At 45.4% G+C, this 127,637-nt stretch overlaps 5 protein-coding genes across 15 annotated transcripts; 3 read left to right on the top strand and 2 right to left on the bottom strand.

The window, feature by feature from the left end:
- Positions 1–782: 782 nt before the first annotated feature.
- On the bottom strand, positions 783–43,030 carry DDI2 (DNA damage inducible 1 homolog 2). Of its 7 annotated transcripts, none has more exons than XM_027568588.2 (9): positions 42,681–43,030; positions 34,184–34,313; positions 31,063–31,299; positions 29,111–29,237; positions 25,264–25,391; positions 21,654–21,782; positions 16,371–16,474; positions 14,483–14,672; positions 783–9,412 (listed from the first exon to the last, which is right to left on the bottom strand). In XM_027568588.2, the coding sequence occupies exons 1-9, from the start codon at positions 42,816–42,818 to the stop codon at positions 7,521–7,523; spliced, it is 3,075 nt and encodes a 1,024-aa protein (XP_027424389.1). In that variant the 5' UTR covers positions 42,819–43,030; the 3' UTR covers positions 783–7,520. The 7 variants fall into 7 exon arrangements, with proteins under 7 accessions (XP_027424389.1, XP_027424398.1, XP_027424407.1 ...); XM_027568597.2 differs by lacking the exon at positions 42,681–43,030 and adding an exon at positions 37,620–37,756; XM_027568644.1 differs by lacking the exon at positions 783–9,412 and adding an exon at positions 11,936–11,998 and having other exon boundaries at positions 42,681–43,027.
- Positions 37,709–38,216, top strand: LOC113908328 (40S ribosomal protein S23-like). The gene has a single exon (XM_035727312.1). The coding sequence runs from the start codon at positions 37,741–37,743 to the stop codon at positions 38,170–38,172; it is 432 nt and encodes a 143-aa protein (XP_035583205.1). The 5' UTR covers positions 37,709–37,740; the 3' UTR covers positions 38,173–38,216.
- Positions 43,031–61,210: 18,180 nt separating the features above from the next.
- Positions 61,211–70,246, top strand: AGMAT (agmatinase). Its single transcript, XM_027621495.2, has 7 exons — positions 61,211–61,604; positions 62,732–62,934; positions 65,384–65,432; positions 66,320–66,515; positions 67,240–67,419; positions 68,990–69,074; positions 69,799–70,246. The coding sequence occupies exons 1-7, from the start codon at positions 61,333–61,335 to the stop codon at positions 69,870–69,872; spliced, it is 1,059 nt and encodes a 352-aa protein (XP_027477296.1). The 5' UTR covers positions 61,211–61,332; the 3' UTR covers positions 69,873–70,246.
- A 400-nt stretch (positions 70,247–70,646) lies between these two features.
- On the bottom strand, positions 70,647–110,256 carry DNAJC16 (DnaJ heat shock protein family (Hsp40) member C16). Of its 5 annotated transcripts, none has more exons than XM_027621453.1 (15): positions 110,178–110,256; positions 107,977–108,161; positions 104,120–104,186; positions 102,752–103,091; positions 92,164–92,348; positions 90,290–90,394; positions 89,411–89,569; positions 79,810–79,940; positions 78,067–78,250; positions 76,996–77,178; positions 76,764–76,840; positions 75,489–75,569; positions 75,286–75,384; positions 74,537–74,707; positions 70,647–74,020 (listed from the first exon to the last, which is right to left on the bottom strand). In XM_027621453.1, the coding sequence occupies exons 2-15, from the start codon at positions 108,141–108,143 to the stop codon at positions 73,621–73,623; spliced, it is 2,349 nt and encodes a 782-aa protein (XP_027477254.1). In that variant the 5' UTR covers positions 108,144–108,161; positions 110,178–110,256; the 3' UTR covers positions 70,647–73,620. The 5 variants fall into 5 exon arrangements, with proteins under 5 accessions (XP_027477254.1, XP_027477244.1, XP_027477272.1 ...); XM_027621443.1 differs by lacking the exon at positions 110,178–110,256 and adding an exon at positions 110,018–110,123; XM_027621471.1 differs by lacking the exon at positions 107,977–108,161 and having other exon boundaries at positions 110,178–110,233.
- Positions 110,257–111,819: 1,563 nt separating this feature from the next.
- Positions 111,820–127,208, top strand: CASP9 (caspase 9). Its single transcript, XM_027570952.2, is given in 10 exon segments — positions 111,820–112,036; positions 114,840–115,233; positions 117,557–117,591; positions 118,134–118,310; positions 118,532–118,621; positions 119,830–119,977; positions 123,526–123,705; positions 124,352–124,461; positions 126,255–126,296; positions 126,298–127,208. Coding segments are annotated over 10 exon segments (1,356 nt in total). The 5' UTR covers positions 111,820–111,904; the 3' UTR covers positions 126,346–127,208.
- Positions 127,209–127,637: the final 429 nt, after the last annotated feature.

Raw genomic sequence — 127,637 nt, 5'->3', positions numbered from 1 at the left:
GCACATGAGTAGATTAGGTTTCCCAGCCTCCCTTGCACTTTGGTCTGGCTGTGTGACTGAGTTCCAGTCAGGGAAACGTGGGTAGGGAAGTGACATGTATACACCACTTCCAGGCCTGGTAGAAAAACTTCTACGAACAGCCCTCATTCTCTTCTCCTGGTATGTCATTGGAAGCCACATGTGGAAGAAAGCAGAGCCCTGGCAGCCTAGGACCCTGAATGAATGACTGCATGGGGCAGAGCCAGATCCGAAGGTTTGGATTGCCTAACTTCTAGAAACTGCATTCAGCATCCTCAAATCCTTCCCATGACACAATGAGTATTAGCTAATATCTAAGAGCACTTAGTATGTGCCAGGTGCTATGCTAAGCATTTTACATGTATTAACTTGTTTAATCCCTACAACCATCCAGATGGTCCCCATTTTGTAGATGAGACGGAGGCACAGAAAGGTTAGGAAACTTACCCAAAGTCACATAGCCAGCAAGTGGCAAAGTGGCCTGGCTCCAGAGGCTGGTCTAACCACAACACCCTATCACAATGTCTGTCACTGTGCATTGGCTGCCCACGGGGTCACAGATGCACGTCTCTGACACGAGCAGGCGGCTGTGCCCCTGCAGTGGTCATCTGGAAGTCACCTTTAATGGCTTGGAGATACCCATTTCTTGTGAGGTCCAGGCAGATGGTTGCAAATCACAGTACCTGGGTAGGGGTTATTTAAAGGGGCAGGAAGACAGACAAAGACTAAAGTAACCATCTCAAAAGAAATTGATCAAACAAGAGTCTTATGATAAAAACTTTATTGTCTTAAATATCAAATGTTTTACACATCACTTTTTCTTCAGAAAGTTCCTATTAAAAAAAGAAAAATAAAGTGTTTCGATTATTTAGGGCTGACTTAACATTTCAGTATGTGACAAAAAACTCAAACCCAAATGCATCTAGTTCACTCAGCTGCAGACAGGTCCTATGTCCAGCCCCTAAACCAAGGGCACAGTGCAGCCAACTGTGGGATTCCTGAGTTTGGTTCTCTTAAGTTCTCAGAGTTTTCCCAACTCTCAAAACCAAAGCACTATGGGAGTGACTAAGCTATTGGCAAGCCTGTTTTGCCAATCCGCCTAGTTTTTTTAAAGATGCAGTAGTCTCAAAGCTCAAAGAAAAGTCAGAAAAGCAATACATGAGCAATTGCAAGAACAAAGGGGAAAAGAAGGGTTTCTATTTGCTAAGATTTGCCAAATATGGCTACAAAACTGGTAAACAAACCTTACTCGAGAGTGAAGGCCATTAGCCCAACTTGCCATGAAGACGAGATTCTGAATAAAAATGAGCAAATCAATTTTCATTGCAGGTGCACAGTGAAGAAAGCAATATAATCGGTATGTTCAACTGCTCTGAGTGCATCACTATTTCAAAAGGATGATCGTGAGAATAGAGAATGGAATATAATAATTCAGAGAGAAAGGTCTCAAGATAGGAGGCATACACTCAGAAAGCTGTGGGGCCTTCAGGGAAAGAAAAAGAAGTCTGGTCAGCATCAGGTAATCTCAGGCTGAAGGAATCTGGAAAATCTGGAAACCAACTGGCTGATCTGACTGCCTCTGGTAGGAGATTGAGAGAGGTCTCCTCCCTTTAAGCCACAAATGCATTCATTCAAGGTTGTGTGTAAAGCAAGCTCCTGGTAAACAAAATCTTTTCCCATCAGACATGGATTTTCCCAGGGAAAAATATCCAACATGCCCCTTCCCCAAGTTGGCTAACGAGAACGTTCTTATTTACGTATTTAAAGAAATACAGTTCTGTAAAAATCTAATTTTGTGTTCTACGCCCCCACCACCCCAGGTCTTCTGTCATCTGCCTAACTTTTTTAGATAAAAGAAACATTCTCTAACTCCTACACCCTTGAACCATTTTCTCTGTAGATTTCATTCCTCAAAATTGCGCCCTGAAACTTACCAGCTAAATCCCTCTCACCTTTTACAGCCCCGAGAGGGTCTAAATTACCAGTTACCAATACATATCTGATAAACTTTTGAGTTTTCTAATTTTAAGCCTCAGAAGTCACTAGTAGTCAGGTCCAGAAATTCTACCTGTATGCCTCAGGATTACAACATACATGGTGACATTTTAAATAATGGGTCGAAGAATGTCCTTTTGATGGACCTGTCCTGTCAAAGATTTGGTAGAGCCTTGGGTAATCTTGTCAATAATCCTGCCCACCATCCGGTGCCATCGCTTGCTACGTTTTCTGCTCTAGATTCCCATTTCCACATCCTGCACTCAGCTTCTTTTAAAACAGCAAATCCTGCAGGATCCTCTGCTAAGTCCTGTTGGCCCAGATGGTCTGTATTCCAGAGCAGCCGTGCTCAAAGGGGGAGTGGGGAGGATGCCGCAGCACACTCCACATTTCTAGCCTGCGTGGAAGGGTGTCCTGATGGGAGGAAAAGCTGTCACTGGTGTGTACTTGCGATCATCTCCCATTTACTTGCACTTCTATCCTGCCCATTTCCCCTTGTCCCCCGGCAGCATAAATTATTTCCAAATCATTTATACTGATCTCTTCAAGTATTTCTATCAAATGTTGGAACATTTTTTGTTGGTTTCTGATTCTATTAAAAAGTAATGACTTTTTAGAGCAGTTTGAGGCTCACAGCATCTTATTCCATTTGGAGCCCAATTTTCCCAATCTCCTCTGAATTTGAACCAGATCATTCTAATATGACTTTGGAAAATAAAACCATGCTAACAGGCAAAAACAGATCTTGCTCTTCTTAAGGCTAAAATTTGTTTCATGTCTCTTTACTAGACAGAACTTCATGAGGGCAGCCTTCCAATCTGATTTAGTCACCCCTGTATCCCCAGTGCTCCCCAGTACTGGGCACACAGGCACTTAATGTCTGATGAATAAATCAATACACACTTTTTTTTTTTTTTAAAGTAAACTCTACCCCCAATGTGGGGCTCAAACTCACAATCCTAAGATCAAGAGTTGCATGTTCTAATGACTGAGCCAGGCAGGTACCCCATGAATCAATGAAATCTTATTTAAAGACTCATACTGTATAGCCTTCAAGAGTACCAGATTTTCTTGAATTCTGTCTTAACCACCACAATATAGATAGTGCAACAAACAACATAATAAACATCTAGAAACCATTTTTTTTGGTACTCTCGATGCAAAAAAGCCCTATTATAATTCTTCTATCTAGGGAAGTCTAAAGATTTGATGCAGGATAATTCTGAATTAACAATGAGGGTGAGTCTTAAGACCACTCCATGCATAGCCTCTATCTTTAGGAAGGACATTTTCAAACTTTCCCTCCGATACTTCCACTTTTATTTCCCACCAAAATGTGATGCTTCTGCTATTTGGAGAAACTAAGGCACAAGAGAAAATCAAGTACATCAAAGGTTTACCCCTAAATTATTTATTCAATGAACTCCTAGGAACACCTCACTAACACTGAGAGGCCTCTAAGGTACACAACTTAAGCCATGATTTTACATTTCTAGTTCTCAAGGACACGCTTTGAATTTACTCCGTTGTTAAGAGGAACTGGAGTTTTTTATTCTTTCAGAAAAAAAGCTATTTTTTATTTTTATGGAACTCCTAATACAAAAAGGTTAACATTCCATCTTCTGGGAAAGGAAACTCCTAATAACTTGTTTCTTTCTAGTTCAGCCACAGACTATACTAAGTCACCAAATTCAAAGGAGAAATTTGGCGTTTTGGTATTTGTGCTAGAGAACAGAAGAATGCATAATCTAATTAGCTTATCTTAGGATATGTTACCAGTGATAACAAGTTTGAAATACATCGCAGTTCAATTATCCTGCTTGCTCTCATTACAGGCGGCAAACAGGTAGGAAAAGGAAGTCAGAATGCACTGGAACTTTCCTGGCCAGTTATTTGCAAGGCTGTTTTTATATATATCGTCGGATAAAAGCCACCGTAAGTGGAGAATATATCTGTAGATACAAAAACTGTTTGCTTTTCAGTCTATGTAAAATTAACTGTAGGATATTTGTCAATCACTCACACACACACACACACACACACACGAGCTGATGGTTAAATCAACTAAGTTTTTATGGCTTTTACTAGAGATAGAAAGCTGTGCTAAGGGAAGAACAGGCAGATTCCATTTTAACTAGTTATAAAATCGGTGACACAGAGTCTCATGTATCTTTCCATTTTTATGCAACCCTCTCTCGCTAGAGAATTGCTTTGGGAAAAAACACATGGGTTGTGTCTTCCTTTAGTACATATGGAGACGAGGAGCTCTGGGAGTTTCATAGGCTCCAAGGCAGAACAGTTTTAACACACACCCACCATCTATCCCGTTCTCTTTGCCAAGCAACTGGTTATCTTTATATGTTAATGGCTAAGGCCCAAACTGTGGGATGAAGGCTACTGGCTGATGTCTGGAGGCCTAAACAGGTCCAAGTGGAAATCATTCTTATCAGCTCCAATGAGCAAAATCTACAGCCTCGGCACAGCTGTCAGGTCACCAAGCACATTGCTGCACACGCGCATCAACTTAGGGTAAACTGCAGAAGTCATACAGGACAATCTTCTCCTCTCTTTGGTGAATAAACAGAGACCACCCTTGGACGTGAGTGCTGACCACAGAACCGTCCATTACTGGTTGTGGCAAAGAAGCTGTCAGTAAAGTGGCCCATTACTGCTTATGGCTGACCAGTATCAGTATTTTAGCAACCAGAGGAGTTCACAATGATTTTATCTTACTTTAAGAGAAGTTAATCTTGAATTTCTTCACTTTTTAAAAAAAGGTTATTTTAACTTTTTTTTTTTTTTTAAATAATCTCTACACCCAACGTGAGGCTCGAACTCATGACCCTGGGATCAAGAGTCGCATATTCTTCCGACTGAGCCAGCCAGGCGCCCCAAATGTCTGCACTTTCAAAAAAACTGACAATGAAGGTTCACTAGTGTCATGTTCCTTAATTCCCTTTGTGTTTTAAGAACTGCAAAATTTAAGAATGATTCAAGATCCTAACAATGTCAACAACTTCACTTTCATACAAATGATGGAACAGGAAATAAGGTTTTAAAAATCGAAGCAATTATACACTGAAAAATAAATGATGAAAAAGGACCAGGATATTTGGCAAGTGGGTTCAGCTCATTCATTCAAAGCACTACTAACAAGAATACATGTACAACTATAGGCCTATTCAATTTTCTCCTAAAAATAAATATACATATGTAGTAAAAAGCTATTATAATAAAACCTTTTCCAGGCTGATATTCTATATTCCACCTGGGATTGATTCCCAAATCTCTGCACTGTGAAAACTGAGCAGCCAAGCCTCTGAGCAGTACGTCACTACCCAGACAGAAGACTATGAGGCCCATCTTCACGCAGAGGCCTTTTTGGAGGAGTCTGTTGTCATCGATAACTTCCCCCACCTCACACCAAACCCACTTCGCAACCTTAAAGATTTATAAGCTTAGAATAAATTCCCAATTACCACCCATAAAGCAAATACAGGGGCCATTGCATTGCTACTAGATTTTGCTTCAATCATAGCACCAACTACTTAATTACAATCACAGCTCTAAGAGTCGGTTGACAGAAATCCTATATGCAGTTTCCTAGTGCATCTTACATCTTTGGTGTGGGGCAGGCAAAAGGGTCTGCGACATGTGATTGTCTAAAAGAACATCTTAAAGACAACCTGGCTGACCCGCTGTTCTGAATGCCCTCTTGAAAACAGTAAACCACAACTCCTTCTGTCAACCATCTCCTAACTTCAGATCATGATGAATCTATGTGACTTTCTATCACATCACTAAAGTCTCATTAACACACAGACAAATATCACAGCAAAAGGAAAAGATGGAATAGGGTAGAAGAGAAACGTCTCTAAGTGCCCCCAAATAAAAATTTCAAAAACTCCTGAGATATGAGCCTCCATTTTGATTGTGCTCAGTGACTCGAATTTTGATGGAAAGAATAAGCTTCCGAAGAGAGTAAGACTTTAGACAAAAATCATTTAACACTAAGTTCACGAATCACCCTTTCAAAGCATCTGTTTCAAACACACTGCGAACCACAACTTGGAATCGGGAGTTATTCTCAAGATTCTTTTCAATAAAACCAAGATTTTGGATTCCTGCTAGGTACGTAAGAGAGTTTATTTTCCAGGAAAAACTACCTAAAACCTATCCAGTAGGATTATTGCACAGTGGGGCCCACAGGACAATGGTTTCCAAGGGCTAGTCCTCATATAAAAAAAGGCCACAATAAATACATCTATATACTATGCCCCACTCTACCTTGACATGGTAAACACAAATATGATGCATCTTGCTTTAAAAAAGAAACTCCTGAGGAAAGAAAGGGATGGAAATCTCTACCCAAGGCCACTTGAGTCAGAAACTGCAGTTACTATTTCCGGTGCCATGAAGGACACTCAACAAAGAGACTGACCATTCCAAGCACCAAGATGAACCAGTGACAAGGTTATCCCACTTCATAATATTTCACTCAGATCACAGCTCAACCTGAGCTTTACAAGTTCCTAGTAGATGAGCTTCCAAAGGAAATAAACTTCTGGCAATCAACCCATTAGCAGATCTTTAAGTTCCTCATTAATCACTAAAGGTTGAGGTGTGATCAGTAAGATGCTAGCAAACCCACTCTCTAATCAATTCCAGTGTTTCGGCCATTTTTCACTCCTAGTTCTTGAAACATCACCAGGACATTTGCAAATGGAATTACAGACTCTTCCCTTTTCTTATCTGGGTAGCACCATGTTTCACTCTGATGTTGACTCCCCCGCTCCCCCCCCCAGTGTCCCACCCCAAATACTTGGCAATCCATGCAGCAGCCTATGATGCACAAAGCAGCCCAAGTTCTAAACCCTCCCACCTCATCCCATAAAAAGGTCAAATCCTAACCAAACAAATAAAAACATACCACTCTAAGAGATATTATTCAACTATTCTTCAATTTTCTGTTATAACTGATGAATCATCAATACACAGAGCACTAAGTGTAATTCCAAACACCAAACCATGTGATCCAGTTTGTAAACGGACAACCGAGCCAACAAGCCATACCTTGCCTACAGCACATACACAGCCAAAATGGGAAGCTGATTTGCTTCTAGCTGCATGGGAGGTGGGACTTCTCATGGCTTCTGCTTTTTAAAGCATTCACTCTCATTCTAAAATGGTATGCTATACACAAAACCATCAATTTTATTCCAGAATACATCATCTTAATGATAATAAAAAGCTTTTGTATGCACATTACTGCCAATACATTTAAAAAGGCCCAAATTTTAACAAAGAGAATAGACAAATTCATCAGACAAGAGATAAGTTACTTTGGCCGAAAAAAATCCTTAAAAAAAATCTGGCTCAACATTCTGCTTGCAGGTTTCTACATATTCTGTATATGTGGTGAGTGTGTACGTGTGCGTGTGTGTGTGTGTGTGCGTGTATAGCTTTTTTAAAGGGAATGGAGTATGGTCTAGCCCCCTTTTCCATGGTTATGTAGGAACTACAATGTTCTTTGCTAGCAAAACAAGAAGTGCAAGGTCTGCATTTCCACCAACTCGATGCAAAGCCCCAAGAGCTTCCTGCAAAGTGAAGCCGGCACGGAGAATGCGGTCAATGTCTGCGGCGGGAAAAATTAATGGTGAAAGAATGGAGGGACTTGATGATGGCTGGCTGGGAGGTGGTTCAAATTCAAGAAGTGGTCTTGCAGCTTCAGGACAGACATCTTCTCTGGTCTCAGGCCTGTCTGGCACTGGCTTCTGTGTGCCCTGGCCCAAATCTTGAACCAGTATGAAATTGGACAAGGACTTCGCTTGCTCAGAAGTGTGACTGACTGCATCCTCCTCACCAGCTAAGCGTTTGGGTGGAATGTCTACACCTAAGGTGCAGTGTGACTGATTAGACGTTTTAGCTGAGGCTAGAGTGGCAGAGCTGCTCTCCTTTCCAGATTCCCTAGGCTCGGGGACACTTTCCTTATCCGGTACTAGGCCATCGCCCGGATCCCTTACGGTACTATTTTCTACTGCATCTACTCCAGCACCATTTGAAGTGTCTGGTAAGTTCTCTGCCCTCACTGACACAGATATGCTCTGACGAAGGGTGACCTGTGAATGCTCTTTATCCTGGGTAGCTGTAAGATGTTCACTTTGGGTCCATCTTTCAGAAAGGTCCTTAATAACTGTTGGGCCCTCAGTTACCATTTTGGACTGACAGATAACTTCCCCAGATATATTTTCTGAAGCTGGTTTACTACTAATGACCAGAAGTTCATGGAGTTCCTTCAAGGCTGCTGTTAAAGATGAGCAAGATTCCTCTGCTGACTCCACAGAGGGCTGAGAACTGCCACAAAGACTTAAAGAGGGGGAGCAATCCCCATCTTCTTTACTTGTTCCAGACATTTCAACATTACTGTCTGGGAGCTGTAAATCCTGAGTGCAAACTGAATTACTCAAAATTTCAGACGAAGGGTTACATTTTGATGTTTCTACTTCCATCAAGGGATTATCTAAGGTGAGAGCAGATGCACCGATGTTCTTGACACTGGCATGCTGACCATCTGCTGAATTGAGCACAGCAACTAGGGACTCTTCAACTGTATCTACTTCCATAAGTGTTTCTGAGTTTGAGCAGCCAAAGCATCCTGAAGGTAGAGTATTTTCCTCTGTACCTGGAAGGTCCACATTCTGTTGTAGCCTGTCTTCTTTCATGGTCGATTCCAAATCAACACTTCTTTGTTGATTCTGTTGCCTTTCTCCAAGAAGTTCAAAGTCCTCTGTGTTACAGAGATGTTCTCGGTCATTTAGAGCACTCTGTTGTCCAACCCCGTGCTGTTCACTCCCTGGTTCTTTGTGCTGCTGAAGGCCATTCACCTGACACAGGTTCTGATTTTCTGGATGCCAACCCTTTTCACCTAGAAACCCCGCTGGTTCTTGCACCCTAGTAGTTGTGACAGATACACTAGCTTGCTGTCTTGTGTGGAGATGAGATCTGAGGCCCTGGGTGCTTCTATCAGCAGATTTCTCCATATTATCGGCAACAATGGCTTCTTCAGAGGAATTCCGCAAAGGCATGGCTGGACTCTGATCTGCTGGAGCACTGTCTGCTGAAGAAGCACTATCAGAAAGATCCTGCAGAGGAAGATGTTCTTTCTTTTCAGAGGTTATCTGGAATTCAGCTGAAGCCTTCAAAGCCTTCACAGCTTTAGGTTCGATGCTGTTGGGGTCACTGGGCTTGATAGGGCAGACTGAAGCAGAGACAGAGTGAGCAAGACTCATAGGATTACCAATCTCAGGACTCTGTCCTGAAGGATGGGCTGGATGGTTAAATCCATTTGAAGTTGGTAATGATGACATTCCCAGTGAGGTAGTTTCTTTACCGCTTTTCTCTATATGGAACAAAAAGGAAAGGAGATTAATCAGCAGATTACAAAGGCCACTAAATTATCAGATGATAAGATCTAAACAGGACAGAACAAAATCAGGTCCTTAAACTTGGGTTTGTCTTATATTCATAGACTTATACAAGAACCATTCTCACTGGGGTAGACAATTTAACATCACAGCATCAGAATAAGAGGTAGGTACATTCTTAATAAAAGATGTGTACTCGAATTCAGTATTTTTCTTTAAGTACCATTAATAAACATCCACATAGTAACTGGGTTAGTGCTCAAGACTGAGGGAAAAGGATGTATCTTTATGCTCAGTGAGCTCAGAACTCTAGAAGAGTTTCTCCAAGTGTATTCTATCACTTGCCCTGAAATCACCTGGCATGTTTGCTAAGCGTGCACATTCAGGGGCACTCATCCTTGGGAGGAAACCCATGAATATGCATTTTCAATAAGCTCCTCAGGTGATTCTTAAGCATGTCACAAATTTTGAGGATCTCTACACTGAACAATTCTCATGTCAATGCACTTTTAGTGTTTCAAATGTGAACATGAAGGTTCTAAACGACAAGTCTAAATCCGGGTATATCTGGAACAGAGCAGGAATTATAATGAGAAAGGAGAATACGCTTGGGAATCTCCAGAAGACAGAAAAACATTCCATTTAATTCATTTCTCTCCAAACTTCCTGAAAATCAGGATAAAGCTGTGTGAGTGTGGAGTCAAAGAACAAAAATAAGGCTAAAGGTCAAACAGATTAAATCCAATCATCACCTTACCAAATAGGGCAACTTTGGAAAGGATTATCAGTTACTTTATCACATTAACATGGTACAACTAAGTGAGAACATTTAAGTACTTTAAGGGCACGGTAGGGGGTGGTCCTGGCAGTGGAAGGAGATAGTTTGTAATGGTTTTTTGCCAGGCAATGACAATTTAGATTGACTGCAACTAACTGAGCACTCACAGGACGGCAGGCTCAAACACCACCTCATGACACCATTAATCATCACTCCAACCTGCCTTTTGCCACCGATCCAGTTAAACATCGACCTCTATGCAGTTACTATAAGATCTTCAATTAAATGTCAAAGGCTGGTAACAAAGATTACTTCACAATACAATCTCTTAGGGCAGATGTGACTCAAATGCTTCATGCTGATTAACATCCAATGTGGGGGGCCTGATCTTAAGAAGGCATGAAGCAATCCAGTTAGGATTCAAACAGCTCTAAATCATTCTAATGCGACATTGGTTAACAGCAGGAGAAGATAAAGCATTAACTGCGTCAGGAAGTTACTGACTTCTTGCAAAACAATCTGATAGCTTAGAGGTAAACGGGAAAACAGTATTTATTTCAGTGCAAATTATATCCATTAGTGCCTAGAAACACAGTGATTAATTTTATTTATCAATCTCTAGAGCTGACTCTGAAAGAGGTTCAACTGCGAGTTACTGCCAACAGAGAAGATGCGTTACAGTGAAGTATCTACGTGAGTGGCATAGGGTATGTGATAATGGCTTTCTGGCACCCGTGTGCCAGTTCGGACGACTGAGTGATGTCAAGGAGAACATGGCCTCCATGTGTTTGGTGCTCACTATGAAAGCAGCACACAGTCCTCCTATAGCTGAGACGGTCAGTCCACTGGCCTAAGTCCTAGCTGTAGGGGAGCGCTGGGTCAGTACTACAGGGTAGGGTAAGGGGATGAGGGCAATGGATATGAAGGCTAATTAAACCGTGTCTACTTTTACCCCACCTTTGTAAGGAAAAAGGAAAAAAGAAGAAATTGAGTGCTAGGTATCTAATTACAACCAGCCTGCAAACCCCTAATAAAGTCTAAGGTTGGTAGTTTAAAGACTCTCTCTTCCCCTTGAGAAATCAGCCGGTACGCTCAGGCTGCTGTCCCCCAGATTTACACTCTAGGGAAACGGGGACAGAGCGCCTCCAGGGGAGAGTCTGTCAGGCTAGGGAGCGACGGAAGAGCCAAGTGTCAGCTCTTCTTTCTGGGAGAATAAAGCCTAAGTTCTGCCCACATTAGTGAACCTGTGTCCCTAGACAAGTCAGCTGGTCTAGGGTTCCACTTCTTCCTCAGTGGACTGGCAATTTCTACCTGTTTCTAACTCTATGTGGTTGTGTGCAGTGCTAGGAAAAAAGAACTTCCAGGTTTTCAGAAGAAACAGACTCAAGAAACCCCTGATGGTGTAGTTACCTCAACAACAATGCACTGTGGTGCTGACTTTCTTGATTTGATATATTCACCATGGCCAGATGGGCCGTTTTTCCTGGGATTTCCCTCCCCTCCTTGGACTGTTCCAATGGTTGAGAAAATTTTGCATAGGAAATTGTGCTCAGTTACGTACATATGCCAACACACAGATGCATATACAGGCTAGTTGTAACCAGATTAAACGAGGTGAAATGGATGGCAGAAGCTAAATTCCAAAACTGCTGCAGATACAGAGACTTTCAGACCACAGACGATAACTGGATGGAAGGCTTAACGTGGTGTCTATAAATACCTGGTCTGGGGCCCACTCCAGCTGCAGTACACACACACTACATGCATCATGGCTTCTGACGCTCTGTTTGAATTAGGAAACAGACAAGCAAACTTGGGTTAACAGTGCAAACCACACAGCATGCAGGGTTTTGTCTCCATTCCTCTGCCACCTTTACAATCAGGAACTGGTAGAGTCAAGCTTGGGGAATGTTTCTGTAGTCTAGTTGGTTTAATTCTCTCACAATACATAAAGCAATGTGTCAACTTCAACAGATTTTTCAAAAGAACTTGGAAAGAAATGAACTTCAAACACCCACACACACAGAATTCACGGGCAGACATGTGGGACGGGTGGAGAACAGGAGACCCATAGATGGAATCACACGGTATGGAAATCTTAAAGGTGAGCGAACGCTTGTAACAGTCACTTTCCAAATTTCCTTCTCAGTTGAGATTTATTTTTAGAGGAAAAACAAACCAAACTGGATTATCCTGGCTTATCTTTTAGCCAGTTTTTAGAAGATGTATTAGATACAGCTCCTTTCGGATTTAGTTTTCCATTGATAGAAAAGATAAAGACACGCTGGTATAAGGTATCCACCAAAGAAACACTTTTTAGCACAAATACTTTCACCTACTATGTCCAGAGTTTTGATTTTGATGATACTGGGAAGTCGGTGTTCCAAACAAACAGGACCTGATGTAGAATTATTTCACTATTTAAACATTATAAAAATTAGCACAAGCCACGTATCATCAGTAACAAAAAGGCACGTGGGAAAAAACCCATTTCCTTTTAATCCTTTTAAAAAATATTTTTATTTTTTAATTTTACTTTTAATGTCCTTAAAGTAATCTCTAAGCCCAATGTGGGACTCAAACACATGACCCCAAGATCAGGAGTCTCACGGTCCACCGACTGAGCTAGCCAGGTACACACCTCCTTTTAATCCTTTCAATTGGTACATTCCTTTCACTATGCTGAAAACACCTGTGGTTTCTATTTTAATTCCCTGAACTTTTTATTACAAGAAGGTAATTACCCAAAGAGGGTAACTGTTAGTAGGTTAGAAAGCATTGCTATCATCAGCTAGTGCTTCTCAAATAAAAACACCAAATTGTGGGGGAAAAATGGAGATTTCACAAGATGGTAATACATCTTCATTTTGTTAATACCCAGTATTATGACTAAGCTGACAAGTTACTAAAAACAGGTAAAACCTTCTAAGTGGGTATGTCAAACTCAGTCAAGCTTGCCTTGCAGGGAAGATTAAAACTATTAATTTAGTCTCTGTCTGGTTGTTCAGAATTCTCCCCTTCCTGCAAAACAGTTATGTCACAACCAAAGCCGTACTTTATATGTAAAACTCAAAGGTGTCAAAAGGTGTGGTGATTAGGAACAAGGCCAGCTTGGAAAACTCTGTCTGCTACCCACACCCATTTTAAAGAGGCTCAGGGCTAGACCTCCGGGTGTTCTCTAAGTAAAAACACTGGCAAAATCTGGCTGCTTATTTTTTAAAGATCCTATCTTTTTTGTCTTTAGGAGAAAGCTATTCCCTGGACTTGTAGCTCTAATACATTTTGCTATACCAGAAAACACAGTGTGTGGTATTAGTCATTGATGAATAATTACAGCTCAAGACTTTAAAATAACCCCACCTTAAAAGTTAATTCTCTTCAGCTTCTAGAAAATGTATCCCAGAGTCACTGTTTTATAACAGATGGGGAAAAATTATGCCATGAAGGTAGGATTTCAGCAAAAATGTGTCCTTCTACTTAGCCCAGAAAACTTGGCTTGGTCTTTAGATTTAAACAAGCCATGACAACTGAGACTTAACGAAAAAATGACTAGGTATCCCCATGTCAACAGCTGATCTACTGTTCTAATTTAGCCCAAGGACACACTATGCAATCTCATTAATAGCATAAACACTGTAGTTTGATTAGTGTTCAATTGTGCATCTTATCGTCGATTCCTCTATGGTGGCAGCACTTTCAGTACATATTAAAAAGGTCGGGACTGCTTAGTCACAACGACAATGCTATCCTTCTAAGGAAATGGGCCCAAGAAAAGGAAAATAAATTTTCAGGGAAACTTTAGAACTCAAAAGGAAATGTCTGCTTAATTTTTTTTTTCTTTTTTAAAGTAGGCTCCACACCTAGCATGGAGCCCAGTGCGGGGCTTGAACTCACGACCCTGAGATCAAGACCTGAGCTGAGATCAAGAGTTGGCCCTTCAACCGACTGAGCCAGCCAAGCGCCCTGTAGTAATTTTTGTTAGGAAAAAAGAAACAAGATTTTTTAGAAAGCCTACCAAAATGTGCTTAAGCAAATAACTCCCTGACGTACCTGGTAACACAGCAATGGATCTGTCGAAACACCAAGGTTTTCTTTATTGGACTCAGAGATAGGAAGAGGTGGTGAGAGGACAAGGAACACATCCATGACAGGACAGTGACACGGATTAGAAACTGAAAAGGTCCCCAACCCCTCTGAAGATCCAACCTCCCCCGCTCACCAACCAGTAACAAGAAAAGTTATTCGAGAGCTTGGCCACTGCAAATACCTGCATCCTCTACGGATTTCTGAAGAGCTTCTGCTAATTCTTGGTCTGCAATCTCCTCCGGCCGCACGTCCTCTCGCCCAGCCCCGTATGCCAATCGGGCACACTCTGGTAACTCTCCCTCGGGAAGGAAGGTGGTCTGAGAGCCTGTGGTGCCGATCACGAGCACATTTTTCTTGAGGTCAATGGAACACTTAGAAGGAAGAGACCGAAGACAGATGACAGTGGATAAAACGCCATGCAGAAAAATTATCATGAATTTAAATATTTATTTCATATTTAAATATTTTTAAGTATTTAAAGTTTATAGCAGAATCATCTTCATTGGATGCGGTAATGTAATATGTAATTAAATGTAATGTAATACATGTTCATTGTAAAAATTTGGAAACATGCCGGGCATAATCAGCAGCCCCACTTTTTAGAAACATGTAAGTAACTTTTTCTTATAAAACTGAGACATACTATTTATACATTCACATTTACATTACTATTTACATTTTGCTTATTGCATAAAGTACAACTTATATTTAAACTTTATACCAATGATCTCAAAAGTGGTATATGGGCAAGGCCATCTCTACAAAAGTATTTTTTTTTTTTTTTAAAGATTTTATTTATTCGTTTGCGAGAGAGACAGAGAGAGAACAAGCAGGGGGAGAGGCAGAAGCAGACTCCCTGCTGAGCAAGGAGCCCGATGCGGGGACTTGATACCAGGACCCTGGGATCATGACCTGAGCCAAAGGCAGACGCTTAACCATCTGAACCACCCAGGCGCCCTCTACAAAAGTATTCTTTATTTCATACTTATGCTGCCCTCCTTTTTTGTATATTTTTCTGTGTATATGACATAGGACAGTACACACATGCATGTTTTATATCTGTCAAGTTGGAGAGTACTGGTCTATACCAAGACTAACAAACGGAGAAAGATGGTGACGGGTTAAAAAACTGGGTTTTATTAAAACATGCATTCACTCATCCCTTCTACTTAAAATTCTGCACCTTCAGTAGAATATTAACGCAGTATGTTTTATAGGAATTTAGTAATAAAAATCTTTTTAAAGAGTACTAGTGACATAAAAATATTGACTAGATATGAAATATTGCTGTGAAAAATCTTATTACCCAGTGGACACTAACTGCTTCTTCAATCAGAAGAGTTTATCTTTAAACAAATTATTAGACTTCAGAGTGGAAATATAAATATCACTGCAAGCAAATATATTTACAAATCCTCCTCCCTGTACTAAATAAACATTTCCACTCCCAACATCTCATGTACACCTTCCTTAATCCTGCAGCTCTTCTTACTGAGCATCGTCTGCCTAGGTAGTAAGGATTTACTAAACGTATACTTGCAGTAAAATCACCATCATGATGGCACCTGGGTGGTTCAGTCAGTTAAGTGTCTGACTCTTGACTTCAGCTCAGGTCATGATCTCAGGGCTGTGAGATCGAGCCCTGAGTTGGGCTCTTTCCTGGCCATGGAGTCTGCTTAAGATTCTCTCTCCCCTTCTCCCTTTGCCCCTCCCCCACCTCTCAAAAAAAAAATTACCATCATGTGTTGTTCAGATCCCGCAAACCTGTCAAAAATTACCTGAGTTCCCATCAAAAACTAAAAATAACACAAGAGAACAAAGTTGCCCATTATAATCTCAAACAGATGGCAAGATTTAAAGATTCAGAGAGATTTCACAAGAAGAAATTCTATTTCTATGGATACATAATTTCAAACCATGCATGATGACATCCTCAATTCAGGACCTTTCCAGGTTGGAGAAGCCATGGCCTCTCAGTTTTCCGGTATACACAACCGAGGGAGATGATGTGCTAATAACCATGTAACACACAAAATACCGATGCAAAAGGAAAGCGAAGCTCTAACTACCTGATGCCGCTTCAGCATGTCCAGTCCCAGAAGCATGTCCATGGGCTGTTCCTCAAGTATAGAGAAAGAACACGCCAGGAAATCTCCTTCAATCTGAACCTGAGCTAAAGCACATTAAGAGAAGAGATTGTGGATTTTTATTTTAATCTCTACTTTTTATTTGATTTTATTTTTTTGAGATTACTGATTTTTGCTTCAAAAGCCTCACACAAGCTTCAGAAATGTACCTCTCATTCTGTGCCTTGCTCCCTGTAATCAGCCAAAGCCAGGGCAAGGCATGAAACAGGTGAGTTAAGTATCAAAATCCAGTAAGCCCAACGATCGGTTTGAAAGCCAATGAAGGCACCAGCTTGTAAAGTGGCTAAGAGTGGAACGACACTACCCAGAATACCCGGCTAGATACATGGTACCATTGGGACACATGCTCAGGTGGTAAGGAAAGCTGGCCCTAAGTTCCTCCAATATTAACCACTTGCTTCCTAAACGCTTACAAAAGGCTTTCTAAAAGGGAAATAAAATCTGTACATAAGTTAGCCTCCAAAAAGTAAACTGTTTATTATTGCCTGTTATAATCAAGTTTCTATTTGCAAAAGCTGAGACAAACCAATGCCTGTGTTTGCCTGGAGCCTCCTGCTTTGCCTCTTTCCTTAATTAGTCCTATATATATATATACATATAATATATTAAAATTACTTTGTTGGGGCGCCTGGGTGGCTCAGTTGTTGAGCATCTGCCTTCGGCTCAGGTTGTGATCCCAGGGTCCTGGGACCAAGTCCCACATCGGGGTCCCTGCTCCGTGGGAAGCCTGCTTCTCCCTCTCCCACTCCCCTGCTTGTGTTCCCTCTCTCACTGTCTCTCTCTGTCAAGTAAAAAAAATAAAAATTACTTTGTTATTAAGTATATCTTTTTTTTAAAAGATTTTATTTATTTTTGAGAGAAAGCATGAATGCACTGCTGTGGGGGAGGTTGCAGAGGAAGAAGCAGGCTCCTCTCTGAGCAGGGAGCCCAACTCGGGACTCGATCTGAGCCCCCTGGGATCACGACCCGAGCCGGAGGCGGACTCTCAACTGACTGAGCCCCCACGCACCCTGTTCTTAAGTTTATCTTACAAACAGAAGAGTATATGAAATGTGTACAGTATAAAGCCTAACAGAACAAACACCGATGCATTTATTTCCCAGGTTAGAAAACACAAAAGCACAGAAATTCCCTATATATTCTACCGATCAGAACTCAGTGACTTCTCCAACCTTCCCCACTAACCTGGTTTTTGTGTTCATCATTCCCAGCTTTTTAAATAATCCTTACCGGTTCTGTATGATTTCTAAGCAGCATTACTGTTTAACTTTGTGTTTTTGAACTACGATTTGCTTCTTTACTCAAAAAATATTTTGAGATCTATCCCTGTACATGGGACTCTGTTTCTTTCACTTTAAATCACCCCTTAGAGTACTGTAATGTCTAATATACCACAACTGATTTATCGATTCTATTGCTCCGCGACTTTCTGGGTCGCTTTCAGTTTTCTGCTGTCATAAGCAATGCTACCCTGAATATCCTGGTACTTGTCTCCTGGTGTGTATTCAGTTTCTCTAACGGGGTGGGGTGTGTGTGTGTGTGTGTGTGTGTGTGTGTGTGTGTGTGTGTGTGTGTGTGTGTGTGTGTGTGTGTGTGTGTGTGTGTGTGTGTGTGTGTGTGTGTGTGTGTGTGTGTGTGTGTGTGTGTGTGTGTGTGTGTGTGTGTAAAGTGTGTGTGTGTGTGTAAAGTGTGTGTGTGTGTGTGTGTGTGTGTGTAAAGTGCTTGTTTAGTCGTTTCTGCAATTTTTTTATAATTTTTTTTTTTTTTTTAAGCAGACTCCATGCCTAGTGTGGAGCCCAAAGCAGGGCTTGAACTCATGACCCTGAGATAAGACCTGAGCTGAGATCAAGAGTTGGACCCTTAACTGAGCCACCCAGGTACCCCTATACTGTCTTTTCTCCTGAATTGGAGGACAGACAACACACACATAATGTACATATTCTGAATCTGAATCCTTTATTAGTCATATGTGTTTCAAAAATTCTTTCCTACTTTGCATTTGTTCACTTTCTTTATGCCTTTTGATAAAAAGTTCTTAATCTTAATGTGGCCAAATTTGTCAAATAATTTCCTTCTTAACTTTTAAGGAACCCCTTCCCCATGCAAGATATTCTCCTATATTTTCTTCTAAAAGCTCTGACTGCCTTTCACATCAAGGTCCTTCATCAACCCTGAACTGACATTTGTGTGCGATGTAAGACAGGGTCCAATCTCCAATTCATTTTTTCCACACGGACACCCAGCTGTCCTAGCACCGTTTCCTGAAAACTTCCCTCCGCTCCGTAAGATTTCCTCTCTCATGTGTCAAGGTCCACGTAAGCATGGGTCTGTTTCTGTTCTAGCCCTCTGGTCTTGACACCTAGAGAGGGAGTTATTCCAGAGTATCCTGCCCATTCCTACAGTAAATGGCCCATGTAGAATTTTAAGTTAGCACATCAGGTCTCACAAAAAAAAGAAACCTACCGGGATCTTAAGGGCGTTATAATCACCCTACTGCTGATGAACGTGCGAGAACTACCACCTTCGACATCCTGAGGCTTCTTATCCGTGACGTAGCGCCCCTTTACTTAGATTTCCCTTATAATTGTAAGGTTTTCTTCCTCCCTATCAGAGCCAAAGCTGCAAATGCTACAGCTTGCCCATCCACAAGGAAGGACACAAGAGACTGGTACTTACATTACTTCCTCCGATCATTTTCCTACTTAAAACCACAAAAATTCTGAGAATTTAGACTCTGAAGCAACCATTGTGTGATAGTTCAGGCCCACTGTAGGTACGGAAGTATATGTGAGGAAGGTATTTAAACTGTTCTTAGTCTATACAAATCGACAAAAGAAAACAGAGACTCTAATAGACAAATATATTACAAAAGAAAGAGAAAAATGGGTAGAAACTATCACCGGCAATAAAAGAAACTTACAGTAAAAAAAAAAACAAAAAAAAAAAACCCCTTTTTTAATCTGTACATTAAGGGAGTAAAAACTAATAACCCTTGATTGCATAAGGACCTCAAGATGAATACTGATTCATTGCTGGGAAAGCTGCTTTGGTACAAGTTAGAAATACATCAAGAGCTTTTAAGTATTCATAACCTTTGATTCAGTAGCTTCACTTACAGGAATTCTGACTAAAAAAAATTAAAATGTGCACAAAACTACACAAAAATCCACTGCCGTATTACAATAATAAAATATTGGGGGGAAATTTTATCCTAAGAGTTGACCACTAAACCCATATAAGAGAATGCTATGCATCTGAATGGTGCTTATGAAATATATAGTAACAGCAGAGAAATATTATGAATATCATTTTTTCATAAAACAGGGTATAAAATTCTATACATTATATGACCACTTTTTTGCAAGAATAAAATGCATGGAAAAAAAGGCCAGAAGGAGATGAAGTGGGACTTGGTGGTTAAGTCTCACTCAAAAGGATTTAAAGTATTAAGAAAAAGAACAATTTTGGTTAGAGATGAGGGACTGAACACATGTATTTATCTCCATTTACTCCTAAAAGATTCATAATAAAAGTTTATTTAAGGTACAAATCACTAAGGACAAAAATAATGGAAGAAACAACTGAAACACAATTTTGGAACAGAAAGCAGAGGACAGTAAGGAAAACCAGGAAGTAAGCCAGTTCACATGTCAGAACTCCCCAGAGGCTGATGAACAAGGACCTGTGCAAACAGGGGTAGAGGTGGGTCCAAAGCAGGAAGACTGGGTGAAGGTCTCTGTAGGAGGCACAGTTAGATCTTGGGGTTCCCTCTGGCCCTCTGCTCAGTCACGTGACTTCTTCCCTTCACCCCCACAGTAGACCGGAGGTTTATTTTCTCAAGACGGTAAAACACAGGTGGGCACGGAGGAAGACAGAGATACAACAAGCATGTAACTGAAACCCAGGGGGATGAAGTTCAAGTTTACTGAGCATCTAGCCCTTTTCTCCCTTCCAACTTCCAGATCACCCACAATTGCCATGGCTGCCCACCCAAGTAATCTTCCAAATAGCCTTTTGGTGTCCCAGTCTTCAATATGAGCAGATGCCAAGGGTCAGCAGACATCTGGGAAAACCATCTAACACAAACATCAAATAAATGCAAAACATAATAGAAAGGTTGGGAGGCAAAGTTGAGGAAATCTGCCAAACAAATAACACACCCAGGACACATGAAAGAGAGAAATAGGAAAGAAAGAATACTAGAAGACAAGTCCAGGATAGGAGATTTATCCCACCCAAGCAACAGACATAGGGCAGGGGGGTGCAGGGAGTGAAAAGTACCCAGTGCAGTGAATGAAGACAGATCTACACCCCAGTACATCACTGTGAAATTCCAAAACACTGAGGTCAAAGAAGATTCCACAAGCTTCAGAAACGGAAAAGAAATCTTTCACATAAAGGGTCAAGAATTGGGACAGCAGCCAGCTTCCCTACAGCAACCCACTGACAAAAACTGCGGAAAACAGAAATGATTTCCAACTTAGCCACACTGGTAGAATATAGTGGAAAAAGACAAGTTCTGATTCTTAAGGACTCAGTTTCCACCCTTACACTTTTTCTCAGGAAGCTACTGGAAGGTGTACTCTAAGGATGAGGAGCAAAATTACAAAGAGTGAGACAGGGGATGCACATAATCCAATTTACCACCAAGGGGAAAGGAGCCTTTGAGATCCAGGCAAGGGAGATTCTAAACAGCAGCTGTGAGGCAACTCTGAAGCACCCGTCCAGTCTCTAGAAGAATCTTCAACAGGATGAAATGCATAAAGAAGATTTACACAACTAGGTAAGTGGGTTTGGGGACTGAGTAACACACAGAATCCCAAATGACCAAAACAAAAGAATTATTACGAGAAAAACAATACTAGACACAAAAGGAAAAGCAATCATTTTCAATTAGATGGCTCAGCTCTCAACAGTATTTACGTATCAGTAACAGCACAATACGTGCGTTATTTTGAAATATGGAGGTAAGCACCAAAAGAAATGAGCTAAAATAGTTGAAAGGGATCTCTAAGGCACAGGAACAGAGAAGTACACAGCGACTGATTTTTCATAACCAGCTAAAACATGTACATGTGTAATTCAGACAAAACAGAGGATTTAAAATTCCTGGCGATTAGGCTTGCTGGATCAGATATACCTAAGCAAAATGAATTTTTTAACAATCTACTATTCTGAAAAGACTCCCGCGGTGCCTTTGCTCACCTAGATGTACCCTTCCAATAATCTTCTGAGTGCCCACTCCTTTGGCGATCCCTGCCCACCGACGGTCCACCAGCCTCATTATATTACACCTTTCTGCACAAGCTTGGCTCATAATAGTCATCTGGGCACCTAGAAGTGGAGGGAAACATCAGATAATAAAAACAAAGTCCACGTTTGTGCTAAGATTAAAAATGTAGCCTGACAACAGGGCAGAGAGCAAGTTCACCCCCAGGCTTTTGTCTGTGTAAAATTATTCATACCTAGCTTAATCTAGCCCTTAGTTGTTCCTGTCACACTTAATTCAACTTCCAGTTACACACTGGAATCTGAAACGCAGTGTAGAAACCTGACAGGGAATGAAAGAATATTTTGTTTAAATGTAGTAATTGGAAGACATTTTCAAACTTTACCGACAGAAAGCAAAACTACCTGGAGAGGACTTTCAGAAAGTCAAACCATGTCTACAGATGGAAACACTAAGTTAAGCACTACTTTACAGTCAGATCCACCTTCACCAAGTACCTCTAAACATCTTATCAGATTATTTTTCTTTCGAACTTTGGGACACTATAATTTACTAGGTAAAACGTGCAGTCTCTCAAATAAATACGAGCTGAACTCGCCCTCTCTGCGCCAACAATCACACTCTGGCAAAGAGGGCAGTCAGGGTCTTTTCTTGCATGTATTCACCCATGCGGCCGAAGCAGGCCTGTGCAGGAGACAGACACATCTCTGTTTTCCCCTACGGTCCTAATCTCTCCCAAGACTCTAGTCTACACGTCCGTGTGCTCGACATTTCCATCTCCAAGCCAACAGGTATTAAACCCTTTCTCTCCCAAGTGATTCTCACTTTGGATTTCTCTCCTTACCAATGAAGTTACTTTCTTGCAACACAGAACTTCATACTTGTGACCCCTTGTCTTTTAGCCTTCTCCCCACTCTCAAACTCGGCTCCAACCCTCTGAGTAAGTTTTATGCAATTTCTATTTCTGACCTTCCTTCTTCTAACTATAGCAATCAGCCCAGCTCACACCCTATTCCCCTCGCTGGTGGACAATTTCTCTGGTTTCCAAACCACTCTGTGGAGGTATAATTTAAAGCAAGGGAATAGTTCTGACCCTGAGGGATACGTAATTTTCCAGATCTGTCACTGTCGTCAGTCTTCCTCAAATATGACCTTCAGATCACTTATTCATCTGCTCAAAAATCCTCAATGGCTCCTCCTCTAAGATTAGCTTCAAACCACCTGCCACAGTTTCAGAGTCTACCTCATCCTGGCCAGACTGCTTCCCGTTGCTCCAGACCGGATGTCTGTGTCCCTCCAAACCTCCTTTGTTGAAACTATCACATTCCTAATGTGACTGCATTAGGAGGTGGGGCCTTCAGGAGCTGAGTAGTCATGGAGATGAAATCCTCGGGGACGGGACGAGCATCCTTACACAAGAGCCCCCAGACAGCTCCCTCACCCTTTCTGCCATGTGAGGACACTGAGAAGATGAATGTCTGGGATGGAGGAAGTGGGTCCTCAGCAGACACCGCACTTGCCCGCACCTTCGTTCTGGATTCCCAGCCTCCAGAACTATGAGAAATAAACCTGGGCTGTTCATAACCCCCCAGTCAGTGGTATTCTTTTATAGCAGGCCCAACAGATGCAGCTGTCAGCCCCATGCTCTGACTGTTCTAAACCCTCCACTTGGACAGGACCAAGTTGCTCCCTCTGCCTCTCACTCCCGCGGACCCTCCTGCAGAGTGCCCCCCTCCCCCGCCTTCACTTTCTCTGAACTCCACTTAGGCGGTAGGGCCCAGCTCAAACCCCGCCTCCTCCCCAGCTGGTCCACCTTGCCCAGTGATCTCCCCTCTCATTCAATTCCAACACTTCCTGTTCGTTTTACTCATTAGGCACCTTACGCTTTGTGGGCACTGAAAGCTCTTGGCATTTGAGGAAGCTTAGATTCAAGAGGGCCCAGGAAAAATGAAGGAGAAGAAAATTGGAGAAAGCAATCTCTTCTCTTCCTCTCTCCCCACACTACTCCACAAAAGCTACTTATTGTTGTAACGTAAGTGAGCCCCCCAAGACAAGAAAGGGCACCTTTTGCAATTCTCCTGCCTTTTCTCAAGCCTTGGCTAGAAGCCCCTTCCTTTGCCCGTGGAGGCAGGGCAGTTGAGATGCCCGCTCTGTGGGGAAGCCATGCCTGAGCACCCCAGTCAGAGGGAGAATGTGGTGTCGATGGCTATCCAACATGCATCTGATTTTTGTGGTCACTGAGTTGTGGCATCAAACAGATCTGGAGCTGAATCCAAAGTCCACTACTCGTGAACTCTGTCTACCTGGAGTGACATCACCTCTCTCAGTTTTCTCATCTACAAAATAGGGTTAATAGTTGAACACGGTTCATAGGGATAACCCGAGGATTAAGTGAAATTAAGATGATTTATATTAAGCACCTAGTATAGTGCTTGGCACAAAGTAAGGGCTCAGTAAATGTTGAGTGTTACTTTTAGGGTCTCTTATGTATGTATTTGTCTCTCACTCATAGGAGCCCCATGAAGCTCCAGTTAGTGAGTTTTACTCCCAAACACTCAGCACAAGTGCCCTGCCTACAGCATTCAATGGACTTTTTTTTTTTTTTTAAGATTTTATTTATTTATCTGACAGAGAGAGACACAGCGAGAGAGGGAACACAAGCAGGGGGAGTGGGAGAGGGAGAAGCAGGCTTCCCGCCGAGCAGGGAGCCTGATGCGGGGCTCGATCCCAGGACCCTGGGATCATGACCTGAGCCGAAGGCAGACGCTTAATGACTGGGCCACCCAGGCGCCCCTCAACAGACATTTTTTTAAACTGAATAATCAGCGAATGTGCTTCTCCCAGGAATGTATGCATCTCAAGATACAAACACCTAATGGCAGGTGAAACCTAGCATGTGCTCAAATAATTGTGGACGAACAAATGGAGGAAAATGTTCCTTGAACAGGGCCTTTTACTACTCTAGGACTCATCCTATCTTAAGAGTCTGGGTGAGCTACACAGAATTAAGACATGTAAGACCACTGAGCCGCACCCACACGGTGTTGTGTGTGGTCTTCCTACAAAGCAGAGTTATTACCGCGAGGAAAGGTGCCGGCTGGTACAGGGATTATTTAAATCCTCAAGAGGGAAACTCCCTGTCTCCTGACCTGGCTGCTAAGTTCTTTAAGGGCAAGAGCCCTGATTCAATACATGCTTCAACTCCTCATAGCTCCTGGCAAAGTGATGCCACACAGACCACGCTGAGATATTTGACCTACACTCTATACAGTTGCTTCTTACGGCTCCTTCTCCTAAACCATTTATTCCCAAATTTCTTACAGAGGTATCCTAAAAATTCAGGATGCCAAATAAAGGAAGGTAGGAAGATAAAGGACATACTGCACAATACAAAACCAGTTAAGAAACGATTAAGAAATAAACCTGTTACAAACAAACAAACAACAAGATTGGCAAGTGAAGTAACCCCCAGGCTTGTTAGCAGTCCAGTAGACTCCTGCCAGCTTTAACAGGCACCAGGCTCCCCTTCTCCCTGTGTCAGGTCAGAATGTCGGAGAGATGGAGAGACTGAGCTGGAGACGTCACCTGAGTCAACAAAGGCTTTCACAGGATGTCCATTCACTTTGCAGTTAATATAAAGCATCACCACTTGACCAAAACTTTCAGGAGCCTCTTCCATAGCTATTGTCATGTTTTCCTCAATGTTCTGTTGCCTGTAACAAACCAAAACCAAGTACAGTAAAAATCATTATTTCCAGGAAGGGAAATCTGTTTCAAAGTCACAATATTAAAAACAGACTTGGCTTTCTCTTCAACAGTGGCAGACGCAGAGACGCTGATCTTCGCGAAGATCCTGGCAGGCAAGACCATCAACCTCGAGGTTGAGCCCAGTGACACCAGTGAGAATGTCAAAGCCAAAATCCAAAACAAGGAGAGCATCCCACCTGACCAGCAGTGTCTGATTTTTGTGGGCAAACCGCTGAAGGATGGCCGCACTCTCTCAGACTACAATATCCCGGGAGACCCCACCCTGCACTTGGTGCTTTGCCTGCGGGGTGGCACCATGGAGCCTTCCCTCAGCCAACTGGCCCAGAAATAAAACTGTGACAAGATCATCTGCCACCAGTGCTTTGCTTGCCTGCACCCCTGCGCTGTCAACTGCCTTGGGAAGAAGCACGGCCACACCAACCCCCAGCGCGCCAAATAAGGCCCCTCCACCGGCTCTTCCTTTGCCTGCAGGGCAGCCTCCTGCCTGAGCCCCCAAGGCCTTGGAGTGTCCGTGGTTTCCCTTTCACTGACTAGGGGAAAAAAACCCCAACAGAACTGTACACCTCTTTTGCCCGTTATAGCAGTTGAGTCATGGAAATGAAAACCGATGCTCTTTCCTGCAACAGGTGAGGTGGGGATGCAGCCGGCAGAAAATCAAAAGGCATACACATGGCTTTCTCACGCAAAACAGTTCCTGTCCCTTTATGAGCTCAGATACAGGAAGATAAACCTCTGGAGAGTAAGGGTCACAACCTTTTAATTCTGTAGAATGTGAGAATTTCACGAATGCTTAAATTTTAACGGGTGATTTACTGGGTATCTGGGTACATTTCCTATGTCCAGTGCCTTAGAAAGAGTTGGCAAATATAATACATGGGTGTTAACGGTCTGGGCTGTGTCTCTGCTTAACTCCCGAGACTGGGTTTTCTACCTGTGAGTGAGGGTAATGACTCCTGCTGTAGTGTGGCTACGAGGCGGAGAGCATCTAGAACACAGTGATACAAAAGCAGATGCTCAGCAAATGCATGCGTCTCTCTAGTTACCGCTCTCACTTAGAAAACCACACACACACTTATCACGGCTCACGTGGGCCGTCAAACCGTTCCTTCAAACGTCACACATATTCTAGTTCCCACATGAGAAAAGGATGTAAAAGGGGGTTCTAGCTTACTCCAACATCTCATGCCTTCATTCCCAACCTTTTAAAAACATGTGCCTCGGATAAACCTCATTGGCTATGATACTGCCACTGTGCAAAGTTATCAAACACTACCAACATTAATGGGAATGAGGGCAGGGGCTGGGCAACGTACCTGAAGATTGAGACACGAACAGAACGGGGCCCCAGATTGGGGATAAACTACAACCACAGACCACCACCCGTCTGTGCAAAGAAACTTCTACGGGAGTGCAGCTGCATGCTCACTTCTGTGCTGTCGCATTACGTATGGCCGCTCTGGTACCGGCACTGGCTTAAACGAGCCTCGTGACAGAGAGAGCAGGGCCTGCAAACCCTAAAATATTTACTCTCTGGCTGACCCCTGCTCTAACTTGTAGTGCCTGTCCTTTTTGTAATAATACTCTACCTCAACTGATCTGATGATTTCATCAGCCATTCTGTAATATATGAAACTTTTCAGGAAATCAAAGGCACACTTGCTTAATTTAGTCAGGGAAATATGCAAGCTATTATACCCCAGTGTACATATACCCTGAGTAATCACTGATGCAGCGTACCAAATAAAATTTTAGAGGAGGCATTTGACAGAATTACACAGCTTTTCTCTTATGCCACATTCATAAATTTAGAAATGAACTAAAATTAGTTGTACACTCCTGACCTTGCATTGACTCCAACTAAGATAAATTTCAGCAAAATCAGATTCTGAGATAATACCAGTCACTTTGGCTCTTCTGGACCCTATATGTAAGAGTCTCTTGAGAGGCACAAGGTCTTCTTTAAAAGAGTGTACACATTACCCCATTTCCTTAATCTCCCCTGGCCCCCCATGAGCCACACGAATGTGCCTCATCTCACTGCTGCTCTGCCCACAGGGCAGGTCAGGGTTTGGCCACGATGCCTCTCCACTCTCCCTCCCACCACTCCTACTTCCTGGGTTGTCTATTCTTGAGAATTATGTCAGTCAGGTTCCCTAAGAGCTGCAATGGGGTCTAGTTCAGAGAACACAAATTTCTTCCTGTTTCTCTGGGTAGATTTAACTAGCGAGATGTTTTTTCAAAGATATTCATATACTAATATACTGATGCAATTAATGGGGGCGCTTCATCAACGAGAACACGAATGGCTTGGGGCTGACAACTGATTCTGACATACAATTTAAATTTCCCTAATTTCAAATGTAGTTACAGAAACAAGAAATAAAATAACCATTATTTGACTTCCAAGCTGACAGTTTAACGTAACGACCAAGTGGGGCTTCATTCGAGTAACAAAAGATTATGACAACGAAGAACATAATTCTTAGTTATACAGCAGTCCCCCCTTTCTCTGCAAGGGATACATTCCATGACCCCTAGGGGACGCCCGAAACCACAAAGAGTACCAAATTCTATACATACTATGTTTTTTCCTGTGTATACATACCTATAATAAACCTTCGTTTATCAGTGAAGCATAGTGAGATAGAAGCAGCAATAATAAAATAATTATAATATTGTGTAATAAACATTATGTGAATGCGGTCTCTCTCAAAATATCTGATTGTACTGTACTCACCCTTCTCATGATGATGTTAGATGATAAAATGCCTACGTAATAAGATGAAGTGAGGTGAATGACAGAAGTTTTGTGACGTGGTATTAGGCTACTACTGATCTTCTGATTTATCTGCTTCTGGACTACAGTTAACCGCAGAAAACCGAGACCCTGCATAAGGTGGGGGAAGAACTAAGGCCTTAACCGTTTGCAACAAAAACTGAATGGGGGGGGGGGGCAGCTGTTCTTTCACTCTAAGGGACTGAAGAGCATCTTGCTCATGACTAGAAATGTGGCCAAGGTTGGCATTAGCATCACTGTACCTGCTCTGGCCCCACCTCTTAAGATTCTGATCCATCAGATTTGGGAGTGAAGCACAAGCATCTACATTTTTAAAGCTTCTTTTGTGATTTTAACGTAGCCCCTGGTGAGAACAACAGCATTAGAGATGTGGGAGCTGGAAAAGCGTCCGGCAGTCAGTTTATCCACTGAGGCCAGGCAAGAACTGAAGGAGGAAAACAGACCCAGGACTACAGGGTTCCATCTGTCCAGAGCTCTCTCTAATCCAATCACGCTCAAGCCTGGGTTTAACCAGGGCTCCCGCGTTATGTCTAAGGACTGAGATTCCAGTCAGTCAGCCTAACAGTCTCACCCAGCTGGGGCTTCTGCTCAGCCCCGGGGTCATCTACCTGCAGCTGCTTTGATGATGCACTGTGGGCTGGTCCCGGAGTTTTCATATTCAAGTTTTGGAAGAGAAAGCCATTAAGTTAGGTTTGTAGTGTTGAATCAACGTGTGAGGAGAGAATGACCTAAAAGGCTGATGCTGCTCTCTCAAACACAAAAAACAAGGACGCTGCTTCAGAGCAGATGCCCAACTGATACCGGGTCACCTGTCATTCGGGAACTCTGGATTCTCTAAAGCTCGCTCTTTAGGTAAAGGGTCATTACCTTATATCTTCTTCTATTTTTGCCTGAGCTTCAAGATCAAAAGGGTCAGCAGAAAAGAGACGAATCCTTTCTTGCTCTCTCCGGGCTCGGTCCTGCTGCTGCTCCACCAGGACCCTAGAAAATTTCTCTACAAAAATAAGGGGGAAAGTCTTCAGTACCACTCTATTTCCATTCTTTATTAGTATTTCCCCAGATCAAATAGTTTCTCAAGATACAACTGTAAAGAGATGCAGAAAGGAACCCTAAGAATTATTTTAAGTGAGCAATTACATTTACTTGCTATTTGCTGAAGCAAGACTACGTCACCCAAATTCAGTATAAAGAAATCAAGTCTTTGCAAAAATCATTTCTTCCTGTAAGAAGTTATCCATCGTATTGTTTCTACCCGGAGACAACAATAGTTCGACTGAAATCAGCGGGAATGACTATCTGTGTGGCAGGTAAATGGCTGCACTCTCCTCCCCAGCTGCTCTTATGAACCTATTACCTAGAAATAAAACAGAGCACGACAACAGGGAACGCAGTCAATGGTACTGTAATAGCGTTTGTGTGGTGACAAATGGTGTGCCTGTGGTGAGCACAGCATAAGGCACAGACTTGATGAATCACTATGTTGTACACATGAAACTAGGGTAACATTGTGTGTCAACTATAGTTCAATTAAAAAACAAAAATCAAACAAAAAAACAGTGCACTACAACCCTGTTTCTCCTCTTCTAGTTCCATTCCCTTTGTAACACCCTCTGCCTTAAGCCAGGTAAGTTAAATGCAAACTACTGTTAGCCTACCTATCTAACCTGATGAATAATAGGAAAATGAGTAAAGAGAAAATATTGCTTGCTTTAAAATGTATGTTAGAAGAATCACCTTAATTTTGCTATTTCTTAAATGGGGGTGCATATAAGTGTATAAACTTAAACATGCCATCATTGTGGTCTTTGGTGACTAGATCTGCTACATAAGAAATTAAAGACACCAAAATAACGGTCATAGGAACTATTAATACACACACCATGAATGAATCTAAAACACATTAAGTTGAGCAAAAGAAGCCTGACATGAGAGAGGACATAGTATATGATTCCATTTATGTGAAGATCAAAACCATGATTATCAGAATGGCAGTAGCCCATAACTGACTTGTTGCAGAGAATATACTGGAACTCCTGGAGTGAGAAAAATGTTCTGTATCTTGACTAGGGTGGTGGCTACATGAGTTTGCCAAAACTCAATGAACTGTATACTTAAAATCTGTGCATTTCTGTTAGGTAATTATTACCTCGATCTAAAAAATGGTCAACTGAGAAATGAGCTATTAAGTATCTGTTACGTTTTAAAATTTAATCAGTGCCACTTCATAAGCCCAAGAGTAAAACTAGAGAAATTTACAGAGAAAAACTTTATTCATGAAGCTGACTAAAAATATGCGTTCTGTTTAATATAAGAATGGCCCAAATACAGCTCCAAGCAAACTGTTAGCAACAACCCCACTCTCCTTAAAACTTGGGGTGGGTGAAAATAAAGGGGTTGGTTCCGTTTTACCATGCAGGCTGATGGCACTGGACATGTTTTCTGTAACTAAAAGCATTTCACCTGGCAGCAAGCTGGCTTACTAGTGCGCTCTCAAACTGAGAGTCTAACCAAACAGGTTAAAATATCAGTTCCTAGGTTATGCGCTGTGAAAATAATTTGAAAAAAAAAAAAAAGTCAATGGAGGGGGCTGGTCAAGCTGGATTTCAGAACTCTATGCAGTTGTAAAATTCTCTCACTACTGCCAATCGACTCAGCCTTTGATACTAGCACTAATTTACCTAGAGAGCAACTGGTAGGTTCAAGAAACCACGTGACGCGGTGGGCTGAACACACCAGTTGCTTGAGTTTCTCCACACATGCTGCGACAGAACTACTTCCCCTCAGGTCAGCTTGACAGTCTTCCATATTTATAAGCTTACCAAGGTCTCCACTGAGCAGAGCATCTGCCAGGGGTGGATTGCGTTCCTTCAGCAAGGACAGCTCATGGGGGTTGGCCAGCAACATGTCTCGGAGCAAGGCTGGATTGTCCAAGCCCTGAGGAGATGAAGCTATGTCTCCAGGAGATGAGTGGGACTGCTGGGCTCCTGGTGGCTGGCGCTGCCGGGAGCCTGACGTGCCAGGCACGGCTATACTACGGAAGTCTATTCGGGGTAAGTCTGTTGGGGAAAATCGGTTCAAAGTTTACTTCCAGTGACTCCATAAAAACAAACATTTGAAGGGAACAGCGGAACATATGCTGGTACATGGCATGTAGTAAATGGTAACTGCAGACATCTGACCCTTCCCCTGCTCTCTCTCTCAACTAACTAAATATAAAGACAGCAGTCCGAGAGAGAACCCACAGGCAAGAACAGAAAAGGGGTGCTGACAATGGAAGTAACCCTAGACTTTTGGCTTATACAGTATCCCAGAAGAGATGACAAGTTTTTACTTATTTGTGTGTGTGGTTTTTTTTTAAGATTTTATTTACTTGACAGAGAGAGAGAGACAGAGAGAGAGGGAACACAAGCAGGGGGAGCGGGAGAGGGAGAAGCAGGCTCCTCGCTGAGCAGGGAACCCGATGAGGGGCTCAATCCCAGAACCCTGGGATCATGACCTGAGCCGAGGGCAGACGCTTAACGACTGAGCCACCCAGGTGCCCCTACTTATTTGTGTTTTTAAAACATTGAAGCTAGTCTCAGTAAACATAATCACATAATTCTGGATGTAATTCTTGAGAAAAATCCCAGTCCACTTTGACATGTTTCAAAGAGCCTGCACACCTTGGGTAAAGAATACTATACAAACCAAGGGAACTGCATCAATTTTAGATGTAAAATTCTACAAGTCTCTGCTAAACATATTCATTCTTGGAATTTACACTTTCACTCTGTGCATCACTGCTAACTCTTACACCCCCGGGGAGCTAGCAGGTATAATCATTTTACAGGAGAGACAAACAGAAGAAAAGGAACATGCTCAGGTTCTCAGTGCTGAGGTCACCAAAAGATAGAACAGATTTAGAGGCTACAACACCCAGGTTCTATAATCCAGGCTGAGCTGACCTTATTAAAATGAAAGGAAAATAAAAGGGAGCCTTACACAAAGGACCCACATATTATATGATTCCACGTATATGAAATGTCCAGAATAGGAAAATACACCGAGACAGAAAGTAGACTGATGGCTGCCCAGGGCCAGGAGGCTTGGAGGCAGATGGGGAATGACTGCTAACAGGTACAGTTTATTTTTAAGGTGATGAAAATGTGCTACAATTGATTGTAGTGATGGCTGCACAACTTGGAATATACTAAAAATCAATGAACTGTATCTTTTAATGAGTGAATTATATGGTATACGAACGGTATCTCAATAAAGCTGTTACTTAAAAAGGAGTTTTACCTTAGCAAAGAAAAAGTAGAGCAGAGCGAGCATGGGGGGCTAGAACTGAGTGAATCTGCATCTCCTCAATCCCAAAAAAGTATCTGATGGTCACTCCTGTCCCAAGTCTGAGGCCACCCTGAAGCTTACGGGACATCAATAGAAGAAGGGAATCCCTAAATTCCAGGATCAGTTTCTGCCTCTTAGCACGGGTTCAAACTAGACACTCTCTTCAAACAGACCTGAGCCGGCAGCTAGTAAATGCGTATGTGGGCGTGTACGTGCATGAGGGAGTTCATCTATACCAACCAGCAAAACACAGGGGCAGGCCTTCTCTGTGGGTCAAGAAATTTTATCTCTAACCCTGTTACACTTATCTTGAGAGTCCATTCGCTTCAGAGTAATTCTGAGAAACCGGTTTACCTGATAGACGAGATCACCTCCCCTCCCCCACCTGCTGGTTCTCTTGTCCACATGGGACAGTACAGAAAAAACAAAACAAAAAAAAAAACGGTGAATGTCCAGAACTAACAATTTCACCAAATTAACCAAAGGAAGATTTGGTTTTTGTTGACTGGCACGTTCGAATCACAACTCTTTCTAAAGTTTAACAGTAGCCTGGAGGGACTCGTGTAACTCCGATCTGGGAAGAACAGTGCATGATGGTCTCTTAGAGCCCCAGTCTCAGGCTGACTGGAAGCTTGTGTTCTAAGCTGGAGTGTACCATCCTCACCCAGACACCCGTCAGCTGTTACCACAAACTATAAAACCAGCCAACCTAAAGACTAAACACTGTTTAAAGAAATCTATCTGAAGATAGCAGGGAATGGAAAACACTATTTCATCAAACAGTTCCACCTCAGAACCTTGTCAACTTTCTACAGATCATGAACCCCTCCGAGTATCTGAAGAAAGCTACAGATCCTCTCCCCATTAAGTGCACACATGCTCACAGCCACGCAATTCTATGATTATTTCAGGGACACAGAAACGTTCTAAATCCCAATGCACAGATTCCAGATTATAAACACCTCCTCTGGATGGAACATCAACAACGACAACAGCTTCCTTTCATGTGCTTAACACGGCCAGCGGGGAAGGAACAGAATTCGGTGGTCCAGCTGCTTAATGCTCCTAAAGCTCAGTATAATGGAAAAAATACCACATTTTTGTTCCCATGCCTTCACTTATTAGCTATGTAACACTGAAGACATTACTTAGAATCAGAGCTTCATCTATTAGTGGTAACAAATTATAAAAAGGAATCTCTTCCCCCACAACAGTGATGAGACCCATGCGATGTGGGTACGAGTGCCTGGCTGACTGCTCCACACAGGCCTGCTAGCCGAGGGCTGGACACGGAGTAGCAAAAGTCAGTCAGGAATCACGGCAGAGGTGGCCTCCTAGGTCCTTCCCAAGGATAAAGTCATTATTGATAACAACAGAAGCAAACATTTATTGAGGACATGCCATGTGCCAAAGCTTGCACGTGCACTATTCTCACAGCCTATCTCACAGCTGGTGATGAACCGGACGTAGGGAAGTTAATGCATCCAATGTTACAAAGCAACCAAGGGGCAGTCGGAGCCTGTCCCCGGCACTCTGAACCCGAAGCTAGTCCACAGCTCTGGCCCACCGTGTTACGCCCTCTCTCCTGATGCTGGTGTCAGGATGTCTTACTTGGGAACTGCACTGGAGGTCGAGGGTCGGCGTTCTCCTTCTGTCGTAAAATCACAACGTCCCCATCTTTCAAGCCGTAGGAAGCCAGCGATCTGTGGTTGTCTGTGAGTGGTCTTTCAGCATAGACAATCTACAACCAGAAAAGATTGCACAGTAGAAAGTACTGAGAAGTAACATGGCACAAAGCAGGAAGACTATGTACAGCATCCCTTCTCATCCGATGTCAGTCCCTGCTCAAAACCCCCCAATGGTTTCCTATCACATCTGGAATAAAAGCCCAAGTCCTTCCTGTTACCTACTAGGCCCAAACCATTTGGCCCCTGGCTCTCCCTCTGACTTCATCTCATACTGTAATTGCTGTTCCCCAAATAACACGATCAATTTCCCCCTTGGGACTGTTTCACTTGCTCTTCTCTCTACCTAAGGAATGTTCTTTTCCCAGTCATCTCTTTTTTAAGTAGGCTCTATGCCCAATGTGGGGCTCGAACTCATGACCCTGAGATCAAGAGTCGCACGCTCTGCCAACTGAGACAGCCAGGTGCTCCCCAGTCATTTCTTTTAAGGTCTCTGATCAAACATTACCTTTTCAGAGCCCTTCACTCATCACTCTGTTAAAAATGTGCCCTCATCTCTCATATTATAAACCTCTTTCTTTATTGTCTTTCTGCCCCACTAAAATGTAAGCTACTTGAGGACAGGATTTTGTTTTGTTCACCATCTCAAATGCCGTGTGTGTGTGTGTGTGTGTGAGATGAGAACTTCTAACAGTTTCTCTCCTAGCAGCTTTCAAGTGCGTGATACAGCGCTGTTAATTACAGTCACCAAGCTGGACGCGACATCCCTGTGTGTCCACCTTTAAACGACCCTGCACACTGGCAAGTCTACAAGTTTTCCAAATACCACCCGTTCTGCATCCTTCCTTCTCTCCTACTATTCCCAAAGTTTGGTCGCACTTATGAGTGGAAAACGAAAGGGGAAGAAATTCAGAAAAGCACAACTAAACACAGACGGCAAAAAGCATCACGGAGGTACTGCTGCTACTACTGTTTTTACGAGATGCGGTCAAACACTGAAGAAACCCTGACAGCAGAAAAGCAGATGAAACACCGCGCTGCAGAAAGCCAAGGCACAAAGGACGTGGGGTAATTTTACCATGAAGGGACATAAAACCTACCCTGCGCTATCACATACTCCAGAGGCGCATTCAGAATAAGCTCAGGCTTTGAAAGGTTTTTCTCGCTAATCATTTGCTTTGCACCAGGCCACATGCAAACTGAGGAGCCTGAGTCCTGTCCTGGCTCTGACGGCGGCCGTGTCACTCAGCTGGTCCAGGCTTCACACTCCCCATTTGTCAATCAAGCAGTTGGGACTTGAGAATCACTACAGCTGTCCCTTCCAGGTCTCTCTACTCCACTACCATTTTACAGCGTTTCCTCATGTGCCCTCAAAGCTTTCATAGTTAAGACTGCCTGACACAGAACCTGAAAAATACAGGATTTATACTGGGAAAAATGATCTGTCACATCTGCTCGCAGAATTTGCACTGATGTGAGGAACAGAACAGGAAACCGAAATTCCAAAACCGAATACTTCTGGGGATGCACAAAAAAACTGATTTCAGAGTTTGTAGGGCTGACGATACTTTGTAAGTTCTCTACGTGACTAGAAAATGTAATGTTGCGGGCACCTGGCTGCCTCAGTCGTTAAGTGTCTGCCTTCAGCTCAGGTCATGACCCCAGAGTCCTGGGATCGAGCCCTGCGCATCGGGCTCCTTGCCCACCAGGAGCCTGCTTCTCCCTCTCCCATTCCCCCTGCTTCTGTTCCCTCTCTAGCTCTCTCTCTCTGTCAAATAAATAAATAAAATCTTAAAAAAAAGAAAAAAAGGAAATGTAATGTTAGTTCTTACCCTCAACCTAGAGTTCAAACATGCTACGACAGACTGCAACTATCATTCCATCAATCCATTCACACTCTCTTCTTCTCCCTTATTTAAGCACATATCACACAGTAAGGTACAACAGAACCAACACAGACTGTTTGCAGTAACAACCTCAGAGTCGTATCGTAACTTGTGGGATTGTTGGGAAAACTACTGGAAATCTGAAGTGACAAGTGTCCTGGGTTGAGGTGTACAGCAAGAAGAGGTATGCCAAGAGAAACGCCACGCAGGCAGCTCTTACAAGCTGGCGGCGACACTGTGAAGCCACCACAATGAAGGGACCAAGTGGTCCATGGCCCACTCCTTAATTTTCCAGGTTCAGAAACTCAACTATCTGTATATTTAGAGATACAGTCAGTTGACACATTCTAACTGTACTTATAAAAGAACATTTATCTACAAGAGGAAATCAAACTCAGGAGCATCAAAATGCTCCTGTCCACCAGATCACTGAAATCTCTTCAGCCTGAAGGGCCACAATAAAACACTACCATTGCATGCGCTTCTATCAGAATGGGTTCTCACGGTCCTTACCGACAGCCTCACATTGAATTGTCAATCATTTTATGAGGTGGGCCTTATTTGTCCCATTTTATGGACAGGGAAGCAGATACAGAGAGTTCGGTGACCTGAGACCACACAGCTGTTAAGACAAGAACTATGACTGGAACGTCTGCCTGAGTACAGAGCCCATACATAATCTTCCCTAAGGACCACATACAACTTCCCCAAACTTAAGTCCAAAGTGGCCTGGTGAATCAGCTGGTGACCTGAGCAAGAGCTATAAAGCCGTCCAATAAGGGCCTATACTAACCGGGAGGATGCAAACCCTATCCACTGCTCACTGTAACCCCTACCCCGAACACTAGCAACTTCTCCCTCTTTGGACTCCCACCTTGTAGACGCTGTATGTCACTCCACAGTGTTAGTTAACACGGTCTTTCCTCAGCAGACAATATAATTTTTTTTTAAAGTAAGACAGCCTCATCTAACAATAAGATCCAGGTAATAACTACCACCAAACACACATATGAAATGTGGAATATTGCTATCTGCCCCATTTCCTAAAAATACTAGACTGGAGAATGTGGGTGAGGAGCAAACATCTTTCACACTGACAAAGCAGCGGGCATATTCCATTTTAGTCAAGGACACAAAGGAGATAAACAAAAGCTTAACCAAAATTATAACTGCCACAAAGAACTGATTTCTTTTTGTTAAAACAGGTTTAAAAGTCTAAGAAAGACAATGATTTTATAGCTTTAGTCCTAGAATAAATCTGAATGAGCTTCCAGCTTAATAGGAGTATATTAGGCCAATGGTTTCAAATTTCTACCAGTCAAAACAAAATGAGTTTCAGTAATAGCACTGATGATGCTTTCTACTAGAACACCCAACTCAAAGGCACAAAGGTAAAAATTCTAGTTTTGCCAGTTATGAAACACACAACAGGAAAACTGATACTGCTGCAAGTCTTTAGGTGCAGAACTGGCCCACCTGTGAGGACGTACTCCAGAGGAGGCGCCCTCCAGACAGAATTCTCCTCTTAGTCAACATTCAACAATAGTCTAATTAAAACAACTCCGGGTCTTTTGCTCAGGCCCGTGGCGCCGGCAGGATGGGCAAGTGTCGCGGTCTCCGTACTGCCAGGAAGCTCCGCAGCCACCGACGAGATCAGAAATGGCATGATAAACAGTACAAGAAAGCCCATTTGGGCACAGCCCTGAAGGCCAACCCTTTTGGAGGCGCTTCCCATGCAAAAGGAATTGTGCTGGAAAAAGTAGGAGTTGAAGCCAAGCAGTCAAATTCTGCCATCAGGAAGTGTGTCAGGGTCCAGCTGATCAAGAATGGCAAAAAAATCACAGCCTTTGTACCCAATGATGGTTGTTTGAATTTTATTGAGGAAAATGATGAGGTTCTGGTTGCTGGATTTGGTCGCAAAGGTCATGCTGTCGGTGACATTCCTGGAGTTCGCTTTAAGGTTGTCAAAGTAGCCAATGTCTCTCTTTTGGCCTTATACAAAGGCAAGAAGGAAAGACCAAGATCATAAGTTTTGATGGTGAAAACATGACAATAATAAATTTTCATAAGCCAAAAAAAAAAAACACAACTCCGGGATCTTTAAGCATGATGTCAAATGTTTTCCAGTCTCTGAATGAGAGCCTTCAATCAACAGAAATTGTAACAATACATTTCTAGCAGTAAGGACCAGACACTGGCCACAAAATCTTTGGACTCACATGTGAATGGCTACATAATAGTATCTACCGTTAATTGAAAGCCTACTATATGCCAAGGGATCTACATACACTATCTCATGCAACAGCTTGACTTTTCCAACTTTCTGGAAAACCATTTGGCAACAGTTACTAAAAGCCTTTCAAAAGACCTGGCAATTCCATATCTAACAATATATCCTGAGAAAATAATCAGAAATGGGGACAAGGCCTTAAGTATACAGATATCCATGGAAATGTTACTCATAACTGCTTCCAATTTTCCCCAATTCAAATGCCCAGCAACAGGGAAATTGTTAAATAAATTGTAGTATATCCATAGGACGGTATATGATATGGCCATTAAAATGATAAATTTGAAGAATTTGAAATGCGATGGGAAATGCTGACAATGTAGTGTTGACGCAACAAAGAAAGTTGAAACTGTTAGTATAGTTCAGGGCATCGTGTTTAAAAGATACATATAGGGGCGCCTGGGTGGCTCAGTCATTAAGCATCTGCCTTCGGCTCAGGCCATGATCCCAGAGTCCTGGGATTGAGCCCCGCATCGGGCTCCCTGCTCAGCGGGAAGCCTGCTTCTCCCTCTCCCACTCCCCTTGCTTGTGTTCCCTCTCTCACTGTGTCTCTCTCTGTCAAATAAATAAATAAAATATTTAAAAGAAAAAAAAAGATATATATATAGGGGCGCATGGGTGGCTCAGTTGTTAAGCGTCTGCCTTCGGCTCAGGTCATGATCCTAGAGTCCCAGGATCGAGCCCCGCATCAGGCTCCCTGCTCAGCGGGAAGCCTGCTTCTCCCTCTCCCTCTGCCCCTGCTTGTGTTCCCTCTCTCGCTGTCTCTCTGTGTCAAATAAATAAAACCTTAAAAAAAAAAAAGATACATATATCAAAGGAAGTAAGCTTAGAAAAAAAATACACTAAAAGGTAAACTGCAGGGGCGCCTGGGTGGCTCAGCTGGTAAAGCATCTGCCTTCGGCTCAGGTCATGATCCCAGGATCCTGGGATCCAGTCCCACGTCAGGCTCTCTGCTCAGTGGAGAGCCTGCTTCTCCCTCTCCCCTCTGCTCGTGCTCTCTCTCTCGCCATCTCTCTCTCTCAAAAAAATAAATAAAATCTTAAAAAAAAGTAAACAGCAGTTATTTGAGGGTTATGAGGTAGTAACTTACTGTCCTTATTTTTTCCTGCAAGTTACAAATTCTCTATAATGAATATGCAGTATTTATCAGGAAAAAAAATACATGAAAATTACCTGCTAAAATAAACACGTCAAAACCAGCTACAATAGAAAATTTCAGTTTCTACTAATTTAAAATAGTGTTTTACAAACCACAAATCATGCTGTGTACAGAGCTGCTTTTCCAGGATCATACAGTCACTGCTATTATTTGGTATTTAAATATGCCTTTCATTTGAGAGTCCTTACACATTCTGCACACATCTTTACCACATGCCACCTACAGGGGTAAATTATAATGATGTTTCAAAAATACAAAGACATTAATTTAAAGTGAAGCTAAGTTCTGATAATTCTTTGAAGTTTGCCTGGCCAAGTCTGAATCAAAGTATCAAACAGAGCCATGACTGGCTTCCAAGCCCACACTTGTATTAAGAGATGGAACATGCCCAGCTTTAATCACATGTACAAGCAGAGAAAGTTTCTAGTCTAAATTTGTTATCGTCATATTACAACTACTATAATCAGACTAGAGCTGTTAAAAATTAACACCTTTTCCAAGTGCATACTTATGCACAACTGATGCTGATGTGGAAGACTGAATTCTAAACCAGTGATCCTCCATGTGGGGCAGGCATGCAAAGCAACTCTTTAAACATGAAGGAACAGAAAAACACTAGAATTTTCATTTCCATTTATTTTAATTCATCCTTCCTTAAATTCTATCCTATGGCTATTCATAATGTACATAAGGTATTACTTCATGTATATTACATAATTGATGTTTCCAGTTATATACATATACGTGCATATATATATAAAATGCATATCACATTCGTTCATAATGTTTGTAACTTTTTATATATCACAAAGATGTATGTTCCAAAACATTTTACTCAGAGGAATACATAACCAAAAAAGTTTGGAGATTAGTGGTGGAAATCTTGACAGGAAAGAACAGCCAGGAACATTAAAAAAAAAAAAACACAAACCCCTTTAAGAAGGTAAATAAGTGGAGTGAGGTAAAGAGACCAATACAACTGCGAGAGGGAGAAAGGGAAGATGAGTAATAGGGGAGAACCTGGGAGATAAAAGGGTGGGAGAGGGGGCCTCAAGTAAGTGATATTTTTGTAGGTAAGAACTATAATGATGCTTACTATTATGATTTGGTGAACGGAAATGACTCAAGTGTCTAGGGTGGATCCTGTTCCTGCCTGATGGACAAACAACTGAAAAGACAACCGACCACCAGTCATCTTAAAATAGATACTGTGTTAGGTTACAATGGAGCCAATGGAACAAACTTGAAACACAGGAGCTGTTTAAGGCTCTATTAATACAGGGTTCACAGTACTTGGAGCCCAGTTTTGCATATGCTAATTTGGCTTGGGAAGGAAGTAAATGCCCAAAAGGTGACCTAAGGAATAAGAAAGAAATTTGGAGTTAGCCTAATTGTTCAATTAGTGAGGTACTCCTCACATCCTGAGCTGTGTCAATCTGACACACTCTTCACTTAAATTTTGTTACAGCCCATCTCAAAAAGGGTAGAAATTGAGGCAATGTCAATTTTCATCTCCCAAGCCCTAATAACAACAAAATCAACTTACATCTTAATTTTTTATTTCCCCCACCAGCTGGTGATTACAACAGGGTAACAGAAAAGCCACCTTCAAATATTTAAGAGTTGAGTGTACCTCCCTACTTAAACTGTCCCTTCCTAGCTCTCCACTTGAGGGATTTCACTGACAGGAACTGGTTCCTCAGTTTTTGTGGATTAGCTGTTTATAGAAAAAGGTGCAAATAATCCCTTTTACCAATTTCTTTGTAACTTTCATCAGTCTGCCTATTTGAGTGGCACTTTCCACCCTGAAACAAATTCTTTCTTGATATTCAGCTTTATGCCAAGGTTCTAAAGTTCACATACTGTCAAGGAATCATACTCACTTCTGAACAATATTGACGCATCTGTTTACCATAACACAGGACAGAACACGCTGTAGTTGGGCAATAGTTTTGGAACTATTTCATAACTGCAGTAGGAAATCAAGATTTACACTCTGGGGCCTTGGAAGACTTCTATAATTTTCTTCATGTTTAGACCATGTCCTCCAAGGTCTACTTATCAAGTTAAGATTTAAATGTTTTCGTGTGAAGGCCAGAGTTATCGTCACCAATTCTGTTTGGTGGCAGCCTCACGGCATTTTGAGAATAAATTACTTTGCTTATTTAAAATATTAGAGCAGCTAAACTTCCTTCCAACAGGGTAGGGAAACGAAACAGGCAAATCACACAGAGAAGCACTAGGCCATTTTTACAAAAATCTTCTAATAAAGTACTGAACTTTGAACCTATCCAAACTCTGAATTGTGGCCTGAAATAAAAAGGGATTCTGGCCTACTCCCAGTGAAGAAACCAGAGAAACAAACAACATGAATTGAACTAATAACTGCCATCCCTGGGGGGGGGGGGGGGGGCGGGGGGACGGGGCGGGGGGGGGGGAAATAGCCTTTTTTTTTTTTTTTTAAGAATTTAACCAGAAATGCCATGTGGGAGGGAAAAAGGAACAGGGCATTTCCAAAAGCCTCAAAACAAGGTAATGCAAGTCTCAAAACTTTTTCCTTCACTTAGGAGTGCAAATCTCTACATTTAAAGGTAAATTACGTTTGCTTAAGCAGGAGCCCTCTCCAAAAAAGCAGATGCACATCAACCTACCACAGCGATCCAAACTGGTATTTCTGGTTGGGGAAACAGGATGTATGAATTCCTGCAAACCTCGAGCTGCTTCTTCTATTCTATGGTTGTTCATAATGTGCATAGGTCCCCAACATCCCAAACTCGGGATTATTAGGGGAGAAAGGGCCAAAGAGCCAGAAGGTGGGGCGGGCCGCCCAACTGTCCACGCGCCCCTCAGGCTGCAGTGGGTGCGTCTGCGGTCAGGTTCTCCGCTCCCTCCCATGGCACCCCACCCCACGCTCCGCGTGTGTGGGGGCAGCTACCGATTCCAGCTCCCTCCCGGACGCGGGGGCGAGCTGGGAGAGGCCATCCTGCTCCCCCACCCCCAATTCCTCACCAGTAGCAAAGGGAGGGCGTGAGACTCGGAGGCAGGAGGGTTAGCCCCGGAGGGAGACCCCGCTCGCTGCCCAGCATACCTGGCTCTCGGCTGCGGGGATGCCGGACTCGAGCTCGCACAGCGCGCGGAAGTTGTGCAGCTCGAAGTCGGCGTCGACCTGGAGGGAAAAGGTCACCTCGGAGAGGTCCCTCCGCACACAGTACACGGTGAGCAGCATGGCCCGGGCCCGACCCAGCTCGGCTCGGCCCGGCCTCGGCGCTGGGCTGCGGGGCGGCGGCGGGGCCTGGCTGGAGCTGCGGGCGAACGGCGCGGGCTGCTCGCTCGCCCGCTTGCTCCTTCCCTCCCTCACACACGCTCAGTGACTCACTCCCTCCCGCCCTCACTACCAAGCACAGCCGCCGCCACCCGCCTGCGACTCCGTCTGCCTGCCTGCCGGCCTGCCTCCCACCGCTGCCGCCAAGCGCGCCAGCCGCCCAGCGCCCCGCCCCGCCGCAACGCGGCTGCCGTAAAGCTTGCCTCACCCTCTCTGCCTTCGCGACGCAGAGAAGGGGCGGGCCGGGAAGAGGAAGCGGGAAGCTAGGAGAGGATTGGAGGGAAGGGAAGGCCTGGGAAGCCAGAGGGAGGAAGGGCGAGAAAAGGGGAGGGAAGGAAGGGACTGAGGGAAATCGATGAGTGAGTTAATAGACGAAGTCGGTGGCGGACACCACGATCTCATTCACCCAAATGAGGCATTTATTAAGCGCCAACCATGTGGATACAAAAATGCGTAAAAACACAGGTCTTTCTTTGCCCTTAAGGAACTCTCACGCAACGAAGCAGAGTTCTAAAATGTATTTACCAAGTAGAAATTGAGGCTGAGAGAGATTAATTCACTTCTTGTCCCAATGATTTAGGGTTAAAACCAAAATCATGACCCTGCCTAGTCTATAGAACCGAGCTTACTCTGGTCCCTGCAGACATCTTCAGACCTGCCTCTCAGCCCCTTCCTGCACTCTGCCCACCCAACCACATTGGGACTTTCCGTTCCTCCGAGGCTCCATTCCCCTGCCTTGTAAAGTTTTCTTTCTACTTGGGACTGTCTCCTTCCTAGACCTAGCATGCCCCCAGCGCCTACTGCAGAGCCTTTATTGGGCACAGCTTAGAATCCACTCGATAAAGTATTGGCTACTTTAATGGCCTGTTCATGGCCAAGTAGCTGATGACTGGATAGAGGCCCAGAGCATGAGGATAAGGTCAGAAAACCAAAACTGATGCAAGAGTGGCATCTCCCTACTTAACCACTGCCCAATTCCCCATCCGTGGAGTAGGGACCCCTCTTTTGGTATAAGAGGAGGGAGGGAGAGACAGTGGCATCTGTTCAGTGAATCAATGATATCAGGGCCTGTATTTCTGTAAATATTTTGGCCTTTCCCGGAGGGTCACAATATGCCTGGCTGCCTCCACTCCATGCAGCATTTTCTTGTTTAAGGCAAGAGCTTGGCCAGAAGTCCTGCAGCAGGTTTCTATTTACATCTCTCTGGCCAGGACAGCGCCACAGAGATGCAAGCAAGGCTAGGAAACTGACTGTTTAGCTTTTCTCACCTCTAGGAAACTGATTGTTTAGCTTTTCTCACCTCTTTAAAGGACATGGACACGAGTAAAAGGTTTTGGGAACAGGTGTTAGGTGAGACCTACATAGTCTACTACAGCAGAGAATATTTGAAATAACCATTGCAAATTGAAGCAAGTTGAATAGAGAAATGATGTAGAATTGTCAGGTGGTGTTAAGGATTCAACTGAGGTTGGAATCACAAATTGATTAATTTTTCTGTGTTACATCTTTTTTTCTAGTGGTGCTCATGTGCCCGGGTGTGACAGATTTTATTTTCCAAAGATGGCCACGATAGTATCTCCTATCTTACATGTTCTTCGTACAATGTGACCGTAACATTCCTCCTATTGAGAGATGGGGTGTATGTCTCTCCATTTGAATCATGGCTGACTGACCCTGGTATAAATGTCATGGTGTGACTTCTGAGGCTAGATTATAAATGGCAATATAGCTTCTGCCTGGCTCTCTGGGAACACTTGGTCTTAGAACCCAGCAGCCATGCTGTGAGGAAACCCAAACCACATGGAGAGAACATGTGTGGACGTTCCAGGCAACAACCTAGATGAGATCAAAGCCAATTCCTAGGAAAACCACAAAAGATACTTGCAGTTTGTTTCAACCCCAGACATTGAGCCATCTCCGGCATCTGGGTCTTTCCAGCAGAGGTCTCAGATGCCATGGGGCCATCTCCACTGTACTCTTTTTGAATTCCCAACCCACAAGTCTGTGAGTATAATACAATGATTATTTTGCATGACTAAGTTTGAGGTGGTTTGTAACAAAGCAACAATAAATGGTACACTGAATACAGTCTCTCTTTATATATGTATAAACATAAATATGTATACACACATATCACATCTTCTTTATCTATTAATCTATCAACGGACTCTTGGGCTGCTCATAGTTTGGCTGTTATTTTTTTTTTAAGATTTTATTTATTTATTTGAGAGAGAGAGCATGAATGGGAGGGGCAGAGGAAGAGGGAGAGAATCTCAAGCAGAGTCCCCACTGGGTGTGGAGCCCGACATGGGGCTTGATTCCGAACCCTGAGATCATGACCTGAGCGGAAAACAAGAGTTTGATGCTTAACCATCTGTGCCACCCAGGTGCCCCCATAGTTTGGCTATTGTAAATAATGCTGCAACAGACATAGGGGTGCATGTATCCCTCTGAATTAGTGTTTGTGAATTTTTTGGGTGCACACCCAGTTGTGTGATTACTGGATTGTAGGATTGTTCTATTTTTCTTTTTGAGGAACCTCCATACCATTTTCCACAGTGGCTGCACCAGTTTGCATTCCCACCAACAGTGCAAGAAGGTTCCTTTTTCTCCACATCCTTGCTAACACTTGTTTCTTGTTTTTGATTTTAGCCTTTCTGACAAGTGTGAGGTGATTTCTCATTGTGGCTTTGATTTGCATTTCCCCAATGATGAGTGATGTTGAGCCTCTTTTCATGTGTCTAATTGGCCACGTGTATATCTTCTTTGGAGACATGTCTGTTCATGTCTTCTGCTCATTTTTTAATAGGGTTATTTGTTTTTTGGGTGTTGAGTTGTATCAGTCCTTTATATATTCTGGATACTAACCCATTATCAGATATGTCATTTGCAGGGATTACTTACTTAAATTAAAAAAAAAAAGTGGTGAGAGAGAGGGGCACCTGGGTGGCTCAGTTGGTTAAGCATCTGCCTTCGGCTCGAGGTTATAGTCTCCGGGTCCTGGAATCGAGCCCCACGTCGAGATCCCTGCTCAGCAGGGAGCCTGCACCTCCCTCTCCCTCTGTGCGCTTTCTCAAATAAATAAATAAAATATTAAAAAAATGGTGAGAGTGGACATCCTTCTCTTGTTCCTGACCTTAGGGGAAAAGCTCTTGGCTTTTCACCATTGAGTATGGTGTTGGCTATGGGTTTTTCATATAGAACTCTTATTATGTCAAAGTAGGGATCTCACCCCTTTTGGACTCTGCTCAATTGCTTCTTGATCTGATTCAGAGTGTGGACTCTCACTTCTCTCATCACTCTATGAGACTTTGCATCTTCATTACTCATGATCACAAATGGCTTTGAGACATCTCCAGGCCATAATTCTAAGTGAGGTTGGGTTGGGATGGACCTTGAGAGAAAGCCTAGACAAGAAGGATACCCTTGAATCCCATGTATCAGTCAGTACTGCATGTCAAGAAACTTGCAAATGATTGCTAACATTTACTGAATGCTAACTTTGTGCCAGGCACTCTTCTAAGCACTTTATGTGTTGAGTCATTGAATCCTCGCAAAAATCCTATGAGGTATTATCTCCATTCTACAGATGAAGAAACTCAGGCATAGAGAGGTCAGTCCTTTGCCCAAGGACATACAAGTAGTAAATGGCAGTCCCAGGATTCAAACCAGGCAATTTGACTTGAGTCCACACTTTTTTTCAAAGTTTATTTATTTATTTAAGTGATCTATACACCCAGTGTGGGGCTCGAACTCACAACCCAGAGATGAAGAGTTGCATGCTCTTCTCACTGAGCCAGCCAGGCGCCCCACAAGTCCACAGTCTTAACCACTACTTTACACAGCTACATGTAAGACCTCATTTCATCCTTCTGAAAGTCCTCAGAGATAGGAACTACAGGTTTCCCCTGTTATCTGAAACTAGATGGTTCCTATGAAACCTTTTGTAAACTGAAATGGTGCAAAATGAAGAAGTGATTACCATTTCATAAAATCAAAAATCCTTTTCAGATTTCTTTTGGTCAGTGAAAACAAGTACTAATGTGTGTCTTCTGTAAAATTGAAGTTTCATAAAGCAAACTTTTGGATAGCAGGGGAATCCTGTATTTGTATTCATTCCCATTTCATGGATAAGGAAATTGAGGTGTGGGAATTTTAATCAACTTGCCCAGGTTCATACAGCTAGTGAACAGCAGGTTCTCCAAGCTGTAAAAAATTTTAAGAACAAAAACATCTATTTCCAACCTTTAACTAGAGCACCAGCATTCTGCCTGCACACTATGTGTGGAGACACCTGGCTGTGCTCCAAAACCCTTTCAACACCATATGGTCACCACCAGCAAAGTTTCTGCCTACTTCTAGGTTCTTGCCTAATTCTTCTCTACCAGGAAGAACAAATTGGTAAAGGCATTTACCCTCATTGATTTTTAAAAGTCCTACAATTGGTGGGCGCCTGGGTGGCTCAGTCAGGCGTCTGCCTTTGGCTTGGGTCATGATCCCAGGGTCCTGGGATTGAGTCCTGCATCGGGCTCCCTGCTCGGCGGGGAGTCTGCTTCTCCCTCTGCTCCTCCCCCACCCCCACCCCCACTCATATTCGCTCTCTCTCTCTCTCTCGCAAAAATAAATAAAATCTTAAAAAAAAAATAAAACTCCTACAATAGGGACTAAATCCCCAAACACTCTAAGTACTTGTTTTTGTTTTTTTTTAAGCAGGTATATATTGTTCTTTGAATTTTTCCCTCATCATCAGTTCATGGTTGCTCAAAGAAGTCTCTCTTACCTTGCTGTTCCTGGCATGTCAACTAATAGCGGATTGCGCTCCATTTTACTCATTTCACCTTAACACAAAAACTCTTCTCACTCGGTTTCCTATTTCTTAGGCCAGGATCATGTGCAGAGGTATAATGCAATGCCTCCTCCCTTTCCTGCTTATCTTTCCTAAAATCTGATAGCATTTCAGTTCCACTATATTCTAGGTCAATTCTTCCTCTTCATTTCCAGTGTAGCGTGTACTCGTTGGGTTATCAAAACATTGCAGGTAATTATGGTTGTAATTTCAAGCACCATAATTTGCCTACTCAGAAGTTTGTAGCTAGAGATCAAAATGTACTTTGATTACCAGAGTCAGCCTGGGCAAAAGTACAAAACAGGCCAAAGTTTGTCCTTGGCAAGCTCAACGTGATGCTCCTTCTTTGGCTCCCTTTCTCTCCACCTGTTCCTCTTAGTTCTCATGGGTCCTACTTTCTTCATTTGCCTTTTTAAAACCTGCCCTCAAAAAGGAGCTGGACCGATTCACGCTAAGGTACTAATGGCTGCTGAAACTCCATACGGTCTCTCTTAGGGTAGTTGCATTTTAATAGGGATAAAGGTATCAATCACCAGCTACAGATTTCTAGGCTTCAGGGAATTTGGTGGGGAAGGCAAATTTTCCCAAGAACCTCTGGATTGACACAAGCCTACTTTACCTACTCTGTTGACATCTGACCAGGACTTTGTTGATCTATCCTTGATGTTACTGGTTTAATACCCACCTTGGTAGTTAAATTGCTTTTCTATTTTTTCCCTTCAGGAAGCTCCTAGTTTTTCATGAAAAACGTGTGTCTTTCTTCTTGGAACACCACATCACAGTTGTGGAGGAATCTCAGGTATCATAGCTAAGAATACAGAGCCATCTTTTAAGATATAAAGTGGATACAAAACATTTTGAGTGGGCACTGCCAATGTGAGAATCATTACAATACCAAGGATATGTTCAAAGTCTTTTAGCCACTTGGAACAACTTTGGTCCACTCACCATAATCAGCAATAGAACCATATTGGACATAGACCACTCATTAATTTCTTCAACAGTTATTTTTTTGGGGGGCGCCTGGGTGGCTCAGTCGGTTAAGCAGCTGCCTTCGGCTGAGGTCATGATCCCAGGGTCCTGGGATCGAGCCCCGCATCGGGCTCCCTGCTCAGCAGAGAGCCTGCTTCTCCCTTTCCCTCTGCCTGCCGCTGTGCCTACTCGTGCTCTCTATCTCTCTGTCAAATAAATAAATAAATCTTTAAAAAAACATTTTTTTTAAAGATTTTATTCATTTGACAGAGAGAGACACAGCGAGAGAGGGAACACAAGCAGGGGGAATGGGAGAGGGAGAAGCAGGTTTCCCGCGGAGCAGGGAGCCCGATGCGGGGCTCGATCCCAGGACCCAGGGATCATGACCTGAGCCAAAGGCAGATGCCCAACGACTGAGCCACCCAGGCGCCCCTAATTTCCTCAACAAGTCTTAACACCTACTGAATGCCAGACATTGTTCTAGGTACAGCAGGGAACAAGACAAGGAGCCTATCCACACGGAACTTACATTCTAGTAAGGGGTCACAGAGAACATACAAAATGTGTCAGGTGTGATAAATGCTATAGAGGGGAAAACAGCAAGCAGATGATAGGGAGTGTTGGGGAGAGGTGTGAGGAATTTGCGCATGCAGTGGTTGTTACTTCACAGAGGGTGGTCAGGGAAAGTCTGTCTTATTAGGTAACATTGGAGCAGGATGAAGCAGAATGAAGGAGTAAATCATGTGGACATCCAAGGAGAATACTCAGCACAGGCAATAGCAGGTGCATAGACCTAAATATGGAAGGATACCTGCTTTGTTCCAGAAACAGAATGAAGAACAGCACTTCCAGAAATCAATGAATGAGGAGGACAGTAGATAGGAACCCATGGGACCAGATTATGTGGCAAGTGATTATAAGGACTTGGCTGTCACTGAATGAAATAGGAAGCCACTGGAGTTTTGAGCAGAGAGGTGACATGATGTAATGCGTGTGTCAAGAGAGCACTTTGGCTGGGGCGCCTGGCTGGCTGAGTCGGTGGAGCATGTGAATGTTGATCTCAGGGTTGTTAGTTCAAGCCCCAGGTTGGGTGCAGAACTTACTTAAAAGAAAAAAAAATCACTTTGGCTGACTTGCAGAGGAAGGCGTTGGTGGTCTAGTTAGAACCAGCAATAGAACTAGCAATAACCCACGTGACAGACAGTGGGAATCTGACCAGGGTGCAGGTAGTGAGAAGCTGTCAGATTCTGAATTTATTTTGAAAATAGAACCCACAGGGGCGCCTGGGTGGCTCAGTCATTGAGCGTCTGCCTTCGGCTCGGGTCATGATCCCAGGGTCCTGGGATCGAGCCCGGCATCGGGCTCCCTGCTCAGTGGGGAGTCTGTTTCTCCCTCTTACTCTGCCACTCCCCATGCTTGTGCTCTTTCTCTGTCAAATAAATAAAATCTTTAAAAAAAAAAAAAAGGAAAGGAAATAGAGCCTACAGGACTTGCTGACGCACTGAATACAAGGTGTGGAAGAAAGAGGAATCAAGGATGGCCACAAGGTATGTATGTGTCAGTATTCCAGAGTCTATATAGTACTTTAAACTCCTCTGCTCGTTAGCGTGAAATTTATAAGGAAAGAATAGTATTGCTAGCAGCCTCCTGGCAGTTTTAAAAATGAGTTGGGCCGTCCCAATGATCTCAAATCCCTTTCATATAGGACATTTTTTCGGCCCAGCCTCAGAGGCTTGTCGCGGGGTCCCCCAAACCCTGGCCTGCACGCGGGGACCTAGAATTTATGAACTGACATGTGGATAACTAGGTTCTGAGAAGCAGGCTCCGTTCTCTAAATTCACAGTGGAAGTTGTACCTGTCCAATAACTACCTCGGCAAGACAGTACTCCCCACCCCGCAAAGAGACGCCTCTTTCCCCAGATGCAGGATCTCTCTTCTAGCCAGTGCTGAATATGAGAGCCTGAATGAATGAATAATGAATATAATAGCCTTATAACCTAAACTTTACCCCTTATTAAATATTCCAAATTTCACACGACTCTTTCTGTGCCCACAGGAGGCCGACTTCAGCATCTGACGAGTCTTATTCTCAGGAAATGCTCCTGCACGACCAAACGAGCCTCACGGGCGCATTTGGCATCGTTTTATTGCTTCACCGTCGCCGGTGCGGAATGGCCCCAGCTGCCTGTTTGGTCACCCTCTGGCCACCCCATCTGAGGCCGGGGCCGAAACCCCAGTTCGCAGTCCTGCGGCGGCATCACCATCGCAGTTCCCGAGCCGTGCGGAAACGCGCCTGCGCCGTATCACGTGACGGCAGCGTAATCTTCCAGTGAGCCGGGGTGCCTCGTCACGTGACACGCGCAGGCCAATGCCTGGCGTCCGCGCTCTGGGCTCCTGGTTGCTAGGCGACTCCTGCCCAGCTCCCGCGCCCTGGGTGCATCCCGGGAGGTAGCGTTCCACGCCTCGGACTGGCCCCGGCTCTTGGAAGTGCGGCAGCGTGCGGGGGCGTTTCGCGGCTGCCGCCTTTTCTGCAGCGGATGGCCCGGCGGCGGTTTCTCCTCCCGTGCGCCCTTCGGGGCTCCAGCCCGGGTGTCCCGGCATCCGCGGTCGGGCGGGCTCGCGGTCGTCTGGGCCCGAGCCGGCGGCGGAGGAGCCGAGGAGCCGCAGAGCTGCGCGGGTTAAGCCGGGTGCACTCGCAGGCTCCCCGCGTCCGCCAGCTCGGCTCAGGAGAACTGGCTCAGACTCCAGCTGGGGCGGAGGTGTACCTGAGGCAGTGGCGGCGGGAGAAACTGGTGCCTGGTGGAAGTCCCAGGCGTGGGTGGCTTCCTGCAGCTTCCTTGCGCCTTATGTCAGGGCTTAGGCTTGTCGCCTTGACCAGAGAAAGGAAATGGGCAGTGGGACCCTGTGTACTGCTAATGCGTCTTGACCAAAAAGATTGTGCCTTGAATAGTCGTAGACCGAAGGACAACAGATTTCCAGTAAAAAAAAAAAAAAAAAAAAAAAAAAAAAAAAATTCGCAGAAAGGTCAAATACTTCTTTAAAAAACTTTGTGGGGCGCCTGGCTGGCTCAGTAGGTGGAGCATGCGACTCTTGATCTTGGGTGGGTCCTGACTTCTAGCCCCACATTGGATGTAGAAATTACTTGGAAGAAAAAAAAAAGTTTTAGGGATGCCTGGGGTGGCTCAGTCAGTTAAGCATCTGCCTTCGGCCCAGGTCATGATCCCAGGGTCCTGGGATCGAGTCAGGCGTGGGGCTCCCCGCTCACCAGGGAGTTCGCTTCTCCCTCTGCCTGCAGTTCCCCCCCTGCTTGTGCTCCTCTCTGACAAATAAATAAATAAAATCTTAAAAAAATAAAAAAAAGTTTTATATATTTGCCTTTCTAAAAAAATTTTTTTAAAAAAATATTTTATTTATTTGAAAGAGAGAGAGCACAAGTAGGCAGAGCGGCAGTCGGAGGGAGAGGGAGAAGCATGCCCCTCGCGGAGCGCGGGGCTGGATCCCAGGACTTATGACCCCAGCTGAAGCCAGTCCCTTAACCGACTGAACCACCCAGGAGCCCCCCCCTTTTTATAAAGGCTTTGTCTTTGACATTTCTATTAACAGTGGCAGTCTTTGGCTGTTCAGCATTTTCAGTCCAGAAATACTTGTGGTGGGCTTGGGAATTGTATATAGCTCGGTTCTAAAAGTTCATTTATAATCTTTTTTATATTTCCCATGACACTACTCAATATTTTGAAGATAGAGAATACAGTTATAATCGTTTTAATGTCTTTGCTAATTCTACCCTCTGTGTCACTTCCAGATCAGTTTGTATTGGTTAGTTTGTGTCTTCATGGGTCACATTTACCTCTCTACTTGCCCAGTAATTTATGATTGGATGCCAGATATTGTGAATTTTACCTAGTTTAGTGTGGGATATTTTTGTGCTCCTGTAAATCTGGAACTTTGTTCTGGGGTGCAATTAAGTTACTTGGAAATAGTTTGATTCTTTGGGGTCTTGCTTTTAAGATTTGTTAGGACCACAGTAGTGCCAACTGTAGGGCTGATTATTCCCCCTGAGGCAAGATCTTTATGAATATTCTTCCCAATGCCCCATAAATTAGGAGCTTTTCTAATCTGGCTGGTGGGAATAGGCACTATTCCCCGCCTGACTGGTTCGTGAAGCACCTTTCCCTCTAATCCTCTCAAGTGGTTCTTCTCCCAGGCTTGGGTAGTTTTCCTACTTAAATGCCCTACGCAGGACTTGGTGAATACCAGAAGAGGGCCTTCTACAGATCTCTGGGGTTCTCTCCCTCCGTGTGTGTGTGTGTGTGTGTGTGTGTGTGTGTGTGTGTCCTCTCTGGTACTCTGTCCTGTAAATTCTAGCTGCCTTGGTCACCCTGGACTCTCAGCTCTGTCTTCACAACTCAGGGGACTCCACTGAGCTCTGCCTCAGTTTTCCTTTCCTGCACTGTAACCCGTCAACTCAAGGTAGAAAACCAGGGCAAGTATTAGGGCTCACCCTGTTTATTGTCCTTTATCAGGGATTATTATCCTTTGTGGCTTTATGTCCAGTGTATTGAAAACCATTGTTTCATAATTTTTGTCCTCTTTTGGCTGTTTTAGGTGAGAAAGGAAATCTGGTCCCTGTTTCTTTATCATGACTTCTGGAAGTAGAAGTCCAAATATCACACCCATCTGGAAAACTTTTATGTCTCAAAACCATTGAATCTTGAAACTCTGCATACTATTGAACTCACACCCAATTTATTCCAGGAGAAGACAGCTATTATCTGTCTTTATATCTCCACAGACTTAACCAAGAGCCTGCTACTTGGCTGACACTCAGTAAAAGCTGGAGTGGATGAATAAACTATTTTGAGCAAACAGCTGTCGGTCAGCTTATGGTGTTTTCTTCCAACATTTGTTGATGGGCTTTTGCAATTTTCTTCTTGCCTGCCAGCAGCAAGTGAAAGCTAGGCAAAATGGAAATTTCTGGGACTTATTATTCATGATTGTAATTATCCACAAAAATGCACCCTTTAAAAAAGCTTATTTGCAGGCATGAGGAAACTTTTAGGGATGAGGAAAATGTTCTAAAACTGGGTTGTGATGGTTGCACAAGCTTACAAAAAATCATTGGATTGTACACTTAAAAATAGGTGAATTTTGTGGTATATAAATTTCACCTAAATAAAGCAGGTTTTTTTTTTAAGATTATTTATTTTAGAGAGAGAGAGAGAGAGAGAGTGCATGCAAGCAGGGGGAAGGGCAAAGGGTGAGGGAAGAGGAGAAAAGCAGACTGCCCCTGAGCGCAGAGCCTGACTCAGGGCTGAATCTCAGGACCCTGAGATCATGACCTGAGTGGAAATCAAGAGTTGGGTTTTAAACTGACTGAGCCACCCAGGCACCCCTAAATAAAGCAGTTTTTAAAAAAAAAACTTATCTTGAAAATTTCCAAGGCAGTTTAAGGTGAAAAAGGAAGTCATCAACCACTTAATATAAACTAAATCCAGTTTTTATTTTTTCAAAAGCCTCCTATGCGTTGAAATACAACCTTGATTAGGTGGGAGTAGACAATGATGGACTCTCACTTTGTACAATACACACGTATCACTTTTGTAATCAGAACAAATTAAAGATTTTAAAAGGAAGATTAAAAGAGAAAATCAAGTCAAGGGTGACACCAAGAGAAAAAAGGTCGATTTGACCCATCCACAAGGCAGTGAACAGGATATTAAATTAGAAACCAGAAAGCCTGGGGTGCCTGAGTGGCTCAGTTAAGTGTCTGCCTTCAGCTCAGGTCATGATCCCAGGGTCCTGGGATCCAGCCCCGCATCGAGCTCCGCATCGAGCCCCACATGGAGCCCTGCATCGAGCCCTGCATTGAGCCCCTGCTTCTCCCTCTCCTGCTCCCCCTGCTTGTGTTCTCTCTCTCACTGTCTCTCTCTGTCAAATAAATAAATAAAATCTTTAAAAAAAATAAACCAGAAAGCCTGAATTCTGTTCTTGTTCTGGTCTTTGAACTCTGAGCTAAGAAAAATTACATAGCTGCTGGCTATTGTTCCAGAAACCAGGTTCGAGTAATGAAGTGAATATTTGGAGTCTGGATCTTAAGTGTCGAAAGTGGAACTCTGAAACAATTTTGACAGCAGTTATGGGAAGGACGTCAATTCAGGGGGATTTTTTTTATCCTCTTAACTGTCTGATAAATGATGAGACTGAGACTCACTTCCTTCCAACCACTCTGACTGAAACCTTTAACAGGTAAGACCATCTCTAATCCTGGATTCTGGGGAGGAAGTAGCCTTGCAATATATGGTCACATCATTGGCTTAGCACTCCAGTTTCCTTATCAAATATAAATGTTTTATTTATAGGATAATTGAAAAGACAAATGAGGTAAAATACATCAAGTATTGAATATAGAAAAATTGGGATGGAAAAGTAAGTCATAATGAAACAGAACACATACTTTATCATCCCATTGACTTTATGATACTGCAGGAAATATTGTAACATACCTGTTTTATTGTATGAGGTCTCTGTACTTCAAGCATTGATCCTTGTCTTCCAAACATGTAGTATAATGATGTTCTCTTGGTTTGAATTGCCTAGCATGAATTGGCTTACAGATGGCTTTGTCTCAACAGCATTTTCCCATGTGTCCCTGAGCTTTGCGTCACTCTGGAACCTTGGTTTTTAGCTACAGTCCTTTTGGTCCTCAATTACTGAGTATCCAGTCTCACTAGAAACTTGTGTCAGATCTATTACCCAGAGTATATAGTTTATAGTTAATAACCCTGCATTTACCAATGCCGTTCCCACCAAGGACCAGGTTGACCATGTGCTTTCAGCTGTGCATCATCACCAGGAAGTCAGGAGAAGTTAGCTCCTCCAGTCTCCATTTTGCAGGCGAAGGAGAACTACTCAGAAGCAGCTGACTTCCTGAGAGAGGCGAAGAGGACTGCCATCTAAAAGAAATACAGAGGAGGGGCGCCTGGGTGGCTCAGTTGTTAAGCGTCTGCCTTCGGCTCAATTCATGGTTCCAGGGTCCTGGGATTGAGCCCCGCATCGGGCTCCCTGCTCTGCGGGAAGCCTGCTTCTCTCTCTCCCACTCCCCCAGCTTGTGTTCCTGCTCTTGCTCTCTCTGTCAAATAAATAAATAAAATCTTTAAAAATAAAAATTAAAAAAAAAGAAATGCAGAGGAAAACTGGCTGGGGCTTGAAGAAATCTGAACATTTTTTTAAAGATTTTATGTATTTGACAGAGAGAGACACAGCGAGAGAGGGAACACAAGCAGGGGGAGTGGGAGAGGGAGAAGCAGGCTCCCTGCTGAGCACGGAGCCCGATGCGGGGCTCGATCCCAGGACCCTGGGATCATGACCTCAGCCGAAGATCTGAACATTTTCTTCAAGAAAGAATTAAATGTTGCAAAGAGCACATTAAGCTAGCCTACTGTATAATTAAATTGTTGTGGGTTTGGGCGCCTGGGTGGCTCAGTTGGTTGAGCGTCTGACTCTTGATTTCAGCTCAGGTCATGGTTTTGGGATTGTGAGATCCAGCCCCGAGACCAGCTCCATGCTCAGTGCGGAGTCTGCTCGAGATTCTCTCTCCCTCTGCTCTTCCCTCTGCTTGCGCTCTCTCTAAATAAATAAATTAAATCTTAAAAAAAAAATTGTGGTCTGATGAAATCAGACCGACTAAATGACCTGGACTATGTCCGTCACCTGATGGAAGATTGAAGAAGCGCTCTGTCCATTTCCTGAAGTTCCTCTTTCTTGTTAGACGATCAAGCAGAAGTTTTCTGTGCCCTCTCCTGGCTTGACTTTGAAACTGCAAGACAGTGATCTTTAAACTTCACCGGGTGGGTCTTTCCTTAGATAAATTCATGCTCTCCCCTCCCTTTTCTCTTGCCCCAGGAAGCTTATTCGGACCAGAGAGAGACTGAGCGGGCCACTTATTTGGCGTCCGGATAAAAGTGGTCAGATTAATCAGGCTCCAGATGTCCATCCGACAAGCAAATAGACCAAACAACCAATCTCGCGTTCAAATAGTACATACCATTTTTGAGATTCAAAAATGATGCCATGGGGCGCCTGGGTGGCTCAGTCAGTTAAGCGTCTGCCTTCATCTCAGGTCGTGATTGCAGGGTCCTGGGATCGAGTCCTGCATCGGGCTCCCTGCTCAGTGGGGAGTCTGCTTCTCCCTCTCCCTCTGCCTGCCGTTCCCCCTGCTTGTGATCTCTATCTCTCTGTCAAATAAAAAAATTTAAAAAATCTTTAAAAAAAATGACGCCATTATTTGGAGGTAACTCCATGTGAGTGTGTAAAGTATTCCCTGAAGCATTGTTGAGTGTGTAACTTTATAGGTAAAATAAAGAGTGGGGAGTTTGAATGAAAGTTTTCTGAACATGCTAAAAAATACCTATTTTTCTTTAGGGCCGGGGACAAGGAAGTGTAACAGTGTAACTGTGTGACAGTGAGTAGAGTGTCCCAGAAAGCCCCCGGCCAGGTGTCTCAGGGAGGCTGGAGTTGATGCAGGATCATTTCTGAGCCTCTGCAAGCACAGACAAGTTTGTTGACTCCTTCTGTGGAACCTTTATATCATTCTTTAGGCCAGAGGGAATCCATGCAGACAGCCAAAATGTACACAATGTCTTCCTCATGTTCTTTGGCTGTCACAGCTTTTTGGCTGAAATAGCAATCAGCCTAGAGCTGCCCTCAACAGCTTCCAGAAGGTCCACTCACTCACCCACCAAACATTTATTCTGTTACTTGTTTTTTGAGGCACTGCGATTAGAGGCTGGCCAAAACGACAAAACACATATTGGAATTTAGAGTTCACTAGAATGGTGCTTTGGAATCTTTTTCCTGTCAGGGCACACACTGAAAAATCATACAATTTGTATGTCCCATTGAGGTAAACGTGGATGGTAGGGAGTGGATTTAGGGATCTGTATGGGATTTGGTAAAAAAAAAAATTAATTACATTTTCTACATATTATATGATTATGATTTGGAAAATGAAAGTATTAGACAGCATTAAATATTGAACTTATATAAAATTTCCAAATAAAATATTTTCCAAATTTTAGCTTTCCTCTGTGAATATCGCTTTTTATTATCAGGTTTGAATTATGTTTGAATTGGCTATATGCAATAACTACCAGGACTTTTCAAGAAGGATTCCTTCAAGGGGTGCCTGGATGGCTCAGTCGGTTAAGCGCCTGACTCTTGATTTCTGCTCTGGTCATGATCTTGGGGTCGTGAGATAGAGCCCTGCACTGCCCCGCGTTGGCGGGGAATCTGCTTGAGATTCTCTCCGTCTCCTTCTGCCCCCTGCCCCTCACTCGTGTGCTCTTCTCGCTCTCAAAATAAATAAATAAATCTTAAAAAAAAAAAAGAAGAAGGATCTCTTCAAGTAGCCACGAACAATTGGAAACTCAGGTAAGTAATACAAATTTAAAATTTTAATATTAAGCATTTACAGAAGTCAGACTTAGAGAAGCATCTTATTTTTCTTCCATTAACAGTTGTTCAATTGAAATTTCTTGTGGTAACAATGGATTTTTAATCCAATCAAACGCTTTCCCGGCAAGCATTTCAAATTAATGACAGCTCTGATTGAAAGCATGTTCCTTCAGAACAAATACTTAAATATCCACTTGGTATGTGCTGGCATGCACTGTTTATGGCTAGCTGGTACCTGTTCTGATTGGTCAATGCCTGTGCCATCTCAGAGGTTAAATAGTTTTAATATCACCCTGCCATCAGCATTGTTCAAGCAGTCACTCCGAAGTTAGCTTGGACCCTTTTTGGACATCAGCCAAAAATGGACAGATATCTGATACGAGGTGAAGACGGATTTAGGTCAGCCGTCTGGCTGCTCTGGCCCAAACCTCCCAGCCAATCTCCTTCCTCCTCCTCCCCTGACCCCCTGCACCTTGCACTGCTGCTTGTCCTCCTTGGGTCCTAGCACCCAACTCCTCTAGTGGGGCATCGAGCTCTCACCCCTGGGGGACAGCTGTGTAGTCTGCAGCTGGCCTCTGAGGTCGATGTCCAGGTGGTAATGCATGGGAAGCCGCCAGTGCTGCGGATCCTGCTGCCTCCTTGCGGGGGTCACAGAGCAGGATGTCAGACTCCGAGGGGCTCTGTGTGGCCTCTATGCACCCAGAAGTGATTGGCCTCGCTGGCGGCCCCAAGGACCATGGGATCTTTATGTTATATAACTGCCTCCCCCCTCGTAACCCAGCGGCAAACACCAGTGTGCTATGACCACTGGTTAGGAAACTCTGCAGTAGAGAGAATAAAACATACAATGATGACACTACCTAGTATTTACCAATTTTTGGTCTCACAGTGCTCTGCACAGTGGACCTCGTTCAATCCTGATAAGAACAACCAACAAGGGTTATCATTCCATTTAGCAGAATAGGAAATAGGTTCAAAAGGGTGAATTGCTCAGGTTGACATGCTAAGTCCACGCTTCCCTGACCGGGTGCCTTGGGGATATACACATGGGTGTGCTAGTTTAAACAACGTCCGTTAGTGGAGTGATAGCTTCACTTATAAATTTGGGGGGAGCATTTAACTGGTAAATAAGATCAAATGTTTTTATACTAATATAAACATGTGTTAAGAAACAGAATGAAACGGCACAAATATGCAAGATCAGGCAGGAAACTTCAATGAGACTTTGTGCTGGACGGGGAGCTACCTTGAGCTGTTGCCCCAAACCCACAGGGAATGCGAATGAGGTCTCTCTCCCGCCATAGTCATTGAGATACACGGAGGGTGGAGCTAGGATTTAACTTTTTTTTTTTTTTTCTGATCCCAGCTCCTGTACTTGTCCCTCGTTGAAAACGGTGAGAGTTTTAAGAGTTTTAAGAGTTCCAGAGAGAGTAGTTTGAGTGTGGGCTTCAGCAGAACATGCGGCATGTGAAGACAGGAGTCGTGGGAGAGAACATTCCAGGCGAGGAGATGGTATGAACAAAGGACAGGAGGCAAGAAAGTGAGGGCTGTGTAAGATGAACAATAGCTTGAGGGACAAATACACAAAGATGTATGATGGGAAACCGAATTAGAAACGTGGATGGGCTTCAGGAAGCATTATCTGATGGCAGAGTGGAGACACCACGTGGAAAGCTAGAGGTGGGAAGGCGGGAACCACAGTTACAGCAGAGGGAGTGAGTGGGGGGCTTGCCCGCAGGAAACCACCAGGACTTACTAAAGGATGGGGCAGAGAGCAGGATCAAGGAGAAGCAGGTGGAATGTTGCGCTGAGCCACAGGCCACCTGAGCTGCCGTCAGAGCATCTTGGTGGGGAGTTAGAAAATGGGCAGCTGGGGCCGATGGCTGGGATTCGGTCTGTGAATTACCTGCATCCGGGTGAAAATTGTCACCTTGATATTGAAAGAGACTGCCATCAGAGAGGGAGTCGTCAGGAGAGCAGGAGGGCACACCTGAAGGGAGGTTTAAAGGAAGGATGTGTTCAGCAGTAGCGGAAGGTGGGAACAGGTTGGAGTTATGGTTGCATGGTACCTGGCACACAGTAGGCACTCAAATATTCGTGAGAAGAATGAAAGAATACACCAGGGGTAAGAAAACGATACATCCAGGACAAACCATATGAAAGAAGTAGTGATAGAATCTGCCGGTAGGGTTGTTAAGGGATTGTTGCTTTTTTTTTCCTGGAACATGCTCTGCAGGCTCTTTCAACACTGACCATTAGGAAACTTTGCCCCCATCCTGGGGGGTGTGGGGTTTAAGGTGTGACTTTCCTGTAAAGGTTACAATTTAAAGCAAACTCGGGCATTTTCCATTCAATCTCAACTTCCAGAGAATAGAAATGTATAATACCACCGCATGGCTCACATAACGTCATTACAAATCACTTTTTTCCTTTCCCTGGTGGTTTCCCCCCTTTCCCCTTAGAAATAAAGAGGATTGCAGATTAGGGACTCCTTGGCAGTGTGACCTTACCTAGGGGTGGTCTCTAAATCCTTTTTAAAAAGGTTATTTAGAAAGACTCTACTTCCTGAGAATCTTACCCCAGACATTTCCTAATATATTATTAAAAAAAAAAAAATGCATTTCCTGGAGTGCCTGGGTGGCTCAGTCCCTTAAGTCTCCTATTCTTGATTTCAGGTCAGGCCATGATCTCAGGATCGTGAGATTGAGCCCCCCCTCCCCCCACCATGGGCTCTGGGCTCAGTACAGAGTCCGCTTCTCTCTCCTGCCCCCTCCTCCCGCGCTCGCTCTCTTTCTAAAATAAATAAATATTTTTTAAAAGTGCATTTCCGATTTCTCTTCTTTAGAGAAAAGTTTTTTTCCTTTAAATCATTTCGCTTTTAAAAATATTACTCTAAAAGGGAGAAGCAGGGGCCGAGGGCCAGGTTTTTGGGGGCATAGGCAGCGGGCCGGGGCGGTGGCGGGGAGTGGGGAGTCCCGGGCCTGGCTTTGTTTACCGAGAAAGCCAGAGGCCAGAGTCCAGAGAGGGGGCGGGGAGAGAGCGGCCCCTCGCCCGCCCAGCACCCCAGGCCGCCCGCTCTTTGAGCGCGGGCTGCTCGGCGCCTGCATAGCCGGCGGGCCTGGAGTTGGGGGGGACCCGGCGGACGGCATGCTGCGGCGGATCGCGTCCCGGTGCGCCCGGGGCCTGGGGGCCGGCGGGGGCGCACGTCCTGCCGTGGGGCTCTGCCACCCCGGCCGCAGCTCCAGCAGCCGGTCCTCCGATGCGCGCCGGAACCAGCCCCCCAGCTCAGAGTTCGTGGCGCGGCCGGTGGGCGTCTGCTCCATGATGCGGCTGCCGGTGCAGGCCTCCCCCGAGGGGCTGGACGCCGCCTTCGTCGGGGTGCCGCTGGACATTGGGACCTCCAACCGGCCCGGGGCGAGGTAAGGTCCGAAGGATTCGGGGACACGTGGGTGGACCGCCCGATGGCCACTGGACGCGAAAGACAAAGGGACGGGCGCCTCCGCTCACGCAGGGTGGGGTTGGAAGTGCTGGCTCCAGAATGCTCCCAGTCCTTTGAAAGACGGTTGATTTCCCTCCTCCCGCATCAAGCAATGGTGAGGGCTGGACATGTGGGTCATCTGTTGGTGACAGGAGCCTTCTCCACACGCTGATTCCTGAGCCTTGCTGGGATGGTGGCTGTGGGGTTTATGGGGGCAGGGGACGTTATTTCCGAGAACAGAGGAAACTGGATGCACCTTCCCCAAACCTCTAGATGTCACCTGATCAAGAATTGCTCAAATACTCCTGTCAAATAAATAAAATCTTTAAAAAACAAAACAAAACAAAACAAAAAGAATTGCTCAAACACAAGATGCTTTTTAAAAAAATACATTTTATTATTTTTAAGTAATCTCTACACCCAGTGTGTGACTGGAATTTACAAACCCGACATCAAGAGTCCCACCCTCTACCTCTACCAACTGAGCCAGCCAGGGACCCCAAGGCATTTTTTTCTAAGATCAAGGCAGCTGAAGTAATTTCCTAATTAGTGAGCATCAGCTATTTCTGATTCAGCTCAGCCACTTTACGTCTAATAATCTGAAGTATGGATGCCACCATTTATAAAATGTCTCCTGAATGCAAGGCGCTTTGCATAGATGACCTCACTCAATTCCTCCAACAACACAGTAAGGTTAGGAAATTGAGGCTCATGGAGATTAAGAAATTATCTAATGTCATTTAGTAAATTGGTGATGGGTAGTCTCCTAAATCCATGCCTTTAATCTCTTCAAGTATATAGCCTGGATCAGTGGTTCTCAACCAGGGGTGATTTTGCCCCCAGGGGACATTTGGTGGCGTCTGGAGGCCTTTCTGGTTATCCCAACTTGCCACTGGCATCTAGTGGGTTATAGATTAGGGGAAACATTCTACAAGGCACCGGACGGCCCCCCACATCAAAGATTCCTCCAGCCCCAAATGTCAGCAGTGCAGAGGCTGAGAAATCCTGGCCTAAGTAGGACCTCTGACCCTTTTGGGATGGTTCACAGGATGATTCTTCCTTCTCCAGATTTGGACCTCGGCGGATCCGGGAAGAATCAGTGATGCTTCGGACAGCCAACCCTAGCACGGGGGCCCTCCCCTTCCAGTCCCTCATGGTTGCAGACCTAGGCGATGTGAACGTCAATCTTTACAACCTTCTGGACAGCTGCCGTCTAATTAGAGAGGCCTATCAGAAAATTGTAGCAGCTGGTTGTATTCCCCTGACCTTGGGTAATGGTGTCTGTGGGGACAAGTGCAGCTCTGTGCTGAGGGTTCATTTATGGTGGGCTTGGGTGTAGCTGCTCCTTCGGGGCAAGCCACTGGGGATATGGAGACAGTCGGAAAGAGAATGTTTTAAATTCATTTGTTTTAACCCCTGGGGAAAGGCTGTTTACATTTTTGGACTGGTATGACTGGCAGGGATGGACTAGGGTGAGGCAAGTGAAGCATTCACTTTGGGGGGGTTGCCAAAAAGTCAACTTATAAATATGATCGACTTTTCCCTTTTGCCTCGGGCTCCAATATAGTTCGGAATAGCACTATTACTGATCCCCTTTTTTTTTCTTTTAAGATTTTATTTATTTATTTGACAGAGAGAGACACAGCGAGAGAGGGAACACAAGCAGGGGGAGTGAGAGAGGGAGAAGCAGGCTTCCCGCGGAGCAGGGAGCCTGATGCGGGGGCTCGATCCCAGGACCTTGGGACCATGACCTGAGCCGAAGGCAGACGCCTAATGACTGAGCCACCCAGGTGCCCCTGATCCTGTCTTTTTAAAAAAAATTATCATGGAGGGGGTGCCTGGGTGGCTCAGTCGGTTGGGCATCTGACTCTTGGTTTCCCTCAGGTCGTGGTCTCAGGGTCCTGGGATTGAGCCCCGCGTCTGGCTCTGGGCTCAGCTTGGAGTCTGCTTCTCCCTCTTCCTCTGCTCCCCGACCCCCACTTGTATTCTCTCTCTCAAATAAATAAATCTAAAAACAAAAATTCATCGTGGATTTTTTTGCATTGACCTTGATTTTTAAAAGTATTACATCAAAATAGTATTTATCTCAATGACTGAGTTTTTTGGTGTCCCTTAAATTTTGCATCCCAGCAAGTGCCTCTACCCACCTCACCTTTGTCCTTCCCCTTGATTCCAGGCCTGGGGAAGGCTCACAACAGGAGCTCAGCTGTGACTTTTTAACTATTTCAAGGACATACTTTTCTTTTTTCTTTTTCTCTTTTCTTTTCTCTTTCTTTCTTTTCAGGAAATGCTTTTCTTTTTCTCTTTCTTTTCAAGAAATGCTTTTCTTTTTTCTTTTTCTCTTTTCTTTTTAGAGAGAGTGCGTGAGTGTGATAGAGCACACGTGCCCGAGAGCGGGGTGGGGGGGAAGGGGCACAGGGAGAGCGAGAGCGAGAGCGAGCGAGAGAGAGAGAGAGAGAGAGAGAGTCTTCAGCTAGCTCTATACACAGCACGAAGCCCGCTTGGGGTTGATCTCACGACCTGAGCTGAAATCAAGAGCTGGAAACTGAACTATCTGAGCCACCCCGGCGCCTCTCAGGGACATACTTTTAATGACGTTATTTGAGAGAGAGCTACAAAGGGGTATTTCCTCCTCATCAGGGTCTCTATTAGTCTACAGGGCGGCTTTCCCCTTGTCTTGCCTGATCTCTCCCCCACCCTTACATTTCTTTCTCTTCCAGTTCACAAATAGTTAAAATGACACGGGCCTTTTTCTAAATATCCAAATGTATTTTTGCCAAAGGAGAGGGCCGAGCCTGCAGAACACTGTGGTGCGGAGTGTGGTTTCTGGATGGCACAGTTTGAAAATTTCAGATTCACCTCTCACTAGCTATTTATGCTTCATTTCCTCACTTGTAAAATGGGCCTAACACTACCAGCGTCTTCCTCATTGTTCTGTGTGAGGGGCGTATAATGAAAGTGCACATAACGTGTCTGGCATCTTGACTTACGTATTTTCAGCTTCAATAAATGTTAGCTGTTGTTGTTGGTAATAGTGGCCCATAGTAATACTTTTCTAGGCCCGAGCTGTCCTGTACAGTAGCCACTAGCCACATATGGTTATTAAAATGACAATTAATCACAATGAGATAAAATGAAAAATGCAGTTCCTCCACGGCCTGAGCTGTGTTCCTCTAGGCACACGTGGTTAGTGACCCCCGTGCCGGCCAGTGCAGATAGAGAACATGCCCATCACTGCAGAGAGTTCTATTGGACAGACCTGTTCCTGGCATTTGACCTGTAAGCTTTGTTTCCTCTTTTATTATCTTTTAAAGATTTTATTTATTTATTTATTTATTTATTTGACAGAGAGAGAGAGAGAGAGAGACAGAGAGGGAACACAAGCAGGGGGAGTGGGAGAGGGAGAAGCAGGCTTCCCGCCGAGCAGGGAGCCTGATGCGGGGCTCGATCCCAGGACCCTGGGATCATGACCTGAGCCGAAGGCAGACGCTTAACGACTGAGCCACCCAGGTGCCCTTGTTTGCTCTTTTAAAGAACAATGTAATCCCAAACATCCAGTGGCTGTTTTCCCACCACTGAACAAGGTCTCAGGTTAGCTGAGGTTATAGCTCTTCGGTCTCCACAAAAGGGCGGCACGATTGGGTAGATTGAAGATTGCTCCCTATAATACATGGTCCTCTCTTACCCGCATTGCACGTATTTTCTTCTTCCTCTTTGCAGGTGGAGATCACACAATCACATATCCAATATTACAAGCGCTGGCAAAAAAGTACGTCCCAAGCGTCTGGGCGTGCACAAGGGTTTCAAAATTCAGGAGCTAGGGCGTGAGTTGTTTGCCGCTAGATGGTATCAAGTGACCTCTGCTGGCTCAGGTTATTTGGGGTGATAGGAAATTCCCCACTGGGTTGCTTCTGTGGATCAAAATGAAGGTCGAGCTCCCGGTGTCTCTGTCAGTCACCAGCTGGGAACCAAGACAATTTATTATTAACACTTGTGGCTACCCTTGCTTGCCCTGGATCTGCTCTGGTATGCGCGCTCAGCATCTGTCTCTGTTTTTGGAAGATGGGCCTCTCGTGAAATACACAACCCCAGCTAACAGCAGTTTCTGTTTGGCTTCAAAGGCCAAATACACAGCAGTGTTGCTTGCTGAGGAGAGGTCCTGTTTCTTCCTGAAAGGGCCCCTTCCCCAGAGAATGAGAAAATGGCTTTTCCAGTCGTGGAAGTCTACCAGGGATTAACTAACTTTGGTTAATTAGTTTGAAAAAGAGGCCGAAGGGCCAAGGTGGTGGCAGCTCCAGAATTCGTATATAGGAAGGACATATGGGTAGCATCCTCGGTGGTGGTGGGCGGGTATAAGTCTTTTCTGGAAGCTGTGCTTGCCTAGCGTTGATTTAGATTGTATGTTGCTTTCGGGTGGCTGGCGGGGTTGTTGGAGATTATGGAGAGAGAGCTGTCTGTCTTCTGCCGGACTTCTCTGGGTTGATTATTCTGAGCAGCTAAGTGATTTGAAGACAGAAACCAGTTGCAAGGCTGGTCACTGAGGCCGGGTCTCCCGTGGCTGTGGATGGTCAAGTTTGGAAGTCCGGGTAGCCTGGAGGGTGGCGGTGCTCAGGCCCCGGGAGGAGGCCTGGGCTCTGAGCTGCCTGTTGTCAGCAGGCATGGCCCCGTGGGGCTGCTGCATGTGGACGCTCACATGGACACGGCTGACAAGGCCCTTGGAGAGAAGCTCTATCACGGGACGCCCTTCCGCCGCTGCGTGGACGAGGGTCTCCTGGACTGTAAGCGCGTGGTGCAGATCGGCATCCGGGGCTCCGCCATGACCTTGGATCCCTACAGATACAGCCGGAGCCAGGTGACAAGCCAAACGCCCCCCTTCCTCTGCCCGCAGCCTGCAAAGTGCATTTCTCTCTGGTGCCCATTCGGTGGTGGCTGCGGATTCCACGGGGGCTTTAATAACCAAATTCAGAAAAACGGGACGGAAAGCCGAGTTTGCCCCAAGAGGGTCGTGTGGAGCAGAGAGGAGAGAGGAGAGGATGTGAGTTCATGAGGCGAAGGGGGCCTCTCATCCCTGGGGTAGGGAGAGAAGCCGAAACACACCCGCCTCTGCGCTGTCGCTGGCTTCCGAAAGAGCTGAGGACGTCCGAACCCAAGGCCAGCGGCCATCTTTTTAGTTCTTGTCCTCACCCCCATCGGGCAGAGTGGCTCCCAGGGAAACACGGATGACAGGATCCCAACAGGAAAGACCCAAGTCCCCTGCTTTTAGAGCGTGCAAGGGCCAGTCTTCTGGACAGAGCCGTTCCGGAGGTGCTGAGTTTCTCGCTCTTGCTCTAGCCCAGCTTCTCTCTGATCCCATCCCCCCCAGGTAAGCTTTGACTTACTCCCTGCTTCTTCACCAGCCGTCGCTCCTCCCTTCCTCACCAGTAAAAGGGGGAGGACAGTTCCCTCTTCGTGAAGATTGGGGGTCTGATGTCATGTGTACAGAAGCACTTAGCGTGGGGTTGGCACATAAGAAATCACCCGTAAATGGCGCCATGTAGAAGCCTCGACACCCTGCTCTTTACTTCCCACATCCTCAGGGCTTCCGGGTGGTTCCGGCTGAAGACTGCTGGATGAAGTCCCTGGTTCCTCTGATGGGGGAGGTGAGGCAGCAGATGGGCGGCAGACCCATTTATATCAGCTTTGACATTGATGGCTTGGATCCTGCCTATGCCCCAGGGACAGGCACACCTGAAACTGCCGGTCTCACCCCTAGTCAGGTAAGGAGGTTCCACCAGGGACAATGCCTGGGGGGGTGAGGATTCTCAACTCCTCACTTTCCTGGGACTTGTGGTGAGTCTTCAGGATCAGGACAGGATTTTAAAAAGCGGAGGAGTTAGGCCTTTATCTGTTCTCAGGGCTGACTGCAGGTTGGACGCTCTTGTTGAGCGAGTAGACTGACTTTGGCAAGGGCCCTCATGTCCTCTCTGGGATATAATAGTCTATTATTTGAGCTTTCTGCCTCTGATCCACCTATAGTTGGTTCGTGGGGACATATGCCAGTATCCCCTCTTAAAAACACCAAGCTTGGGGTGCCTGGGTGGCTCAGTTGGTTAAGCGACTGCCTTCGGCTCAGGTCATGATCCTGGAGTCTCCGGATCAAGTCCCGCATCGGGCTCCCTGCTCTGCGGGGAGTCCGCTTCTCCCTCTGACCCTCCCCCCTCTCATGCTCTCTCTCTCAATCTCATTCTCTCTCTCAAGCAAATAAATAAAATCTTTAAAAAAACAAAAACAAAAACACCAAGCTTATCTTTCTGGGGTGACACTTAAAAAGTGCTCATGGTGGGATTAACCACCTACCATGGAAGTTCAAGAGTTTTAGAAATACCCAAACAAAGCTCTCTGAAGGTGGGCTGAGTGTAAACGCAGGAGGCAGACTCGGAGTGTGGTTATAATTAGAAGGTGAGCTCCACGAGGTTAGGGCTGTTATTTCATGGACTGCCCTGTCCTTGGAGTAGAGAATGGTGCCTGACAGAGAGAGTAGGCACTCATAGATATCTGTGTGAATGAGTGAAGACCACTCACACCTGATCCGTTACCTTACCTCCTCTAAGAAAGGGGCCTGTTAGCAACTACCTCTCAAAGCCATTCTCTATCAGTTCCCCTCAGATTTCTAAAACACAATCCTCCTTCCTCAGCTTATCATTCTGGGCTTTTCACTGGCTGAATGGAAACTCTTTTAGACAAAGTGACCCCTTCCTCCCATCCCCCTCACTCATCCTGTCTTCTGGCCACATCTAACTACTGGTATTTCTTTCCATCTTAGTGTGTGTTTGTCTGGGCTGCCCTACCCTTGGTTAATTAATTCCTTGGGCTAAGTGTTCCTGCTGCCTGGGGAGGGCTTCCCCCAGCTTTTCGGGCTGTTTCGTATTATACTTTTCTGTGCTTGCTTTTTTTTTTTTTTAAGATTTTATTTTTTAAAGTGATCTCTACACCTACTATGGGGCTTGAACTTACAACCCCGAGGTCAAGAGCTGCATGCTCTACCGACTGAGCCAGCCAGGCACCCCTACGCTTGCTTTTCCTGAAGCCTTTAATGTACGAATGATTGGAATGATTGGCCTTCCATCATACCACGGACCCTTCGGGAGCAGGGGCTGTGCTTTGGCCATTTGTGTCTCCATGATGCCCACCAGGGTGCCTGGCCGTCAGTAAATGTTTTTTGAGGGAAAGCGACAGTTCCGAGTCAAAGGGTGGGCATGTGCTGGGAGAGATGCCCTGGGACCTCTGTGGTTGCTTTTCATTGTGAGTGGTTACTGCTGTGGACAACTCGGGCTTGGTCTTGGACAGGCGCTGGAAATCATCCGGGGTTGTCAAGGCCTGAATGTGGTGGGTTGTGATCTCGTGGAAGTTTCGCCGCCCTACGATCCTTTTGGTGAGTAAGCGAGAATACCATGATCTGTAGGCAGCTGCGGGTTTAAATTATATTAATCTACTTAATAAGTAGAAGATGGATGGATCCTTTTGTATAACTTGGGAACCTGCTGAGTATGTTCTGCAGCGAAGAAAATAAACCTCTTACTGCACACCACACAAACACGAGCTAATTAACAAAACCCCTGGGAGGTGGCTATTATTGGTTTGCTTGCCTGACAGCAGAAGAGAAAGAAACCAGCCTAGGGTTTATTAATAGGGTGGCGTAGTTCTGTCCTTCTTTGATACTTCATTGAAAAGTGAATTACTGCATAAGTAATATTTATTAATATTAAAAAAGTGGGTGGTTAGCTGGTTTAGGAGAGATACTCAAAGCAGATGCCATCCCAATAATTTCAACTTAGAGAAGCTTCCAGACTTACGCCTATTAGTCTCAGAGGGTAGGTGATAAATACAATAGACACCATTATTAAAGGTTTTCCTTTGGGGGGAATCTGTTCTGAGAGTAAACAACGAACTGTCTGAATTTCAGAATGCTCTTTCTGAATGTTTGTTGGAGCGGAGTACCAGGGAAAGCATGTCCACAGGGTGGCTGGGCAGCCCAGAGAAGAGCACGGAAGGGAGAATTTGGAAAGGCAGCCCGAAGGGAAGAGGGCGGAGTACCGAGAGGCTTGGCCTTGGGGGCAGCCTGCATGGTGTTCACCTTTGGTTTTGTCTCTTTGTAGGAAACACGGCCCTTCTGGCGGCTAACTTGCTATTTGAGATGCTGTGTGCTCTCCCCAAAGTGATGGTTGTCTGAACCTTGTGCTCTCCCCAAAGTGATGGTCGTCTGAACCTTGTGCTCTTCAAGATACAACAGGTTGTGCTGATGACAATTCTCAAGAATTTATGCGCAAGCAGTCTGAGTACTCGAAGAGTTTATGCCAGTAAAACTTTCCGCTAAACAGTGTCCCCGGGGGCTATAAACCCAGGGCATTCGGTAGAACTCTAATCCAACAGCTAATATTTCTATGGAGTTTGAATGAACTAAAAACAGAGAAGCACTTGTGCTGTTTTGATGAAAGATGCTGGAGGATTAAGGGGAAAAGGGAGCCAAGGAGCATTTGGTTCAAGATGATCTAAAAATTGGAGAAGTGAAATAAAAAAGCCCTAGGACATAATCCTGTATAAACATCCCGTATTTCTCTAGTTTCTTCCTTCACACTGTGGCTTCTCCTGAGGAACTCAGGGCTGCATCTGGGTTTTAGGACCACTGTGAACCTAAACAAAAAGTTTGAATGAAAGTAACGTGCAGATCCTGATAAAGAAACTTCCCACTCAAAAGCCCAGGAGGGTGCACAGAATGTCTTTTCAACCAGACATCAGGTGGCCTCCAAAGAGCCCTTGGTGACTCTTCCTTAACCCACTTCCTCCCTTTCGCATTATCTACTCTTGGAGCTGCTGCACCCTCCATGACAGCAACTCCTGAAATCTGCAGGGAACATTCAGGCATGGGTTGAGTTACATGCAAATTCAGTTTTGTCGCTAACGTGTCCACGGGCAAAACATCATCCCCCAATGCAAGAGCGACGCATAATCATCACACATTAAAATAGTTTATTTCTGTTTCCAGTCTGTAATATTCTCAAAACAAAAATAACATCAGCTTCAGTGCCTGTTCACAATACAAAACAAAAACAACATAAAAAAGACACCATTTGCCAAATAAGTTATTTGTTCCTAAGAGTATCAAAAGTGCAAAATATTCACCTTTTCAGATCGGTCTCTAAAGTTCCATCGTCCTCCTTGACAAACGGAACGGACAGGTTTAGCAGTTGCCACACTGCATTTGTGTTCAAGGGACAAGGTCAGGCATTTGGATGTGAGCGATATTTCATCTGCAAGGATATTTTGCATCAGCTTTTAAAGAATTTTACTTAGGAAAAAAGTTGGAGTGTTTGCTTCTAATCTCTTTTTCCCAAACAAAGCAAATCACTTAAAAAAAAACACATTCAGATTTCATTTCTTTTTAAATCAGGAAACGTTGATGTACTGAGTGAGGAGGAAATCAACCTATTAATTTGAAAAGTATGACCAAATTTTCATGGTCAGTAAGTGATGGCAGAGAGAGAGAGACCGTGGTGCCTAACAGAAGTCAGGGCAGTCTTGCTCATTGAAACGCCGCTGACTCAGAGCTGACAATCTCTTAGACAAATTATGCCACCAGCACCTGGATGATAAAAAAAATATTTGTAAGTAGGTGCATGTTCTACAAAGACTTGTTTTAGGCCAGTTTTCATCCCCAGCTGCTGAACATGATGTACCAGAAAAGCCTACTTCTAAAAACAAAACAATGTTGTCAGTCTCAAGATATTCAAAGACCAAGAAATTAACTTAAAACCAAAATCAGGTCTGTGTGATTTCACACAAGAGAAGGAGAAATGGTGGCATTGGCTGAGCATGACAAAGGCTCATACATTTGACACAAAAGTAAACAAATTCATGGAAACATTCAGGAGGAAAGGCTCGGGTGGTCAAGGGCAAAGTTGTTTAAAGTAGAACCTTCCTGGCGTCCTCTTGGGGGACGTACTTTCCAGCCCCAAACAGACCTGTGAAATAATTTCTGCACTGAAAAATTCACCAGGAATGTTTTTAATCCTATCTACTCTCACTTTCCTTTCTTCGTACAAATGGAGGGTGCAGCTGTCTGTGTAAAGGTGCTTTTCATTTTAATGAGAAACATTTTTAAAGTGAACAAATTTGGGGGAGATTTTGGTTTTCAGAAATTAAGGTCAGGGATCCATCCCATTAGTACTGGAAATTAAAAACCGACCACTGAACCAGAACACTACTCACATCAGCAACTTGGCCATAAAAGACCTAGAAAATAATTTTGAGGCTGGTGTATCAAGGAACCAAATGAATCCCTTAATCACACCTGCCTGGGCCAGGTGCCAGGAGACAGCAATCAGAGTAAGCATCCAATTTTTAGAGGATCACGTGGGGGGGGGGAAAAGCCTGGCAGTGATTTTTTTTTTCTTTTAAATAAAGCTATAGACTCCATGGAAATGACAGGAATTCCTGGGCTTAAGTAATTTATTACTTGCCCCTGTAGCTCAATGTTTAAATTGTTCAGGATCCAAATGGCTTTGTTTAAAGCAATGATGATTAAAGAAATACTAACTTAGTAAATGTCCCATCACTGATTCTGACACTTGGCTTTACAAAAGGGCAATGTGTTTTGTCATCTGAACCGACCACTCTTTGAGGTTGTTCAAACTCCCCTGGTAGTTTTGCGCCCCTCACCCGCCCCAAAAAAGGCAAACTCTCTAACTGGTGGGTGTGATCCACTGCACACTGGAAGCCGGGGTGCTGATGGTAGGTCGGACCCTGTTACTGGTGAAGCAGTTGTGAGTTAGGAGTGAAAGCAATTGAGCTATCATAATATAGGCCAGAAGCTCAAAGTAAGCCTTTTGCCAAACAGGAGTCTAGAACAAGTCTTGGCTCACTTGTCACAAAAGAGGGCTCAAAGTTACAGTACTTCTGGGGGGGGGGTGATAACAGTGTTCCAAATAAAATTGTTGAGAAATTTTTAAGTTCCTTGATACAAAGACATGTCTGGTATTTTACTAAAGAGACACCACTGGAGTGAAGAGGTTCCTCGAGCCTGATGCCTGTCAGGCAGGGGTCTTCAGTTTAACATCTACTGGTTTATAGCAGCTTATCTCTACGTCCAGAGAACAAGATTACAAATTATGGCTCCTAAGATTCATACCCTAAAATTGACAGAGGCAGAAAGACATGTGAAAACAGACAAGTAAATGGCTCAAAGTCATTACAGTACTTCTTGCCGTGCAGATCCTTCCCTGGCTACGCTTAGCGCTGGGGGAGATGGTTGATGGGATGCCCCAAGGGGTCACGTATGTCACTGCCCAGCCCCCCCCTTCAAACCAAACTCACATGCAGGACCCCCACTTATCCCTAGCCTTGTAAAACCGTGGCTGACCAACTGCTGCAGGGGGATTCCCCCCATATACCCTTTTAGCCACTGACTACCGGAAAAAACTATCAAATGTGAGATTGCTTGGAACCAGGCCTCTTTCAGGATGCAGGGCCTAGAAGCTGCTGTGGGCTGTCGTACCACTGATACAGCATGCACCGGGGGCGGAAGCACAGCGGGGGCGGGGGCCCGACCAGCACTCCAGGGCCTGCTGCCGGCTGCGGCCCTGTGCCTCTCCCACAGCACGAGACAGGACGGGGGAGGGCAGAAGGAGCACTGGACAGGGATGACGAAGGAAGAGGGGGTGAGCAGTCTCCTTTAAATAGTGCGGCATTCAAACGAGGGGGAAAAAAACCCAAAGCAAAATATTTTGATCTAAGGAATTCAACTTGAGGTGTTTTTCACTCCTAGGTTAGGACAGGACAAAGGAAAGATTCTTCTAGCCATTGTTCCGGAAGAGTAATCTAGAATCTATTCTCTGTCCATGGTGATAGGTAGAGTCCTGAAAAGACCTGTTCCCAGGGGCCTATTAAAAAGCCTGAAGAGTTAAAGTCTCTCTTGAGCTCCCTCAGTCTAGTTCAGGCCACGACGGGATATAAAACCTCTGTAAGGAGCCTTCGAGCAGGCGCTCCATCCATAAGGACAACTTGCTCAATTTCCCTTTGATGGGCCTGGGTCCAAGGCCACAGGAAGATTTCCCTCGAGTCTCGCCCAGATGGAGGGAAGAGTCAAGATCACCGCAGGACCCCACGGCCGCCTCCTCTTCCACCGCTTTCTGGGGCTTGAAGAGGCAGAAGTACTTCTTGTGACCGTTCAGGGCCAGCACGTAACCTGTGTAGTCACGCTCCATGAAATGCTTGTCGTATTGGTTTGGGATCGGGGCTGCATCCTGAGCAAATTCTAGCAAGTATTCCAGCCATTCTCTGTGTTTATCTAGACTCAGGAAGGAGAAGTGTAGGCAGCTGCTCCTGGTGAGAGGACACAGTGAAGATTTAGGGAACTGCCCGACACACTGAATTGCAGGGAACGCAAAGACCTCCGTCAGATCGCATGTAATGGGAGGCGGCTTTGTGTTGGATGGGGCCCAAATATGGAAAGAATGGAAGATTCCTGGCGGACGTCAGGGCTTCTGCAACAGCTCTAACAGTCCGCTGGCCCATCTCCCCACCCCCCCCACCGGCCCCTTGCTGGGTGCCCCTTAAGCACTCTCAGTGTCTGGCTTCAGGAAAACACAGGACAGCTAGAGGACAGAGCTCCCCAAAAGGCTCAGGGGAGAAGACCGAGTGAGGTCAAACTCTTCTGTTCAGAAGCGTCCGGACATGAAGTCGCGGACAGAAAGGTGCCCTCATGACGGCTTAAGATTTCTGGGCTCAAAAGGTCACAGCCAACATCTGGCTGCGCGCATAAAGCCCCTCACAGTCAAAGAGGAAAGGATGAAATTCTGCCCTGGTCCCCTCCTCTCCCCCTCTCCCACGTGAGCTTACCCGGTGAACGTGTAGACCTCCAAAGCGAATTTCTGCAGTAGGCTGGCCTTGGTGGGGCCTGACAAGATGAGGACCACGTTCATGTGGCCCGGCCTCAGGCGGACCAGGTTACTGGTGTACGTTACGTCTGTGAGCTCAGTTACCTCCACAAAGCCTTTTTTAGGAAGCTTGCTGTGGAGAAATAGTGAGGAATTAAGATGTTATCAGGCAGGAGAATGCCATTACTTTGAAAAGAAACAAGAGGAAGAAAATGCTGCGTTCCAACCAGACTAGGTATGTTATTTAATATTCTGGAGCCTGACACATTGGCAGGACGGGGATGGTCCCCACTTGGTGGCCCCAGGCCTACAAAGGGCCCTTCGGACGCTGCCGTTCACAGCTGGTGTAGAATCGGCTTTAGGACGGGATGAAGGCGGTCCGCACAGTCACGGGACGCACCCTTCTCTGCCGCTGGCTCGTCTAGCAACTCTGACGTGCTTTGCTTCCTGTCCGCATTACTACATTTGAGACCGAGAGCCTGAAGCTACCGAGTAGAATATAAGTAGGTCCTGTGTCTAAAGGCCTACGGGGTTTCAGTAAACACTAACCAGCAACTGACTTTTCCCACAATCCTCCTCACACGCAAGTTGGTGACCCAGAGTGCTTATATAGACTAGGTCCTCGAACACTGCGCTCTCAGACCACGGGGCCTGTGGCTCTCCTGCCCGGGGGGTGGGGGCCGGGTGGGTTTGGTGTCTTGTTAGAGAAACCTGCTGTTTTCTTTGGTGAAGGTTGGCTCAGTCTTCCCGGCCTTCTCATGAACTTCCTCTTTATCTGGAGGGTTGGACTCTCGCTCATCGTTTGAGTCACTAAAGTAAGAAACAAAGAGCTTTAAGAAAAGAAACAGTACCACAACCCCAAGGTTTGGGGCTCACCCTTGAGAACTCACGCTGAGAAGCCACAGAGCGTTTACCTGAAAGCCTGAACAATGACGGTGCCGAAGAGGATGAAGAGAGCAGAGAAGACCAGGGACAGAAGGGGCATCATTTCCCGCCTGAAACGAAGTTAACAAACTATGGTCAGCTCTAGATGGGTTGCTGAGATTATGTCCGTTCATGATACTGGATTTCTGTTCCTTGGCTCAGACAAAACCAAAAGAACCCCAAACCAAAAGGCTTTCATATCAATAAACACATCCTACTTTCATACAAATAAAGGTTTTTTTTTTTTTTTTTTTTTTTTTGAGGGTGAGGGTGGTGGTGAGGAAAGCAGAGATTTTCCCTCACCGTTTTAATTCAGGTTGCTTATTCTACGAGTTTGATTATTTTGTCTCCACAGAATAGGCTGTGCTTAATAAGTTCTGCAGAAGGCAATAACAGGATTTATGCTGTCAATGTGGAGGAACATTCTGACATCGAGGGTGGTGACTAGAAAGTCTGTGGAATTATTTCCTTTATTTTGATTTTTTTTTTTTTTTTCTGGCTAGAATAATTCAGACGTGGCCCAGAGGGCGGAGAAGAAAGAAGACAGTGACCTTGCACAACGTCCTCTAAGACTGGTGCTCCAACATTTTGTTCACCCACAAACACTCCTCAAAGGCCTGTCAGTTTTCAGGAGCTGTGCTGGGTGCCAGGAATCACGAACACGAATGAGATGTGGCTCTACCCTTCGGGAGCTCACAGTATTATTGGGGGTGGGGGTGGGAGTGGGAGGGCCCTCCCTTCACTGCTTAACTCACTGACCGGCTTGTACGGCTCTACACTGGCCTCCACGTGTGTCAGGCCCCGGGCTGGGTGCCAGGGGTGCCCTGATGAACAGGACAGGCCCAGTGGCTAAGGGGCAATCAGCAGATATGTAAAAAGTGAAGTTACTGAAAGAACAAGGGGGGGCGCCTGGGTGGCTCAGTCGGTTAAGCGTCTGCCTTCAGCTCAGCTCACGATCCCAGAGTCCTGGAATCGAGCCCCACATCAGGCTGCCTGCTCAAGGGGGAGCCTGCTTCTCCCTCTCCCTCTGCTTCCAACATCACCCCCCCGGCCCCCCGGCTGCTCAAGCTCGCTCACTCTCAGATAAATAAAATCTTTAAAGAAAAGAAAAAGAAAGACAAAGGGAACAGTTGTTGAAGATGTGTAAACATTCTTCCACTTGCTGGTAGAGTATACACTGAAATCAAAGAAAGATTCTTTTCAAGAGAAAAAAGTGGTTCTACTATCAATGGAGAAAAAGAAATTCACTGTAGCAATACTCCTACCAGTTGTTGTGAAATACGCTGTCCCAGCAGTCTGAGATGTAGTCAGAAGCAGAGTAGAACCACCGGAGGAGAAAGATCTATGGAAGGAGAAAATGTGTGACAGTCAGGACTGAGCCCCCGAGCCCAGGTGGAGAAGTCCCTGCCCAGCACAGCATGCTGCCGGCCTCTGCTCGGGCTTTGGGGGCTCACCAGCCCGGCCTGGCACCCCATCTCTCCCAGGCCACGTGCTTACAGGGGCAAGTTCATCTGTCAGGTCCGGGAGCACAGCTTCTGAGGACAGCAGAGCGGGGTCTCTGCGCAGTTGGTCAAGATAGCCCAAAAGCGTGAATTTATCGCTCTCACTCCCTGTCCAGGGAGCCTCCAGGGTTTTATACACCACCCTTCCTCCTGTGGTGCGCCTTTCCAAGATAGATACCTGGGGGAAAAGAAGAAACCATTAGAAGTCTTCAAGTTTGTTTGTTTTTTTTTTTTCAGGGAGGATGCAAAAATGATCCAGTGAAGTCAGCAGTAAGCTCAAACATGAATATGGATGGGTATAAAATACGTGCAAAAGATTTTAGTTTCTTCTGACAAAGGAAACCATGTTTATGGTGACTTTCCAAAGCTTCTGCTAAAAGTTAAAGCTCTTTCTTCTGAGTAGACTTTTTCCTATAACCTCTGACTTAATATTATACTAAGGATTTTAAGTTTTTTAGAGATAGTTTCCATGATGACCAAAATGATGACAAAGACGGAAAAATTTAATGCTTCTTTAGAGTGATGACAAAGGAGGGGAAGGGAAGGGGAGATCAATTAAAATGAAATGAAAGAGGCAGAAGTAAAGGAGGGAGACTTTACTGGTAGCCTAAGGAAGATTTTACAAACTAGGTACTCTATAGTTTTTTAAGTAGGCTCCACACCCAGCGTGGAGCCCAACGCAGGGCTTGAATTCACGACCCTGAGATCAAGACTGAGCTGAGATCAAGAGTCGGACGCTTAACTGACTGAGCCACCCAGGCGCCCTCTATGAACTAGGCACTCTAAAACTACACCGCCATGGGGAAAGAAAACGGTGAGAAGAACCGATGCTCCTGAACCTTTACTCATAGGAAATATGCTTTCTGTGAAGGTCTAAGGCTGAAAATCTAGGAGGTGAAATCACTAGGATAAAAGACTGTATTTCAAGAGTAGGCTTTCAAAACAGGCTCAGAGATTTCTGGATTTCCTGGAATCTGTATTCAAAATGCCCAAAGAAGGGAGAAACAGAGTTCAGGTGCCATGAGCCTGTCAAGAGCTTGGAGTAAGAAGAGAATTCATGACTCACCGCTGATTTTCCTTGAAACGGATCAATGTCTGATAGTAAGGTGCTGGCAAACTCCTGCTGTCGATCGCTGTAGACATGCACGAATCTCACCGTGTCCTGTGTGTTTGCCAGGGCGAAGGACAGGAAAGCCTCAAAGGGTTTACTCAGCTTGGCAGCCTCGGGGGTCAGTAAAACCACGCAGTACCTGCACATTGGCAGAAGAGGAGACTTTAGGATCCATCTCCGAGGCCGAGGCCACAACAAGCAGAGGGAAGAAGAGGCGCGTGTGTTTTACAGAAGCGAACACAGTTCACTAATAGGAGCTGTACGTTAGAAGTCTCTAACGTCTCTAACGTCATCAGGGACGTGCTTCTTTTCGACGGGTGAGATCTTCCCCAAACTAAACGTTACCACGCTCAGGAATTTCTTTTAAGGCAATGGCCTCTGAATCCTTTCAGAAGCCAGCTATTCTGGTGCCTCCACCACAGGCAGGGCTGGTCAAATCCATGTCAGGCCATTAGATTGCACAGGGACACGTCACCTCTCGGAGGTGAGCAAAGACCCGAATGGGGTGTGCCGTACGGGGAAAGGGGCCAGGGGGTTCCAGGCAGAGAGAACCGCGAGCGCAAAGACCCCTGGATGGAGAGAAACTGGACCCAGCACACAGTTCCAGGAAGATCACTGGCTGCTGTGTGGGGAAGGCACAAGAGGGGAACGGAACGGAAGCTGAGCCTGGTTAGAAGGCTAGCCCGGGGGTCTCCAGAGCTGGTGGTGGTAAAAAAGGTGAGAAGTGCGTGGATCTGGGATAGTTTCTGAAGGCCATGCACACAACAATCCTTAGAGTCCATGATATTCTTCCCTATATCGAATTCAAGTCTTCTTCTCCCTTAGTCTTACAAAGGAATCAGAAAAACTGGAAACATAGGGAAGTTTTCTCACTTTAAATACTGTAGTTGTATTTTCAAATAAGATGACCAGTATGTTTTCCTCCCTTCCATATCTAGACACACTGCACAATAGCCCTACATTTAAAGCCACTGACTCATTAATCTAAAAGGTGTCTAATAAATATTTCCCATGTATTTCCAGACTTTTAAAGATACTCTGTATGAATAAGTATGCTTCAGCCTTCCCATTCCCAGCTAATTCTCTAAACATTTCTTCAGTGTCCTACACTTCCCTAGGGTTAGCGTTTTCCCAGCTCCCCACCCCAGGCCTCCAAAGGCTCGCCCTGCATGGGGCCCCTAGTAGGAGCGGTGACTTGCTCATATCCAGGCTTCTTTAAAATGACCCAGCCTCAGGATGCCTGGGTGGCTCAGTTGGTTAGGCGTCTGCCTTTGGCTCAGGTCACGATTGCAGGGTCCTGGGACTGAGCCCCACATTGGGCTCCCTGTTCCGCGAGGAGCCTGCTTCTCCCTCTGGCTGCCGCTCCCCCTGCTTGTGCTCTCTCTTTCTCTCTCTGACAAATAAATAAAATCTAAACACATACACACATACATAAATAAATAAATAAATAAAGTGACCCAGCCTCTCCCTGACAGCTGGCTAAAGTCTACTCATCCTTCTGGCCTCAGCTAAAGGGTTATAAATTAGGGAGATCTTCTCTGACCCCGGGCCAGGCTGACACCCTGGATTAATACACCCCACTACTAACATAAAGAATAAGTTCTGACGTCACAGGTCCATGTTTAATTGCCCGCTACAGAAATGCGACGTGGCCCCTCTCTTGCGGCGACAAGCAGAGGCAAAGCCTGGAGTCCTTACTTCCTCTGTCGGTGAGACCGCTTTACGGGGCAGAGCTCGTGGAAGAACTTCTGGCTGGTGAGCCTGGCTGCCAGTAGATACTTGTTTTGGGTGATGAAGTCGTCAATGACCTGTTTCTTCATACCTCGGGCCTGCAGAAAAACCAAGGAACAGTTGAGTTTTATGCCCTTTTCTCACTGCAAGTGGGCTTTACTTAAAGCTTAAAAAAACAATGTGGCTGACCCATGATACTGTAAGAGCGGTGTATGGTGACAGATGGTAGCCACACTCGTGGTGAGCACAGCATACAGAGAAGCCAAATCACTATCTTGTATACCTGAAACTAATGTCACACTGTATGTAAACTATACTCAAGGAAAAAAATTATTAAAAAAAAAAAAAAAAAAGAACCACCGGAAAAAAATACCTGGCTGACCCTGGCTAAAGTAATACAACAAATAAGACAGATCTGTTTGAGCAAATAAACATTGGTGATCTATTTGAACAGTGCAGGGCTGAAAGCAACGATGGAGATATTTCATGTCAAAGGAAAATCAATTTTCCACTGAAGAATTTTTGTATATGGTTACATGCTGGCAGATTTAAGTGAGAGCCTCCGGCAGTGGGGCACCTTTGGAAGCACAAAGGCAGCGCACGCACAAAGGCGCCGCCTCGTTTGCGGACTCGAGAAGCGGCCGACGCGGCGAGGGAAGGGCGGTGCGGCGGCGTGGGGCGCGAAGGCGCGCCGGTGCCCAAGGAGGGTCGCCCGGACGGCCACCCCGGGGAGGCCCGGGCGGGGGGGAGGGGCCCGCGGCGCCTTTTATTTCTCCGCCTGCGCCGGCTCTTGGCCTGGTGCGGCTGCCATTTTGTCCGTGCTGCCAGATTTAAAAAGCCGGTTTGGGGGCGCCTGGGTGGCTCAGTCGTTGGGCGTCTGCCTTCGGCTCAGGTCATGATCCCAGGGTCCTGGGATCGAGCCCTCCATCGGGCTCCCTGCTCCGCGGGAAGCCTGCTTCTCCCTCTCCCACTCCCCCTGCTTGTGTTCCCTCTCTCGCTATGTCTCTGTCAAATAAATAAATAAAATCTTTAAAAAAGAAAAAATAAGATGGACAGCAAACGGAACAATTAAAAAAAATAAACTCCATAGTTACTAAGTATAAAAGGCAGACTACAAAACTGTATGATGGCCCCTTTATTATTAGTTTTTGTGCATTCTGGAGGATTGAAATTATATATACAGTAGGTTGTCTGACCAAAATCTAGAAATTCATATAAAATGTAAACAAGAAAATCCCTACATGTTAAGGAACATCCTTGAATCACCTGCTTATGTCAGAAGAGCCTATCAGATATTAAGAAAATACTCTGAATTTTTTTTAAAGATTTATTTATTTGTTAGAGAGACTGAGTGATTGGGAGGGGCAGAAAGGGAGGGAGAGAGAATCTCAAGCAGACTCCCCGCTGAGCATGGAGCCTGACTTGGGGCTCCATCCCACGACCCTGAGATCATAACCTGACCCAAAACAAGACTAGGACACTTAACCCAACTGTACCACCCAGAATTTGAATGACTCATGAGAGTACTATTTATAAACCCTTGGGTACGGATAAAGCCATACTTGGAGGGTAATGTTACAATGAATAAAACAGAAAAGAAATTAATGACCTAGATGCCCATATCAAGTTAAAAAGAAACAGCAAAAAATTTGAAGGGGGAAAGAAATAATAAAGATAAAAATAGAGATCCACGAAGCAAAACAAACACAGAAAAAGGAGAAGAAAGAATTAACAGAGCCAAAGCTGGCTCTCTGGGAGAGCTAATAAAATTGACAAACCACTGGTAAAATCTGTCATGCAAACGAGAAAGCACAAGTAACCATTATCAAGGATGACAAGGAGGAATCACCACCTACGTGTAAAAATTAAAAGGAAAATTTATTTAAATTTGAAAATTAAGATGAGATAGACAAATTTCTAGAAAACTATAGCAGTATCTGAAAAAATAGAAAGCTTAAGTAGTTGTGTAACCGTTAAAGAAGGTGAACTGGTGGCAGTCAGAGATCTTTCCTTGAACACAAACTCAAGGCCCAGATGGCGTTACAGATGGTTTTGATGAAACTTTCAAGAGGACAATCCAATTTTACACAAAGTCTTCTTGAGAACAGAAAAAGGGACAATGCACCCACCTCACTTCATGATGCAAAGCCTCACATGGGCATCAGGAGGAAGAAAAGCCAGAAGTCAACCTCATTTCTGAACACAAACGCAAAAATCCTCAACAAAGTATTAGCAAACTGAATCCAGCAATGTGTTGAAAGCCTAATACAAATCATGATCTTGTTGGACTTACCTGATGAACTCAAATTAGGTTTAACATTAGAAAATGAATTAATGTATTTAGCACATTTTAGAAGACAAAAAATTAAAGAAGAAAAATCAGGATAATCTCAATGGCTGTGGAAAAATCCATTTGATAAAAACCAATACCATTCAGGTCAGCGATGAATAGAAGGGAACTTCCTTATCCTGTTGAGGGCGGCAATAAAAAGCCTTCTGCAAACATCATACTTACTGGGGGCATGGAGATCAAGAACAAGGATGCCCTCATCACTACACTTCTTTCTTTCTTTTTTTTAAGATTCTATTTATTTATTTATTTATTTTAGGGGAAGAGCGAGAGAGCGATCGAGAGAGGGAGCACGTGTCTGCTCGCACACGTGAGCAGGAAGAGGAGCAGAGGGAGAGGGAGAGTCTCCAGCAGACTCCCAGCTGAGCGCAGAGCCTGACCTGAGGCTCGTTCCCATGACCTGAGATCATGACCTGAGCCAAAATCAAGAGTCAGATGCTCAACTGACTGAGCCACCCAGGTGCCCCCTCCATCACTACATTTCTATCCCACGTCACACCAGAGGTCACAGTAAAGTACGAAAAAGGAATAAAACAGAAGCAAAACTGCCATTAATCTCAGATGATATGTTTGTGTATTTAGCAAACCCAAAAGATGGTTATTTCAAGTTATTTCAATCAGTAAGAGAGTTTTAGCAAGATTTCTGGACACAAAGTCAATGTTTAAACATCAATTATAGGGGCGCCTGGGTGGCTCAGTCGGTTGAGCGTCTGACTCTTGGTTTTGGCTCAGGTCATGATCTCAGGGTCGTGGGATCCAGCCCGTAGGGCTCTGTGCTCAGCCGGGAGTCTGGTGGTGATTCTCTCTCTCCTTTGCCCTCTGCCTCTCCCAACTCGCAAGCACACGCTCTTTCTAAAAATAAATAAATCTTTAAAAAAATCAATTTTATTACTTAATACCAGCAAACAGAAAATGCAGTAAAGAAGATAACCTTTTTCAATAGCATAAAAAATACGAGGTACCTAGAAATAAGCTGGAAAAAAGTACGATCTTCACGGAGAAAATTATAATAGCTTATAGAGACATACTGCAGAACACCTAAACAAATGAAAACAGATACATGATGCTCACAGCTTGGAGGGCTAAATTTTGTCAAGATGCGTATTCTTCCCAAACTGATTTAAAGAGTCAATACAAACGCAATAAAATCCCAACACGTTTGTTTGTTTTGACAGGAACTTGACAAACAGAATATGTATATAAAACATACAAAAGACCAAGAATAGCCAACATGCTATTGAAGAAGCTCCCCCATCCTCCTAAAATCCAGACAACAAAGTGGGAGGACTTGCTCTGTGAGTTATCAAGACTATTTCTTTTTTTTTTTTTTTAAGATTTTATTTATTTATTTGACAGAGAGGGAACACAAGCAGGGGGAGTGGGAGAGGGAGAAGCAGGCTTCCTGCTGAGCAGGGAGCCCGATGCGGGGCTCGATCCCAGGACCCTGGGATTATGACCTGAGTTGAAGGCAGACGCTTGACCATCTGAGCCACCCAGGTGCCCCTCAAGACTACTTCCAAATGGCCAATACCTAAGTATAAAAGGCAAACTATAAAGCTTTTAGAAGCTCCGTGAAGGGATTATCTTTATTATTTTGATGTAGGGGAAGATGTCTTAAACAGTAAACAAACAGAACTAATCAATCAAAAAGGAAAATGTTGACACGAGTAAATACATTAAAAGTAAGAACATATGTTCATCAAAAAGACGCCAAATGCAAGAATATAGTCACAGCAGCACTGGTCAAATCACTAAAAACTGGAAAAGCAAAAAGTCTGTCAGCAGCAGCCTGGACAGATACACTGTAGTATATTCATGCCAAGCTCCACAGACAACATGTATGAACCTCACAAACATAAGCTGAGAAAAGCCAGACACTGCATGATTTCAGTTGTATAAATAACTGGCTACAAATCATGAGCAAAAAGGCAGACAATTCAATAGGAAAAAAATGGGTAAAACACTTGACAGTCATGTCACAAAAGGGGAAATCCAAAAGGCCCATCATCCGCTTTCTTGTGATTAAGGGAAATGCACAGCAGAATCACAATGAGATACCATTAATCAGTCAACTCAGAAAAATTAAATCGAACTGGTGTTGGCAAGGATGTGGAGCAATGAAACTTTCACACGTGGCTGGCAGAAATGTAAATTGGTAACATCACTCTGGAAAACACACTACCTAGAAAAGCTGGAGATGTGTAGACCCCAGGACCCAGTGATTTTGCAACCAGATATACCCGGGAAGCAACAGTTCTCAAAACTTTCTGGTCTCAGAACACTTTTATGCTTTTTTTTTTTAAAGTAGGCTCCATGCCCAACATGAGGCTTGAACTCATGACCCTGAGATCAAGAGTCACAGCTAGGTGTCCCTGGATTCAATGAACTTTTAATACTTTGTTAAATTCAAACTCACTGATCACCTTGCACTAAAATGGATCTTTTACTCAGGCTTTTTTTTTTTTTTAAGATTTTATTTATTTGACAGAGAGAGACACAGCGAGAGAGGGAACACAAGCAGGGGGAGTGGGAGAGGGAGAAGCAGGCTTCCTGCCAAGCAGGGAGCCCGATGTGGGGCTCGATCCCAGGACCCTGGGATCATGACCTGAGCCGAGAGCAGACACCTAACGAATGAGCCACCCAGGCGCCCCTACTCAGGCATGATTTTTAAAAATCAGGCATTCGTTGGTCATTTGGAAAATATTGGTTCACTGATCTTCCAAATCCTGATGAATTTTATTATACATATAAAAAAAGGCGCACCACACTGATGAACCAATCTCATCAGAAAGTTTTGAGAACCTCATAATGGCCGATACAAATTTTTCAAAATTCTAATTTTCTTGGCAGCCTGAATTTTATCATCAGCAAAACATTCTGTCAGTTGTTTCCCTTAAAGGGCTAGGCTCACTATGTTCAGTTTTAGGAAATATCTGCAACAAACCCAAGTCTGAATAACCCTAGTTGTCAGTTATTCTCTCAAGTAAAAATAATGTTCCATTAAAAAAGGGGGCTAGTTCAAAACTCACGAGTTAAGTCAACACACAAATGCTTACCCTCCAGACAACAACCTTTATACTTTGGCACACAGCAATGTTCCCATTTTGTCACACAGAATGTTAAAAATACCCAAAAGACGTGTACTCAGGGATCAATCTATTTATTAATAAAATTAATACCTGCTACTGCTTCATCAAGGGTATTAAGTGATAAAGGAGTGTTGTTTCTGTTTGTTTTTATGGTGAGTGCTTAGGAGTGAAAAACAGATGCTTATTGGTAGTCTGGGGCCCAGGCCTGGGTTTATGGCCCGGGTTGTGACTTGGTTTATGCACTGGGTTAGGTACTGGGCTTATCCACTGGGTTAGGTACTGGGCTTATGCACTGGGTTAGGTCCTGGGTTTATGCACTGGGTTAGGTCCTGGGCTTATGCACTGGGTTAGGTCCTGGGTTTACGCTCTGGCAGTTTCTCCCACCACAGCTCTCACACCATCGGTGCAAGTGTCAACACAGAGAAAAAGGACAAATTACGTCTCCATGTTGTTTTGATCTCACATACTTCTCACCCCCACCCCAGGGTCTGTGAACCTCATTCTGAAAACTGCTGTCCTAGAGAAACCCAGATAGACTGAGATACCCACGATGTTCATGATAACACGGCTCCTAAAGCCCCAAAATGCCCACTGATGGAAGAATGAATCAAGAAATTACCATGTGGCCAAAAATACCATTCAGCAAATAAAACAAATTCAGTAGTGCTCCACGGAACAAGTGGTGCTTTTCTCCATAGGAGCAAACTGGTAAAGCATCCATTGCGCCAGTAATTTTTTTTTAGAGAGTTAGAGCGAGCATGTGTGTGCGCACAGGAGAGGGGGGGGCAGAGGGCGAGGGCGAGAGAGAATCTTAAACAGGCTCCACCCCCACCACAGAGCCCGGTGAGGGGCTCGATCGCGTGACCCTGAGATCATGACCTGAGCCGAAATCAAGAGTCAGACGCTTAACCGACTAAGCCACCCGGGCGTCCCTGTGCCAGTAATTCTGTAAATGTATTTGAGTTACAATTTTCCCTAAGGGATAAAAAAATCATTCTCAAGAGTAGAAGCTATTACTGAAAAGCAATTTAGGAAGTCTTCATGGATTGATCTTGAACTGAGAAGTTCGTTTCCTCTCTTCACCACCAGCATGTTTTCTTCCTGATTCTCTCAGCTCCTCAGCTGCCATCGGGCAGGGCACCCCCTTTTTAATTGCTGGCGGTTGTCCAGAATTTTGTCCTTGGCCCCCTTCTCTCCTTACCTCACCTACTATGTATGGCTGGGAGACTGCTCCACACTGAGGACTTCTACCTCTCACAACTCACTGAGGTGCTACAGATCTCTCTCCCCAGCTCACGAAGACCTGGATCCCTACACCCTACTGTCCGATGGACACTTCCCCTCAGACTTCCTGTAGGCAGCTCGCATTCTGTATGTCCACAACTGAATTCATTACCTTCTTCCTAAACCTGCCCTTCTCTCCTCACTGTCCCCTTCCCCGATCTGATTCTGCCTCAGACGACGTCTTTCCCTTAGTCCCAGCCTCAAGTGCCATTCCTCTACTCTCACATTTGAGTGAGTCACCCATGCCAGTGGCTGGAAATTGCCTTCAGGCCTCTCTCCTCCGAAGGAGTTGTGAGGACAAAGACTAACTCTGGATGTCAGAGCTCCTCTGTATTTTCACACAGCAGGCAGGCAACAAAATGTTTACTGAGTGAATGAAAGAAAGGATCTTATAGAACTTCTCATTCTAGCTTCCTTTAAGAGAAAGTGAATCAAAGGGATCTTAGTGCTTTTTTAAAAAAAAATAGGGGCACCTGGCTGGCTCAGTGGGTAGAGCATGCTGATTCTTGGATCTCAGGGTTGTAAGTTTAAGCCCCACTTTGGGTGTAGAGATTATGTGAAAAAAAAAATCCTTAAAAAACAAAACAAAACAAAAATAACATTAAAGAAATAAAATAATACGTGTTCATGATAGGGATTTTTGAAAACCCAAATATTAGGATAATATGTAATTTTACCATCAAGAGATGTACTTATTTCCGGCTTTTTCCCCTGCACATGCATGCACATACACACACGTCACAAAATCGAGATCAGTGTTTACAGTGTGTATAGAATTGATATATATTGAGATCCTTCAGTCTCTGGGCTTCATCTATTTCAATTTTCAGTCTCGTACAGACTTCATTTAAATGATTTTGTTTGAGTAATTAACTACTATGGAACTCAGGTCTGAGATGACCACAGACAGAGTTCAGACCCGCTACAGGGTGAGGCACCTCAATTTTGCATCCTGCATGTTCTTCTTAACATTATGTTATGAAAACTGTCCCCATCAGTAAGTGTTCTAGAACTGCCATTTTAACGGCTAAATGACTATATAGTAGTCCCTGCTTGGTATATACCAATAATTAGCCTACTGTTGGCTATTTGTATTTTTCCCCCAGTGAAACTGGTTACGAATGATAATGTCTCTGTAATTTTGGTCTGAATTCCTTTTCCCTGAGGACAGATTCCTAAAAGGTAATCTCATCTCCCTGAGATGAGCCTCCTCTTAGCGAGGCCCTTCTTGGTCATTCTACCTTAAAAAATGTGAACCTGCTCTCCCAACCCCACATTCCCTTTCCCTGCTTTGTTTTTCTCTGTAGCGCTTCTCCCCATATGACACGGCACCATGGAGTATGTTATGCCCATTGTCTGTCGGCCCCGCTAGACACAGGACAGACCCTGTTACAGGGAATTCAGGTGACTTTGTTCAGAGCTTTGTCCCCAGCACGAGGGGCAGCGTTTGGCCCACATAAGGAGCTCAGGTACTCAGGAGTACTCTTTTCCTGAATGAATCCAGGCAATTGGCCTATTATCACCCAACTACTTTTCTGAAAACTTCTGAAGCTTCCTCCAGCTTGGCAAAACAAAAGACCGACTGTTTCTCTCTACTCTCAACTGAGTATCTTCACTTTGAAAATCTTTAACAATGTGATGGGAGGAGAAGAAAATGTTAAACTGGTTTTTCTTGATTAGTGAGATTTAATTTTTAAAAGTGACTATTAGTCACCTAAATCTCTTCTCAGAATTTTATTCATATTCTCAGCCTACTCTTCTTGGGAAGTTTTATTAAACTTTTTTTTTTTTTATTGAGGTGAAATTCACATAACATAAAATTAGCTATTTTAAAATGTATCACTCCATGGCATTTTGTACATGCACAGTGTTGTGTAAAAATCACCTCTCTCTAGTCCCAAACATTTCCATCACCCTGAAAGAAAACCCTATACCCATTAAGCGATCACTTTTGGTAAGTTTTGTGTTGATCTCTTTGATTGGAAGAAGCTCATGAGAAATTAAAGATAACAATCTTTTTTAGATTGGCTGTAAATATTTCTCTTAGCTTATTGTTTAACTTAAAATTTTTAAGTACTTATATACAAATTTAAAACTTATAAACAAGATTTTCCAAGATTTTTAGCGCTTCTTTATCTTAAGCTCAGATATTCACTTATATGTTCTCCAAGTTAGTTTATGGTTTTCTTTCATTCCTTTTTATTGTTGTTTTATATTTAACTTTTAAATTTATTTTTGTAATTTATTTTAGAATATTACTGACTTTCTGACAGGATCACTTTAGAGATAAGGTAATCATTATTGTTTCTTATTTTATTTAAAAAAATTTTTTTAAAGATTTTATTTTTAAGTAATCTCTATACCCAATGTGGGACTTGAACCTACAACCCCGAGCCAGAGGAGAGTCACATGCTCTATGACTAAGCCAGCCAGGTGCCCCTCCTATTTTATTTTTTGTGGCAAAATATATATAACATAAATGGGCCATTTTAACCATTTCCAAGTGCATAATTCTGTGGCATTAAGTACATTCACATTGTTGTGCAACTGCTGTCGCCACCATCCCAAACGGAAAATGTCCCCATGAAACACTAACTCCCCATTATCTTCCTCCCTCAGCTCTTGGCATCATCACCATCCTATTTTCTGTCAAAGGATTATTTTTTGAGGAAAACAGTCCCAAACTGGATGAAAACCAAACTCGTTTTTAAATTTCGTGCCTCTGAAGGAAGAAATTAAAAACGAATTTCTCCTTCTCACTTGCTCTGTTCAATGTTGCTGTTTATTTCTAAAGGCCCAAGATACAATGTGAGAGCAATCTCAAAACAGGGCGACTTTCACGTACCTGGATAACATCTGCAGGCTTGTTTATGTGTTCTTTAAAGATCAAGATGGTGGGGGCATAGACATTGACATTGTACTGTCTTGTCATCTCTTCCGCCCCTCTCAAACCGACGTGTACATATCCAAATGACAAGTAATCTTTGTATGCAAAAGCAGTCAACTGTCAGGGTGTAAGAGAGAGGAAGAAAATTAAACTGGTAGCGGGATCACACAAACCCAGGTGTGTGAACCCAGTTCACACCAGTGGTGGAGACGAATGCTAGCTTGTATAGCCCTACTTGGGCTGTTAGACCTCTGTGCACTTGGAGGAATTCTATGGTGTTCCATGCCCAAAAACTGTACCCACAAAGCTAAACACAGTGAATTTTATTTTTCTTTTACAGATGGAGAAAAATATTCAATTTACTGAGATCTACACTGGGTTGGAGACATGGAGTGTTTGAGGAATCACCTCAATTATGGAAGATGGCAGTGACCGTGCTGGAGGTTAAGCGGGACACTTTCCTCTCCCATCTCATGTCACAGGGCTAACCAGAGGGGTGCTGGAAGTGCTGCAGAGGGTGTCATTCAGAGGGCGGGTCTGGGAATCATGCAGTCACCAGGGGGGTAGGTTATACAACCTCTCTGAGCTTCAGTATCTTGGTCTGTAAAACAGGGATGATACTGTATCACTGGGCTCTTCTGAAAATTCCATGCTGTTATGTGTGTGGAATGCACTAGCACATTTAATGGCACCAGGAGGTGCTCAGTGTATGGTGGTTAAGGCAGATTTCTGGTCTTCAAACATTTCTCTTTGGATAAGCTCTTACAAAAAGGACAAGCAGGCCACAAGTTCCTTCCACCAAAAAAAGAGCAAACATTCCCCCAGCGCCTAGTATACCTTGTACAGCAGTGGTACGGCGGGCATCTGGTCAAACAGAAGCACATGAGGTTTATTCTCTTGCTGCCAGCCAGAGAGGAACCGGACGTAATTTTTATTTGTAACCTTAAATGGAAGAGAGGAGGTTAGTTTCAGTATTCAGTTCTCAACGACTGCATTATAATGTAGTCAGGAGATAATGAAACAAAATCAAGTATCTGTAAAAGATTGTTTTGTAAAAACTAAAAAAGGCAGACCACTAATCTTTTGTCTCTGTTTGACTAAAACGTTTTAAAAGAATAGTTACTGATTTCATATTTTCATGTGTTCCCAGTCTTACAGACTGAAATCACAATCTTTTCTGGAGTAATTACTGAGCATGTTATAAAAAAATCGAACTTTTGAATTATAGACATGCTTCTTAACCTGTTATAGACTGTCCTTCTTAATCTATTACCCTGTAGAAGATAATGCCATGATTGCTTTTAAAATGGCTTAAAAGAATAAGGGGGCCCACTTGGTCTGTATGTTACACAATTTCATTTATTACCATGTGAATTGCTACTTTTGTGCTTCCCTGTTTATGCCTTAAATAATCCTGAGAGAATATAAAAAACACGAATAAAAATTTTACCTAGAAATTTTTCATAGTTAAAAAATCCATTTATCTTTCCATTCTGCTTCCAGAATGATCTCTATTAAACCTCTATCTGATCATTCACTCTCTGCTCAGCCCCCTTCAATGGCTCTAGCACCTGCAAACCAAAGCCTGGGTTCCTCACCAGGGCGACCGGGCTCTCGGAGGTCCTGGCAGCAAGATTCCTGCAAACCCCTCTCCTGCTCACTAGTGACTACCCCACGCAGAGCTGACTGCTTCATGTCCCAGACCTCTGCCTGCAACTCATTCCCTCTCTCTCCTCACTTGGTGAACTCAGTACAGGGACCGTTTCTGCCAAGAAGCCTTTCTCAGCTCTCGTGGGCAGCCTCTCAGCAGATGAGATGGAAATAATCACCCACTAGACTGGGAGCTCCTTGAAAAGTGTCCTCAACACTTACAGTGACTGGCAGAGAAAAGACATTTCATAAATGTTTGAGGACCCATCTGGACAACCTACGATCATTCTAGGAGCCTGCCCTGCTCTCTGCTAGCTCCAACAAATATTTCTTCTGTGGATAATGATCCTGGTGGGATAGTCTATGAATAGTGCATGTGGAAATAGGTTGGAATCGTTGGTATGTTCACTCTCCCTGGTATAGTTAAAGGAATGAATCACTTAAAGTAAACAAGAATCTTGTTCTAGTTCCTTTGATCCCTAATCCAAGGTACTGGAGGAAAAAATGCTTAAGTATAAAAATCATAAACTAGTATGAACTCCTTGTGCCTGGCTTCTTTAGTGCAATTTTTGTTCGTGAAATTTATTCATACTTGTATTACTCTAAGCTCTGGAAGTTCCAAAAAATATTTGATTTCATGGAATCTTGTGTTTTCCATAGATGTAACTGTTAAATATATAGCCAAATGTAACTTAATTTGAATCCTTTCATAAGACAAATACCTTCAAATGAACAAACTCATGAGTCAGAAAGAAATCCTTCATCCTACATTGTGATTGAATTTTTTGTTTAGAATATCAGAGTCACTGTCATTTCAGGCTCAGATCCCCACCACCGTGTAAATGTGCCCAGTGGTTACTAACAGGGAGGGATTCTCTCCGTCTTTTCACCTTGGTTCAGTCTCCAACAGACTTCATTTAAATGATTTCAGTTGAGTAATTAATTAACATGCATCTTGTCCTGTTCAAAATGACACTCAGGTCTGAGATGACCGCAGACAGAGTTCAGGGCCACCAGTGCTCCCAGGTACCTTGTAAACTACTGTTCCGCCAGGTACTTACTTTCTCCACCAAGTTCCCTGGAAGCAGACTTTCTACAAACTGTCGTAGGTTCTCGCGGACGACTGCATTATGGAAGAAGGAGATTTTCCCATTTATGATTCCCAGGATAGAGGGAGTGCTATGCGCTCCCAGGTGATGGGCCAGGCGTCTCTCATACCCAGCATGCACCACGCCAATTCCTACACCTGCAAAGTATGGAAGACCTACATGAGGCCTTTTTATGCCCCATGGCAGATGAAGAAATGCTGGTAAGTGATTTTTTGGTGTGCACTTGAAATCCTGACCTAGGAGGGGAGGATATCTTTCCTAATAGGCTGATGGGCATTTTCTTCCATTGCTGATACTCTAAATCTGTTCAGTTTTATTATTGCAGAATAATTTGGCAATATTTAAGAGCTACAGATCTTTGTATCTTTTCGTCCCCATTATTTCGAATTTTGGGAGACCGTGAGAAAATACTTCACAAGAAAAGAAAGCAATCTGCTGGGGCACCTGGGTGGCTCAGTCATTAAGCATCTGCCTTCGGCTCAGGTCATGATCCCAGGGTCCTGGGATCGAGCCCCACGTTGGGCTCCCTGCTCAGTGGGGAGCCTGCTTCTCCCTCTCCCACTCCCCCTGCTTGTGTTCCCTCTCTCGCTGTGTCTCTCTCTGCCAAATAAATAAATAAAATCTTTAAAAAAAAGGAAAGCAATCTGCTCATAGTGCCTCTATTCACAAGGAAAAACACCTGTAAAAAGTCCAAGGGTTCAACAACTCGGCAATCATTGGAAAAATAACTATGATTTATTGATAGAAGTCAGTCTTCTCACTCTTCAGAACAATTCTCCCTTTTATACAAATTACTTGGTAGAGATAGACATTAGAAAGTACACATTCTCAAAAGGAGAAAGAAATTAAGTTGAAATCACTCAAAAGTCAAATCCCATATAACTACCGTTAATATTTTGGTATCTATCTGTACCTTTTCTTACACAAACACGTGTGTGGACACATATACCTATATATAAAACAAAACCGGAGGCATCTGATACTCATTTCACTTAACACTTGAATAATTTTTCTTGTTCCGTCCTTCAACCAGTATATCTGGAGAGTCAGCTCCTCAGCTAAACATGGGAGGTACCTGAAATATTCATAGCCAGTAAGGACTAGTCCTCTCTTGGATGCCCAACAGATTTCTCCCGCTTAACATTTCCCAAACCCAACTCCTGCACTCCTCCCCCAGGCCCATCCCACGCAGGCCTCCCCTGGTCACCAATGGGGCCCCTTCCTTCCTGTTACTTGGACAGAAGACCCAAGTCATCCTCCACCTCTTGGCTCTCACACCCCACGTCCAATCTGTCAGCAAGTCCTGTTGGTTTCGTTTTCGAAATACGCCAGGAATCTGTTTGTCTCCACTTTCTTTAGATTCTCCTCTGAGTCACCATCTCTCTTCCCTGGTTGTGCAACACCCACCTAACGTTATTGTCTCTCCTGGTCTCCCTGTGGCCTGTTCCCAACTAACCACACTGTCTCCTCTAACACATAAAATGGATCACGGCACTCCTCTGCCCAAATCCTGCAAAGACTTCCCATTTCACTCAGAATAAAAGCCAATCTACACAGAGGCCAACAAGGCCCTTTGTAATTTGGCCCCTGATCCCCTGCTGACCTCCCTCTCCTCCTCCCCATTCATCTTGTTCCAGCACCCAGCGTCCTCCTCTTCCTTAAAGCCATTGGCATGCTCCTGCCTTAGGGCCCTGGCACTGGCTGTTCCTTCTGCCTGGAGCGTGTTCCTCCCTGACATCTGTGTAGCTGAGTCCCTCCTTCGCCAACTGCAAGTCCTTCTCAATGAGGCCCACCCAGCTACCATGTTTGAAACCATACTCTCCACACACGGGATCCCCCTCAACCTGCTCACTTTCCCTTTTTCCATAACACTTCCCATCTTCTAACATATCACACACTGCTTTTTTCTGTCGAGCCTGGTTCGGTTCACAGATGTATCCCAAGCACCAGACCAGAGCGTGGCACACAGCGGGAGTTCATGGAAACCACGGAAACCCGGCCATCAGTGTTTGAATACTGAAGTTGCTTTTGGCTTTCACTATTATAAGGAATATTTTGCTGGGCACCCTTGTATATCTTTGCGTACACATCTTTGTGTACGTGTGTGATTTTCTAATTAAGTTCCAAAAATGGAATTGCTGGGTAAATGGCAGGGATCACAAGCTTAATGCATTAAAACTGCTAAGGAGAAGAAACAAATCTATCTGCAGCCCACCTGACTATGACCCTTGGAGTATCTCAAGGGCAGGTTTAAGGAGGAAACTTGGACATCACATGGTCTACTCCCTCATGTTACAGACAAAGAGCAAGCTTCAGAGAGATTATGTGATCCCAGTTTGCAGAGCTGATAGCACTGCAGAACCAGAACCCAAGCTGGATGTTCCAGAGCCAAGTCTAGTACACGACATCACACCACACTGCAGGCATTCCAGATAACTGTGGAATAGTGTCAACAAATGGAAGTGCTTGTGAAAATTGTGCGAGCAGAAGAGAGAACAAGAATATAGCAGGCACATACAATGATAGGTTCGGTTTTATGTAAAGTCAGAAGACGTATCACCTAGGGACGTCAAGTGGCCACACAGCAAAGGCCCAAGGGTGGAATGACCATGTTTTGAACCCTTTCTAAGCGAGGCAGCATGGCTAGAGCTTTACATACAATATCACTTCTCATACTCGCCAACATCCCGAGTGGTCAGTGCTGTTACCTTCATGCTCCCCGTGCCTGGGAGCTGAGGACAACTGACCTGGTATCATGGGCAGCATGCAGCAGAACTGGGATCTGAACCCACGACTGCCTGAGTGTGAAGCCTGGCTCCTTCCTGGCTTGGAAGACTGACCTCTTCCACCGTGGGTTCTGAATACCGGAGGGATCAATTTCTTAGAGACTGACTCACCCTAAATGATCTTACACAGACCAGATGCCCATTTATTATCCGATCCCAGGGAGTACACTCTTCTAGAAACTGCGCCATTCAGGGTGCTCTCTGCCAGGTTTCAGGACACACAGGGACCTGAATTAGTAATCAGAAAGGTGGCTGGTGGGCCTGGAGTCGGGACGAGAAATGCAGGCAGTCCTGGAGAGCAAAGGGAAACTGAAAAAATCTGCACTTGCTGTTCACTCTACTCTTCTCCCAGATGCCCCTGGGGCTCACTGTCACACCCCCAGTGGGCTGCCTCCTCAGCCAGGCCCTCCTTGTCTGCACAGTTTTCAGCCTGTAACCTTGTTCTGGCCTTCTCTGCTACCCACCCTGCTTTACCAGGCTACAGCGCCCTTTGTCGGACTCTGTGATTTACTTAGTTGGTGTGTGTACTCACTAGAACATAAGCTCTAGGAGTGCAGGGAGTTTTGCTTATTTTGTTTACTGCTGCATCCCTAATAACTAGAACAGTTCCTGGCACGCGGTTTTTTTAAAAAAAACTTAGTAGGCACTCGGTTTTTTTTAAAACAACCACCACCAATGAATTAAAAATCAGTATTCACAATCAGATCCAGATTCAAGCCCAGCTCTGTTCCCCATTAGCTGTGTAACTTCAGGCACGTCATTTCACCTCCCTGGGTCTGTTTCCTCATTCGTAAAATGAAGATAAGTTGTTCTGTTGGGACTAAATCACATTAACATAAAACAGAACCTAACCCCGAGCCTGGAATACAGTAGGTGCCTAATTAATTACAACTATTCTTATTCGGTATTATTTCATCCAGACCACGGTGAGGCCTGAGACCGAGACCGTGTCTGTGGGGGTGGGATTTTTGCCTCGAGCAGCTGGTCTCCTCCCGCGGAGTGGCATACACACGGCAAACCCTTGCTCTCTCAGACGTCCTTCCCCCACCTCTCCCGCCCTCCCATCAGTACAGCTTCTTTCCTGGTGAGAACAGAATACAAGTGGTTAGGCTTCGTTTCTTTTACTTAAATTACCGCTGAGTCCTTACATACATCACCTTCGTTAAAAGTGTTTCCAAATCTATAAAGGCCATTTTCTTAGATCATTTCTACAAAGGACTTCGATTGTTACTATCATAATCCACTTCCAAATTCTGGAGGAATTTTACCTCTCTTCTGTATTAACTAGCATATGGATTAGAATAGAATAGAGAATGATAAATATTTGGTGTTTCAATTGGTGGTATTTTTCTTCCTGAGAAAATATTTAGTAAGAATTCAGATCTAGGGGCGCCTGGGTGGCTCAGTTGGTTAAGCATCTGCCTTGGGCTCCGGTCATGATCCCAGGGTCCTGGGATCGAGTCCCGCATCAGGCTCCCTGCTCAGCATGAAATCTGCTTCTCCCTCTCCTCCTGCCCCTCTCCACCACTGTTGCGCGTGTGCGCGCTCTCTCTCCCCCTCTCGAATAAATAAATAAAATCTTAAAAAAAAAAAAAAGAGAGTTCAGGTCTAACCCTCCCCCCTCCCCACCCAAGCTGGGAAGGAAGAGTGAGAAAAGCTGGCAGCGCTGATATCTCACAGAGACTCCAGCTGGGAAATGACCAGCGGCGGGTGGTGACTTGGGGTGTCTTGAGTCACAGAGAACACCACAGTCTCCACTGTCTCCTCCTTTGCCTTTGAATTTTCTACATTTCAAAGTTCAGCGTCCATAAAGCAAGCTCAGTTGGCCAACAGCAAGTAAAACTATCCATGTATTCTTATCTTGATTTAGCAGAGCTTGGCTAGAGGACAGACGGACATGCCCCAAATCCAAACGCACAGGAGTAGTGAATTTTAAAAGAAAGGGAAAGCAGATGCGACCTTTTCCAGAAACATTTGATTTTGATATGGATTGTCGTTTCTGGCTAATTTGCAGATCCTGGGTAATTAAAAACACTAACATTTCCTTCTCTTCTTGAGGTTGTAAGAAGTCTTCCTTCTGTACAGTACTAAACGTGTCCATGTTGCACCTCTATTTTGAGGTACCAATGTGTATTGCAACTTTTAGGGAAATTCTTTTTCTCCTTTATAACATAGACACATCCTTTTTTTTTTTTCAAGATTTTATTTATTTATCTGGCAGAGAGAGAGAGAACACAAGCAGGGGGAGCAGCAGAGGGACAGGGAGAAGCAGGCCTCCCGTGGACCAGTGAGCCCAATGCTGAGCTCCATCCCTGGGATCATGACCTGAGCTGAAGGCAGATGTTTAACCAACTGAACCACCCAGGCACCTCTAGACACATTCATCTTTATTTCAAGTTTTGCATACGTCTTTTTTTTTTTCAAGATTTTACTTATTTATTTGACAGAGAGAGACACAGCGAGAGAGGGAACACAAGCAGGGGGAGTGGCAGAGGGAGAAGCAGGCTTCCCGCGGAGCAGGGAGCCCGATGTGGGGCTCGATCCCAGGACCCTGGGATCATGACCTGAGCTGAAGGCAGACGCCCAACGACTGAGCCACCCAGGAGCCCCACAAGTTTTGCGTATGTCTTAAGGAATGTACAGCGCCAACTGGAGGAATAGGCCACTGTCGAATCTGACTAAACACAAACCCACCAATAAAGAAATTAAAAGATGCAAAATAATGTGAAATGGAACAAAATCAAGGATATGGAGCTAAAGCAGATTTTTTTAAAACCAGTATCTAGGTAGACCCTTTTCCTAGACAGTGTAACACTGTTATAAACTTAACAATTCCTTAAAAGGGAGAAATTACTCCTTCTTTTAAAATAAGAAGTCATGGGGCATCTGGGGGGCTCAGTCGGTTAAGCACCTGACTCTTGGTTTTGGCTCAGGTCATGATCTCAGGGTCATGAGATCAAGCTCCCTATCAGGCTCCATGCTCAGCGAGGAGTCTGCGCGAGGTTCTCTCTCTCTGCCTCTCCCCCTGCTCACGCTCTCTCTCTCTAAAATAAATAAATAAATCTTTACAAAAAATAAATGAGAAGTCATGGTGAATAATTTGCAGGATTGTTCAAATTGGACTGCCCTAAAATGGTATTTGATTTTAAGACATGGAGCCTCCTCGACACCCTGGTCGCTGTCTGTGCCCCTCCCGGTGAGCACGCAGAGCACTGTGATAATTCACTTGTGTCTCCCACCTGAGTTTGCTAATGCAAGGACCACGTTTTGCTGATTTTCGAAGCCGTGCGGCATGGTGGGTGCATGTGTGCCCCAGAGCTGTGCTCTTGGATCTCTATCCCAGCACTTCTACATGGTGGGTGCATGTGTGCCCCAGAGCTGTGCTCTTGGATCTCTATCCCAGCACTTCTACATGGTGGGTGCATGTGTGCCCTAGAGTTGTGCTCTTGGATCTCTATCCCAGCACTTCTACCTGTGGAGAGTGTGACCTTGATTAGTTCCTTACCCTTCCTGGGCCTCGGTTTGCTTATCTGGAAAACAGGGATAATAGCGGTCTCTCCCTGAGTTGCTCTGGGGATACAGACAATCCTCAAAACACACCTAGCACAATGCCAAACAACTGAAAGGCTCAATAAAAACTATTACAACTTATATATTAACGTCTAACATAGTACTTGGTTCACCAAGAAGAGAGTGTGAAATGAGAACATGAATTCTTTCTCATCCTCTGCTTACTCCTGCAGCGCTTATTATTCTGTAATTGCAAATGTGATTCTGTACTTGCAAATGTCAGGTGTGCATTCTCTGGGTACATCTTTTCTCTTCAGCTCAACAGGAAGCTCCTCGAGGTTGAAGGCAGTGCCGATTACTCTGGCCCTTCTCCCCAGGGTGGCTGTCCACACACGTGGGCTGCTTTGTACACTAGCCGCTACCCCGCCGCATGGCTGTGGACTCTACCTAACCAGCGGCCGCATCTCTCCCCGGGGTAGAACTGTTCTCTTTCATCCATCCATGGCAATCCAGGCATTTTACGTTATTCTGACAGAAGATCCGAGCTTCCCCAGACCTCTCAGCTGATCTTTAAGATGGTCTGCTCTTCCTTTTTTTTTTTTGAGAGAGATTTTTAAATAATCTCTACATAAAACCTGGGGCTCCAACTCACATCCCCGAGATCAAGAGTCACCCGCTCCACTGACTGAGCCCACCAGGTGCCCCAGTCTGCTCTTCCTATTAACTCAGAATAGAAACACTCTTGGTAGGGGGTACCCTGGTTGGCTCAATTGGTTAAGTGTCTGTCTGCCTTTGGCTCAGGTCATGATCCGCATGGGGCTCCCTGCTCAGTGGGGAGTCTGCTTCTCCCTCTCCCTCTGCCCCTCCCCCTGCTCATGTCCTCTCTATCTCTGGAATAAATGTTAAAAAAAAAAAAAAAAGAAACATTTTTGGCAGTATCTGCCTTAAAGGGTAGTGCTGCCTCACCGGGACAGGGAAATGGCCATGGACGCCATAAGGATCTCATCGTGCTGCCACCCAGCGGTAACCAAGTGGACCTGACTGTCGGGAATCTTCAACCAATCCAAATGTTCCAAAGAGGAAAATGGTTTATAAACCAAACTGATACATTTGGTCAAAACCAGCCTTCCAGGGAACTTCGGGGGTGCAGTGGGGGAATGGACTGAACCCTCAGTAAATGTCACTTCTATGGATCTAAATTCAGCTTCTTCCATCCTGTCACTTGAGTCCTGACTTACTATAATCAGACAGCATGACAAACCAAAAGAAGAGCAAGATCTTCCATCATCAAAGATTTAAGGACATTAAAAGGCGATACAGCATGGTGTGCAACGCACGGACTTAGGGCCAGACTTCCAGGGTTCAAATCCCAGCTTTGCCGAACACCAACGGTGGGACCCTGACGAGGTTCCCAAAATGAGCTACATGTCTGTAAAAAAGCGATGACAGCAGCACCTGCCTTGAATGGCTGTTGTTTCATATGGGTTGACGCAATTGTGCTAGGCGTATGGTAAATTCTCCATAAATACGAGCTAGTGTTACTATTTTCATGTCATCATGTGCAGTACGTCCAAACGCAGTTACGATTTAGAATAAGTTCTCAAATCCAGCTCTTCCCTGAATTCCCTGCCCATCCACTGGCTCAAGTCAGAATACTGAGTCAATCTTGGCCCCCTCTCTCCTTTTCTCATTTCTCACATTCAAGTGGTCTCCAGGAGCCAGGTCCCTCCAGACTTCCACGATCCTACCTCTCAAATATCTTACACTTGTCCACCTCCCTCTTCCTTCTGTCCTAGTCTGGGCCAGTGGTTGCTGTCCTACCAGGGCTGGTGACCTCCCTGCCACTCTTCTGACCTTCTTCAATCTGTCCTTCAACCGGCTCTAACAGCTTTCTAAAGTGTAGATGTGATTAAATCATGCCTTTACGTGACAATTTTTTCTTGGCTTTATTACGCACTGTAAAATAAAGTCCAGCTTCTTGAGCCTGGACTTTAAGGCTCCTTACTACCTGGTCCCAGCGTGCTCTTCCTGCTTGCTCCCCCTCAGCTATACCTGAGTCACACCCTGCGACCCCCTCTCCCCTGGAGGCTCTTTGTGTCTCTGGCTGCCCTGTTGCCTCTGCCTATAATGTTCCTCCTTGGTTTCCTGCCCATCCAACTTCTAATTACCTTGTGAGACTTAGCTGAACGTAAGTCGAAAGTCGGTGCCTGGTAGCCAGTGAGTTGAGGAAAGTAGACTCATGTATTTGAGACTGATTTTTAAAAATTTATAAAATAGGCGTTTTAAAAATTTTTACTTTGGTAAACCAGAAAACCTAGTTCATTAGAAATTCCCTAAGGCTCATTTTACGTCTGTGCTTAATATATCCTAGAAACTTAATAGGTATTTTTCTCATTTTTTTTTAAAGATTTTATTTATTTATTTGAGAGAGAGAATGAGAGAGAGAGAGAGCATGAGAGGGGAGAGGGTCAGAGGGAGAAGCAGACTCCCTGCCGAGCAGGGAGCCCGATGCGGGACTCGATCCCAGGACTCCAGGATCATGACCTGAGCCGAAGGCAGTCGCTTAACCAACTGAGCCAGCCAGGCGCCCCTAGATATTTTTCTCATTTAATCTTCATATCAATCCTGTTGGTTTGACATTATTACAACCGTTTGAGAGATGGAGAAATGTGTATTAAGTAATTTGTCCAAGGACACAAAGACAGTAAATGGCAGAGCTCAGATCTGAACACTGGTCTGTCTGGTGCTCGCTGGAACGGCACATACACTGGACACTGACCTATGACTCCCAAGCCCAGGGATGGGACACAGGTAACCACCCTGCTTCGCTCCTTCACGTTGTTCACCTGGCATGTTTAAAATAGAATGTTGGTCCTAATCTGACTTTGGTGTAAACGCACTGCCGTCCTAACTTATGCGGTGGTTTAACGTTTATGTTCTGCTATTGGGTCTGAATGTCGGCTCCTAGACGAAGGAGGTTAGATAGGTTTCAGTATACCACCTAGTGGGGTATACAATGCAATTACACTTTTTGATGAAGAAGCTGTTCAACCCAGGGGCTTCCAGCTGATCTTACCCTCTCGTTCACTCATTATGCACCACCAGCAAGCATCCGCTGACTGCCCACCACATGGCTGACACTGTGCTAAACTTATTTCCTCATCTTCTTCCAAGAACTTCTTTACTCAGTCTCACGAAAGCATTTCGGCAAATTGGAGTGCTTCTGAACCATAAGCTGAAAATTTCTGTTTTAGGATAAACGAACTAATGGTTTTCATTGGTCTGTTCTCTCCAGAGACATCTAGGCTCTTGGCCCCTATGATTGAGTTTGGGCCTTTTTTAGTTACTCAAGAATAGGCCTGCTAATGCCTATAAAACACAACACACACACACACACACACACACAATTCAGTAATTCCAACTTTTCAGAGTCGTTAAAATAAATACCCTGTCTGGATTGCTGGCATTTTCCTGGCACTAAGTGGTCACTATGAACACAGGAAGGGCTAATCTGTGATCCAGAGTGGTAACCCAAGACCATGAGTGTTATGGATGGAATTGAAGTCCTAACCCCCAGTACTTTGTAACTGTATTTAGAGACAGGACCTTTAAGGAAGTAATTAAGTTAAAATGAGGTCGGTAGGGTGGGCCCTAATCCAATATGCCTGGTGTCCTTGTAAAGAGATTAAGATACCAGAAACATGCACATAGAGACACAACCATGTGGACACGCAGGGAGAAGGTGGCCATCCGCAAGCCAAGGAGTGAGGCCTCAGAAAAAAAGAACAAACATGCCGACACCTTGATCTTGGACTTCTAACCTTGAGAAATGTGAGAAAATACATTTCTGTTGTTTTGTGATATTTTGTTATGGCAGCTCTAGCAAATTTAACCACAGAATGAAATCACAAATACTGATGAGAACAATCTGCAGATCCCACCAGCATCAAAATTGATGCTTGAGGGCTGCTTTGCTCAACCAATAATTTTTAAACTTCTCCTAGGTATTAGGCCCCCAATTAGATGTTAGGAAACTATACAGATAAGGCTTCAAATTAGTAGTGCAAAATGAGAATGGCTGACATATTTCCTTCTCTGAAAATGTGTCCCTGGAAAGACCCCAGTCACCACGAACTTGTGAAGCGAAATCTCACTGTTCCTTCTCCCCAAGAGCCCATAAAATTCAAGATACAAAAGCTACCTTCTTCTATACAGACACCTTCTAGCAAATAAAATTATCTTACCCAATCCTTCCAGTTCGTGAACTACCTCTTTCCAAACAGGCTCGATGTGGATACAGCTAAAGCACCAATCTGAGGTGATCTTGATGAGGTAGGGTTTCCTGAAGCTATCTGGAACCACTTCATTCACGTAGTGTGAGAAGTGCAATAAATACTTCTCATCAATGGAGTCCCGCCGCTCCGAATTAAAAGGGAAGTGAAAAAAGGATTCATCAAAGTAAAAATTCTCATGGAAATGCCGGAAGCGGTATTCCCGCTGTTGCGGCTGCTTCTGGTAGCCCTGGTTCTCTCCGGCGTCTCCATAGTGGTCATAATTGGACCTCTTTTCTTCATTGGAAAGAATCTATAAGGAAAGACAACAATAGGAAATCTGTGAAATGGAAAAAGTTCTACCCCAAGGACTATTCTGTGAGCAGCACGGAAGACACAGGAAAAGAAACGTAAAGCTATAGCACGGCTCGATATTCCGAATGCAGTCTCCGACATGCCAGGAAAATCCTCTCTCAATAGAAACGTTCAGTATTTCAAGACCAAAAGACTTCAGTCCTTCAGATATTCGCGTTCATCTTGGCTTTAGAGATTTTGAGTTATCAGAGTACTCGACACATCAGTAAAACAAATAAAACTTAACATAATGTTGACCACAAAAAAATGGCCTAGGTCATGCCACTTAAGTTGGAATAACTCAAACCGAGATAGGAAAAGCTGCGAACACCAAAAAGTCCCCACAGAACTGAGTTCAGTGTCTTGTACGTTAGCTTTGTTTTACTTAGAAATAACTCTGAAGTCTAAAATTCGAGAAGCTGTTTTAGGATGATGTGCCATTCTATGAGCCAAGCGCTGTCTCTTGAAGAGCATTACCATACACAAATCAGGAAGCCACGGACTGATCTTTTGTGCCCATTCTAGACCAAGCTACGTAAGCTGACCTGCTGGAAAATTGTTGAAAATCTGGTGTTTACATGTACTTGTAACCTTGTGCGACTTTAATAAATACAGGAACACCAGTCTTTCTTTAATGTAAGCTCTAGTATATATGCTGCTGAGGTGAGCATGTGATAAAAGTTTCTACAAAGGAAATAGAGACCTACATTTAGGAATTCTGAGAATTCTACAATTCCAATTAAAGCCTTTAAAATAGGCCAGTTTTTTTTTTTTGTTGTTGTTGTTTTGTTTTGTTTTAAAGGGCTGAAGTATTCAGGCACCAATTTCAACATATTGGATGTGGCTAAATATGCTCTCTCTACCGTCATCTAGAAACTGGGTCAAGGGCATTGGGAGCGTGCCCCTTCTGAGAGTCTTCACAAAACTGGCCACTTAAAAAAATATTTTATCAGAGCTAATGGATGCATCACAAGTTTGACATGATACCTCATAAGCCTTGCTAATTTGGATGAACTTGTCTTCTGCTCCAGGATCTTTGTTTTTGTCAGGATGCCTGAAACACAAATGGGCAGGCAGTGAGTGTGGATTTAATGTTTTACACACAATTAACATCTTGTACACACAGTTCACTACATCAGAGGCAAATGGAAGGCCATTCTGTTAGGACGGTTTCAAAAATAAATGGTAGAAGCAATCACTTGCTTCACGTGACCATAATAATTAAGTGAAACTTTGAAACAGGTGTTTCTACCCAAAGCACTTCAGCAGGGCACATTTTCAAAGCACCAGGGAGTTTGGCAGCATCCCACTGAGGAAAGGTGCGCTATAGGCATGTCTTTACCTGGTTCCTTAACACTGCTGAAACTGGTTCCAAGCTAATGTCACTGAGCCCTACGAACCGACTTCTCTTCCCAGGATGGCAGCAACTCATCCCAACGTTAGAATGTTATCAAGGAAGGGATTTCTCCTGACAACTCAGGTAGACACAGGAAATAGCTTTCCGACACGGCGTGAATTCATTTAGTGTCAACCATGTTCCAAATAGCATATGGCTGCTGATGTTCAAATGAGAACATTTCAGTTTCGTTACTGCTCTGCTTGTCCCTTTTTGCCTAAGGTGGCCTTTTACCTATAAATGGATAATGATTTCCAGGCCCCATGTTTTAAGAGGTGAGAAAAATCTACAGTTTATGCAAAGTGATTTAAACTTCTGTTAGAACTAATGTTTGCTATTTTACACAGCTGACAATTAACTATATCCATTTGCGGTCATATGTTATTCTGTAATCTGCCTGTGTTTATGCCAATTTCCACTTTGGAGATTTTTAAAGTCCTGGAAAGTAGGGGCTAGGTTTTACTTCCTTAGGATCCCCCCAAGACCTGAATCAGTGTTTTATACCAACTGATTTTTCAACGTTCTTTTTGTTAAGAGACTCTATTACAGAGTACTCTTTATGTAACCACTTCTGCTAACTTTTAGTAAATTTCCTCTAGCAAAGGTTCAGGAAAGAGAAACAATCCACCTGGAAGCAAATGACTACTAAAAACAGCACCAAGTACATTGGAATAAAGAAAATTTATGACTTGATCAGCTGGCAGGAACATGTTTGAATGAATTATACCACATATTCTGATTTCTCTAAAAATAAACTGAAAATGGCTGGCTGTTGAATTTAGACATCATTCCTCCCTTAACTATTTAGTTCTCATTATGGATATTAGTGAGAAAAAAATGTCAGCTGGGTATAATGAAAATCGTATGACTTAAGGAAACAAGATGGTGGTTCCAAAGCATGTTTCTGGATGACAAAAAAAAAGTGTTTTAAATATTCAAACTTAGGCTGAAAAGAGAGAAATGATGCATTCACACAAATGAAGATTTAACATACAGAATGTGGTAGGGGAAGGACTGGAAGGGGCTTTTGAGGAGACCAAACCAAGGAGAGGGCTGTGAGGGTGGCTGGGTTAGAACCACAGATCCTGACGCAGACAAAACCAAGGCCAGAGAACAGGGAGGAAGCCACAAGACAGTTTCAGGTTATAAGGGATATTTTCCTAATTGCAGGACACTACCACAAGGTGGCAAACATGTAGAAAAAAGGATAAATCCAGCTCTAGGAAAGAACTGCCCAGTACTATTTTCAGTGTGTAGGAAACATGTCACCAACCGCAATATGATACACGTCCTTTAAACCTGGAAATGAAGAAAATACTGTCCTTGGTACCTACTGGCTGTAGAAAAAGTAATACAGAAAAGTCGTAGACAAATCGTTTTACTGTTCCAGTGACTGACCATGTTATACCCATTTGTTTCCGATCAAATTTTAGGACGCCTCTTTCTTGGGATGTGAGGGTGTTTATTTCGCCAATGTAGACGACAAAAGAAAGGCACCTATGTTAAAACTTAATTATTAGGAGAGAAACATAGCTTTCCTGAGAGAAAAAAGTGACTTGAAATGGTTTCACCAAAGAAGGGGAAAGCTCTTGAGAAGCTTAAGAAACATTACTTAGTAGTAAAACCTAGCAGAGGAGAGTTACAAACCCAATTCAATGATTAACCACTTCCCCCAGCTGCAGTTCATTCCGAAAAGTCAAACTGGCTACCTTCAGTGCATATGAAGCCATCACGAAGTGAAACCAATGATTTTAGGGATAAAACACTGCCATAGCCAAAAAAGCAACAAGGAATAACACAGTGAAAATACAAAGGTGAAGTAAAATTTTAGACTTTCCCTGGATGATACTCTCTATATTTCTAAGGTGATGAATGACTCCTAGAGAGAATCTAATTAAGGAAGAGAAGCATATGACTCATTTAATTAATAGCATAACACCCTTTTCAGCTCTGGAAGACAGAAAAGTCAAAGCTGTACATTTTAATAAATCCCACATACTCAAGCGATCATTTCTGCTTTTAAAATGTTTCCAAAGGCCAGTACCCTGTCCAAAAGAATGTTGCTACCTTATGGATTTATTGCAGATTTATGTATTTTGCTTTAAATATAAAGAGGCAAGAGTTTGAAACGACGTGGAAAGCAATTTTACTGTAAAGAGAACCCCTGGAAAGGGGCCACACATAATCAGATTGTATTTTTAGTATCGAATTCTGGATTCTCTGTGATTGGAGTTTGGTTTAAAATATTTATGAATTCAAAACATTATAATTTAAACTATATTTTACCTTTATCGCAACCAGCTTAAAACTAAGTTACATCCTTCACTGAAGAATAATGGTGTCAGGCAGAGTCATGCACAGCCTGCAATGTCATCTGCATGTGGCAGCTTTGCTCCTGCCTAACTTCCTGCCCGCCCCAACACTAACCCACTCACTCTTACGTCTGCTCAGACGCGTATGTGATTAGAAAGTAAAAAAAGCAATAAACTACCTATTGGTGCAGAAGGTCAAGCTATGGAGCCCAGAAGTAATACTTAATAACAGTGAGCCTAGATTTCCCCACAGGTAAAAGAGGGACAGCATATCTCCCTCATAGGGAATTATAAGGCGTAAATAAGATACAAAGCATAGAACCTGGAGCCTAGCACGCAGTATGTGTGCAATGATCGGTCTCATCCCAAACCTGCTTTTATTACCTATGACTGGCTCCCCCAACTTCTAGTCACCTGTGCCCTTCCCATCTTTTCCCCTCCTGCTGCTCCCCTCTAGCTATATGATCCAGATACTTCTACCTCTTTGGCATGTCCAAAGCACTGGGGGAAAAAACTGACGATGTCTGTCCGTAAGTTTTAAATTTATTGCTATCCTGCTAATTCACAAACACTTGTATACTCTTTAGCAAATACAAAACCTATCTAGGTAAAAATCACGATTTTTCTATAGGATGATTTTTAAGAGTAATGTACTCAGTTCCTAAATATTGTAAAATTGAGGGCAAAAAGCTCTTACTCTAAATTTTCTTGAAAGCTTAATATTAATAATTTAGAACACAGGATTGGAGGGTGTTCCCTTCAGCAATGACACTCATAGTTACTTTATGAATAACACATCGTGGGGATGGTTAGCTGATCTATGGTTGATTATTTACATATATATTTTAAAACTAAAGCTCCCTTTGACTTTAACATTAAATACGCTAGCAGCACCTAGGGTAATCCTTTAGGCCAAAGAATTCTTAAAAGGGGGTTTCAGAGCAACACAGGCTTTGGATCTCATCACTAAAAATTAAAGAATAACATGAACATTAGTTCTCCCCAATAAAATATTTTAGACAGATACATATATTTATAGAAACAGAGATAAATAAAAGCTAACCATAATTTAGGCTTCATTCCCCTACTAAAACTGCTTAGCTTATATTAAACTGCTATTTCTTTGTTTCACCTACCATTCCCGGGCGAGCTTCTTATAAGCCTTTTTAATATCAGCCTGACTGGCTGTTCGGCTGACCCCTAGGACTCTGTATGGGTCAAAATCCAACGCAGACAGAATTTGCAGGATCAGAACCAGAACTATCAAGAACTGCCAGGAAATGCTCAACTTTTTCACTTCCATTTCTCTTCCTTTCCAGAGCTGAAATGATCGAAGAAGCAGTAAGTTTCAGTGGTAGAAACCTGGACAGTCTTGCTTTTTAGATAAAGGGATTAGATATATAGATGAAAAATAAAACAAACAAACAAATGCTATTTGGCAGGAAAAGTGTCAATCTGTTTGACCAGGTCTTTTAAAATCAACAATCTTGCTACTATTTTTGAATATATCATACATAAGAACTATTATAGATGAAAAGATGAGCAGTAAGAATTAACAGCAACTTTCCAGACTCCTTGGATTAGAAAAGCTCTAGAAATGACTGAAAATGAATGAGATGAAGAAATAATAAGCAAATGTGGGAAAACATACATAGGAAAATCAAGGCAACTACATCTTAAATACACTGTTTTACTTATTCTGACAATAATACTTTAAGCTTAAAGATATGTGGCTTAAGAACACTTCACTAAGTACAGGCTAAATAAATGCATGAGATCATAAGATTTGCCAGGTGCAAAACTATGAAATTCAATAGTTGTGACGTTCTTGGTGTTAAATAAGTACAAGTAGGAAAGTGAGATACTCTTAAAAAAAAAAACGGTTATGACATTGTGTACCCCAATTCTATTCTCACCACACCCACTGGACCAAGAAAATAGGGAGGATGCTCTTTAACCATGAGCAATATGGTTATTATAAATGGAGACCAAAGATGAGGAAAAACTTGGGAGAAAAAATTTAGTTTTCCACGTGAAGGGCGATTAATGGCAAAGGCTGTAGACCAGGCAGGGTCTTCAAACGTTAAAGATCCATGTCTGGTGAGTGCAGTAACTGAATGCACTGTGGGTTCGGAAACAATCCTGGTTGGTTAATCAACAAGGTAGTGCTGTATTGCACGGAATTTACAGTCCAGAATTATGACCTTTGTGCCAACATACGGTGAATTTTCAAGGGTCATATTTATCCTGACTTTTCATGAATTACTAAAGTTTTAAGGTTCAAGTGTCTAATGTGACACCTTACTTAAGGAAGGCAAAGCTGTTAACAGCGGTGGATTTTGACAAGCGGAAGTCTAAATAGTGCCTGGGAGTGCTCACGAAATTGACTCATTTGATTGCCAATTTTTAGGACTGCATGCATGCTGAACAAATATCCTAAAACAATTCAGTTTCTTCCTCGTTAAGGCAACCTATAACCTATTCCGCCCTATAAAACACGTACAGGGCGCTAAAACTCGGGAAGGTGAGGTAGCTACTGCTTAAGCACACAGGCTCTGGAAACAGACTCATATTGGGATCTGTCCTCCACCACTTTATGACCTTGGGCAAGTTACTTAAACTTGCTAAGCCTCAGTGTCATTCATAAATGGAGGTGAATAATACCACCTTGAAAGGATCAGCAAGGGAGTTAAATGTATGTAAAGGATTTACTGAACATAGGGTCAACAGTCAGAAAGTGATACTTATTATTTTTGTCTATCACGCAGTGCAATCGCTGCCTTATTCCACCGTGTCAGTCGCCTCCAGTGAGCAGCCCAAGAGGCGGGGGGGCTGTGAAGTTCTTTGGCTGGCAGTCTCGAGCTCGAGTGTGCCGGCCTCGGGGCAGGAAACCACCTGCCCAACAGGTAGGCTACCGCCCGCGGGCAGTATCCCCTGGTCAGGGCAGCGGCTCCAGGAGGCACGCTCCGGGTCTGAGCTCCCGCCGGAGGTCGCAACCCTCCAGGAGACGGCCGCCTTCCCCGCCGCCCACCGAGAGCCCTGGGCCCGGCCCTGCCGGCTCCCGGTTTTCCCCGGGCCCGGGGGAACCGGGAACGAGGAGGAACTGACGGGAGATCCCCGAGCCTGCCCGGCCCCGCCGCGTCCGCGTCTCCGCGCGTCACGCCGGGAGGGAGTTACCGGGAAAGGGCACCGGCCCAACCGGCTGCAGCGTCCGTGCTCCAGTTAGTCCGCCGGGCCGGGAGCCTCCGGTCCGCACTAGCGCTAGCCGGGACCTCGGGCGGGGAGAGGGGCGGGGACGAGCGGGACGGGTCACGTGACACTTAAAGGCTCGGCTCACCGAAGGCGCGGACTGAACGGGTCGAAGACTTCTACTTTGCGAATCTGTTTTGACCCTTGCTACCCGCCGTCTGCGCGTGGACCTGGCGCGGTTGCCATAGGAACGAGGCGCGCTCTTTGGCTGGATCCAAAGGGATGATCGTGACCAAAGAGGCCAAAACGTGCCTCCTAGAGAGGCAAAGTCGCGATGCATGATGGGATGCCCCAAAGACCTCCCCGATTCAGGGAGGAGTTTCCACTCGTACCAGGAGATGGCCCTCGTCTAGTAACAGTAGCTAGGGTGGGGAAGCAATCGCTGGTCCCTGTTCTCTTTAACCCTATTCATAGAATCCTAGAGCGTCAGAGTTGGACGGGACCTTAGGGAGCCTTTCTAGTCCGACTCCTCCTTATACCGATGGGGAGACTGAGGCCCAGAGAGGGGCAGGGACTTGCCCAAGGCCTAGAGAATCCAGGACTCCTAAACTTATTTACTAAAGCGAGCTCCGCCATAGAATGTGCCAGGGACTGCCCTCAGCACGAGAAAGGGATGCGTGTGTGTGGCGGGGAGGGAGGGGGAAAGTCACAGGTGAATCAAGTAAACTTTCATTGAGCCAATGATATAGGTTCCTTGGGGATATAAAGAAAGAGATTTCATATCCCCCCCCGCCCTGTTTTTATTATTTAAAAAAAATTTCCTTTGCATTTATCACCAACACACTGTATCCTTTATTTCTTTATATTGTTCATCGTCTGTCTCCTCCCACGGGAATGTAAGCTTCTAAGGGCAGGGTCTTCTGTTTTGTTCACCTGGATCTTCTCGGACCTCAGCACAGGCAGGATCTTAAATATTTGTGGAATAAATGAATGAATGGGGCTGAGGTTTTGATGCTCAGGAGAATGGATTCTAAGGTGGACTTGAGTCAGGTTCCGGTTTAAATTTTGGCTGCCTTGTGCCACTCACTACCTCTGGGACCTTGAACGGAGACCACTTCCTTGAGCCCCATCTGCAAGATGGGGGAAAAGAACACTTTTTGGTATTCCTTTGGTAGGATTGTAGTCAAGGACAAGTGAGATAACATAATGTAAAGTGACTAGCGCAATGGCTGAGACTTAGCAAATGCTCAATAAACAGGAGCAATTATTTTTGAAATGTGGAAGTGAGCTGTACAAATTGGGAGTTCAGAGGAGTAGATTTCTGCCAGTTTTTTTTTTTTCCTTGTAGGAGGAGCTAGGGTGGGAGGGAGGGAAGAGGGGGATTTAAGACCGTGAAATGTGGGCTTGGTTGGGTGAGACAGGAGAGTCTGGAACAGTAAACGACGACATCTGGGCACGGGGCGGGGGCAAGAGAATTATGGTTTTGTTACCGACAGGGAGGGGGCTAGAGGACACCATAGCCGGGAGGGGCTTGAATGGGGCGGGACAGACCATGGCATGGGTGCCCCTCTTACCAGCAGTGTGACCGCCTCCGAGTTTTTGTAAAAGCCGAGTGGCGGTGCCTTCTGGCTAGGGATTGGCGGCGCGGACTAAGAGTGCGCTCTGGGGGTGGGGCGGAGCAGCGACGCGGGGGTGTGTCCTGGGGGCGGGCCGCGGAGGCAGAGCCGCTGGGGCCGAGGTGGTGCGGGGGCGGGGCCGAGGGGCGGTGCGGGGGCGGGGCTCAACGCGATGGCGGGTCCTGGGCGGCGGGCGGGGCGCCGCGGCCGAGGCCCGGAAGCGGACCGAGGCCGCCCGGGTCTCCGTCGTCTGGCCGCCATGGACGAGGCCGACCGGCAGCTCCTGCGGCGATGCCGGGTGCGGCTGGTCCGCGAGCTGCAGGTGGCCTCGCTCTGGGACGTTCTGCTGTCCCGCCAGCTCTTTACGCCCGCCATGATCGAGGACATTCAGGTGCGCCCAGTTCCCCGCGCCGCGCGCAGACTTCACGTCCCAGATGGGGTCAGCGAGGCCGCGCGGAGAGGGTTACTGAAACCACAGCATGACTTAAAGGCCGAGCTCCCGCTCTCCACTCCCGGTCTGTGCCCCCCGTACCCATCCCCTTTGGGGAACCATCGTGTGGGAACCCCCTTTTCCCTCACGGCGTTGAGCCCACTAGATCGTCCAGCGGAACCGTGCGATCCCGAACACCTCTTCCAGGGTTGGCTAGAGCGATTCCACGCCCTGCACCACCCAGCATGCACTGTTGGCTGCTGCAGCACTGTGTTTCTGCCCGGGAACTAGGCCTGTGTCCGGCCTTCTAGCGTGGGAGGTTCAGGGCACTCAGCTGGAGGGGGTGGGTCACACCGCCTGGCTCTGTGTCCCCCGCTAAGTCACTGATCGTCTTTGAGCCTTAGTTTCCTGGACTGTGAACTGGGGACAACAGTAGTAGCGTGAGAACCAAATGAGCAAATGGATGTGAAACTGTTAAGGTCAGGCACAGAGTCCGGGCCTAGCTGGCTGTGCCCTGCCCACTTTGTTCGGCCCCTCCTATGCGAAGTTTATGTTTCCTAAGGGGTTTTGGAGATGAGGGGTCTGGTGCAGGTAATGGAGAAAATAAACATGCGAGGTTCTCTTTTAAAAGCAGCTTCATGTCTTACTTGGCTCTCACCACAGGCCTCTGAGGTAAGGAGGGGTCTGGGAGGTATTTCCTACCAGCAGGTGTGTTTGGCTTTCAGGAGGCCTCTGGCCACTGCCCTGGGGACTGCTTGCAGACCGAGTGTCCGTTTTCTCCATCATCCCGGAGCTTGGCCTGACCTAGTGAAGAAGTCTTTAAATAGGATAAGGGTCATAATGAAAAATTACCAATGAATAATAATATTAAAAAAGTCTCATGAGCATCTGCTCTGTGGCCTATACTGAGGAGTGGAAATTGTTTGAGGCCGTATCCTTGCCTTCGGATACAAAATCGAATGCCCACCGAGGCCCAATGGGTGGGCGCTGCAGTGGGCAGCCGCCCAGCTCCAGCTCATATGGTCATTCCAGAATGCTGGCCCTGGGTTGCCAGATTTTTAAAGAGAAGCTGTAAGTCCTGATTTTGATGTTAAATTCCCTGATTTTAAATGTTAGCAACAAATTGAGATTTTTAAAAGAAGGTCACACGAACGACAAGGCCGCCATTTTGCCACACCTGGTTTGGCTGAGCCACATGGATCTGGGTCCTCATCCTGGCTTTGTTACATATTAGCAAGTTGCAGTGCCTTTCTGGGACTCAGTTTCCCTCATCTGTAAAGTGGGGATAATTGTAATTTAACCCCTTAAGGTTGTTGAGGGGGACTAGATGAAATGATACATTTAACACAGTGTCTGTCTTACTGTGAGTGTTCCATAAATGTTGAGAGAAAGGCTAGTTGTTTTGTTAGTGAGGATTATCTTTTCAGTGACATTATAGGTCTGTGCTTTTCAGTATAGTAGCATTAGCCACCTGTGGCTATTTAAGTGTAAATCTGAAGTAATTAGTATTAAACAAAATAGAAAATTCAGTTCCTCAGTTGTAGGACCCCAGTGCTCAGTAGCCATGTTGGTTAATGCCTGCCATCTTGGTCAGCGCAGGTGAAGAATATTTCCATCATCGTAGAAAGTTCCCTTGGACAGTGCTGCTGTAGGATATTTGAGGCCAGGATGGTGTCTTATCCCTGTGGACCCTGAGGAACTTGGCCAGAGCTGGGTCTGAAAGGATGAGCAGATAAACAGTTTCTTCCTTTTCCCAGTGTCAGTGACCAGCCCCACCATCCTGACACCCGTTAACCTCAACCATTCCTGCACTTTACAGTCCACCTGATGAGTGCCCAAATCCTGTGCATTCTCCTTCTTGATTTTTCTGGTGTGTCCACTCACTTCTCCATTCCTGCTGTACCGTCTTTGCCACCACCTGATCTGGCTGTGGCTCACTCCCTTCTGTTGTCCACCCTGCCCCTAGGATGATTTTTCTAAAAGGCAGATCTGACTCTGTCACTTTCCTAAAACTCCTCAGTTGCTACTCACAGCTTTCTTGGCATGACCACACAAAGGCCTCATCCCTCATGACTGTTTCCCATTCCAGCTTACATTTCTCATTTCTCTGAATTCACTCTTCACTTCCCTAATGTTCCCTGGGGTCTCAGTAAAGACATCCCCTCCTGGAGACCTCCCTGGCTTCCCAGGGCTGAATTGGATTACCCTGGACCCTCCTAAGGCCCATGTACTTTCCCACCTGACACTTCTGTCTTTGGTGTGTCACTGTTGATTTGTCTGTTTGCAACTCCCACTAGATGTCTGCTTCTTGAGGACTAATAATGTTCACTGCTGTATTTTCAGCACTTAGCAATGCTGGGCTCATAGGAGATGCCTCCAAAATAATGAATAGATAAGCAGGGCGCCTGGGTGGCTCAGTCGGTTAGGCGTCTGCCTTCGGCTCAGCTCGTGATCCCAGGGTCCTGGGATAGAGCCCTGTGTTGGCTACCCTGCTTGGTGGGGAGCCTGCTTCTCCCTCTCCCTCTGCCTGCCGCTCCCCCTGCTTGTGCTCTCTCTTTCTCTCAAATAAATAAATAAAATCTTTAAAAATAGGTAAGTGAAGGCTGGCAAGTGGCACACACTCAGTGTAACTGCAGGCTCAAGTTTTGCCCCCGTGACCGATTGTTTAGACCTAGGCTAGATGGGAAATGGGGGGGGGGAGGGACAAAATGAGAGTCACAGGACATTGTGTGGATAACAGTGCCATGTCTTTCTTTCCAAACAGCATGCAGGCTCGGGGTCTCGGAGTGATCAGGCCAGGCAGCTGGTCATAGATCTAGAGACCCGAGGGAGTCAGGCCCTTCCTTTGTTCATCTCCTGCTTAGAGGACACAGACCAGGATGCGCTGGCTTCATTCCTGAGAACGAGTCGGCAAGCACAAAAGCAGAAACCAGAGGCTGTCAGACCCCTGAACCTCATGCCTGTGGTGCTTGGACCAATGGGCCTCACACCAGAGGATCTCAGAGGGAAGACGGGTCCATTAAAGCCGACTCCGGGAAAACTCTCTCCAGTGGTGCTGGGGCCTGAGCAGCTCTGGCCAGCCAAGCTCAGGCCAGAGGTTCTCAGACCAGAGGTGCCCAGGCCAGTGGACAGTGGTTCTGGACGATTCAGTGATGTCTGTGAGTACCAAGAGAGTGGTTGGTGGGTAGTTGGACCTATGAAGTTAATGACCTTGGATGTCCAGATCTCTCCCCAGGTGTGGGAAGTTCTCAGCCATTATTTTTCTAAATAAGCCTACTGCCCCTTTTTCCCTTTCTTCCTTCTTCTGGGACCCCAATAACGCATAGATGTTTCTTTTCAAGATAACTCATAGTTCATGTAGGCTTTCTTCGTCTTTGTTCTTTTCTCGTTTTTCTCTGCCGATAATTTCAAATGACTTGTCTTCTACTTCGCAGATTCTTTCTTCTGCGTGATGGAGTCTGATGTTGGTGCTGTCTGTTGCATTTTTAATTTCATTCATGGCATCCTTCAGCTCCAGAATTTCTGTTTGGTTCTTTTTTATGATTTCTATCTCTTTTGTTCATGTATTATTTTCCTGATGTTGTTGAACCTTTTTTGTGTATACTCTTGTAGCTTGAGACAGCAATTTTGAATTCTTTATCCGACACATTGCAGGTTTCTATTTCTCGGGGGTCAGTTTCTGGAAAATTATTTTGCTCCTTTGGTGGTGTCCTATTTCCTTGATTTCTCATGTTTCCTGAAGTCATGTGTTGGCTTTGCATTTGAAGGAGGAGTCACCCCCTCCAGTCCTTGCTGACTGGCTTCTTCAGTGCATCTAATCTTGGATTACCTTGCACCAGCAGCGTTTTGGAACTTCTCTGCTCGATTCCTGGACTTCCACAAAGGCAGTCTAATTTGTGGATGATTGTCAAAATGGGTGTTCATTGTCGGGGAAGGCGGTAGAAAACTCTTATTGTGCTACTTTGATGATGTCCCTCTCTCACTTTGTGGATCGATACTACTAATTTGGGGAATGAAAGAATTCTTCAGTTGTGGATAATAGTTATATTGTTGAGGTGCAGTGGGATTTTGGAAATGAGCAATAGTTCCAGATTTGAGGCTGTGAATTATAGGATTCTTCAGGCAGGTAAAACTATTTCCGATTAAAAAATGGGATGTGAGGGGCGCCTGGGTGGCTCAGTCGTTAGGCATCTGCCTTCGGCTCAGGTCATGATCCCAGGGTCCTGGGATCGAGCCCTGCATCGGGCTCTGTGCTCCGCGGGAAGCCTGCTTCTCCCTCTCCCACTCCCCCTGCTTGTGTTCCCTCTCTCGCTGTGTCTCTCTCTGTCAAATGAATAGATAAAATCTTAAACAAACAAACCAAAAGTTACTTTAAAAAAAAAAGGGGGATGTGAATGCTTTTCTGGCGTGGCTTTAAAACTCTTGAGAGAGTAGTTCCCAGCAAGGGGTCCTGGCCCTCTGTGAGCCGTGAATGTCACCATTGTGGGATCAGGAGAATAGGCTCCAGTGCAGCTCACCTTGCATTGCAACTCAGAGAGAGCCACCAAGTTCTCTTTGTTTAAGAAGAAAAAAGGTCCTCCCAGCTTATAGGCTGGTGGTCAGTGGACTTCTTGCTAATCGAAATGAAAACTCATTTGACACCGAAGGAAAAACGATCACCTTTACTCATTTATTCACTCCGCACATGTTTGCTGAGGACTTTCTGGGTGCCGGGCTCCATGGGTTCTACAGACAGGAAGCGTCCGCTCCCCTAGAGCTTCCCTTATGCCTTTCTATTTTAGAATTTCATATGAATGGAATCATGTCACATATACTCTTCTGGCTTCTTCTCCTTGGCATAAAGTTTTGTTTTATCCACCGTGTTGTACGTTTTCAGGCTGTGGACTGTTCCCTTGTATGGCTTTTTTCATAAATTGTTTATCCATCAACTTGTTGATGAACATTTGGGTTGTTTCTGGTTCCAGGCATTAAGAATAAGGCTTCAGTGGGGTGCGTGGGTGGCTCAGTTGGTTAAGCATCTGACTTCATTTCAGGTCATGATCTTGAGGTCCTGGGATCGAGCCCTGTGTCGGGCTCTGCGCTCGGTGGGGAGTCTGCTCCTCCCTCTCCCTCTGCCACTGTTCCTCCTCCCCACTTGTGCACGCATGTGCTCTCTCTCAGATAAATAAATAAAATCCTTAAGGAAAAAAAAGAAGAAGCCTTCAGTGATCATCCACGGCCAGGTTTTTTTGTGCTCACTGCACTCGTTTCTCTTGGGTCTATACCCTGGAATGGAATTGCTGGTCAGAGGGTAGGTGTGTGCTTAACCTCACTGGAGACTTCTGAGCTGTTCTGCAAGGTGGCTGCGCCCCTAGTCTCCCACCAGCACTCCCTCATGTTTCCCGAAGTCTTGCTCTTCTGTACTCAAAGACCCTTGCCCCACCCCTGTTGGGCCAGGCATTCATTTCTTGTCTCTCTTTCTCTCTCTCTCTCTCTCTCCAGGTGCTCGGGAGATTTCCAAGCAAAATCCTGATTTGGTGAGTCTTCCTGTGACTTGGGGCCAGCTGCCTTGGCTTTGGGCTCTTCTGCTCTGCACGTCCCAGGTCCTTCCCCCTGCAGCTGTGTCGGGAGCCCAGGGAACCAAGCCCGGCTGTCGGGAGGGTCCCAGGCCCCGTCCCGCTCCCTGACGCTGACACAGCTCTTCCCGGAGCAGGCTGTCCGAGCCTCCCTGCTCTTCCCTTGTCTGTGAAGTCAGGGGGTCAGACCTCACAGGAGGGGGTCAGACCACGAGCATTGGCTGTGGGACGGAGTCACTCCCGCTCGCGTGTGCGGGCCCTGGGCTCCATGCCGGGGTACCGGGGAGCAGACGCCTTGTGTTTCTAGCCCTTGTGGAGCCATCAGCCTTGCAGAAGCTAGTTACACAGAGACATATCTCAGTCTCAGTCGTGTTAAGTACTGTGACAAAAAAAACAGGCTGCTGTGAGAGGGGATTCCAAGGGACACAGGGCCCAGGGGCTCGCCTTCTCTCCTGAGGGGTGCCGCGAGACCCCGGCTGACACTGGTCCTTGTGCTTGGGCAGGCGTACGCCCTGAACGCAGACCCCTGCGGCCACTGCCTCATCATCAACAACGTGACCTTCTGCCTCAAGTCGAGGCTCACGGCCCGCACCGGCTCCAATATCGACTGTGAAAAGCTGCAGCGACGCTTCCGCTTACTGCATTTCACGGTGGAGGTGAAGTGTGACCTGAAGGCCAAGGTAGCGTCGCTGTCCACGGAGAGGTTGGGGAGGGGCGGGGTGGCGTCCTGCCGTACCCCAGCACAGCACCTGGTGTCCAAGAACGGTGGCTCTCGTGACAGTTGCGACGGTCATTACTGCAGTGTTGGCCCCGGGAGCAGGGGAGGTGCTCTGCCCAGGCGGGCCCAGCGTGGGGACCCGATCCATCAGTGCTCCGGCTCACCTGCCACTTTCTCTTGCAGCAAATGGTCCAGGCTTTGGTGGAGCTGGCGCAGCGGGACCACAGCGGCCTGGACTGCTGCGTGGTGGTTGTCCTCTCTCACGGCTGTCAGGTAGACGCTCCTTGGGTAGCTGCCCCCAAGTGCTGAGCTGAGAGGCCCTGACGGAGCCCCATCCCTTCCTGTGTCCTCGCCTTGCAGGAAGAGCCGGGGGGCCCTGTCTATCCCTTGCTGTCTTCCTGGGAGCCACCCGGCCCTCTGAGGAGTTGGATGCTCCTCCTGGGTGGGGCTGTGTTCCTGGGAGAAGCCATCTGGGAAAGGCAGGGAGGAGATTCTGCCCACAGAGCTCCTACCCTGGATTTTATTCGGAGCCGGGCACAGCACACAGGAGCTCCCAGCTCCTGCCTCCACCCCGCTAGGCATTGTCCCAGGCCCTTTGCCGTTGCCTGGGTGTCCGGACACTGGGATCCGCTCTGGGCTTGGCCACTAATGTGCTGCGTCATTGTGGCCCAGCCCCTCCCACTGCCTGGGCCTCAGGTCCCCCCTCTTTTCACGTGAGGGTTGGACAGGTCCGAGGCTCCAAGCTGGAGGCCTGTAGTCCCCATGGGGGTTGCACCGTGTTTTCAAAAGTGGCAGCTTTCTCAGAGAAATCAGGATTTCCAGCTTCTCTTGAAAAACCACAATGGTCTGGCCTTACTAGGCCGCATCCTCACAGAGTGAAACTCTGGCCGGTAGCTAGGCAGGGACTGCCCCCTTTTCATTCATGGTGTGACCCCCTGGACCGGCAGCATGGGCTTCACCAGGAGCTCGTGAGAAATTCAGACTCTCAGGCCTTGCCCCAGACCTCTTCCCAGGGAGCCTCCGCTTTGACAGGGTCCGCATATACAGAAAGTCTGAGAAGAACTGATCTAGAGCAGTGGTTCTCAATGCTTAGCTGCATCAGAGGCTCCTGAAAGACCGTATCGCTGGGCCCTACCACCAGGGTTTCTGAGTTAGGTCTCGGGGGAGCCCAGGAATCAGCATGCCTTACAGGTTCCTAGGTGATGCTGATGCCACTGGTCCAGGGAACCACACTTTGAGAACCACCAATCTAGAAGAAGCTGGTCAGCGCTATCCAGTTAGGCTAATGTTTTAGGCACATGAGTCTGAGACCTCTGGAATAGAGACTGCCTAGGACCCATCCAGAGCCAACCTCTGTCTAAGTCAGGCTTGTGCCCCTGGCTGGGTCCTTCTAAATGCTTGGCCCCGCAGCACCTCTGAACAGTGTGTTGGATTCCTACCCCAGCTTCTTGGTCTTGTAACCAGGAGTTTTGGTCTCCTAGGCCAGCCACCGCCAGTTCCCAGGGGCTGTTTATGGCACGGATGGATGTCCTGTGTCCATCGAGAAAATTGTGAACATCTTCAATGGAGCCAGCTGCCCCAGTTTGGGAGGGAAGCCCAAGCTCTTCTTCATCCAGGCCTGTGGTGGGGGTAAGCAGGTCCTCAGTCTCCCTGCCGATGACTCTAGTGGGAGGAGCCGCCCCTGCCTCCTTCTCTCTTCAGTCCCTCCTGGTGCCCAGGGGGCAGTCAGAGGGTCCCAAACATGGCCCCTTTGCCCGAACGGCAGCACCTGCCTCTGCCTCGAGTAGGTCTCAGCTTTGTCCAGCCTGTAGAGGTAAGAGCCTTCCAGCTCACGGTGCGGGAGCCTCTGGGGCTCATTCAGCTCTGGCAGCTTCAACTCCAGAGACTTGGCAATCACAAAGCAGAGGAGAGGAAAAAAACCTCTTTCATTTTCCTTATCACTCCCCTGACCTCCCTCAATTAGACCTTCTCTCCACTGTCGCAGAGAAAGGGAGGCCAGAGCTAAATTAAATTCCCAAGGGCCCAGGTACCGGAGATTTCAGTAATATGCGTGTGTGTATATATACATAAACATAAATATACATGTATATACACACACTGTATATATATATATTTTTTTTCTTGTTTGTTTATTTGTTTTAAGAGAGAGAGAGAACACGAGCGGGGGGTTGGGGAAGGACAGAGGGAGAGGGAGAGAGAATCCCAAGCAGATTCCATGCTGAGTGCAGAGCCTGACGCAGGGCTCATTCCCAGGGCCCTGAGATCATAACCTGTAGCATATTCTTTTTTTTTTTTAAGATTTATTTATATATTTTAGAGCGAGAGCGTGGGGGCGGTGGGGAGGGACAGAGAGAGAGGGAGACAAGCAGGGCGAGGCTTTCACCTCAGAGTTGTCGAATGAGGGGGACATGGAGATGGAGTTCGCATCCCTGGTCTGCCTCTCTCTCTCTCTCTCTCTCTCTCTCGCTCTTGTATTCCCCTCTCAGATCCCACTGTGTCTTCTCTGCTTTCCCCAGGCGGTCCCTCTGCCCCCCTCCGTCTCCTTAGGCCATTCCTGCGGCTTCCCCCACCACAGTGCGCCCCGACCCGGCCACCCACATCTCAGGTCCCGGCCCCTGTTCCACTTCAAGTCATTCCCAGACACCCAGGGCAGATTCCGGAATCTCGGCCAAGAAAACAACCAGAAGCAGGGACCCGAGTAAGCAGTGGAACAGCCCAGCTCTCACACGTCTCAAAAGCCCAGGCTTTGCAGGCTTGGGGCCCTCCATGGAAGAGGCAGCAGGGCTGAGAGGCAACACGCAGAGGGCAGAATCCTGGCCCCTGAAGGTCAGCTGTGAGAACAAAGGCAAATTGCCGAGTTTCTGAGTTAGATGTATGGGGTGAGAGGTCAGTAGATGTTGGGGCTATTATATGGGGTTGCCAGAACCATCCTTGTCCCGTCTCTGCCCCCTGCAGTTGGGACCCCAGCTTCCCTGGGTGAACTGTGACCTCCTTCCCTCCTTGCTGTTTCCCACCACAGATCCAGCCACGAAACCCGCCTCCTCTCCTGCCCAGGGTCTGCCTGACCTGCTGCTTCCCCGACCAGGACTCTTCCCTCTCCCATCAGAGCCTGGGTCACATTGACCTGCCCCAGAAACCATTCCCTAAGGAACCCTCTGGGCCACTCTGCCCTCTGTCTGCTTTTTCTGAAGCTCTTTGTGGCTGCTTCCTGTCTGGAGTGGCCCATTGCACCCTGCAGTGATTCCCTGGGGCTCGTCTCGGGAGACCTCCCGCCATGTCATCACCCCGATGGCTCTGTGGCAGAGCTGTGGGTGGCCGGAGTCCTGCCCTGACCCCTCTGGTTTCCAGGTCTGCCACGGCTTTGGGGGGAATTCGGATTTTGAAACCGAAAAGACAGAAAATGTGAGTGCAGGAATCATCCAGCATCTTGCGAGCCTGACACAGTGGTCTCATTTCTGCCTCTTATCTGTGGATGGTGGCCCGCGGGCAGTCCGCTTTTTCTCATCCTGCGTTAGCCCGTGAGCATTTCTTCACATCGCTACGGTCCTCATCACCGCTAGTTCAGAGGGCTTTATAATGCTCCGTTTTAGTGATCGGCACTCACTAATCCATTTCCCTGACGTCAGCCGTTGAGGTGATACCCAATTTTTGGCTCCCGTGACCACAGATGTCTTTACATAGAGGGTGTTGATGTCACATGAATGAGTTCCTGGGGAAAGTACAGGGTCAGAGGGTGTAAACATCTCCACAGATCCTGTGACCTCTGGTTTGCTGCCTTCTTTGATTTCCTACAAGGATCTGAGATAGCTTTGCGAGTACGAGTAATATAGTAGAACAAAATAACGAGGGAGGCAGGAGAGACGATAGGACAGAAGAATAAGACCCATTCAGCAGACGTATGATGGACAGAGGGACGAGAGATGTCTGGAAGGAAACACACCGATTGTTTTTTTTTTTTTTTTAAGATTTTATTTATTTATTTGAGAGAGAGAATGAGATAGAGAGAGAGAGCACGAGAGGGAAGAGGGTCAGAGGGAGAAGCAGTCTCCCTGCTGAGCAGGGAGCCCGATGCGGGACTCGATCCTGGGACTCCAGGATGATGACCTGAGCCAAAGGCAGTTGCTTAACCAACTGAGCCACCCAGGCGCCCAAACACGCCGATTGTTAACAGAAGCTGCCCCCCTGAGAACAAGACCGAATAATGCCACTTGTTTTTTAATGACATAAAGTTGACCATTTTAACCATTTTAAAGTATACAGTTCAGTGGCAGTGAGTACATGAGCACACATGCCTGTGACCTAATTCTAGAACTTTCTCATCGCCCCGAACAGAAGCTTCGTACCAATCAGCACTCACTCTCCTTGCCTGCCTCCTCTCAGTCCTTGGCAATGACTCGCCTGCTTTCTTCTCTGTGGATCTGCCCATTCTGGGTCTTTCATGTATATGGAGCCAGAGACGTGGCCTTTGGCGTCGGTCCTTGCACTCGGCATGTTTCCAGCGCCCGTCCACAGTGCACCAGCGGCCGGCACTTCCTTCCTTTTCAATCCAGAATGAAATTCCACTGGATGTGTGCAGGCCATTCGTCTGTCGTGGACGCGGGTTGTCTCCACCGTTTGTCTGTTGTGAATAATGCTGCTGTGAACATCGCTGTGCAAGGTTTTGTCAGAACACCCGTTTTTGGTTCCCTTGGGTGTTACCTTGTAACTTGTTTTTACGGCTTTTTAAAAAGATTGTGATTAGGTAAAATTTTACCTAATGAATGTGTAAAACTTTTGTTATAGTAAAAAGTAAAGGTCTGGGGACTCCTGGTGGCTCAGTCGGTTAAGCATCCAACTCTGGATTTCGGCTCAGGTCGTGATCTCAGGGTCGTGGGTTTGAGCCCCATGTTGGGCTCCACGCTCGGTGGGGAGTCTGCTTGAGATTCTCTCTCCCTCTCCCTCTGCCCCTCCCCTGCTCACACATGCGTGCGCTCTCTCTCTCAAATAAAAAAAAAAAAAAAGGCAAAGCTTAGGTTTCTGTTTCTTGCGGATATTTGCTCAGCCCTGGCACCCTGGCTCCAGAGGGGGTCCGGCGCTCTCAGGCCGGGGCAGGCCGGATGTCGCCAGGAAGTGAGGAGCAGGAGCTTTGGTCTGTGTGTGTCGGTGATGAGTGGTGTGTCTGTCTTTCGTCCCTGCAGAGCAGAAAGACCATGGGTTTGAGGTGGCCTGCGCTTCCCCTGAAGACAGGACCTCTGGCAGTGACCCGGAGTCAGACGCTGCCCCATTCCAGGAAGGCCCAGGCCCCTTTGACCAGCCGGACGCCGTGTCTAGTTTGCCCACGCCCAGTGACATCTTCGTGTCCTATTCTACCTTCCCAGGTGAGCGCATCAGGAGAGCTCCTCCTGCCAGCCGGCGGGTCTCCCCCGGTCTGCCCTAGAAGCAGCTGTGTTGCGAAGGAAAGGCGTGGGGGTGAGTCTCAGCTCTGCCCCTTGCCATCTGTGGGACCCTGAGCAAGTTGCTTCGCCTCTCTGAGCCTCAGCTCGGGGTGAGGCAGGCGAGGCGCTTAGGATGCAGAACTTAAGGGGGCACCTGCTCGTGGGTTTGTACGCCTCACTTGCCTCACCCTTGTCTTGGTCCTGCCTCGGTCTTCCCATCTTTAAAATGGGAATAGCAGTCCCACTTCAGGGGGCGCCCTGGGGATTCGCAAGGTGGTTAGTGCCTCCCTGAGCATGGTGCCTGGCACATAGCAGGTGTGAGGAGCGTTAGTCTCCTTCCTTTCTTAGCCCTTGGGCGAGTCACATGACTTCTCAGAGCCTTGTTCTCCTTGCTGGGAAAGCAGGAATCACAACCAAAGTCCCAAGGTGGTGGGGAGGGTGAAGTAAGGTCCTGACCGGAACAGAGCACAGAGATGTGGGCTGCTCCTGCTGGACATGTGAATGGGCCCAAGTCCAGAGGTGGCTCCAGCCTGCACGTGGCGGGTGGCTAGCGGCTCTCCAATAAAGTTCAGCCTCTCTGCTTCTGCAGGCTTTGTTTCCTGGAGGGATACCAAGAGGGGCTCCTGGTACGTGGAGACCTTGGATGGTGTTTTTGAGCAGTGGGCTCACTCTGAAGACCTGCAGACCCTCCTGCTCAGGGTGAGCGTGGCCTTCCTCTGGGGAAGGAAAGGGAAGGCTGCTGGGAGGGGCACGTGTCCTCGGGAGAGGGCGGGAGGGGCGGGCAGGGCCGCAGGCCCACACCAGAGGTTTCTTCTGCACCTTGCCTTGCCACGAGGTTGGTGCTTCTGCTTCTCTTAATTGCGAGGTGTTACTATTGCAGTGACATTGGCCCTTTGTTCAAAGGGCTGCCTTCCCTGGCTTCTCTGAGGTCCCAGGCTGACACTGGGATCCCCACTTGCAGAACCAGTCCTCAGTGCAGGGCAGGTTGGCGCAGTGGCCAGAGCATGGCATTTCCTGAAGGCAGGTCATGGGGCCTGCACCCTTCACCCCACTGTGTAGCATTCTACCCTTGACCCTCAAGAATTATGATTTCTTCAGTATATGCCCTTCTCGGGGGGGGCCCCAGTGAGAGAGCGGGAAGGATGGCCTGATAGGACCCCAGCCTCTCCCCATGGGATCCTGCTCAGAGCAGCTGCTTCCTCCACGGGTCTCAGAGCACACGTGGGCCTCGCCCGCTTGCTCAGGTGTTTTGTGTCATGAGAAGGAAAGGCTGGGACCATGCCTTCCTCCTGCGGAGGCTATGGCTTTGTGCTTTGCGGAGCAGAGCGGAGGAGAAAGGAAAAGCAAGTACAGGACTCGAGGGGCCCCGGGCACCGTGACTCTGGGCAGGTGACCTCAGAGGCAGCTGGGGCCCTGCAGGGTCAGGCGGGGAGTCCGTCAGGGCCAAGCGGTGCACTTGGCTCCTGGACCTGATCTCTTCTCTTGGCTCTTCTTGAAGCAAACCTCTCAATCTGATTTGAACTTTGTGAAGATTTGAAGTTTGAAATTTTGAATTTTGAGTTTTCTAAACTTATAATGGATATACTCTTCTTTCAATACCCTCCCTCCCAACTCAAGGAGGCTGCAGGTTTTTTAAATAGTTCTTAAGCTTTTATGTATGTACGTATGTATTTATTGAAGTATAGTTGTCGTATGTAGTGAGTTTCAGGCATACAACACGGTGACTTGACAATTCTGACGTCACCACGATAAGTGTAGTTGCCACCGCTCCATACAAAGTTATTATAGTATTATTGACTGTATTCTCTGTGCTGCGCTTTTCATGCCCGGACGTTTGTACCTTTTAATCCCCTTGGCCTACTTTGCCCATCCCCCCACTGCCCTGCCCTGCAGCATTATTGACAACAGACAAGATTTGGCAGCAGCCTAAGCATCCATCCATAAATGCATGGATAAAGAAGACGTGGTCTAGATGCACAATGGAATATTACTCAGCCATAAAAAAGAATGAGATCTCCCCATTTGTGACAACATGGATGGAGCTAGAGGGTATTATGTGGAGTGAAATAAGTCAGAGAAAGACAAATACCGTATGGGTTTCACTTATATGTGGAATTAATTGTTTTTGAAGATTTTATTTATTTATTTATTTGAGAGAGAGAGAGCACAAGCAGGGGGGAGCGGCAGGCAGAGGGGAGAGGGAGAAGCAGACTCCCCACCGAGCAGGGAGCCCGATGCAGGGCTCAATCTCAGGACCCTGGGATCACGACCTGAGCCAAAGGCAGACACCCAACTGACTGAGCCACCCAGGTGTCCCTGATATGTGGAATCTGAAAGACACAACCAACAGACAGAAACAGACTCATAGACACAGAGTACAAGCCAGCGCTGTGTCAGGGCTGGGTCAGTGGCCATTCCCCCGCAGCCCCTCCCTGGACCTCTGACTTCCATCGGGAGCCCTCACAGACTTCCCCGTGCTCATCTTTTCACAGGTCGCTAATGCTGTTTCACAGAAAGGGATTTACAAACAGATTCCCCGGTTGTTTCAATTTCCTCCGGAAAAAACTCTTTTTTAAAATGTGATGCGGGCCAGAGCCCCTCCGCCTCTCACCCTGCTTTACTGTTCACCCCAAAACCTTCCTGCTCCGGGCCCACGGCAGCCGAGGCCCGGTCTGTTCTACGGCTCCAGCTGTCGTTCTTTAAAGGGGTTTGTGGCCTCTCATGGGTCTGCTCTTTCCCCACCGGTGCTGGACAGGCTCTTAGCAGCTTCCACGTTGGAGACAAATGACCTGCGTGAGGAGGAGGAGCAGAAGACTACCAAGGGACACCGCAGGACTCTTCCCAGCGGCCCTTTCTCCAGCCAGTGCTGGGGCCTGTGACCCCATGGTTGTCTCTACAGGAAGGCTTTTGACCTCAGTACTATTGACATTTGGGGTCAGATAATCCTCTGTTGTGGGGCTGTCCTGTGTGCTGTAAGATGGTGAGCAGCATCCCTGGCCTCTGCCCATAGATGCCTGTGCACCCCTCCCTGAGTAGTGACAACCAGAAACGTCTTCAGACACTGCCAGTTGTCCCCCCGTGGGGCCCCACTTGAGAACCACTGATCCAAAGGAAGTTTTGGTTACAAACAAACCAGCATCTCTCTTAGATCAGCAAGTTTGGGGCTACTGGAGTCTGAACAGTTGGAATCAGTGAATCCTAAGTGAAGTTTTAAAAGTCACCTATTTTTCTTATGTTCTAGTATGCTTAAAAAAATCTTAGGTGAAGATGGATGCTTTTTTTTTTTTTTTTTTGCCTATTTCTCCCTTCACTTTGTTCCAACGGTTTGTTTTTCCTTATAAAGGAGATTTTTTTGCTTTTTTTAATTTTAATTTTTTTTTAAAAGATTTATTTATTGAGAGAGAGAGAGTGCACGCAGAGAGGGGAGGGGCAGAGGGGGAGAGAAAGTCCCCAACAGACTCCGCACTGAGCTCGGAGCCCAATTCCAGGCTCGATCCCACGACCCTGAGATCACAACCTGAGCCGAAACCAGGAGTCAGATGCTCAACCGACTGCGCCACCCAGGCGCCCCAGATTTTTGCTTTTTTAAAAACATTTCCCCATCTCTTACTTTATTTGAACCCGACCCCATCTCAAGAAGGTGACTGGGCTGGGAGCTGTGTCCTCAGGGCAGTGAAGTCACGGGTCCAGGGAAACACAGATAAGGCCCCATCCCTGAGGTCTGGTAAGCTCTCCTGACCCTGGCCAATTTGTAGCTTTCAGGGCCGTGGACGTGAGGCTTATTTGCTAAGACTTACCAAGATGGGATTCATGTGGTTGTCACCTCATTATTATTTTCCTCCTGTGACCTTTCCAAGTCTGAACTCGTCCCCGGG

Source organism: Zalophus californianus, chromosome 4 (genome assembly GCF_009762305.2).
Source record: "Zalophus californianus isolate mZalCal1 chromosome 4, mZalCal1.pri.v2, whole genome shotgun sequence".
NCBI classification, from domain to species: Eukaryota; Metazoa; Chordata; class Mammalia; order Carnivora; family Otariidae; genus Zalophus; species Zalophus californianus.
This window is presented reverse-complemented; position numbering and strand designations above follow the sequence as displayed.

Coding starts and splice junctions, on each gene's coding strand:
- LOC113908328 (XM_035727312.1), top strand. CDS start 37,741: ATGGGCAAGTGTCGCGGTCTCCGTACTGCCAGGAAGCTCCGCAGCCAC.
- DDI2 (XM_027568588.2), bottom strand. CDS start 42,818: ATGCTGCTCACCGTGTACTGTGTGCGGAGGGACCTCTCCGAGGTGACC. Junction 16,475..21,653: donor TATTGGAAGGGTACATCTAG/GTGAGCAAAGGC, acceptor AATGTGCTTTAG/CTCAGGTTCAGATTGAAGGA. Junction 9,413..14,482: donor GAAATCCGTAGAGGATGCAG/GTATTTGCAGTG, acceptor TGTTCCATATAG/AGAAAAGCGGTAAAGAAACT.
- DNAJC16 (XM_027621453.1), bottom strand. CDS start 108,143: ATGGAAGTGAAAAAGTTGAGCATTTCCTGGCAGTTCTTGATAGTTCTG. Junction 92,349..102,751: donor TCACGAACTGGAAGGATTGG/GTAAGATAATTT, acceptor CATACTTTGCAG/GTGTAGGAATTGGCGTGGTG. Junction 77,179..78,066: donor CGTTTCAAGGAAAATCAGCG/GTGAGTCATGAA, acceptor CTTTTCCCCCAG/GTATCTATCTTGGAAAGGCG.
- AGMAT (XM_027621495.2), top strand. CDS start 61,333: ATGCTGCGGCGGATCGCGTCCCGGTGCGCCCGGGGCCTGGGGGCCGGC. Junction 62,935..65,383: donor TTGTATTCCCCTGACCTTGG/GTAATGGTGTCT, acceptor TCCTCTTTGCAG/GTGGAGATCACACAATCACA. Junction 65,433..66,319: donor TTACAAGCGCTGGCAAAAAA/GTACGTCCCAAG, acceptor TGTTGTCAGCAG/GCATGGCCCCGTGGGGCTGC.